At 45.6% G+C, this 144,179-nt stretch overlaps 1 protein-coding gene across 1 annotated transcript; it reads right to left on the bottom strand.

The window, feature by feature from the left end:
- Positions 1 to 70,623: 70,623 nt before the first annotated feature.
- On the bottom strand, positions 70,624 to 113,416 carry CA12 (carbonic anhydrase 12). The gene is made up of 10 exons (XM_040413658.1): positions 113,319 to 113,416; positions 108,180 to 108,200; positions 83,394 to 83,573; positions 83,176 to 83,318; positions 81,943 to 82,035; positions 81,153 to 81,216; positions 80,645 to 80,802; positions 72,060 to 72,186; positions 71,890 to 71,977; positions 70,624 to 71,271 (listed from the first exon to the last, which is right to left on the bottom strand). Exons 1-10 carry the CDS (start codon positions 113,374 to 113,376, stop codon positions 71,205 to 71,207), a joined length of 999 nt encoding a protein of 332 aa, XP_040269592.1. The 5' UTR covers positions 113,377 to 113,416; the 3' UTR covers positions 70,624 to 71,204.
- Positions 113,417 to 144,179: the final 30,763 nt, after the last annotated feature.

Genomic DNA, 144,179 nt, shown 5'->3' with positions numbered 1-144,179 from the left:
GCACAAGAACTGCCCATCGCGGTGCCCCTGAGCTGGTGGTAGAAGTGGCCATTGAAGACAAAGTAGTTCCTAGTGAGGCTGAAGTTCAATAAATCAAGTATAAACTGATTATGTCGAGATTGTCGGATGTCTCTCATCCTCAGGTAGCTTTCTACAGCCTTTATTCCTAGATCATGTTTGATCGAGCTATATAAGGCCTCGACGTCTATTGACACCAGCATGGTTTGATCGTCCATGCTTACACCACTGAGTCTTAGTAGGAGATCAGAGGTGTCACGTATGTACGACGGTAGTGTTTCTACGAAGGGTTTGATGATTTTATCAATGTAGATACCTATATTCTGTCCTAGACTGCCCACACCTGACACTATTGGGCGTCCCTTTAGTGGTGTTGTCCCTTTGTGGATCTTGGGTGTGGAATAAAAAGTAGCTAGGACGGGTATTTTTGGCAGAAGAAAGTCTATTTCTGACTGGTCAATTAGCTTGTCATTTAGTCCCTTAAGTAGAATTTGACGAAGTTCCAGGGCAAATGTCGGGCCGGGGTCATTTAGTAAGATTTCATAGGTATCCCTGTCTTTCAGGATGTCTAGACACATTGATTTGTATGCATCTTGGTCCATTATGACCAGGTTTCCTCCCTTGTCTGACGGTTTTATTGTTAAATTCCGGTCTTTTTCTAGCTTTATTAATGCTTGGTATTCTTCCTTTCTCAAGTTTGAGATTTCCTTAGGTGTTTTGATTAGTTCCAGGTCCCTGGATACTAGTTTATGGAATATTGATATGCTGGAGTCTGGTAGGGGTGGTGGCATTTGGGTGCTTTTTAGTTTAAGTTCTGTAAATGGACCTTCTGCTCTATCTCTCTCCCCCTCTTCAGTAGCCCAACTAGGGTAAGCGTAGCCTCTAGTTCCCTGGGATTCATATTTAGTTCTTCATATTTTTTACGATCCTGCAGGCGAAGTGTTTGTGCCAGAGCAGTTTACGTGTAAATAACGCTAGATCCTTACTCCACTCAAAAGTGTCGTATTTGACTGTGGGGACGAATGACAAGCCTTTACTCAACAGAGATATATCATAAGGGGATAGGTTATATGAAGACAAATTAATGATTTGCATTTTACTGCTTGAATTAGTGTATTCTGTGTGCCCCCCTACACTTTGTTCCTTAGATGATAAGGCATTTGTGTGGGGCCTGGGCCAAAAAGTTGATGATCCAACTGATGATGAGGAGGTGGGTATAGGTCCCTGAGTGTTGCATGTTGAGTATCCTTCGTTATAGGTATTCCTATATGCTGTTCTTGGTCTCCCCCTGCCTCCTTTTCCTTTGTATTTCTGTCCCCTGCCTCCTTTTGTTCTAACCTGTTCAATTTCAGATCCCTCTGCCTCTGAGGAGGAGATTTCACTAGCTGATTCTTTTTGTTGTATTTTATGCAGCTGCCTCAGAGAATAGGGATGGGCTGCTCATTCCAAAGAATAAAAGGACAGACTACACTGCCCCCGCCAGGAATACCCGTATTATAGGGACCTTTGACAATGCCCACCAACAAGTTAGGCAGATATTAATTAAACACTGGGACATACTAAAAACGGATCCTGACCTGGAGGATATAGTAGGACCATACCCACAAATAACCTATAGGAAGGGGAGAAGCCTGAAAGACAGATTGGTTAATAGCCATTACCTACCCCCTACTAACCCTGACAACTGGCTATCTAGGAAACCTACAGGCACCTTTAAATGTGGTAGGTGTCTGGCCTGTAGTCAAATAAAGAAAACCAAAACATTCACGTGCTCACATACGGAGAGAGAATACACCATCCGTGACTACGTGAATTGTTTAACCATGGGGGTGGTATATCTGGCACAGTGCTCCTGTCCCCTAGACTATGTAGGGAAGACAAAGAGAGAATTTAGGAGACGCATCAGAGATCACTATAATGATGTTCAAAACAAAAAGATACATCAGTGGCACGACACATCAACCAATACCATGGTGGTAATACGGCATGCCTTCAGTTTATAGGTATCCAACATGTCCCTAAACCCAGGAGGGGGGGGGACTGGGATAAACTAATCCTGAAGGCAGAAGCCAGATGGATTTATAGATTGAAGTCAGTTACACCCAATGGCCTCAATGAGTATCTCTCCTACAAACCCTTCCTATAAATATACAATATACGTATGGAGGATAATCCTAAATGGCCCTCTATGGTATATATAGGTATTAAAATGACAAGCAACAATGTGTCCATGCAGATATGCACCAAACTATAACCAAAAATGTAAATATGATTGCGATAAAAACATCAATATGACAGCAATCAAACAATTCACAAAATATAATATAAGTTTAAAGAAACGATAGTACTCTACAATCGATGCCCAGTTAGAGTGTATTTTGCCAATTTTGAACAAATTTAACCTAACTATCATTACCTTTCAGGTAAAAGTAACCTTGCTAAACAAAAAGCCGGCCGGGGACGCGGTATGAGATCCCCATGGCAACTAACGACTCCCAAACACTACGTCACTTCCGCACTAGGGCGGAGCATAGCCAGACCGTCTGACGCAACATGCGGGATTTGTCTGCGCATGTCTCCGCCGATAAGCAGACAGGTGACGCACAAGGGGGGAGTGTCAAGTATGTGCCTGGCCCTCACCAGCTCACTGGTTAATTCCTTGCAGGGGAGGAGCAGGACGCACAAAAAGAGACGCACAGCTCCACAATGCCGCCACTGCCGCATGATCGATACAGGTGAGAGCTACTGCCTTCATCACCTGAACATCCTCGTCATTCCCTGAAGAGCCATACCTGGCGAAACGCGTCGGATGAATAAGGACAACAAACAATAGAGAGGTAAGAGCATAGGGACTCCTAGTACAGGCCCGAGGTTCCTGAGGCTGGGGGTCGTCTTTCTCAAGACGAGTGCTCCGACTACAGCCATTAAGGCTATCACCCTGACTAGACTAGGTCAAGTAGGGTAAGGGCATAGGGACTTCTAGTGAAATAACTAGGTTCTCCCCCTATATACAATAAGCCTTCTAGACAGACAAGCTTAAACCACCACTATGTAACTGATCCCTCCTCTCCCTCTCTCTAATAAAATAGCGTAGCAGTTCCACTGAACTCAGCCGTCTCATCATTATTTTAAATGATAAAAATAAAAGTTTATTCTTAAATATAAATACAACAAGGCACACTCAGTTAATTAACAATATTTACTTGAGACCACTGAGAATACTTTATAGTGGGTCTATTCCATAGACACTTACTATAAACATATGACATAATTCTAATTTATGATAAACGCAAATGGCAGGCTTTTTGTCCGCAAGCCCGAACCTGGAAGCCTGGGCTACAGAGGCTAGAAGTGTCTTTTCTGACACTGATTATATTCAAACTAACTCAATCACTAGCATAAAAAACGTATTTAAAGACCTGACAGGGGCATATAAAGATCTGATCGTATCCTGGTGGGAAATACAATCCCTGGACCACTATTTAAAGGAAAAAATTGTCCCTAAAGGCCTCAGAATCAATCTAACCCCAGCAGACAGACTGAGAAGCACAAACCTGATCAAAAAGTGGGAAGAAGAAGCCACAGCCAGCTCTCACAGATTCATGCGCTTATTACTAGAAGAAGAAAGACTGAATCTTGAGTGCAAACAGAAAAAAGTAGACAACCTCAGGGAGCAGGCACTTAAATTTAAAGACGAGGCTCAATTCTCTTTAAAGGAGGAACAACTACAAAATACCATTGAGAGGTTTCACTACACGTTCAGAGAACGCAAACATCAACAGTACGTACGAGACTCCACAGAATTCAAGGAGAACAGAGCCTATCTTTTTGTAAATAAAATACAACAAAAAGAATCAGCTAGTGAAATCTCCTCCTCAGAGGCAGAGGGATCTGAAATTGAACAGGTTAGAACAAAAGGAGGCAGGGGACAGAAATACAAAGGAAAAGGAGGCAGGGGGAGACCAAGAACAGCATATAGGAATACCTATAACGAAGGATACTCAACATGCAACACTCAGGGACCTATACCCACCTCCTCATCATCAGTTGGATCATCAACTTTTTTGGCCCAGGCCCCCACACAAATGCCTTATCATCTAAGGAACAAAGTGTAGGGGGGCACACAGAATACACTAATTTAAGCAGTAAAATGCAAATCATTAATTTGTCTTCATATAACCTATCCCCTTATGATATATCTCTGTTGAGTAAAGGCTTGTCATTCGTCCCCACAGTCAAATACGACACTTTTGAGTGGAGTAAGGATCTAGCGTTATTTACACGTAAACTGCTCTGGCACAAACACTTCCGCCTGCAGGATCGTAAAAAATATGAAGAACTAAATATGAATCCCAGGGAACTAGAGGCTACGCTTACCCTAGTTGGGCTACTGGAAGAGGGGGAGAGAGATAGAGCAGAAGGTCCATTTACAGAACTTAAACTAAAAAGCACCCAAATGCCACCACCCCTACCAGACTCCAGCATATCAATATTCCATAAACTAGTATCCAGGGACCTGGAACTAATCAAAACACCTAAGGAAATCTCAAACTTGAGAAAGGAAGAATACCAAGCATTAATAAAGCTAGAAAAAGACCGGAATTTAACAATAAAACCGTCAGACAAGGGAGGAAACCTGGTCATAATGGACCAAGATGCATACAAATCAATGTGTCTAGACATCCTGAAAGACAGGGATACCTATGAAATCTTACTAAATGACCCCGGCCCGACATTTGCCCTGGAACTTCGTCAAATTCTACTTAAGGGACTAAATGACAAGCTAATTGACCAGTCAGAAATAGACTTTCTTCTGCCAAAATACCCGGTCCTAGCTACTTTTTATTCCACACCCAAGATCCACAAAGGGACAACACCACTAAAGGGACGCCCAATAGTGTCAGGTGTGGGCAGTCTAGGACAGAATATAGGTATCTACATTGATAAAATCATCAAACCCTTCGTAGAAACACTACCGTCGTACATACGTGACACCTCTGATCTCCTACTAAGACTCAGTGGTGTAAGCATGGACGATCAAACCATGCTGGTGTCAATAGACGTCGAGGCCTTATATAGCTCGATCAAACATGATCTAGGAATAAAGGCTGTAGAAAGCTACCTGAGGATGAGAGACATCCGACAATCTCGACATAATCAGTTTATACTTGATTTATTGAACTTCAGCCTCACTAGGAACTACTTTGTCTTCAATGGCCACTTCTACCACCAGCTCAGGGGCACCGCGATGGGCAGTTCTTGTGCGCCATCGTATGCTAATCTGCTCCTGGGCTGGTGGGAAGCCAATATTATTGGCTCAGAAAAGATGGAAAGATGGCAAGACAGGATAGTCCTATGGCTGAGATTCATCGACGATGTCTTTATAATGTGGCGAGGAACGGCAGAGGACTTTGGGGAATTCATGGGGATAATCAATGATAATACTATGGGCCTTAGATTCACATCTGAATACAGCCGCGACACTCTAGCTTTTCTGGATGTGCTCATTGAAAGAGGCCCTAACAACAACATTATCACTTCGGTATACCGTAAAAAGACAGCAACAAATAGTCTACTCCGTTGGGAAAGTGCCCATCCCTATGCTCTACGGAAAGGCATACCAAAGGGTCAGTACCTTAGACTCCGGCGCAACTGCTCCACTTTTAAAAAATTCAAGAGTGAGGCAAAGGAGCTAAGGTACAGATTCAGAGACAGAGGATACCCGGATGGTATACTCAGAGTGGCCTATGAGGCAGCTGCCTCAGAGAATAGGGATGGGCTGCTCATTCCAAAGAATAAAAGGACAGACTACACTGCCCCCGCCAGGAATACCCGTATTATAGGGACCTTTGACAATGCCCACCAACAAGTTAGGCAGATATTAATTAAACACTGGGACATACTAAAAACGGATCCTGACCTGAAGGATATAGTAGGACCATACCCACAAATAACCTATAGGAAGGGGAGAAGCCTGAAAGACAGATTGGTTAATAGCCATTACCTACCCCCTACTAACCCTGACAACTGGCTATCTAGGAAACCTACAGGCACCTTTAAATGTGGTAGGTGTCTGGCCTGTAGTCAAATAAAGAAAACCAAAACATTCACGTGCTCACATACGGAGAGAGAATACACCATCCGTGACTACGTGAATTGTTTAACCATGGGGGTGGTATATCTGGCACAGTGCTCCTGTCCCCTAGACTATGTAGGGAAGACAAAGAGAGAATTTAGGAGACGCATCAGAGATCACTATAATGATGTTCAAAACAAAAAAGATACATCAGTGGCACGACACATCAACCAATACCATGGTGGTAATACGGCATGCCTTCAGTTTATAGGTATCCAACATGTCCCTAAACCCAGGAGGGGGGGGGACTGGGATAAACTAATCCTGAAGGCAGAAGCCAGATGGATTTATAGATTGAAGTCAGTTACACTCAATGGCCTCAATGAGTATCTCTCCTACAAACCCTTCCTATAAATATACAATATACGTATGGAGGATAATCCTAAATGGCCCTCTATGGTATATATAGGTATTAAATGACAAGCAACAATGTGTCCATGCAGATATGCACCAAACTATAACCAAAAATGTAAATATGATTGCGATAAAAACATCAATATGACAGCAATCAAACAATTCACAAAATATAATATAAGTTTAAAGAAACGATAGTACTCTACAATCGATGCCCAGTTAGAGTGTATTTTGCCAATTTTGAACAAATTTAACCTAACTATCATTACCTTTCAGGTAAAAGTAACCTTGCTAAACAAAAAGCCGGCCGGGGACGCGGTATGAGATCCCCATGGCAACTAACGACTCCCAAACACTACGTCACTTCCGCACTAGGGCGGAGCATAGCCAGACCGTCTGACGCAACATGCGGGATTTGTCTGCGCATGTCTCCGCCGATAAGCAGACAGGTGACGCACAAGGGGGGAGTGTCAAGTATGTGCCTGGCCCTCACCAGCTCACTGGTTAATTCCTTGCAGGGGAGGAGCAGGACGCACAAAAAGAGACGCACAGCTCCACAATGCCGCCACTGCCGCATGATCGATACAGGTGAGAGCTACTGCCTTCATCACCTGAACATCCTCGTCATTCCCTGAAGAGCCATACCTGGCGAAACGCGTCGGATGAATAAGGACAACAAACAATAGAGAGGTAAGAGCATAGGGACTCCTAGTACAGGCCCGAGGTTCCTGAGGCTGGGGGTCGTCTTTCTCAAGACGAGTGCTCCGACTACAGCCATTAAGGCTATCACCCTGACTAGACTAGGTCAAGTAGGGTAAGGGCATAGGGACTTCTAGTGAAATAAACTAGGTTCTCCCCCTATATACAATAAGCCTTCTAGACAGACAAGCTTAAACCACCACTATGTAACTGATCCCTCCTCTCCCTCTCTCTAATAAAAATAGCGTAGCAGTTCCACTGAACTCAGCCGTCTCATCATTATTTTAAATGATAAAAATAAAAGTTTATTCTTAAATATAAATACAACAAGGCACACTCAGTTAATTAACAATATTTACTTGAGACCACTGAGAATACTTTATAGTGGGTCTATTCCATAGACACTTACTATAAACATATGACAAGGCAGATAGTTGAGTGAGTAAAGAGAGGTTGGGGACCTTCCTATTTTAATTCCTAGATAGGTAAAATAGTCTTGTCTTATTTCAACTTTGTGCTTTTGGCTGAGTCGTAGACCCGTTTGGCGGAAAAATATCTGGCTTTTAGAGATGTTTATCTTATATCCCGTGACTCCTCCATAGTAGAGGAGGGTATCCAGGATTTGGGTCAAGTGTTTTTCCGGGGATTGGGAAAAAATTAAGAGATCAGCGAAACAGGCTAATTTGAGTTCCTGACCTCCCACCTTGATGCCCTCAAAAACCTTAGTCTGTATCAGCAACTGGGCCAACGGTTCTAGGGCTATATTGAATAAGAGAGGGGACAGTGGGCACCCCTGCCTCGTGCCCTTCTGTAAATCTATCCTGGTTGATAAAAACCCTGGGATATAAACTTTGGCATAAGGATCATCATAGATTGCCAGTAAATAATTAAAAATTACCTCCTACGTCCATAGCTGCCAATACTTTGTGAAGCCAGGCCCAATTGACATTGTCAAAAGCCTTTTCAGCGTCAATAGCTAAAAAGGCCGGGTTGTCCACTGACCCACCCCCATTTTGTGGCCATCAAGAGCTGCCAGTACTCGTCTTATGTTAGTGACTGCTGAGCGGTCATAAAGCCCCCCTGATGAGTCCTAATCAAATCAGGTAAAACTTTAGCTAGCCTATTGGCCAGAAGTTTCGATAATATTTTTATGTCCTGATTTATTCGAGAAATTGGCCTGTAAGACCCCGGATGAGATAAGTCTGCTCCCTGTTTCGGCAACACTTTTTTATAGGCCATTTTTCCAGAGGGCGGTAATCCCGATCCGTTTAACACTGAATTGAATAAGGTAGTTAAAGTGGGCGTGACTTCTTCCTGTAATCCCTTGTAAAACTCTGCCGGGAATCCATCCGGCACCGGTGCTTTCCCGTCTGACAGGCTTTTGATGGTAGCTTTCACTTCCTCTTCTCCTATCTCGCTATTTAACAAGTCCAGAGATTCTGGTGTGAGAGACGGCGACTTGCCTATCTTATTTCTGTGCCTGAATAGGTCCGCCCTTTTCCGGTCCCCGTACCATTTGGCCCTATTTTCCAGGTAATAATTGAAGCTATGTTTTGCCGTTACCCATAGTACCTTATTGGTATCTAATGGATCTTGGAGGAAGGCGGTATACGAATCCCTCAAGGTTGCAACCGCTTCCTTATATTTTTACCGTGCATCTCTTTTTTTCGACCGAGTATGCTATTATACGTCCTCTAATTACCGCCTTCGCAGTGTCCCAGAAGATTTGGGGGTTATGATTCTAAGATTCGTTCTCCTGAGCAAACTCCCACCACCACCCCCGCATCCTATCTAGAAAATCCTTGTCTTTCAGTAAATGGTGTGGCATTCGCCATATATAGTCTGTCCCTTTTGGGCCTGTTTCTCGTAATTCTATTATGACCGGGGCATGATCGGATATGACCGGGTCCAGTATCTCTACCCTTTGGACCTTTGGCAGAAGTTCGTTGGATGCCAATAAATAGTCCATTCGAGACCACGATGACCGGGCATGTGAGAAATGTGAGTATTCTCTCCCTGCTGGATTATAGTGTCTCCATTCATCCGTCAGTCCCGTCGACTGTAGGAACGGCGTGAGAGTGTGGGGACCTCTGGGATTTGGACGCTGACTGGGTTTCTGTTGGCATCTGTCCTCCTTATCATCGTGCACCCGATTGCAGTCTCCCGCCACCAGTGAGGGACCTCCCCCTTCCTGCAGAATATTTACTTCTAGTTCACGATATAAATTGGATTGGGTAGTGTTGGGGGAATAGATATTATAAATGGTAATGGGCCCGGCTGGCATGTCTAACACTATTTTCAGCAGTCTCCCCTCCCTATCAGCCACCTTGGACATCACGTTACAGCGCAAATTTTTATGCAACAATACAATCACCCCTGCTTTTCTCCCCTGAGAAGAAGACCCTAAGACCTGTCCCACCCAGAGTTTGCGGAGTCTCCAGAAGTCCTCCTCCTCCAGGTGCGTCTCCTGGAGAAGAGCCACATCGATTTTATGTTTCTGCAGTTGTCTCTATACATTCATGCGTTTATATTGGGAACGCAGACCCTTCACATTCCAGGTTGCGTTTTTCATGGAGGTTCGAAAATGTGGTTCCCTCCAGGAGACGCCTCCTCAGCCCTCTGATGTGGTATTACTGAAACTCTGCCATAACCCCTGGTTTCCATGCAGACTACAGATAGCAGCTCGCTCCCCCCCCCCCCCCCCCGAAACTAAATCCCAACAAGTTGAACATGAACGAAACATCTCTTTTCTAGACTTCACTTTTTTCGCACCTTGATGGGCGCGATCACCCTCTGAGTATCGCAATTTATATTGAGTCTCATACTCCGGTAACCACTTAGCCCAATTTGCATAAGTAACCCAGAATAAGTGGAATCCCCATGTAGTAATCCTTAATGTTACCTGCAAAACTTGGGAGGTATAGATACACTTTTTTTTTTTTTTCCATGACTTCTCGTGCTATAGAAATCCTCCCCTCTAAACAACAATTATCCCTCTCATCACCCTAAGCATAGGACACTGTTTAACAACTTTACTGCCAGTTAGCCCCATTACATCTCGCATGGCCCGACGTGGAGAGGTTGATCCATCAGTCCCAATCCGAGCTGTGACCCGGCGATCGCTCCTGTCAGATTGGCACTCGACCTCGGCCATCCACGGCCTCCCACCGTCTTCCTCTCGTCTTCCTCTCCCAGGAAAGAAGGTCTTCCTTGTCGGCGACGTTTGTGTCGACGGAAAGTCCTCATCCATGTCCCATGCCTCAGATGCATCTTTTGGGGTGAGGAAAGTCTCGACTGTGCCATCCGGTCGGAAAATGCACAGCGTGGCTGGGTATATCAGGGCAAACCTGGTCTTTTTCCTGACCAGTGAGGTGCAGATAGTAGAGAAAGCTCTCTTCCGGCGTGTGACTTCAGCAGAATAGTCACTAAATAGAAGCAATTTGTTGTTCCTCACCATCAGGGGCTGCGACAATTTTCTGTACTTGCTCAGGGTGGCTTCTTTTGCCGCGTAGTTCAGGTATTTCACTATAACTGCGGTGGCCTATTGGAGATCTGATTTTGGTCTTGTTGCGTTGGAGGTCCCAGCCTGTGCGCCCTTTCAAATACAAAGTTGCCTTGTAGTCCCAATGCCTGGGCGATCTCTTGGGCGCACAGCTGGACTAGTTTGTTAGGTAAGACAGATTCTGATAGACCCACAATCTTCAGATTGCTCCGTCTGGAGCGGTTCTCCAGGTCATCAACCTTGTCCCTCAAATATTGGTTGGCATGTAGTGTGTCTTTGATCTGTGAATGTGCCTTGCTCAGCTCTTCCTCTACCATATCCAGCCGATGTTCTAATTCAGTTATTTGCACTGTGTGCTGGTGCACATCAGTTTGGAGCTGTTGCAGGGTAGATGCCACTGTCGCCTCCAAAGAAGCTCTTATGTCTGGCGCCAATAGTTTGGCCACTTCTATGGCCATTTCTTTACATGAGAACTGCAGTGGCTGTTCAGGGGGTAAGGAGGCGTCCTCACCTCTCTGGTCCGCTGTCTCCTGCTCCTTCTGCCACTGCGGGGGTTGTGAGGCAGACCGCGTGAGTCGGCCTACTTTGTCAGGAGTGGCCGCCATCTTGTCGCTGTGCCGCCGGTCAGCTCGCTGCGGAGGTGCAGGGATTGGAGTTCGGGAGCCGCACTGCTGGAGGAACTTATCCATGCAGAGTCTCCGGCCCCTCTGGTAAGTTGCTGAGGGACAATTGGTCCCGATACTTGCAGGCTCCCTTAGTTACGGGCGGTGGGTCCCGGAGCTTCCCGCAGCTCCTTCCTCACATGGTGCGAGACCGGAACCGGAAGTTCCCTTTTCTACTTTTTTAAACTTTATTTTTTATAGACCTGCTAGGAGGCAGTACTCAGATTTATTACAGCTTATACTGTATTTCTATAGTATGACAGTACAAACTGAAGTTGCTGATATCCTATGTTGTTCTGCCACCTACTGGCCAACATAGGAACTGCAGCTCTAATAGTTACAAAGTTAATATGGTTGAAAAAAGACAAACGTCCCTCAAGTTCAACCAAGGGATAGGTGGGGACGCGAATCCCAGAAGGAGGTGAGACTCAGATTTCTACACATTTTCATAAGCATTAATGTTTTTTATTTTTAAGAATTCGTCTAAACCCTTTTTGAATCTGTCCACTGCTCCTGCTGTGACCACGTCCACAGAATCACCGTTCTTACAGTAAAGAAGCTTTGGCGCTTCTGGAGACTGAACTTTTTCTTCTTCAGTCGGAGGCAGTGCCCCCTTGTCTTTTGAGCACATTTTACATGGAACAGCTTTTCGCCGTTTTTTTTGTATGGCCCATTTAAATATTTGTATAGGTTAATCATGTCCCCCCTTAGATGTCTCTTCTCAAGACTAAACAAATTCAATTCTTTTAATCTTTCTTCATAATTAAGACCCTCCATGCCTACTCCAAGCTGCTGTCACTCACTGCGGCGGCCAGGGCCGGGTGATCAGCTGAGCGCAGCCAGCACTCCTCCCGAGCCTCCCCGAGTCCCTCCCTCACCCTCCCTCCTCTAGTCTACAGTCACTACAGTGTAACAGTGAATGATGCCAGGCAGCGCAGCGGCTCACTCACTGTTCAGACTCCGGTCTCCTCGCTCCTCCCCTGCCTCCCAGTCCCTCCCTCCTTCTCTCTGATAAGGAAGTCAGGTCCACACAGGAAGTGACATCAGAGAGAGAGGCAGGGAGGGAGAATTGAAATCATTCTTCTTCTCCAGACTCCAGTCCAGCTCCAGCAGCCTGCCCAAGTAGTGCTTAGCCCAGTGCCCACTGTGCCCTGCCTGCAGAGTGGTTTTTCAACCTGTGTGTGACCAAGACAGCCCTGACACCTGTCCTAGGCACTTCTGTCAGCACTACATAACAGTATGTTTCTAACATTATTCCCTGCAGCCGTTTTTGCTAAAAAAAAAAAGCACTTTTATTATATGCTAATGAGCCTCTAGGTGCTATGTAGGTGTAAAATCAGCACCTAGAGGCTCCGTCCACTCATGCTTTATCCCGCCCAGGTCCCCTGTTCTGCCCGCCCCGCTCCTCTTGATTGATGTGACGGTTCGCAGCAGCATTGACGAAATCCCGCGCCTGTGCCGTTCACTATGTCTTCGGCGCAGGCGCAGTGAGTGAAGGCCGCTCTCCTGATACCGGCTTCCTCACTGTGACGTAGTCGGCGCAGGCGCAGTGAGGAATCCGGCACCAGGAGCGCATCATTCACTCACTGCACCTGCGCCGAAGTGAATGGCGCAGGCGCGGGATTTCGCCATCGATGCAGGGAACAGTGGCATCAATCAAGAGGAGCGGGGCGGGCACAACACTGTACCTGGGCGGGATAAAGCGTGAGTGGACGGAGCCTCTAGGTGCTGATTTTACGCCCACATAGCACCTAGAGGCTCATTAGCATATAATAAAAGTGCTTATTTTATCAGAACGGCTGCAGGGACTAATGTTAGAAACATACTGTTATGTAGTGCTGACATTAGCGCATCGCTATATCAGTCGGCTACATAACAGTATTTCTGGTGGTAGAAACCCTTTAAACAGGTTTCTGAATCTGTCAATCATCAGAAAAAACGTTACGTTATGTAGCTGACTGACATTAGCGATGGGCTGATGTCAGCAGTACATAACAGTGTGTTTTATAACTCCCTGCCTGCCGCTGCCGCCGTTCTCTTAAAATAGAGACTTATAATATGCTAATGAGCCTCTTCAGGGGCGTAACGATCGTGGTGTGACAGCGACCAGGGGTGGAGGCGGGACATGGGTGTGGCTGGAGGCGGGACATGGGTGGAGCCTGGAAGGGGCCCTCCCTCCCTTCTGTTCGGGTTTGACTTGAAGAAAAGGTGGCAACCCTATCCATGCCCCTTATCATTTTAGTTGCTCTCTTCTGTACGTTTTTCAGCTGCAGTGCGTCCTTTCTATGGACTGGTGCCCAGAACTGAACTGCATATTCCAGATGAGGCCGCACCAACGCTTTGTAAAGTGGTAATATCACATCCGTGCCCCGCGAGTCCATGCCTCGTTTAATGCATGACAATATCCTGGTGGCCTTAGAAGCAGCTGATTGACATTGTATGCTGTTATTTAATCTACCATCTACAAGGATACCCAAATCTTTCTCTATAAGAGACTCTCCCAGTGTTACATCACCTAGGACATATGAAGCAGAGATTATTACTAGCAAGATGCATAACTTTACATTTGTCCACATTGAACCTCATTTGCCAAGTTGATCCCAATCACTCAGAGTGTTCAAGTCAGCTTGTAGTATGTGGACGTCTTCCATAGACTGTACAGTTCTACACAGCTTAGTGTCATCTGCAAAAATAGAAATGGTGCTATTAATACCGTCCTCAATATCACTAATGAATAAATTAAATAATAAAGGGCCCAGCACCGAACTTTGGGGTATACCACTTATAAGCCGGGACCATTCTGAATAGGAATCATTGACCACAACTCTCTGGACACTGTCCTTCAGACAGTTTTCAATCCAATTACAAACTATACTTTCCAAGCTAATAGGTCTATAATTACCTGTGGAGGACCTTGGTCCTTTTTTGAATATGGGCACCACGTTTGCCTTGCGCCAATTACTTGACACTGTACCAGTCCCTAGAAAATCCTTAAAAATTATAAACGGGGGCACAGCAATGACTGAACTGAGCTCTTTATATGCCTGTAAGTGTGTGTTACTGTGTTCTGCACTCCATACTGAATAAGGGTACTTTCACACTAGCGTTGTTAGAATCCGGCATACAGTTCCGTTGCCGGAACTGCCTGCCAGATCCGGAAATCCGTATCCAAAGGATACTTTTTTTTTCCGGATCCGTTAGACTTATTCATTGAAATACCAGATCCGTTTTTCCGGTATCATCCAGAATAACGGATCCGGTATTACATTTTTTCAAAGCTAGAAGGAACTGCGCATGCGCAGACTGGAAAACCGGATCCGGCAAAGCAGCAATTACCGGAAAACTTGGTACTGGATATGGCATTAATACATTTCAATGAAAATGAATGCCGGATTCGGCAAGTGCAGTAGTATTCCGGAATTTTGGCCGGAAAAAAAAACGCAGCAAGCTTCGGTATTTTGTCCGGTCAAATACCGTACAGGGGACGGAATAGAAGACATCCTAATGCATACTGAATGGATTCCTTTCCATTCAGAATGCATTGGGACAAAATGGAAGCGTTTTTTTTTTTCCGGTATTGAGACCCTTCACTGGATTTCAATACCGAAAAAGAATAACGCTACTGTGAAAGTACCCTATATCAAGATGTTCTGAATATTTGGTTTCCATTTTTTTTATCATATGCATTTCATTAACATGTTTATTGATCCTCTGGTTTCCATAATTCTATGACTTTTCCTTCTTGGTATTTCAATTTCAATGTTAAGTGTATTTTGTGTATCAATTGTTCAAAATTACCTATTAGTCCCATTTTATTTAGTACTTCATGAAGTCAGAATTAGGACATATATTTTCCACATTGTATGTTATAATTGCTGCCTTATGCATCACATGTGTCCTGGACCTGGCCCAATCCAGCACGGCCAGGGTTTTCCTGACATTCTGGTTTCCTGATCTTGCTTTCACAAATCCTACTTGATGTTCTCATACTACCATACTACAATGATAATATTACTGCTATAATAATTGAACATTAGAGATAATTTCAAATAGGCCTCTTCCTTGTTAGCAAACTTAAAGGGAGTCTGTCACCTCATTTTCACCAATACAGTCCTGATCAAAAGTTTAAGGCAAAAAATCATATTTAGCATGGCTGGATCTTAACAAGGTTCCAAGTAGAGCTTCAACATGCAACAAGAAGAAATGAGAGTGAAACAAAACATTTTTTGAGCATTCAATTTAATGAAAACAATGAATAAACTGAAACAGGCTGTTTTTCAGCTGATCAAAAGTTTAGGACCACACCTCGAAAAAAAACGAAACCCCCCCAAAACAGAAATTAAATTTCCAAATATGAACTCAGTAATGAGTAGCTCCGCTGTTATTGTTTATCACTTCAAAAATTCATTTCGGCATGCTTGATGCAAGCGTTTCCATGAGTTGAGTAGGAGCATTTCTCCAAGTGGTGAAGACGGCCGCACGAAGGCCATCTACTGTCTGGAACTGTTGTCCATCTTTGTAAACTTCCCTTGCCATCCATCCCCAAAGGTTCTCAATTGGATTTAGATCAGGGGAACACGCAGGATGGGCTAAAAGAGTGATGTTATTCTCCTGGAAGAAGTCCCTTGTCCTGCGGGCATTGTGTACTGTAGCGTTGTCCTGTTGAAAAAAACAGTCGTTACCACACAGACGAGGGTCCTCAGTCATGAGGAATGCTCCCTGCAACATCTGGACATAGCCAGCGGCCATTTGACGCCCCTGCACTTCCTGAAGCTCCATTGTTCCACTGAAGGAAAAAGTGTAGTGTCCCACTCTGTAAATGTGGGCACTACACAAGGGTCAATTGGGTCACGTTGTTCTCCACCTCCTGTGGAACATGGTTATTGTATTTTATATGTCATTTTAATGTATGGTGTCATTTTATTAATGTTAATTTCTGTGTACCAAGCCTGTAGGGGTGTAGTTCCTCCTCCTAGACAGTAGAGGGAGCTAGGAAACCCCCTAGTATAAATAGCCAGGTCCAGACCAGTCAGAGTTAGTCAGAAGTGGAGTGTTCAGAAGCCAAGTTTGCACCTTACCCAGAGAGGAGCTGAGAAGCAGCTTCTGACATGCAGTTAGATAGCCCAGGCTTCTAGCTTGCCACCAGGAGAAGAGGTTACCTCCTGAGAAACCTGAAGTTCCTAGAAGAGTACAGAGCAGAGCCATTATTCCAGCCAGACAGAGAGCTGAAGGGCAGCAGGATATATTCAAAGCAAGGAGTCATATACGAGAGGAAGTTTTCCCTAACCAAGGATAAAGCCAGCAATAGGCAGGGCCGGTGCAAGGATTTTTGCCGCCCTAGGCAAGATAAAAATTGCCGCCCCCCCCACCCCCTTAATAGATGATCTGCCCATATCATGACATCACTTATGTTCCACCCCTTTCTCAGCTTTTAAATTAAAATAACTGCTATGTTTCCCTTAGGGTTAATCCAGCTTCTTGTAGCTGTCTCTTTTTGCGGAACGGAATTGCGGACCCATACATTTCTATGGGGCCGCACGATCCGAAATTGCGGACCCGGATCCGCAATTGCGATCCTGAAAAAAATAGAACATGTCCTTTTCTTGTCCGCAATAGCGGACAAGAATAGGCATATTTTCTTAGTGCCCGCAAAATGCGGAACGCACATTCCCGCTGTCCGTGTTTTGTGGACCTGCAAAACACACATGGATGTGTGAATGGACCCTAAATGTGAGGTAAATTAGTTTCCAATGTAGTATTAATGACTAAACAATTACATAATAAACATATTGCATTGTCTACTTACCACCAGGACAATAAGATGATCTGGTCTCTGGCTGCAGTCTGGCTCTTGGTCTGGCTCTGGGGACTCCCTTGTCACTCTCTTCCCCCCCCTCCCTCCCTTGTCACTCTCTTTCCCCCCCCCTCCCTCCCTTGTCACTCTCTCCCGCCCCTCCCTCCCTTGTCACTCTCTCCCCCCCCCCTTGTCACTCTCATTCCAGCCCCCCCTCCCTTGTCACTCTCATTCCAGCCCCCCCTCCCTTGTCACTCTCATTCCAGCCCCCCCTCCCTTGTCACTCTCATTCCAGCCCCTCCCCTCCCTTGTCACTCTCATTCCAGCCCCTCCCCTCCCTTGTCACTCTCATTCCAGCCCCCCTCCCTTGTCACTCTCATTCCAGCCCCCCCTCCCTTGTCACTCTCATTCCAGCCCCCCCTCCCTTGTCACTCTCATTCCAGCCCCCCTCCCTTGTCACTCTCATTCCAGCCCCCCCTTGTCACTCTCATTTTACCCCCCCCCCCCTCCCCTCCCTTGTCACTTCCATTCCATTCCAGCCCCTCCCCTCCCTTGTCACTCTCATTTTACCCCCCTCCCTTGTCACTCTCATTCCAGCCCCTCCCCTCCCTTGTCACTCTCATTTTACCCCCCCTCCCCTCCCTTGTCACTCTCATTCCAGCCCCTCCCCTCCCTTGTCACTCTCATTCCAGCCCCTCCCCTCCCTTGTCACTCTCATTCCAGCCCCCTCTTGTCACTCTCATTTTACCACCCCTCCCTTGTCACTCTCATTTTACCACCCCTCCCCTCCCTTGTCACTCTCATTCCAGCCCCTCCCCTCCCTTGTCACTCTTCTCATTCCAGCCCCCCCTCCCCACTCTCATTCCAGCCCCTCCCCTCCCTTGTCACTCTTCTCATTCCAGCCCCCCCTCCCCACTCTCATTCCAGCCCCCCCCTCCCTTGTCACTCCTCACTCCAGCCCCCCTCCCCGTCACCTCTAGTGTAGCGTGGCCGAGCTCTGTTCGGTCCGCGGTACATGAGCATTTGTTTCCTGTACCCGGCCGGACTGAAAGGAAGTGCACACTAAGTGAGCACTTCCTGTCAGTCCGGCCGGGTACAGGAAACAGAAAAGCTCCTATACAGCTTTCATAGCTGTGTGGGTAAATGCCTTGCCTCTGATGTGAAAGGTTGTGAGTTCGAATCCCAGAAGAAACTTTTTTTTTTTTTTTTAAATACCGGACTGTTACTTTACTGCCACGGGGAAGGGGGGTAGGGGGGCTATTGGCGCCATGATACTGGCACATAGAGGGGGGAGGAGAGAGGCACTTGATACTGGCACATTAGAGCGGCAAGCACTCAGCCGCTCAGGAGGCGCAGCATGAGGGGCGCTGCCGGCCGGCCGAACTTATATAACCAACTTATTTTATTTATTTTTTTTAACACTGCAACGGGCGCCCCCTGCTAAATGGTGCCCTAGGCGACTGCCTAAGTCGCCTTACTGGTGGCGCCGGCCCTGGCAATAGGGCATACGGGCCTTGGGATAAAGACAGACAGGATTCTGAGGAAAAGTGCAGCCTGATCTGTAAGTGTTTTAACCCTCTGAGTATCTTGCAAGAACATTGTACCTGCCAATTGATGTAAAGCCTGCATGTGACTACTTCTTACATATGGAACTCTGACCAAAGACTGTAAATAGTTAACTGTTTCAGTAAAAGGAAGTTTTGGTTCACTGCAACTTGTGTTACTCACTTATTACTACCATAAATCGGTGTGCCACCGTTACCGGCGTCACGAACTTAAAGGGATCTTGCCACCGGCACATTAAACCTGCAACACCCAGGACAACTCACCTACCATCGGCATGGTCCCTATACACAGAGAGTGCCCCAGAGGACCCCTGTGCCAGCCTCTCCATCACTGCTGTACGCCTGCCCAGGGTCTTCTATAAACTGTGAGTACCAAAGACACCCTCGGTTAGTGACTACCCCTGTGACCTCACATTCGCAACACCCTGCAGGGCTGCGTACTGCATATTTTGGCGTCACGAACAGGATTTACGGATTATTCCTACGCCATTGTGAAATCTAAACTGTGTGCCGTTATTGCCCATAAAGTGATAAAGCCCTATCTGTTTATTTGAAAAATTGCTGGGCCAAGAACTGTGAAAAACGCGGTGTGAAATCTGTATATTGTGGACTGTTTACCGCTTCTTAAGTCACCGCTTGCTGTCAGTGAATGGACAGCCCTATGTTTAAAGATGGCCGCCTAAGCTGACTCATTTATTGGTGCGTCATCTCTGTATTGTGTTGGTGGGAAAAATTGGCGCCTTCTGCTAGAAGAGCGGGAAAGACTATGTCAGCGCCACCGCCTTATCAGTTAATTTGCATGTCTACCAAGATGGACTCCGCCTCCCTCATGTTGCAGTATCTAGGGGGCGGCCTCCCGGAGCAGTGGGAGGTCTTGGGCAAAGTACTGAGAGCCGCCCTGTCACCCACCAGAGAAGGATCGGGCATATTGAAGAGAGAGGACTGCTTTGATTTAATGGCTTCACCGACCGTCAGGACTGCTGAGCCTGCTATGTTCAAGGAGGAGGAAGCACCACCGGCCTATACTCCGGGACCGGAGAGGCCCCCCTGCCCTCCACAGGGGTCGCAGCCCAAGCTGTGCCTTGGCTCGTGAAAAGACTTTGCCCGGCCCAATGCGCAATGGTCTTCACTGATGGCCGAGATACGAGCCGCGGCCATACAGAAGACTACCAGAAAGAAAATATATTTTGAAGAACTTGCAAAAACAGTCTATGAGCGCCACGCAAACACTCAACCCCGCCTGGAAAGGAGGATGGGGGTAGTGGTGGCATTTGACAAAAGCCGGGGGTTTGGATTTATTAAGGACTACTCCACAGGCCGAGATTTGTTTGTGAACCGGAGGTCAGTAAAGCGCAGCTACCTGCCGGAGCATCTGCGTAACCTCCGCGAAGGAGAAGAGGTGGAGTTCACCCCCGCTGAGGGCCTGAGAGGGCCGTACGCCACGGCTTTAGCCCGTCCCAAGCCAGGACCAGATGATTGGGAGGAGCCCGAGGAGCCCACCAGTCCGGAACGTGAGCCCGAGCGCCCGATGGAACCGGCTCACAACACATATCAAGAGAGGGGTTCCTTCACCGGCCCCAATGTCTTTTGGCAACCCACAGTGCTGGAAAAATGGGTGAGCCCCTATCCCTCACCTGAGTTGCCCCCGGGAAAAGACTCAGGCGGATATGGAGAATTTGGAGAAGTTCCATGCAGCCCTTGATACCATACGGAGAGGGAAAATACGGAGACCTGCAGTAAAGCCGCACCCGAGAGACTGGAGGATCAAATTGCCAGGTTAGAGATCCACCTTCATGGCCTGCGCCAGCTTGTCGCGTCCACCGAGGCCACCGGACCATACTGATCCCCAGGGCTGGCGCGACCCATAAGCAGAGTAGGTCACCGCGTAGAGCGCACTCTGCCTGGGGGCGCCGGCCACCGCCTGCGCCCCGTCCCCTACTTGTGATCCATCTGACATCATCTCCTTGACTCCTTCTGTTCCTGCCTGCCGGATGCGCTGTTCAGTCACTTCAGGCAGAGCGAGTGGCACGCAGCTGACACACAGCTACGAGACCCTGGTGTATTTAAATCTCATTTAGCCTGTCTTTCAGAAAGGTTTCTCCTGGGATTCGAACTCACAAGCTTTACACATCAGAGGCAAGGCATTTACCCACACAGCTATGAAAGCTGTATGGCCATTTACTTAATATAATAATAAAATAAAAATAAAAATATATATATATATATATATATATATATATATAAGTTTTCTACTGTAGGTAACTTTGATACCCAGTGTGCATCCATACACATGACAGCTGCCCCAACACACCCAGCTCTGCTACATCCATACACAGTGTACTGGGGCAGCTGTCATTTGTATGGATGTATACTAGGCATCAAAGTTATCTACAGTAGAAGTCTTATATATATTTTTTTTAAGTATCTGACTATACAGCTTTCATAGCTGTGTGGGTAAATGCCTTGCCTCTGATGTGAAAGGTCGTGAGTTCGAATCCCAGAAGAAACTTTTTTTTTTAAATACCGGACTGTTACTTTACTGCCACGGGGAAGGGGGGTAGGGTTGGCTAATGGCGCCATGATACTGGCACATAAAGGGGGGAGGAGAGAGGCACTTGATACTGGCGCATTAGGGGGCAGGGGGAGAGGATGGCACTATGATATTAGCACATGGGGGGGGGCAAAAAATGGACATGAATCATGAGGGGCAGAAATGTGAAATGATGGGGGGGCAAGAAATGGACATGAATCATGAGGGGCAGAAATGTGAAATGATGGGGGGGAGGGGCAAGAAATGGACATGAATCATGAGGGGCAGAAATGTGAAATGATGGGGGGGGGGGGGGGGCAAGAAATGTAGATTCGCTTGTGTTCACAAAAATCCTTGCACCGGCCCTGACTTCGGGCGCGCAATCCCGCGAGACCAGTGACCTCCAGAGGTGGGTCTCGCGGGATCACACGCCGAAGACACATGATCTTGGCAAGAGCCAAGGCAATGTGGACCTGGAGCACAGCGAGGAGCAGAACCTGGTGAGCATCCCTGGCAACCACACTCTGACAACCTGCAATAGGATGTCAGAGGCTATAGGACAGTGACTGGCAGCAGGGTGGCACACACTTGTGTACAGGGGTCAGGGCACACCTGCTGCTTGACTAGGGGCCATAGATTCTGACTGGCACAGGGTGCCCAGCAGTGGCACATGGAGCCTAATAGGTGGCACAGACTGTCTAAAGGGCTATGAATGGTACAGGGTGCAGGACAGTGCCAGACTGGCAGAGGGCACAAGGCAGCATACTGTTATATGTTGCCCTGGTGGCACAGGATTTCAGACAGTGGCTGAATGGCACCTGGCAGTGAATAGGTGGCACTCAGTGGCGTAACTACCAGGGAAGCAGGTGAAGCAGCTGCTTCGGGGCCCGGGCTGACAAGGGGCCTGGAGCAGTAGTAAACAGTCAGACTGGCCACACCCCCCTCTGCACTCACTTCACTGCTGCTTTAGAATGTCCTCGGAGCAGAGCAAGGAGCTAAGCCCCGCCCATCAGCAAGGACCATTAATAGAGGAGCCAGGGCTCAGTACAGTGTGCTACAGGGAGATCCTGTCTCCCCTCCCTCTCCTAACTATTAGTACAGCCCAGCTTCTGCTACAGAGACTGCTCTGTAGTCGGCAGTAACAGGAGGGAGAGGGGAGAGGAGCCCAAACATTCCAGGCTTATCCCTGCCAACCCTAGCTGTCCTGCATCTCATGTAGCCCCCCCCCCCCCCCAGCTGCATTCATCTGCTGTCCTTTGCCCCCCCCCCCCCCAGCAGCATTCATCTGCTGTCCTTTGCCCCCCCAGCAGCATTCATCTGCTGTCCTTTGCCCCCCCAGCTGCATTTATCTGCTGTCCTTTCAGAAGCCCCCCCCCCCCCAGTCCTGTCCTGTGGGCCCCCTACTTATCTGATGCCCTGCCCTCTAGGCCCCCTATCCATCTGATGCCACACTCCTCTGGGCGCCCATGTGCAGCTTGGGGACACCAGTATGAGGCCAGAATGGGGACTGGAAGATCACGAAGCGGCAGGGAGCAGGCGAGTATGGTACAACTGTACAATGCACCGCTAGTTCACATCACATTTTTGTCCCACATTTAAGGCTGGGTTCACATAACGTTTTTCCCATCCGTTTAACGTATACAAAAAAACTTATTCGGATGCCTCATACTGATGCCATGACAGTGACATCCGTTCACCATAGAGTTTCATTGTGCAGGATACAAGAACGTGGAGTACTGCATTTTTGTATCGTGTACGTTATAGTCCAGTAAAAACACATAGTAACATAGTACATAAGGCCGAAAAAAGACATTTGTCCATCCAGTTCAGCCTGTCATCCTGCAAGTTGATCCAGAATCAGATGCCACTGTATGACGCCTGCCTGCCCGTTTAAAAATTTGCTGTGGAGCCCAGTAATTTCTAGCCACTCCACTGGTTACCAGGGGCTCAGACCATGGGGACAGACTACAGTCGGTGTCAGCCCTGCAGCAATATATAGAATGGGCGCCTATCCTACAGCAGGGGTCATCCTGTGCTGTACATACAGTGTAGGGTGATGTCATGTTCACCTCTCCAAGTATATTACCCAGGAAAGCACAATTCTGCAAAAAGGACATGTTCTATCTTTTGGTGGAACGGAAGTGCGGAATGGAACCCCACGGAAGCACTGCGTAGTGCTTATGTAGTGTTCCGTGATTCCGTTTCGCACCCTTCCGCATCTCCGGATTTGCGGACCCATTGAAGTGAATGGGTCCGCATCCGTGATGCGGAATGCACACGGAAGGGTGCCCATTTATTGCTGATCCGCATATGCGGTCCGCAATACGGGAATGGCTGGCCCCTTTCACATGAACGATACGGGTTGGCTCCAGATGCGTTCAGGGTGCATTCAGTGAAACTCGCACCTTTTTTCAAGCAAGTTCAGTCAGTTTTGTCTACGATTGCGTTCAGTTTTTTCTGCGCAGGTGCAATGCGTTTTGATGCGTTTTTCATGCACGTGATAAAAAACTAAAAGTTTACAAACAACATCTCCTAGCAACCTGGTGGTGAGTGTGGTGACGTCGGCGCAGGTCCTGCTGAATGAAGATAGAAGATTTCTATCTTCATTCAGCAGGACCTGGTCCAACGTCACCACGCTCACCACGTTGTGAGCGCGGTGACGTCATCAAAGGTACTTTTCCTGCCAGGTCCTGAAAGAAGACGAGCCGGGCTGCGCGATCAAGTGGATGAGGTGAATAATTAAATTTTTTATTATTTTTTAACCCCTCAAGCCACATGTTACTTAGCATTCTGTATTAAGAATGCTATTATTTTCCCTTATAACTAGAGATGAGCGAACTTCTGTTTTAAGTTCGGCGTCTAAAGTTCGGCTTCCGGTTAGCGGAGGATCCCGATATGGATTCCGAATTCCGTTGTGGTCCGTGGTAGCGGAATCAATAATGGCCATTATTGATTCCGCTACCACGGACCACAACGGAATTCGGAATCCATATCGGGATCCTCCGCTAACCGGAAGCCGAACTTTAGACGCCGAACTTAAAACAGAAGTTCGCTCATCTCTACTTATAACCATGTTATAAGGGAAAATAATAAAGTTCGGGTCCCTATCATCTCCTAGCAACCATCCGTGAAAATCGCATTGCATCTGCAATGCTTGCGGATGCAATGCGATTTTCAAGCAGCCCCATTCACTTCTGGGGGGCCTGCGCTACGTGAAAAACGCAGAATATAGACCATGCTGCGATTTTTACGAAACGCACAAGTGATGCGTGAAAATCACTGATCATGTACACAGCCCCATTGAAGTGAATGTGTCCCGATTCAGTGCGGGTGCAATGCGTTCACATCACGCATTGCACCCCCGCGGAAAAGTTGCCCGTGTCAAAGGGGCCTAAGACTTTGACACGGCCCCCACAACAGTATGATAGAATGACACTACATGACAGATAGGGTGTGTGTGTATGTATATAATATATATAATAGGAAAAGGATGGCGTGGCAACCTGGTCTGGTCTAGATCGTAACTAGCCAAAGGAGCGGGGTTTACACACAGGGGGGGGGGGGCCTATACAAAAATTTGCTGTGGGGCCCAGTCACCTTTAGTTACGCCCCTGGTGGCACTGCTCGTGTTTGGTGTGCCAACCTGCTGAACAGCACAGAGATTGGCATCAATGGGATGGTACTAGGTGGCAGACAATGGCTGGATATTATATATACATGACCATAGTCAGACTGGCACAGGGTACATGACCATAGTTAAATGTTAAATGCAATAGGTGGCTGAAAAATGGATGGGTAAAAGGGTGTGGTCAATCGGCGGAGTCAAGGGGGCGGCAAAATTAGCTTTTGCCTAGGGTGGCAAAAATCCTTGCACCAGCCCTGCTGATCCCCCAATGTATTCTAATGTCCCCGAGCCTGCAGTCAGAGTTTCTGTCCCCGCCAGCTCGGCGACCTCCATAGCTGTGCCCGCCGCTGCGGCACCAGAGAAACTCTGTTATACGAGGAGTCGGGTCCGTCGCCTGAGGCCAGCGACACCCAAACTCATGGAGTCTCCTGAAGGGTTAACCCCTCCGGTAGTGTTAACCCCCAGGCTTGCGGAGCCTATGCCGGTGACAGGCCCATTTATTCTTCAATTGCCTGTCAACACTATTTTGTGGGCCCAGCCAATCATGGATCCCCGGTCCAGGCCAAGATTCCGACAGAGCCAGGATGTACCACAACTGATGACCAGGGTGGACTTGATACATATCTGTAAGTAGGCCTGCTAGGCCATGTTTTTGCCGATGGACCCATATACAGTGAACTTAACTGTTTCAGGACAGGAGTCCTTTGTTTTGGCCCAAAGAGCTGCTGCCAGTTACCCACGGCCCAGTGGTAGTAGAAAAAAACACTGAGAATAACAAATGCTCTTATGCCATATTGTTTAACAGGACATCCTACCTGCTTCAAAGTGCCAAGTCCAAGTTGTGCCTGCTTTTCTGCTGTTTTGCACCTTAACCCTTTTTAACCACCTCAGCCCCCAGTGCTTAAACACCCTGAAAGACCAGGCCACTTTTTACACTTCTGACCTACCCTACTTTCACCGTTTATTGCTCGGTCATGCAACTTACCACCCAAATGAATTTTACCTCCTTTTCTTCTCACTAATAGAGCTTTCATTTGGTGGTATTTCATTGCTGCTGACATTTTTACTTTTTTTGTTATTAATCGAAATTTAACGATTTTTTTGCAAAAAAATGACATTTTTCACTTTCAGTTGTAAAATTTTGCAAAAAAAACGACATCCATATATAAATTTTGCTCTAAATTTATTGTTCTACATGTCTTTGATTAAAAAAAAATGTTTGGGTAAAAAAAAAAAAATGGTTTGGGTAAAAGTTATAGCGTTTACAAACTATGGTACAAAAATGTGAATTTCCGCTTTTTGAAGCAGCTCTGACTTTCTGAGCACCTGTCATGTTTCCTGAGGTTCTACAATGGCCAGACAGTACAAACACCCCACACATGACCCCATTTCGGAAAATACACACCCTAAGGTATTCGCTGATGGGCATAGTGAGTTCATAGAACTTTTTATTTTTTGTCACAAGTTAGCGGAAAATGATGATTTTTTTCTTTTTTTTTTTTTTTTCTTACAAAGTCTCATATTCCACTAACTTGTGACAAAAAATAAAAACTTCCATGAACTCACTATGCCCATCACGAAATACCTTGGGGTCTCTTCTTTCCAAAATGGGGTCACTTGTGGGGTAGTTATACTGCCCTGGCATTCTAGGGGCCCAAATGTGTGGTAAGGAGTTTGAAATCAAATTCTGTAAAAAATGACGAGTGAAATCCGAAAGGTGCTCTTTGGAATGTGGGCCCCTTTGCCCACCTAGGCTGCAAAAAAGTGTCACACATCTGGTATCTCCGTATTCAGTAGAAGTTGGGGAATGTGTTTTGGGGTGTCTTTTTACATATACCCATGCTGGGTGAGATAAATATCTTGGTCAAATGCCAACTTTGTATAAAAAAATGGGAAAAGTTGTCTTTTGCCAAGATATTTCTCTCACCCAGCATGGGTATATGTAAAAAGACACCCCAAAACACATTCCCCACCTTCTCCTGAGTACGGAGATACCAGATGTGTGACACTTTTTTGCAGCCTAGATGGGCAAAGGGGCCCACATTCCAAAGAGCACCTTTCGAATTTCACTCGTCATTTTTTACAGAATTTGATTTCAAACTCCTTACCACACATTTGGGCCCCTAGAATGCCAGGGCAGTATAACTACCCCACAAGTGACCCCATTTTGGAAAGAAGAGACCCCAGGGTATTCGCTGATGGGCATAGTGAGTTCATGGAAGTTTTTATTTTTTGTCATAAGTTACCGGAATATGAGACTTTGTATGAAAAAAAAATAAAAAAATCATCATTTTCCACTAACTTGTGACAAAAAATAAAAAATTCTAAGAACTCGCCATGCCCCTCACGGAATACCTTGGGGTGTCTTCTTTCCAAAATGGGGTCACTTGTGGGGTAGTTATACTGCCCTGGCATTTTCCAGGGGCCCTAATGTGTGGTAAGTAGGTAAATGACCAGTGAAATCCGAAAGGTGCTCTTTGGAATGTGGGCCCCTTTGCCCACCTAGGCTGCAAAAAAGTGTCACACATCTGGTATCGCCGTATTCAGGAGACGTTGGGGAATGTGTTTTGGGGTGTCTTTTTACATATACCCATGCTGGGTGAGATAAATATCTTGGTCAAATGCCAACTTTGTATAAAAAAATGGGAAAAGTTGTCTTTTGCCAAGATATTTCTCTCACCCAGCATGGGTATATGTAAAATGACACCCCAAAACACATTCTCCACCTTCTCCTGAGTACGGAGATACCAGATGTGTGACACTTTTTTGCAGCCTAGGTGGGCAAAGGGGCCCATATTCCAAAGAGCACCTTTCGGATTTCACTGGTCATTTTTTACAGAATTTGATTTCAAACTCCTTACCACACATTTGGGCCCCTAGAATGCCAGGGCAGTATAACTACCCCACAAGTGACCCCATTTTGGAAAGAAGAGACCCCAAGGTATTCGCTGATGGGCATAGTGAGTTCATGGAAGTTTTTATTTTTTGTCACAAGTTAGTGGAATATGAGACTTTGTATGAAAAAAAAAAAAAAAAAAATCATCATTTTCCACTAACTTGTGACAAAAAATAAAAAATTCTAGGAACTCGCCATGCCCCTCACGGAATACCTTGGGGTGTCTTCTTTCCAAAATGGGGTCACTTGTGGGGTAGTTATACTGCCCTGGCATTTTCCAGGGGCCCTAATGTGTGGCAAGTAGGTAAATGACCTGTGAAATCCTAAAGGTGCTCTTTGGAATGTGGGCCCCTTTGCCCACCTAGGCTGCAAAAAAGTGTCACACATCTGGTATCGCCGTATTCAGGAGACGTTGGGGAATGTGTTTTGGGGTGTCATTTTACATATACCCATGCTGGGTGAGAGAAATATCTTGGCAAAAGACAACTTTTTCCATTTTTTTATACAAAGTTGGCATTTGACCAAGATATTTATCTCACCCAGCATGGGTATATGTAAAATGACACCCCAAAACACATTCCCCAACTTCTCCTGAGTACGGCGATACCAGATGTGTGACACTTTTTTGCAGCCTAGATGCGCAAAGGGGCCCAAATTCCTTTTAGGAGGGCATTTTTAGACATTTGGATACCAGACTTCTTCTCACGCTTTGGGGCCCCTAGAATGCCAGGGCAGTATAAATACCCCACATGTGACCCCATTTTGGAAAGAAGACACCCCAAGGTATTCAATGAGGGGCATGGCGAGTTCATAGAAATTTTTTTTTTTTGGCACAAGTTAGCGGAAATTGATATTTTTTATTTTTTTCTCACAAAGTCTCCCGTTCCGCTAACTTGGGACAAAAATTTCAATCTTTCATGGACTCAATATGCCCCTCACGGAATACCTGGGGGTGTCTTCTTTCCGAAATGGGGTCACATGTGGGGTATTTATACTGCCCTGGCATTCTAGGGGCCCTAAAGCGTGAGAAGAAGTCTGGAATATAAATGTCTAAAAAATTTTACGCATTTGGATTCCGTGAGGGGTATGGTGAGTTCATGTGAGATTTTATTTTTTGTCACAAGTTAGTGGAATATGTGACTTTGTAAGAAAAAAAAAAAAATTCCGCTAACTTGGGCCAAAAAAAAGGCTGAATGCAGCCTTACAGAGGGGGGGGGGGGGGGGATCAATGACAGGGGGGTGATCAATGACAGGGGGGGTGATCAATGACAGGGGGGTGATCAGGGAGTCTATATGGGGTGATCACCACAGTCATTGATCACTCCCCTGTAAGGCTGCATTCAGACGTCCGTATGATTTTTACGGATCCGATCAGTCTATCAGTGGATCCGTAAAAATCATGCGGACATCTGAATGGAGCTTTACAGGGGGGTGATCAATGACAGAGGGGTAATCAATGACAGGGGGGTGATCAGGGAGTCTATATGGGGTGATCACCACAGTCATTGATCACTCCCCTGTAAGGCTGCATTCAGACGTCCGTATGATTTTTACGGATCCGATCAGTCTATCAGTGGATCCGTAAAAATCATGCGGACATCTGAATGGAGCTTTACAGGGGGGTGATCAATGACAGAGGGGTAATCAATGACAGGGGGGTGATCAGGGAGTCTATATGGGGTGATCACCACAGTCATTGATCACTCCCCTGTAAGGCTGCATTCAGACGTCCGTATGATTTTTACGGATCCGATCAGTCTATCAGTGGATCCGTAAAAATCATGCGGACATCTGAATGGAGCTTTACAGGGGGGTGATCAATGACAGGGGGGTAATCAATGACAGGGGGGTGATCAGGGAGTCTATATGGGGTGATCACCACAGTCATTGATCACTCCCCTGTAAGGCTCCATTCAGACGTCTGTATGATTTTTACGGATCCGATCAGTCTATCAGTGGATCCGTAAAAATCATGCGGACATCTGAATGGAGCTTTACAGGGGGGTGATCAATGACAGAGGGGTAATCAATGACAGGGGGGTGATCAGGGAGTCTATATGGGGTGATCACCACAGTCATTGATCACTCCCCTGTAAGGCTGCATTCAGACGTCCGTATGATTTTTACGGATCCGATCAGTCTATCAGTGGATCCGTAAAAATCATGCGGACATCTGAATGGAGCTTTACAGGGGGGTGATCAATGACAGGGGGGTGATCAGGGAGTCTATATGGGGTGATCACCTCCGTCATTTATCACTCCCCTGTAAGGCTGCATTCAGACGTCCGTATGATTTTTACGGATCCGATCAGTCTATCAGTGGATCCGTAAAAATCATGCGGACATCTGAATGGAGCTTTACAGGGGGTTGATCAATGACAGGGGGGTAATCAATGACAGGGGGGTGATCAGGGAGTCTATATGGGGTGATCAGGGGTGATCAAGGGCTAATAAGGGGTTAATAAGTGACGGGGGGGGGGGTGTAGTGTAGTGGTGCTTGGTGCAACATATTACTGAGCTGCCTGTGTCCTCTGGTGGTCGATCCAAACAAAGGGGACCACCAGAGGACCAGGTAGCAGGTATATTAGACGCTGTTATCAAAACAGCGTCTAATATACCTGTTAGGGGTTAAAAAAATCACATCTCCAGCCTGCCAGCGAACGATCGCCGCTGGCAGGCTGGAGATCCACTCGCTTACCTTCCGATCCTGTGAACGCGCGCGCCTGTGTGCGCGCGTTCACAGGAAATCTCGCGTCTCGCGAGAGGACGCACCGGCGCGTCCACCCAGAACAACAGGACCGCCGCAAAGACGCAATCCTGCGTACGGCGGTCCTGAGGTGGTTAACCCCCTTTTCAGGTTGATTAGGGATTTTATAGCACAACTCTTATCTACCAGGACTTATCAGGGGAAAGTGTTCCTGAAATGTAGAGTTCTGTGTTGTGACTGTTATATGCAATCTTAACTCAAGAACTGTGCCCAGAGATGACCCCAATGCATGTGGGCCTCTGAGATGCTGTTTTATGGGACTACTGTATTTTATTATTATGGACTATCCTGGTTATTTTTGATACGCTGTACCAGGTCAGCGCCCCTGTTCCCTATACTATCCTGAGTGAAGAGAACGACGCCCCTTTTCACCGCACTTGTTCCTTTGCCAGCGGAGCTGCCTGATATTTTTATTGCAATTGTAGATGTGTATGCCTGCTTTGCATTTTTGTCTTTCAGGTTACAGTGTCCAGCTGGGCGGGCCCCTTGTGTTCCGCCGAGGATGGGCAACGTCAAAGCAACGGTGTATGTAGTGTCCCACTCTGTAAATGTGGGCACTACACAAGGGTCATTTGGGTCACGTTGTTCTCCACCTCCTGTGGAACATGGTTATTGTATTTTATATGTCATTTTAATGTATGGTGTCATTTTATTAATGTTAATTCCTGTGTACCAGGCCTGTAGGGGTGTAGTTCCTCCTCCTAGACAGTAGAGGGAGCTAGGGAACCCCCCTAGTATAAATAGCCAGGTCCAGATCAGTGAGAGTTAGTCAGAAGTGGAGTGTTCAGAAGCCAAGTTTGCACCTTAGCCAGAGAGGAGCTGAGAAGCAGCTTCTGACATGCAGTTAGATAGCCCAGGCTTCTAGCTTGCCACCAGGAGAAGAGGTTACCTCCTGAGAAACCTGAAGTTCCTAGAAGAGTACAGAGCAGAGCCATTATTCCAGCCAGACAGAGAGCTGAAGGGCAGCAGGATATATTCAAAGCAAGGAGTCATATAGGAGAGGAAGTTTTCCCTAACCAAGGATAAAGCCAGCAATAGGGCATACGGGCCTTGGGATAAAGACAGACAGGATTCTGAGGAAAAGTGCAGCCTGATCTGTAAGTGTTTTAACCCTCTGAGTATCTTGCAAGAACATTGTACCTGCCAATTGATGTAAAGCCTGCATGTGACTACTTCTTACATATGGAACTCTGACCAAAGACTGTAAATAGTTAACTGTTTCAGTAAAAGGAAGTTTTGGTTCACTGCAACTTGTGTTCCTCACTTATTACTACCATAAATCGGTTTGCCACCGTTACCGGCACTGGCGTCACGAACTTAAAGGGATCTTGCCACCGGCACATTAAACCTGCAACACCCAGGGCACCTCACCTACCATCGGCCTGGTCCCTATACACAGAGAGTGCCCCAGAGGACTCCTGTGCCAGCCTCTCCATCACTGCTGTATGGCTGCCCAGAGTCTTCTATAAACTGTGAGTACCAAAGACACCCTCGGTTAGTGACTACCCCTGTGACCTCACATTCGCAACACCCTGCAGGGCTGCGTACTGCAAAAGCACCCCAGACCATTATGGCGCCCCCTCCACTGTGGCGCGTAGAAAACATCTCAGGTGGGATCTGCTTGTCATGCCAGTAATGTTGGAAACCATCAGGACCATCAAGGTTAAATTTTTTCTCATCCGAGAATAAAACTTTCTTCCACCTTTGAATGTCCCATGTTTGGTGCTCTCTTGCAAAGTCCAAACGAGCAGTTCTGTGGCGTTCAAGGAGACGAGGTCTTTGAAGACGTTTTTTGTTTTTGAAGCCCTTCAGTCTCAGATGCCGTCTGATGGTTATGGGGCTGCAGTCCGCACCAGTAAGGGCCTTAATTTGGGTCGAGGATCGTCCAGTGTCTTGACGGACATCCAATTGGATCCTCCGGCTCAGTGCTGATGAAATTTTATTGGGTCTTCCACTTGACTTTTTTGTTCCATAACCCTCAGGATCATTTAAGCACGCTGTGAGAGACCCTGCTTATGCAGTTCAACAACCCGACAACTTTCAAAAAGGGAGAGTTTTTTTGCCTTTGCCATCACAACGTGTGACTACCTGACAGAAAATGACAATGAATCCACATCTTGCACAGATTTGGCCTTTTAACCTCTTAAGGACACATGACGTACCGGTACGGCATGTTGTCCTGGTACTTAAGGACACATGATGTACCGGGCGGCGGTGATCGGACTCCGGTGCCTGCTCAAATCGTTGAGCAGGCACCTTGGCTAAATGCGGGGGGGAGGGGTCCCGCGACCCCCCCGTGTCGGCGATTGCCGCAAACCGCAGGTCAATTCAGACCTGCGGTTTGCGGCTTTTACCTGTGCTTGCGGCGGTGATCAGGCATGCCATCGGGTCCCCATGCGGCTGTAGGGGGGACCCGATGGCATGGAAGGCAGCGCGATGCCTAAGGAAGGCAGCGCGCTGCTTCCGGTGACGAGCCTGTGAGATCCAGCCCCCTGGATCTCACAGGCTGGAAGCTGTATGAGTAATTCTCACTGTATTACTCATACAGCCAATGCATTCCAATACAGAAGTATTGGAATGCATTGTAAAGGGATTAGACCCCCAAAAGTTGAAGTCCCAAAGTGAGACAAAAAATAAAGTTAAAAAAAAGTTGAAAAAATAAAGTTTTCCCCCCCAAAAATTAAAAGTTTCAAGTAAAAATAAACAAAAACGTAATTTTCCCCAAATAAAGTTTAAAAAAATTGGTAAATAATAGGGGAACAAAAAAAGTATACATATTAGGTATCGCCGCGTCCGTATCGACCGGCTCTATAAAAATATCACATGACCTAACCCCTCAGATGAACACCGTAAAAATAAAAAAATAAAAACTGTGCTAAATAAACCATTTTTTGTCACCTTACATCACAAAAAGTGTAATAGCAAGCGATCAAAAAGTCATATGCACCCCAAAATAGTGCCAATCAAACAGTCATCTCATCCCACAAAAAATGAGATCCTACCTAAGATAATCGTCCAAAAACTGAAAAAACTATGGCTCTCAGAATATGGAGTCACTAAAACATGATTTTTTTTTTGTTTCAAAAATGATATTATTGTGTAAAACTTACACAAATAAAAAAAAAGTTTACATATTAGGTATCGCAGCGTCCGTAATAACTTGCTCTATAAAAATATCACATGACCTAATCCCTCAGGTGAATACCGTAAAAAAATAAAAATAAAAACGGTGTAAAAAGAGCCATTTTTTGTCACCTTACATCACAAAAAGTGTAATAGCAAGCCATCAAAAAGTCACACGCACCCCAAAATAGTGCCAATCAAACAGTCATCTCATCCCGCAAAATCATACCCTACCCAAGATAATCGCCCAAAAACTGAAAAAATTATGGCTCTCAGACTATGGAAACACTAAAACATGATTTTTTTTGTTTAAAAAAAGAAATCATTGTGTAAAACTTACACAAATAAAAAAAAGTATACATTTTAGGTATCGCCGCGTCCGTGACAACCTGGTCTATAAAAATACCACATGATCTATACTGTCAGATGAATGTTGTAAATGACAAAAAAATAAAAACGGTGCCAAAACAGCTATTTCTTGTTACCTTGCCTCAGAAAAAGTGTAATATAGAGCAAGCAAAAATCATATGTACCCTAAACTAGTACCAACAAAACTTCCACCCTATCCCGTAGTTTCTAAAATGGGGTCACTTTTTTGGAGTTAGTACTCTAGGGGTGCATCAGGGTGGCTTCAAATGGGACATGGTGTCAAAAAAACCAGTCCAGCAAAACCTGCCTTCCAAAAACCGTATGGCATTCCTTTCCTTCTTCGCCCTACCGTGTGCCCGTACAGCAGTTTACGACCACATATGAGGTGTTTCTGTAAACTACAGAATCAGGGAAATAAATATTGAGTTTTATTTGGCTGTTAACCCTTGCTTTGTTACTGAAAAAAATGGATTAAAATGGAAAATTTGCCAAAATTTTTTAATTCTGAAATGTAATCTCCATTAGCCGATAACTCTTGTGGAACACCTAAAGGGTTAACGACGTTTGTAAAATCAGTTTTGAATACCTTGAGGGGTGTAGTTTCTTAGATGGGGTCACTTTTATGGAGTTTCTACTCTAGGGGTGCATCAGGCGGGCTTCAAATGGGACATGGTGTCAAAAAAATCAGTCCGGGGGGGCGTGGCCAGCTATGCAGGAGTGAGGACGTGCGACTGTGAGCTCCTCCACAGCACCGGAGCTAATCCACCGCCAGCGACCCTTTAAAGATGGGCAAACTTCCCAAGAAAGTCAAGGCTCGTTCTATAGCCCCCCTGGCGTCTTCACAGGGGGACATTTCCAGGCTCTTCGCCCGGCAGCCTGCAACTCCAGGCCCCGACCTGACCGAGCGCGCCAAGCGCTTCCAAGATGGTGCTGCCGGCCCTGGAAAATCTCAACTCCCAGCAGTAGCTGAGCCTGGGGCTAAGCACCGGAATCAGCGGTCGTACCTACCGGATAGAAGGAGAGTCAGGTCTGCATCGGTGCCATCCTTAAGCAGCAGCTCGGACCGGACCCAGGTGTCGCATACCCAGGTGGAAGAGGGCCCTGAAGCACACGCTGATCCCTCATCTTCAGCCCAGGATGGAGGCCTAGCAGTCGCAACGATGTCTCCCTGCGGCCCGGCGATTCAGGTTAGTGAGGAGGAGTTCCCCCCGCTTCAGGGGACTTCTCAGTTGACCCCTCACCCTGTCGCCTGGGGTCCTAGAACCCCCACCTCACCTGCAGCCCCACTGAGCCCAGCAGTGAGATCTCCCTCTGGGTCCCCTTGGTCAGGTGCCTCAGCCAGCCTTATGGGACACCCCCAGTCACAGAGAGACACTTCTCACAGGGGGCAACCTGAAAAGGTTAATGAAAAGGCCTCAGATTCGCCACAGGCTGCGGCCTCCTCCCCGTACATACTGCGGGAGCCCCCTTTAACTCACTCTCCTGAGCCGTCCCTAGCAAATTCCCCACACTGGTCCACGGGCTCGTCATGGGACGGATCCCACCCACGCCAGGAGGGCATCGCATCATCGGGCACACAGACCCTGGCTGCCCCTGCAGTGTCGGCCTCATGGGGCTCTCCACCTTTGCCCCAGAGATCTGGGTCTCATGTTCCTCTACCTGATGAGGACTCCCGGCCACCTACTATGGCGGACTTACGCAACCTGATGTGCTCACTCCCCACCAAGGCAGACCTCTCTAGTTTTGCAGCTAACATTTTACAGGAATGTAAAAAAGAATTCACGCAAGTACGCTCTGAGATGGCCTTGATTGATACGAAAGTGGACACTGTTCAACAGGAACATGATTACTTATCTGCAGACGTGCAGGTATTGAAAGACAAGCTGCAATCCCACGATGCACAGATACACGCCTTGCAATACCATCTGGATGATGTCGAAAATAGGAGCCGTCGCAATAATATTCGGATCAGAGGCCTCCCCGAGTCTATAACACAGGCGGTTCTTCTATCCACCATTGTAAAAATTTTCAATGACCTCCTGGGACGTCCACCAAGCTCCAGCATTGAAATTGACTGAGCCCATAGGGCATTGAGGCCTCCCAACCCTGATCCCTCAAAACCAAGGCACGTCATCTGCAGAGTTCACTTTTATGCCATCAAAGATCAGATTCTGCTCAAGGCCCGACAGATGTCGTCTCTGTCCTACGACGGTGTCCCCTTTATCTTGCTGCAGGACTTATCCCGTTACACCCTGGCCCAACGTGCTGCCTTGCGCCCACTGTTACACCTTCTCAAAGAGCGCAGTATCCCTTACCGCTGGGGCTTTCCTTTTGCTCTACTTGCTGGCCCTAAAGATCAAGTCGTCACCCTGCGGGACCCTACGGATCTTCCCCATTTTCTACAGCAGCTGGACTTGCCACCGGTTGAATTGGGACCCTGGCCTTCCCTCCTCCCGCCTGCCTCCGAGTCGAGGGGGCAACAACGCCCATTGCCTGTTGAAAAAGCGTTCAGTTCTTCTGCTCAGGCCTCAAGAGGACGACGCGAGAGAGGACCAGACTACTCAAGTCGTAGATCCTCACCTCGCCTTACCACCTGAGGGGATCCCTGCTTTAACTACCTGGGACTACTAATAATCTAATACACCGATTGTTCCTTATTGGTTTTTAGTTGTTTGCTCATTCTCTTTATCTGCCTTTATGCTCCAAATTTGCTGGTGCTTATAAGTTTTCACTTGCATCCACTGGTGCTGTGGGGGGTCAGCTCTTGTCCGGCTGACACTTTTTCCCCCAAATAAGTGGAGACTCTCCCTTGGGGCATCTTCCCCCGGTGACAGCCTCTTTAGACCTCTCGGTCACATAAAAACCCTTTTTCAGGGTTCTCCACCTGTTTGTTTGCTTATAACTGTTGTTCTTCTCTTTTTGTTTTTTGTCGGTTGTCTCCCCATGCCTTCCTTGTGTTTTTTTCCTTCCCCCCTCCCCCCGCAGTAATGGGGTCTCTGAAGATTGCATCATTCAACGCGAAGGGCCTCAACACTCCCGAAAAAAGGGCCCAGATACTTCATCACTTTCATCGCGAAAGGTACATATTATCTGTTTCCAAGAAACGCATTTTAAGGAGGGTAGCGCCCCAAGCATACGACATCGACACTACACCACCTGCCACTTTGCAAATAATGCGGTGAATAAGACCAAAGGAGTCGCCATAGCGATCCATAAGTCTTTACCCCATCAAGTGCTAGCTTGTACTGCCGACCCAGATGCAAGATATCTGGCCCTCACATTACTGGTTGGAGGCCAGGAATTAACCTTCCTCAATGTATATGCCCCTAATCAAAATCAAGCTCTCTTCATTGTAAACCTCATTGACAAGGTCATACCGTTGCTTAGGGGGACAGTTATCTTATGTGGCGACCTTAATCTGACACTTGACCCAACACTTGACAATTCGACGGGACGTGCCTCCCTCACATATCCCACCATTAAAAAGGTAAAACGGGCACTGCTCCAACTGCAATTGAGAGATGCCTGGAGGATCCAACATCCAGCTGATAAGGATTACACCTTTTATTCCGCCCCCCATGGCTCATATAGTCGTATTGATCATATCCTTATTCAGCAATCGGCCCTATCTTGGCTTGATTCCACACAAATAGGAAATATCCTTTGGTCGGACCATGCTCCCATATACTGCTCCTTGAATTTGCCCTTCCTTTCTAGACAGGAGTGGACATGGCGATTGAACGAGAGTCTCCTTCTTGACGCGGGGTGCGCTGCTGACCTTGCTAGCAGTATAACAAACTTCTTAGCGGATCATAAGGAGGATTCTGCTCCAATACCGATCCGATGGGAGGCCTTGAAGTGTGTTCTTCGAGGTGTACTCATTAAGCATGGCTCCCGCCTCAAGAAGGAGAAAGCCCATTCACTTAAACTTGCTCTGCAAAGAGTCACTTCCCTGGAACTGGCCCACAAACGAGCACTTACCCTGCAAACCTTGCATGATCTCCAGAATGCACGTATGGAAGCTAAGCGCCTCCTAGATGCATCCTACAAACGTATGGTACAAATTTGCAGGAGTAAATTCTACGAGTACGGGAATAAAAGTGGCCGTATGTTGGCAAGGGCTCTAAAGGGAAGACTAGCAGCCTCCCATATCCCCGCTATCAAAAACGCTCAGGATCGTTTGATCCACACAACCACTGATATTGCGGCTACTTTTCACTCCTTCTACTCGAAGCTTTACAACCTGCCCCAGACACCCCCTCAAGTAGTGGGCAAACACCCCGACCTACCTATTTTACTTCCCACGCTTTCTGAGCTTGATTCTGCCACTATGGAGGCTCCATTCACAGACACTGAACTTCATATGGTACTTAAGTCACTCCCGGGTGGTAAGAGTCCAGGCCCTGACGGGTTCACGGCTAGGTTTTACAAGGCCTTTTCCTCCAATCTTTCCCCTATTATGCTCCAGGTTTTCAATGGAGTGTCTCCTGGGCTCCCCTTCCCGGCGCAGACCACAGAGGCACACATTACGGTCATTCCGAAGCCAGGAAAGGACCCGCACCTGTGTGCCAGCTATCGTCCTATCTCCCTTTTAAATGTAGATCTCAAGTTCTTCGCCAAATTAATGGCGAACAGATTGAACGCTTATCTGCCTTCCCTGGTTTCTGCTGATCAGGTTGGGTTTGTGCCGGGGAGGGAGGCCCGGGACAACACTCTTAAAACCCTAGACATCATCCACTATGCCAAATCCAAAAAGACCCCCCTCATGGTACTTTCCCTAGACGCAGAAAAGGCCTTTGACCGGATATCTTGGCGTGCCATCCATGAGACCCTTTCACATATAGGTCTGGGCCCAATATTCCTGTCAAAGATCCTGACACTGTACCAACATCCTACTGCTAGAGTCAAAATAAATGGTGCCCTTTCCCCCCCCTTCCCAATCCACAATGGGACACGGCAGGGATGTCCATTATCCCCCTTATTATATGTTCTGGTTATGGAACATCTGCTAGCTTCTATTCGGGCCAATCCAGACATAACAGGGTTAAAGATCGGATCACGAGAGTATAAATGCGCGGCGTTTGCGGACGATCTCCTTCTCTACATAACCAACCCACGTATCTCTTTGCCGTCCTTACTTCGGGAAATAGCTCAATTTGGTACCTGGTCCAATTTTAAAATTAATATGTCCAAGTCAGAGGCCCTGGATGTCACCTTACCGAGTGATCTGACCCCGGCTCTTAAGGCTTCTTTTCCCTTCACCTGGCCACCTAAAGGCATAACATATCTGGGGATCAAAATGACAGCAGACCTCTCACGTCTTCATAAATTGAACTTTGCGCCACTCCTCTTACAGTTTCAAAAAGATTTAGACGGATGGCGTAAGCGAGACTTTTCTTGGTTTGGAAGGATTAGTATAGTAAAAATGACCCTGTTACCAAAACTACTGTACCTTCTACAAACTATTCCCCTCCGCATACCGTCCACTTTCTGGTCCCAACTCCGTAGGTGCTTCACACAATTTGTATGGGCTCCGGGCCGACCGCGAATTAAATGGGAGATAATGACCCGCACCAAAGAAACGGGAGGGGTGGGCCTTTCAGATTGTAGACTATACTATCACTCTGCAGCATATGCCCGACTGTTGGACCTGACACGTGCTGATTCGCCCAAGGCGTGGGTACAAATTACAAAAGACACTTCAACGTGTGCGGTATCAACCCTCCCATGGCTAGTGGGCTCTTCACGCCAGACATCGTCACATTTGTCCTTCTCTGCTCATCATACCCTTGCAACTTTAGCATCCATTAGTCGTGCGACCTCACTGATTGACCCTAAAGGCCCTCTGGTGCCAGTCACTGATCACCCTAGATTCCCTCCAGGGCACTCTTCCAAACATTTTCTTCAAAGCTCAAGAACCCGACCGATCAGGTTCTATCAAGTTCTCTCTGGTCCTGCACTAAAACCCCTATCCCAGATTTTAGAGGCTCCACTAACCCGCAATTCCTTTGAATACTTGCAGCTCCAACACTTTCACACCTCTCTAAGTAGAACCCACACTCTGGCCAGGAAACTCACTGAGCTTGAACGGATGTGTGTCTCCTCCTCAGCGACCTTACACCCCATATCCTCAGTATACAAACTTCTGATACATCAGCGATCCTCGTGCCTTCCTCCATATTGTCAAGCCTGGGAGCGGGATTTGGGGAATCATTATACCCCAGCCCAGTGGAACAGATGCTTCCTTCTAGCACACAAATCAACGGTCTCGGCCAAAGCTCAGGAAACGAGCTACAAAATTATATCTAGATGGTACAGGGTACCTGCGCTACTTCACAAATGGTTCCCGACGGTATCGGACCGTTGTTGGAGATGTCTTAAAGAGGAAGGCACGATGATTCATGTGTGGTGGAACTGCAGCGGCTTAAGGCCTTTTTGGAACTTCGTTCATAAAATTATTAAAGAGGTCACGGGTGTCCCTATCCAAAACTCCCCAGAAGCTCTCCTATTATTCGATAGTGTCCTGAATGTCCCAGCATATAAGAAATCCCTTATAAAATACATGGTTCAGGCAGCAAAGGCGGTGATTCCCAGGCATTGGAAATCCCCTTCTCCCCCTTCGTCTGAGGAGTGGTTTGACGAAATCGCCTTGTATCAGAGGTTGGAAGATCTCATTAGTATTACGCCCGCAGACATTACACGATATGTGCAGACTTGGGGCCCCTGGGAAACCTTTCGCTCTTCAGCCGCATTTCGTGATGCGCAGGTCTAACCACTTCAGTAGAAATTGTACCCTTTCCCCTTCCTTTCCTCCCCCCTACTCCCTTGTCCAACGTCTTGTCTGTCTATATGTTACTGAGATTTTACATGTCCATTTAGATATGTCTAACTCATATTCTCCCATGAGTCATACTATGTGATAATGGGTGTATACCCAACACAGTTCTGTGGACATAATGTTTAAATTGCATATTGCATTTGCATATGTCTTTATTTTGGCTGTACCGAAAAATTTCAATAAAAATCTTAATTTGAAAAAAAAAAAAAAATCAGTCCAGCAAAACCTGCCTTCCAAAAACCGTATGGCATTCCTTTCCTTCTGCACCCTGCCTTGTGCCCTTACAGCGGTTTACGACCACATATTTCTGTAAACTACAGAATCAGGGCCATAAATATTGAGTTTAGTTTGGCTGTTAACCCTTGCTTTGTAACTGGAAAAAAAATATTAAAATGGAAAATCTGCCAAAAAAGTGAAATTTTGAAATTATATCTCTATTTTCCATTAATTCTTGTGGAACACCTAAAGGGTTAACGATGTTTTTAAAATTTTTGAATACATTGAGGGGTGTAGTTTCTAGAATGGGGTGGTTTCTTTTATGTAAGCCTCGCAAAGTGACTTCAGACCTGAACTGGTCCCTAAAAATTGGGTTTTTGAAAATTTCTGAAATATTTCAAGATTTGCTTCTAAACTTCTAAGCCTTGTAACATCCCCAAAAAATAAAATATCATTCCCAAAATGATCCACACATGAAGTAGACATATTGGGAATGTAAAGTAATAACTATTTTTGGAGGTATTACTATGTATTATAGAAGTAGAGAAATTGAAACTTGTAAATTTGCAATGTTTTACAAATTTTTGGTAAATTTGGTATTTTTTTATAAATAAGAATGATTTTTTTTTACTTCATTTTACCAGTGTCATGAAGTACAATATGTGACGAAAAAAACTATCTCAGAATGGCCTGGATAGGTCAAAGCGCTTTAAAGTTATCACCACTGGTCAGATTTGCAAAAAATGGCCTGGTCCTTAAGGTGAAATAAGGCTGTGTCCTTAAGGGGTTAAAGGCATGTGGTCCTAAAATTTGGATCAGCTGAAAAACTGTCTGTTTCAGTTTAATCGTTATTTTCAATTAATTGAATGCTCAAAAAATGTTTTGTCTCACTCTCATTTCTTGTTGCATGTTGAAGCTCTACTTGGAACCTTGTTAAGTTCCAACAATGTAAAATATGATTTTTTTTGCCAGTTTTCAAGTGGTCTTAAACCTTTGATCAGGACTGTATAACTAACACTGCCCAATAGAAGATTGCAGACACATTCCAAGCATACCTGTGTGTACAGTCGTGGCCAAAAGTTTTGAGAATGGCACAAATATTAGTTTTCACCAAGTTTGCTGCTAAACTGCTTTTAGATCTTTGTTTCAGTATTTCTGTGATGTAGTGAAATATAATTACACGCACTTCATACGCTTCAAAGGCTTTTATCGACAATTACATGACATTTATGCAAGGAGTCAGTATTTGCAGTGTTGGCCCTTCTTTTTCAGGACCTCTGCAATTCGATTGGGCATGCTCTCAATCAACTTCTGGGCCAATTCCTGACTGATAGCAACCCATTCTTTCATAATCACTTCTTGGAGTTTGTCAGCATTAGTGGGTTTTTGTTTGTCCACCCGCCTCTTGAGGATTGACCACAAGTTCTCAATGGGATTAAGATCTGGGGAGTTTCCAGGCCATGGACCCAAAATGTCAACGTTTTGGTCCCCGAGCCACTTAGTTATCACTTTTGCCTTATGGCACGGTGCTCCATCGTGCTGTAAAATGCATTGTTCTTCACCAAACTGTTGTTGGATTGTTGGAAGAAGTTGCTGTTGGAGGGTGTTTTGGTACCATTCTTTATTCATGGCTGTGTTTTTGGGCAAAATTGTGAGTGAGCCCACTCCCTTGGATGAGAAGCAACCCCACACATGAATGGTCTCAGGATGCTTTACTGTTGGCATGACACAGGACTGATGGTATCGCTCACCTTTTCTTCTCCGGACAAGCCTTTTTCCAGATGCCCCAAACAATCGGAAAGAGGCTTCATCAGAGAATATGATTTTGCCCCAGTCCTCAGCAGTCCATTCACCATACTTTCTGCAGAGGATCAATCTGTCCCTGATGTTTTTTTTGGAGAGAAGTGGCTTCTTTGCTGCCCTTCTTGACACCAGGCCTTATTCAAAAAGTCTTCGCCTCACTGTGCGTGCAGATGCGCTCACACCTGCCTGCTGCCATTCCTGAGCAAGCTCTGCACTGGTGGCACTCCGATCCCGCAGCTGAATCCTCTTTAGGAGACGATCCTGGCGCTTCCTGGACTTTCTTGGACGCCCTGAAGCCTTCTTAACAAGAATTGAACCTCTTTCCTTGAAGTTCTTGATGATCCTATAAATTGTTGATTGAGGTGCAATCTTAGTAGCCACAATATCCTTGCCTATGAAGCCATTTTTATGCAACGCAATGATGGCTGCACGCGTTTCTTTGCAGGTCACCATGGTTAACAATGGAAGAACAATGATTTCAAGCATCACCCTCCTTTTAACATGTCAAGTCTGCCATTTTAACCCAATCAGCCTGACATAATGATCTCCAGCCTTGTGCTCGTCAACATTCTCACCTGAGTTAACAAGATGATTACTGAAATGATCTCAGCAGGTCCTTTAATGACAGCAATGAAATGCAGTGGAAAGGTTTTTTTGGGATTAAGTTAATTTTCATGGCAAAGAAGGACTATGCAATTCATCTCATCACTCTTCATAACATTCTGGAGTATATGCAAATTGCTATTATAAAAACTTAAGCAGCAACTTTTCCAATATTTATGTAATTCTCAAAACTTTTGGCCACGACTGTACAATGTGTCTGTATTCCATGTCCAGGAAAAGCACTTTTAGGCCTCTTGCACACAAATTTTTTTTTTTTTCGTGTATGCTTGGTTTTTTTGCGTTCCGCAAACAAAACGGAATGTACTCCGTATGCCTTCCGTTTCTGTATTTCCGTTTTTCCGTTCTGTTCAAAGATAGAACATGTCCTATTATTGTCCGCATAACGGACAAGGATAGTACTGTTCTATCAGGGGCCAGCTGTTCCGTTCCGCAAAAAACGGAATGCACACGGACGTCATCCGTATTTTTTGCGGATCAGTTTTTTTGCGGACCGCAAAATAATGAACAAGCCATACGGTCGTGTGCAAGAGGCCTTATTCTGCTGAAAAACAGCTCCCAAGTGCCCAGCTGAAAGTGAAAGTAAAAACAGCTTTCACTCCTGACTTGATTTCTAACGACTATATCTTCTGATATAGTTGATATAATGCTGTGGTTCTGGTTTGAAAGGTTGGAATGCCAGCTTTCAAACAAGATCAGGCCCATATTTCTAGCTGGTACCAATCCTAAGATATGAACAGCTTAGGGTACTTTCACACTAGCGTTATTCTTTTCCGGCATAGAGTTCCGTCAAAAGGGGCTCTATGCCGGAAAAGAACTGATCAGGCATATCCCAATGCATTTTGAATGGATAGAAATCCGTTCAGTTTGCATCAGTATGCCTTCCGTTCAGTCACTGCGGTATTATGTCCGTCCAAAATGCCTGATCAGTCGCCGGAATGCCGGCATTAATTCCCATAGACTTGCATTAGTGCCGTATCCGGCATTGCAAAACAACTGAAGGACGAATCCGGGAAAACTGTGAAAAAGACTGCAAGACGGATCCGTCCATCCGCATGACAAGCGGAGAGACGGATCCGTTCTTGCAATGCATTTGTAGACGGATCCGCACAGGGATCCGTCTACAAATGCTGTCAGTTGTCACACTGATTGGCAGATCCGGCAGGTAGCTCCAACGACGGAACTGCCTTCCGGATCAAACTAACGCTAGTGTGAAGGTACCCTAAAGAAGCCCCCTCTTCAGTCTGGTTTGCTTTGGGCACTTGGAGCAGCAGAGCTGGGCACTTGGGAGCTGTTTTCCAGCAGAATAAAAGTGCTTTTCCTGGGTATGGAATAGAGAGACACAGTGCACACAGGTATGCTTGGGATGTGTCTGCAATCTTCTATGGGAAAAAATATTCCATGGCACACTCGTAACGTTTGCACGATATATATGTATTTTATTGTTTGCCAACACCAACTTTAATAGTCAATCGTCACGTGAATTCAGGGCCAACGTTTCGGTCCACCCGGGACCTTGATCACGGCCTATGACAATACAAATAAGTACATAATTTAAGCTAAATGTTGATTCCACAATATATAGAAAAGAAAAAAAATGAAAGAAATGAAAAAAAGAAAAAAAAATGTTCTATGCAATCTTCTATGGGACAGTGCTCTTAGTTATATTGGTGAAAATGAGGTGACAGATTCCCTTTAACCTTCTTACTCCTCAAATGCATGTTGTTGATCTGCATAATCACCACAAGATGGCATTACTCAACAATTAGACCCTACATGGTCTTCTGCACTCCTGCATTCTTCATAAACTTCTTGCTAAGGTCTCATGCACACGACCATGCTGTTTTTCGGGGTCCGCAAACCGCGGATCCGCAAAAAACGGAAGCCGCCCGTGTGCCTTCCGCAATTTGCGGAACGGAACGGGCGGCCCATTGTAGAAATGCCTATTCTTGTCCGCAAAACGGGCAAGAATAGGACATGCTATATTTTTTTTGCGGGAACACGGAACGGTGCAACGGATGCGGACAGCACACGGAGTGCTGTCCGCATCTTTTGTGGCCCCATTGAAGTGAATAGGTCCGCACCCGAGCCGCAATGCGTTCTGACACACAATGTAAGTCAATGGGGACGGATCCGTTTTCTATGACACAATCTGGCACAATAGAAAACGGATCCGTCCTCCATTGACTTTCAATGGTGTTCAAGACGGATCCGTATTGGCTATGTTAAAGATAATACAAACGGATCCGTTCTGAACGGATGCAGACATTTGTATTATCTGAACAGATCCGTCTGTGCAGATCCATGACGGATCCGCACCAAACGCGAGTGTGAAAGTAGCCTAATGGGTATTATTCCAAGTGTGTCAGTGTGCCATTCATGCTATATACAACCACATACTACAACCATATAGTGCCCAAATAAAATGCACTATATAGGGGTGTAATAAGTTACCATTGGTCTCGATATCTAATCTCAGGGCTTATCTCCATCATGGCCATCTTCACTGGTGAGTTTTAGAATGTGACAAGTTTATCTTGGTCTCCATTTGTCTTTTCCCAATGCACAGTGCAAGCGATGTGACAGAATAGGGAACAAGGGCCTAATGTGCTGATATCACAGTATAGAGATAATTCATGTAGTTAAAGGGAATCTGTCACTAGCATATTAGCAAAAAAAAATTTTAATGAATCCATGTGTAATAAAGTACCTTATTTCCATGTCTTGTTCTTTTTATTCTGTGTCTTGTCATTTCTTCAAAGAAACGCTTTTTATGATATTCAAATGAAGCTGTAAGGAGCCCAGAGGGGCGTTATTCTTTCTCCACGGTGCCCAGGAACGCCCCTCTGAAGGGCCGTGCCCGTCTAAATTTGAAAACTAAGCACTCCTCCAAGATCGCCTTTCACACTAGCGTTCGGGGCTCCGCTTGTGAGTTCCGTTTGAAGGCTCTCACAAGCAGCCCCGAACGGATCCGTCCAGCCCTAATGCATTCTCAGTGGACGCGGATCCGCTCAGAATGCATCAGTCTGGCTCCGTTTGTCCTCCGCTCCGCTCAGCAGGCGGACACCTGAACGCAGCTTGCAGCGTTCGGGTGTCCGCCTGGCCGTGCGGAGGCAAACGGATCCGTCCAGACTTACAATGTAAGTCAATGGGGACGGATCCGTTTGAAGATGACACAGTATGGCTCAATTTTCAAACGGATCCGTCCCCCATTGACTTTCAATGTAAAGTCAAAACGGATCCGTTTGCATTATCATGAACAAAAAAAATTAAAAAATTATTTTTTTTGTTCATGGTTATGCAAACGGATCCGTTCTGAACGGATGCAAGCGTTTGCATTATAGGAGCGGATCCGTCTGTGCAGATACCAGACGGATCCGCACCTAACGCAGATGTGAAAGTAGCCTAATCGCCTCCTAGAGGCGAGGCTAAGTGCTCCCCCCCCCAGCGCCGCGCTCTGCAGCAAACACCCCCGATCCTCCTCTCGCCTGCATCCGAAATCCCGCGCAGGCGCAGTGCCGGCGATTGCCTGCGCGATGATAAGACGACTGAGGGCAACAGCTTCAACAGCGTCACTGGGCATGCGCCGATCCCAGTGACGTGTTCGCTGTTTCCTCAGCCAGCTGGAAGCTGAAGGGGCTGTCCCCTGTCCCCTGTCCCGACGTCAACCAGAGAATTTGAGTCTGTATAGGTAGAGATGGAAAAAATGTTTTTAATAACTACCACTATACACCAACGTATATTTATTGTCCTACACTACATCAATATAATATTTGGCCATATGATCCTATACACCCCCCCACAAACACACACAAATAAAACCCTCAAACATATATGATATAAATAGCTCCCACATCTTTTTATATTATATATGGTTGAGGGTTGAAATAATGTGCTAAAACATGTGAAACACCCCCCCCACATAAATCGCCGGCACTGCGCCTGCGTGGGATTTCGGGTGTGGGCGAGAGGAGGATCGGGGGTGTTTGCTGCAGAGCGCGGCGCTGGGGGGGGGGGGGAGCACTTAGCCTCGCCTCTGGGAGGCGATTTAGGCGATCTTGGAGGAGTTCTTAGTTTTCAAATTTAGGCGGGCACGGCACTTCAGAGGGGCGTTCCTGGGCACCATGGAGAAAGAATAACGCCCCTCTGGGCTCCTTACAGCTTCATTTGCATATCATAAGAAGCGCTTTTTTGAAGAAATGACAAGACTCACAATAAAAGCGATGCTACAACATGAAGCTGTCTAATCAGATCTTTAACATCTATCATAATCATTAAAAACTGCAGTTTATCTCTGATCTAAAATAAGTCCCCTTAGTTGTTGACCCCATAAGGTTGTGGTCACACGTGACGTTAAATCCAGCGGAAAAATCCGTTTTTTTGCTGCGTTTCCGCAGAGAGAGAAGGAGAGACTAAAACTAATCTAAATAATCTACACCTAAAAGGCTACTTTCACACTCGCGTTTGGTGCGGATCCGTTATGGATCTGCACAGACGGATCCGTTCAGATAATACAACCGTCTGCATCCGTTCAGAACGGATCCGTTTGTATTATCTTTAACATAGCCAAGACGGATCCGTCTTGAACACCATTGAAAGTCAATGGAGGACGAATCCGTTTTCTATTGTGCCAGATTGTGTCATAGAAAACGGATCCGTCCCCACTGACTTACATTGCGTGCCAGAACGGATACGTTTGGCTCAGTTTCGTCAGACGGACAACGCCTCCGAAGCGGGAATGGAGACGGAACAGAGGCAAACTGATCCATTCTGAGCGGATCCTTTTTCATTCAGAATGCATTCGAATTTTGGGCCGCTTGTGAGAGCCCTGAACGGATCTCACAAACAGATAGACAAAACGCCAGTGTGAAAGTAGCCTAAAAACAAATCTAAAATAAGAGGATAGATTAGGTGGCTATGAGGTTTCTACGTCTCCCCCGCAGTAATAGTCTGTTTTATGAGTCTGATCTAAGCAGTTTTTCCAAGATGAAGTCTCAGTGGTTTAGTAATTCTAGCTGTCTGATTCCTATAATAGGCAATGGAGATGATGGCTGGCAGTCTGCAGGGCAATGGAAAACCTATGATCAGGTCTATCTTTAGTGTAACATTGCACTGGCCTCAGCAAATATTAGTTGATTTCTCGAGAACAAGTAGACTATAGGAGAATGGACATTAAAGCGGTTATCCCATGATTAATGTAAAAAATGAAAATCAGACAAACCAGCCCTGTACCTCACATGGATCCAGAGATCTCCCCATTCATTGCTCTGCTAGATTTATTTCAAGCTATTTCAAGCTAGCAGCTCAAGGGGCGTGTCTTTTCTGCTGCAGTTAAGGGGGCGTGTCTTTTCTACTGCAGCTAAGGGGAGTGCCTTTTCTGCTGCAGCTAAGGGGGCGTATCCATGCTCTCCCTATCACAGCTCAGTAAGCAGCTGATGGATGAAACTGAGCATGTGCGGCCTTCTCAGTGAGTAGCTCAAAGAAATAAGAAAGAACAAACAGCAGGTGGCACTATATAGATACAATTTATTGAATAGCCCAGTGGCTATGCATAATTTTTTAATTACATGCAATTGCAAAAGTATTTAGATCCAGGGCCTGGTTTGAAAACCCTAGAATATTTTTCATGGGACAACCCCTTTAAACAGTGGCATGCTGGGGGGGGGGGGGGGGGGGCGGGGGTCCACATGGGGTGCCCGCTGTCAGGGATGTGCAATGGCCCAGAAGCAATGAGTGCTTTCATCAATACAGATGGAAGCGCTCGTTGCTGGAGCGCAGGGAGCTGCAGTCCTGTCACTCAGCTCCCTGCGCTCAGTCTCTCCTGCACTAAATGGTGAAGCAGGAAGACTTCTCCCTGCTCCACCATTCAGCCTGCAGGCACGGATCACGCTACTGGCCGGTGTGGGAGGAGACTGCAGCCCAAGAATCTGCCGGAATCTCCGCCCACACAGTGCTGCAGAGTGATCTGTGTCTGCAGGGGAGAAAGGACTGTGAGCTTCAGGAACGGGACAAGGTGTGTAGGTACTGTGTTTTTTTTTTTTTTTTTTAACAGAGGGGGGACCAATGGGTCATTACTACTACAAAGGGGCCCACAGAGCAGTACTACTACAAAGGGGGCACAGAGGGCAATACTACTACAAAGGGAGCAGAGAGGGCATTACTACTATTAGGGAAGCACAATGGGCATTACTTCTATAAATTAGATACAGTGGGCATTATTACTGTGAAGGGGGTACAATGGGCATTACTACTGTGATGGGGGCACAATGGGAATTATTACTACGAAGGGAGCACAATGGGCATTACTATTAGGAAGGGGGCACAGAGAGCATTACTACTGTGAAGGGGGTGGGCATAACTGTTATAGGGGCACTGAGTGGTTATTATTACTGTGAAGGAGGCACAGAGGGTATTATTACTGTTATGGGGGCACAGTGAGGGCACAACTACTCCGAAGGGGCACAGAGAGGACATTACAACTCTGAAGGGGGCACAGATAGGGCCTTACTACTGTGAAAGGGGCACAGAGAGGGCATTACAACTGTGAAGGGGCCACAGATAAGGCATTACTACTGTGAGGGGGGCACAATGAGGGCATAAATACTGTTAGGGGCACAGTGTGGGCATAACTACTGTGAGGGGCACAGTGTGGGCATAACTACTGTGAGAGGGCACATATCTGGACAAAAACTACTGTGAAGGTTGTACAATGAGGGCAATACTACTGTGAGGGGGTACAATTTTTTAAAGTATTGGCTGTAGGGGGTGCCAGAGAAAGGACCCGCCCCAGGTGCCAAACACACTAGGCTGCTTTTTGGAACCTGGCAACTGTCAGAGAAAATAGTGTCCAGGTTCAATCTTCAGTGAGACACGGAGTAGAGCAGTACATGCCCTGAGTCTCTTGGCACTATTACCACTTACTTATATGAGTCTGTGTGTAGCCTGTTGTTCACACTGACAGCACAGGGACTTATTTCTGTAAATAAGGCCTAAGGGTATGTTCACATGTGATAGTGCCCTGATGATTTTGGAATTGCAGGCAGGAAATATGCAGCATATTGCACTAGCAGCAAAATGGATGAAATTTTATGAAATCTGTGGATTTAAAATGAACAACCTGTTAATTTATGTTTTCGGACCACCACAGATTTAACACTTTGCAGTGCTGCAATTTATGTTACATGTGGACATACATGAATTTTAAGAAGTGTTTTTTATGTACACTGACACTTCTATTTAACCACTTCCAGACCGGGCTATTTATCCCCTTCCTGACAGAGCCTAATTTTGCTAATCTGACATGTGTCACTTTATGTGACAATAGCTTTAGAACACTTTTATTTATCCAAGCCATTCTGAGATTGTTTTCTCGTGACACATTGTACTTAGAGTCAATATATTTAACCTTTATTTATGAAAAAATCTAAAATTTACCAAAACTTTAGAGAAATTTGCAAAAAGTGATACCTCATAAAATATTTATGACTTAACATTCCCCATATGTCTACTTTATGTTGGCATCATTTTGTAAATGTCCCCATTGTAGAAACTACACCCCTCAAGTTACTCAACACTGATTTTACAAACTTTGTTAAACCTTTAGGTGTTCCACAATAATTAAAGGAAAATGGAGATCAAATTTCTAAATTTCACTTTTTTGGCAGATTTTCCATTTTAATCCATTTTTTTCTTTAACACATCGAGGGTTAACAGCCAAACTAAACTCAATATTTATTGCCCTGATTCTGCGGTTTATAGAAACACCCCATATGTGGTCGTAAGCTAAGGTAAGGGCACACAACAGGGCGCAGAAGAAAAAGTAGCGCCATATGGTTTTTGGAAGGCAGATTTTGCTGTACTGGTTTTTAGATGCCATGTGCCATCTAAAGCCCCCGTGATGCACCCTTACAGTAGAAACTCCCAAAAAGTGACTCCATTTTGAAAACTAGGGTATAAGGTGCCAGTTTTATTTGTACTTTTATGGGGTACATCTGATTTTTAATTGCTCTATATTACGTTTTTTGTGAGGCAAGATAACCAAAAAATTGATGTTTTGGCACTGTTTTTATTTTTACAACATTCATCTGTGAGGGTAGATCATGTGCTATTTTTTATAGAGCAGGTTGTTACGGACGCGATGATATCAGATATGTCTACTTTCTGTGTTTGTTTCAGTTTTACATAATAAAGCATTTTTGAAAAAAAATAATGCTTTTGTGTCTCCCTTTTCGGAGCGCCATTTTTTTTTATGCAGATCAAGATGTGCAGGGGCTCATTTTTTTGCAGGAAGAGTTGACGTTTTTATTGGTACCATTTTTGGTTACATATGATTTTTTGATCATTCAATATTACACTTTATGGGGCAAGGTGACCAAAAAATTGGTTGTTTTAGCACAGTTTTTATTTATTTATTTTTACAGTGATTACCTGAGGGGTTAGGTCATGTGAAATATTTATAGAGCAGATCGTCACGGACGTGGGAATACCTAATATGTGTACTTTTTCATATTTTTTTAAGTTTTACACAATAATAGCATTTTTTAAACCAAAAAAATGGTTTTAGTGTCTCCATAGTCTGAAAGCCATAGCTTTTTTATTTTTTGACCGATTGTCTTATTTTTTGCAGGATGAGGTAGATTGGCACTATTTTGGGGGCCATACACCTTTTTTTTTTATTTCACTTTAACACAATAATAGCAATTTTGAAGCAAAAAATAAAATCATATTTTAGTGTCTCCATTGTCTGAGAGTCATATTTTTTTTATATTTTGACCGATTGTCTTGGTTAGGGTTTAATTTTTTTGCGGGATGAGGTGACTGTTTGATTGATACTATTTTGGGGGGCATACGCCTTTTTGATCGCTGGTGTTGCAATTTTAATTTTTTTACTGTATTCACCTGAGGGGTTAGGTCATGTGATATTTTTATAGAGCTGCTTGTTACGGACGTGGCAATACCTAATATGTTTTAAAAAAATTTTTATCTCACTTTAACACAATAATAGCATCTTTGAAACTAAAAATTTTTATTTTAATGTTTCCATGTTCTGAGAGCTATAGTTTTTTTTAGTTTTTTTGCGATTTTCTTATGTAGGGGTTCATTTGTTGCGGTATGAGGTGACGGTTTTATTGGTATTATTTTGTGCCTTTTTTATCACTTGGTGTTGCACTTTTTGTGATGTAAGGTGACAAAAATAGCTTTTTTTTTACAGTTTTTATTTTTATTTTTTATTGTGTTTATCGGACGGGGTGGATCATGTGATATATTTATAGAGCTGGCCATCACAGAAGTGGCAATACCAAATATATCTATTTTATTTTTATTTTTTTCTATTTTTAACATTTTTTAAAATTACTTTATTGGGGACTTATTTTACTTTTTTACATGTGAAACTTTTTTTTTTTTTTTTATAAAACACTTAATTTTTTTATTTTACACTTTGCGTCCCCCATAAGGTAATACAAGACATTTAACTTCACTATTGATTTCTCCTGTAACTGGGGCTGACATTGTAGCCACAGTTACATGGGAAATACACCCTCTGTACAGAGATAAACGACCGCCCATAGGACGTTTATAGTCTATGGGCAGTCATTAAATGGTTTATCTGGAAACATTACAGCCTTGATTTATCAACATGGGACAAACTAAAGTTTGTCTTCACATTAGTCTACTTGTGTAGGGTAATGGTCTGTGCACCAAATTATGAAAGTGGCACACAGCAATTATTAAAATTTGCACAGGCAAAATCACATTCTGACTTATTTTTCTCTGCCACAGCTATGGACTGCATTTAATACAAATTTTGGGACATTCCCTATGATAAATAAGGCCAAACATCAACGTGAGGTTCAGAAATGGGTTCTGTGGGCTCATCAGAGGAAATTATCCTTGGGGCCCGACACCCATATCATCAATAACATCTAATAGATTTTGATTCAAAGAAATAGACCCTAGTTGCGGGTTATTGACTCCAAATGCTTTTTTTTCCTCCTGGGTAGAGATGAGCGAACTTCTGTTTTAAGTTCGGCGTCTAAAGTTCGGCTTCCGGTTAGCGGAGGATCCCGATATGGATTCCGAATTCCGTTGTGGTCCGTGGTAGCGGAATCAATAATGGCCATTATTGATTCCGCTACCACGGACCACAACGGAATTCGGAATCCATATCGGGATCCTCCGCTAACCGGAAGCCGAACTTTAGACGCCGAACTTAAAACAGAAGTTCGCTCATCTCTACTCCTGGGTCGTTGGGGCCCAATATAGTATCAGAACCTGAGCCCATGAGAGGATACTCTGGTGGGCTAGTCTGCTGCTGGGAACGACCATAAAACAACTGGATTTCTGAAACTGATGCACAAAATAACTTTCGCCTGTTGCAGACTATTGATAACGGTCTTACAATGAAAACAACAGAAAAGTCACAACTTACTGCTTAACGGCTCATTCAGATGGCTGTAGTGTTTTGTGGTCCACACATGGCCGGGACTATGATAGAAAATGCCTATTCTTGTCCGCAATTGCTTTATCTTTTTTTGCGGTGTGTTGTCCGCATCTTTTGCAGCCCCATTGAAATGAAAATTGTGGAACGCATGCAGCCCCATTCGCATGGTCATGTGAATGAGCCCTAAAAGAGAAAACCATTTTGATAAATTAGGACCTACCTTCATAGAACACTATCGGAACCTGTTTTTAGCACACAAAAAAAGTTGGTCCTAAATACACAATAAGGGTCCATTCACACACCCGTGTGTGTTTTGCGGATCCACGGATGCACGGATCCGCAAAACACGGATAGCGGCAATGTGCGTTCCGCATTTTGCGGACCGCACATTGCCGGCACTAAGAGAATATGCCTATTCGGACAAGAATAGGACATATTCTATTTTTTTCAGGATCGGAATTACGGACCCGGAAGTGCGGATCCGCAATTCCGGATCGGGGCCGCACGTCGTGCGGCCCCATAGAAATGTATGGGTCCGTAATTACGTTCCGCAAAATGCAGAATTGAATTGCGGATGTGTGAATGGAGCCTAAGGCTACATGCACACGACCGTATGTGTTTTGCGGTCCGCAAATTGTGGATTCGCAAAAAAAAACGGATGACTTTCTTTTGCGGATCCATTGTAATAATGCCTATCCTTGTCCGCAAACTAGAAAAAAATAGGACATGCACTATTTTTTTAGCGGAGCAACGGAACGGACATACTGATGCGGACAGCACGCGGTGTGCTGTCCGCGTTTTTTGCGGACCCATTGAAATGAATGGGTCCGCATCCTATCCGCAAAGAAAAACGGATCGGACACGGAAACAAAATACGGTCGTGTGCACGAGGCCTAAATAGAAATTTATCATTGTGGGTGTATTTGAGGTTAGTTTTCATATAGGAGTTGTGATCAGTTTTTGGTATAAAAATAGTTGCAAGACCCCTTTTTGTGACTTTTTAAAAGCCAATGCAACAAAATGTTTTTACGCCGTCCTCAGCACTTAAGAGTGGTAAGGGAGTGACGGGAGCGGGACGAAACTTTAGCTCCTGCAAATTTACTTGAATTATGTATGCCTGAAAACAGGTGTAAAAGAAAAGTAGCTTTTACTCCAGTACACAGACTGCCGGAGGTGTGCCTAATTTATGACTAGGTGCACACCTCGCTATAAATTTGGTGAATCCTCCTGTGCTAATAATAAATTTGCTGCAACCTGGTTGCACCTTTTTGAGTAAAAGTACACCTGGAGGATGCCTGGCATGGAGTTGCAACATATAAAAAAAGCTGCACTTCATAAATGTGTCACAAATATGATCTACTCTGAAATTCTAACCAAATTTTCACTTTAAGGGCTCCTTCATACGAATGTATTTTTTGTCCGCATCCTATCCACATTTTTTTTCCCACACGGACCTGTTCACTTCAATAGGACCAGTAAAAATGCAGACAGCACACTATGTGCTGTCCGCATCCATATGTCTGCAAAAGTATAGAATATGTTCTATTATGGCCTGGACATTCCATTCCCCAAAATGCAGAACGCACATAGCCCTTATCTGTGTTTTGAGGACCGCAAAATAGGCAACAGTCGTGTGCATGAGCCCTAAATCTGTAAGTGGCACTGGTGGTGTAGTGCTCAAAAAGTCACACATTTTTGTGCAAGGGCCACCAAAAAGTTGGAAAGCTCCTACTTGGGACTTTTTGAGGCCAGAATTGTGGCGTGAAGGGCTTGATAAATTCCCCCCATAGACTTGTGATGGCAGAAAAAGACCAAGAAATCTATCCTGTCTGCCCTTTTATGATTTCTTTCACTTTGTTTGATGATTTTTGTTATTATTTAGGTTTCATTTGTTTTCAAGCATTTTCTTATGATTACATTATGTCTATCTCATCGATGCATAAAATTATAACTGCTAGGAACCATCGCCTAAGTTATGTAGAGGCCTGCGCCTGAAAAAAGGTCACTAGCCAAATGTGTGCCCTGCATTTCTTATTTCCCGTACACTTTCAGCAAAAACCACACCAAAAAAAGTATTGAACAATACCACTAAAAAACTATTGTGAGCCAAAGCCATCAGGGGAGGCTACGCTAATCAGGTGTATTGTGTGTTTTTGGCCTCATGCACACGGCCGTTGTTTTGGTCCACATCGCCGTTTTGGCGGCTCGGATGCGGACCCATCCACTTCAATGGGGCCGCAAAAGATGCGGACAGCACTCCGTGTGCTGTCCGCATCCGTAGTTCTGTAGCCCCGCAAAAAAAATATAACCTGTCCTATTCTTGTCCGTTTTGCGGACAACAATAGGCATTTCTAGAATGGGCCGCCCGTTCCGTTCCGCAAATTGCGGAAGGCACACGGACGGCTTCCGTTTATGGCGGATCCGTGGTTTGTGGACCGCAAAAAACAGCACGGTCGTGTGCATGAGGCCTTACATGCAGCCCTGGCTCCATAGAAGCAAATGGGACTTGCGTGAAAGTCATCCAGATGCCATGAGTTTTTCATTGATGGCTGCTAAGAGATGCTGAGCGTTAGGGCTCATGCCCACTAGCGTACTTGCTCAATGCCCATGCTGTGGACCGCAAATAGTGGTCTGCAATGCACGGGCACCATCTGTTTGTAATCCGCTTGCGGATCTGGACCCATTGACTTGAATGAGTCCACGATCCGCAACATACTGCCAAAGATAGAACATGTTTTATCTTTCTGCGGTGCAGAGGCACAGATAAGATAGGTGAAGGCAAAAAGATAGATGAAGCCCTATCTTCAGTCTTATTTGGCAGATGTGGACCCATTCAAATCAATGGGTCCGCATCTGTGATACGGAGTGCACACGGCCAGTGCCCATATACTGTATTGCAGACTGGTCATTTACGTTCCGCAATGCGGGCACTGAGCAAGTACGCTCGTGGGTATGAGCCCTTAGGGTGCCTTCACATGCAGCAGATTTTGGGCCAGAAAATTCCACAACTGAAAATCTGTTCCATTCATCCTAATGGGGCTTGTAGAAATCCCTGTGCTTGCTGCCACATTCAAATGAATGGAAGTGATTTTCAGTTGCGGAATTTTCTGCCACAAAATCTGCCGTGTGTGTAGGCATCCTAATGCTTCAGTTTTTCATCAAGCGCTTGAAAAATGCAAAAAAAAACTGATGCCTCTGTGCGGAAATAGAACGGAAACACTGAATGCAATCTCAGACAAAACCTCATGCACATGGCCGTTGTTCGGCCGTGGCCGTATTAAAGGGCTCTTACCTTTGACTGTGGCTTCTTTTCCTTAAAAAACAATCTTTTAAAATATGCAAATCACTTCACTGCCAGCAAGTAGGGCGTCTACTTGCTGGTAGCCACCGCAACAAACCGCCCCCTCGTCCTGTTGATTGACAGGGCCAGCGAGCGCTCTCCTCCTCCGGCTGGCCCTGTCATCATTTCAAATCCCGCGCCTGTCTTCATTTGGCGCAGGCGCTCTGAGAGAAGGAGGCTCGCCTCCTCAGCACTCCCTCAGTGCGCCTGCGCCGATGACTTCTTCTCTTTCGGTGACGTCATCGGCGCAGGCGCACTGAGGGAGTGCTGAGGAGGCGAGCCTCCTTCTCTCAGAGCGCCTGCGCCGAATGAAGACCGGTGCGGGAATGATGACAGGGCCAGCCGGAGGAGGAGAGCGCTCGCTGGCCCTGTCAATCAACAGGACGAGGGGGCGGTTTTTTGCTGCGGCTACCAGCAAGTAGACGCCCTACTTGCTGGTAGTGAAGTGATTTGCATATTTTAAAAGATCATTTTTTAAGGAAAAGAAGCCACAGCCAAAGGTAAGAGCCCTATGTAGGGAATAGTCGTTATAAAAGGATTTTAACAAGCCCAAAAAAAAAAAAAAGGGTTTTGGGGGTGACAGAAGCCCTTTAAGGCCCGCATACAGCGGGCACCAGCCTCAATGTACAGTCGTGGGCAAAAGTTTTGAGAATGACACAAATATTAGTTTTCACAAAGTTTGCTGCTAAACTGCTTTTAGATCTTTGTTTCAGTTGTTTCTGTGATGTAGTGAAATATAATTACACGCACTTCATACTTTTTAAAGGCTTTTATCGACAATTACATGACATTTATGCAAAAAGTCAGTATTTGCAGTGTTGGCCCTTCTTTTTCAGGACCTCTGCAATTCGACTGGGCATGCTCTCAATCAACTTCTGGGCCAATTCCTGACTTATAGCAACCCATTCTTTCATAATCACTTCTTGGAGTTTGTCAGAATTAGTGGGTTTTTGTTTGTCCACCTGCCTCTTGAGGATTGACCACAAGTTCTCAATGGGATTAAGATCTGGGGAGTTTCCAGGCCATGGACCCAAAATGTCAACGTTTTGGTCCCCAAGCCACTTAGTTATCACTTTAGCCTTATGGCACGGTGCTCCATCGTGCTGGAAAATGCATTGTTCTTCACCAAACTGTTGTTGGATTGTTGGAAGAAGTTGCTGTTGGAGGGTGTTTTGGTACCATTCCTTATTCATGGCTGTGTTTTTGGGCAAAATTGTGAGTGAGCCCACTCCCTTGGATGAGAAGCAACCCCACACATGAATGGTCTCAGGATGCTTTACTGTTGGCATGACAGAGGACTGATGGTAGCGGTCACCTTTTCTTCTCCGGACAAGCCTTTTTCCAGATGCCCCAAACAATCGGAAAGAGGCTTCATTGGAGAATATGACTTTGCCCCAGTCCTCAGCAGTCCATTCACCATACTTTCTGCAGAAGATCAATCTGTCCCTGATGTTTTTTTTTTGAAAGAAGTGGCTTCTTTGCTGCCCTTCTTGACACCAGGCCATCTTCCAAAAGTCTTCGCCTCACTGTGCGTGCAGATGCGCTCACATCTGCCTGCTGCCATTCCTGAGCAAGCTCTGCACTGGTGGCCCTCTGATCCCGCAGCTGAATCCTCTTTAGGAGACGATCCTGGCGCTTGCTGGACTTTCTTGGACGCCCTGAAGCCTTCTTAACAAGAATTGAACCTCTTTCCTTGAAGTTCTTGATGATCCTATAAATTGTTGATTGAGGTGCAATCTTAGTAGCCACAATATCCTAGCCTGTGAAGCCATTTTTATGCAACGCAATGATGGCTGCACGCTTTTCTTTGCAGGTCACCATGGTTAACAATGGAAGAACAATGATTTCAAGCATCACCCTCCTTTTAACATGTCAAGTCTGCCATTTTAAGGCAGTCAACATTCTCACCTGAGTTAACAAGACGATTACTGAAATGATCTCAGCAGGTCCTTTAATGACAGCAATGAAATGCAGTGGAAAGTTTTTTTTGGGATTAAGTTAATTTTCATGGCAAAGAAGGACTATGAAATTCATCTGATCACTCTTCATAACATTCTGGAGTATATGCAAATTGCTATTATAAAAACTTAAGCAGCAACTTTTCCAATTTCCAATATTTATGTAATTCTCAAAACTTTTGGCCACGACTGTACATATTTTGAAGTAACTTCACTAGAACTATTAGCTATTATATGCAATATTTATGTATACGTGATATTTTATGTATAGTTTGTGGTATGGAGGGGATCAGACCAAGATATGGACATATGTGGGTTGGAGGTCAAGTTGTAGAATGCCGCGCAGCATGTGCTTGTATCCGGATATGTTTATAGTAAATAACAGAAGAAGACATATGCTGCCTGTTTCTTGAATATACACACTAAGCAGATATGAGATAGCTGTCAGTGTCTGAAGGTGGATTTAGACTGCCTGGTTTTTGGGCAGGTTATCGGGAATGACCATTCCTGCAAACGCTCATTCCTGACAATCTGCTTGTTTAAATGTGCCACGATCACCCGATGAACGGGCAATAAATTACTCCAAATATCCCTATAGTATCTACAGCAGCTATAATGTCCCCTAGAGTGCCCCCAGTAATAATAACATCCTATATTGTGCTCCAGGTAATAATCCCTGTATAGTGTCCCCAGAAATAATAGAATTGCCCCTACAGTGCCTCACCAATAGCAAGGCCCCCCACGCTGCCCCCATACAGTAGTGTCCCCCATACTGCCCCCATACAGTAGTGTCCCCCACACTGCCCCCAAACAGTAGTGTCCCCCACACTGCCCCATACAGTAGTGTCCCCCCACACTGCCCCCACAGTAATTTCCCCCACACTGCCCCCACACGGTAGTGTCCCCCACACAGTAGTTTCCCCCGAACGGCCCCCATACACAGGGCCGTCTTCAACAAGGGCAAAAGGGGAAGCTTCCCCTGAGCCCTGCTAGCCACTGCCCCGGGTGTCATGCTGTCAGCTACACAGGGGGGTGCTGCCATGCCATGCATGCCGGCACTCTATGCAGCGAACTGTGAGAGATGTGATTCTCTTAGGAGAAAGGACCTTAGATGACATCACCATGTGACCAGTAACCTACCAATATTACTGGTCACATGGCTATGAGGTCATCAAAGGTCCTTTCTTTCTACCAGGAGTGTTGCTGCAGAAGAAGTTTGCCTTAAAGGGATTCTGTCACCAGGATTAACAATATTTATATGTGCCCATTAGTCTCCATGCAGTGTTTAAAATGATCCCACTGTTTATGCTCTGTGTGTGTTAGATTCTTATAAAAAACGATCTTATTGAAATGTAAATTACCTCTGTCAGGAGCCCAAGGGGTTGTCCCATAATATGTTGGAGCCCAGCCGCGCCCATCGATCCGGAGCCCAGCACCGCCTACCACTTAATTTATTCACTCCACTATCCCTGACGTCAGTTCTTCTCAGTGCCGTAATCTCGCGCAGAAGGATCCGGCGCATGCGCAGTTGACTCGTTGAAGCCGGTGCCAGTAGTCTGGACGGGCGCAGACTGGATAGTGGAGTGAATAAATTAAGTGGTAGGCGGTGCTGGGCTCCGGAACGATGGGCACGGCTGGGCTCCAACATATCGTGGGACAACCCCTTGGGCTCCTGACAGAGGTAATTTACATATCAATAAGATCGTTTTTTTATAAGAATCTAACAACACAGAGCATAAACAGTGGGATCATTTTAAACACTGCATGGAGACTAATGGGCACATATAAATATCGCTATATCGTTAATCCTGGTGACAATCCCTTTAACTATGGAGCTTTTTTTGTGAAGATTACATCAGGAAAATGTGACAGGGGCTGTTATGCTAATATACTGTAAGCTACTGTATAGTGTGGGGTGCTGTATACTGTGGTGTGCTATACTGCTCTACTGTATACTGTGGGGTGCTCTATACTGTGGGGTGCTATACTGCTCTAGTGTACAGGGAGTGCAGAATTATTAGGCAAGTTGTATTTTTGAGGATTAATTTTATTATTGAACAACAACCATGTTCTCAATGAACCCAAAAAACTCATTAATATCAAAGCTGAATATTTTTGGAAGTAGTTTTTAGTTTGTTTTTAGTTTTAGCTATTTTAGGGGGATATCTGTGTGTGCGCAGGTGACTATTACTGTGCAAAATTATTAGGCAACTTAACAAAAAACAAATATATACCCATTTCAATTATTTATTTTTACCAGTGAAACCAATATAACATCTCAACATTCACAAATATACATTTCTGACATTCAAAAACAAAACAAAAACAAATCAGTGACCAATATAGCCACCTTTCTTTGCAAGGACACTCAAAAGCCTGCCATCCATGGATTCTGTCAGTGTTTTGATCTGTTCACCATCAACATTGCGTGCAGCAGCAACCACAGCCTCCCAGACACTGTTCAGAGAGGTGTACTGTTTTCCCTCCTTGTAAATCTCACATTTGATGATGGACCACAGGTTCTCAATGGGGTTCAGATCAGGTGAACAAGGAGGCCATGTCATTAGATTTTCTTCTTTTATACCCTTTCTTGCCAGCCACGCTGTGGAGTACTTGGACACGTGTGATGGAGCATTGTCCTGCATGAAAATCATGTTTTTCTTGAAGGATGCAGACTTCTTCCTGTACCACTGCTTGAAGAAGGTGTCTTCCAGAAACTGGCAGTAGGACTGGGAGTTGAGCTCGACTCCATCCTCAACCCGAAAAGGCCCCACAAGCTCATCTTTGATGATACCAGCCCAAACCAGTACTCCACCTCCACCTTGCTGGCGTCTGAGTCAGACTGGAGCTCTCTGCCCTTTACCAATCCAGCCACGGCCCATCCATCTGGCCCATCAAGACTCACTCTCATTTCATCAGTCCATAAAACCTTAGAAAAATCAGTCTTGACGTTTCAGCTTGTGTGTCTTGTTCAGTGGTGGTCGTCTTTCAGCCTTTCTTACCTTGGCCATGTCTCTGAGTATTGCACACCTTGTGCTTTTGGGCACTCCAGTGATGTTGCAGCTCTGAAATATGGCCAAACTGGTGGCAAGTGGCATCTTGGCAGCTGCACGCTTGACTTTTCTCAGTTCATGGGCAGTTATTTTGCGCCTTGGTTTTTCCACACGCTTCTTGCGACCCTGTTGACTATTTTGAATGAAACGCTTGATTGTTCGATGATCACGCTTCAGAAGCTTTGCAATTTTAAGAGTGCTGCATCCCTCTGCAAGATATCTCACTATTTTTGACTTTTCTGAGCCTGTCAAGTCCTTCTTTTGACCCATTTTGCCAAAGGAAAGGAAGTTGCCTAATAATTATGCACACCTAATATAGGGTGTTGATGTCATTAGACCACACCCCTTCTCATTACAGAGATGCACATCACCTAATATGCTTAATTGGTAGTAGGCTTTCGAGCCTATACAGCTTGGAGTAAGACAACATGCATAAAGAGGATGATGTGGTCAAAATACTCATTTGCCTAATAATTCTGCACGCAGTGTATACTGTGGGGTGCTATACTGCTCTACTGTATACTGTGGGGTGCTATACTGCTCTACTGTATACTGTGGGGTGCTATACTGCTCTACTGTATACTGTGGGGTGCTGTATACTGTGGGGGGCTTATACTGTGGGGTGCTGTATACTGTGGGGTGCTATACTGCTCTTCTGTATACTGTGGGGTGCTATACTGCTCTACTGTATACTGTGGGGTGCTATACTGCTCTACTGTATACTGTGGGGTGCTATACTGCTCTACTGTATACTGTGGGGTGCTATACTGCTCTACTGTATACTGTGGGGTGCTGTATACTGTGGGGGGCTTATACTGTGGGGTGCTGTATACTGTGGTGTGCTATACTGCTCTACTGTATACTGTGGGTGCTGTATACTGTGGGGTGCTATACTGCTCTACTGTATACTGTGGGGTGCTATACTGCTCTACTGTATACTGTGGGGTGCTATACTGCTCTACTGTATACTGTGGGGTGCTATACTGCTCTGCTGTATACTGTGGGGTGCTATACTGCTCTGCTGTATACTGTGGGGTGCTATACTGCTCTGCTGTATACTGTGGGGTGCTGCATACTGTGGGGTGCTATACTGCTCTACTGTATACTGTGGGGTGCTGTATTCTGTATAGTTTGGGGTACTGTATACCGTGGGGTGCTATACTGCTCTACTCTATATTGTGGGGTGCTATACTGCTCTACTGTATACTGTGGGGTACTGTATACTGTGAGGTGCGGTATTCTGTATAGTTTGGGGTGCTGTATATTGTGGAGTGCTGTACTGTATACTGTGGGGAGCTGTATAGTGTGTGGGGGGGCTGTATAGTTTGGGGTGCAGTATACTGTATATTGTTGGGTGCTATACTGCTCTACTGTATACTGTGGGGTGCTATACTGCTCTACTATATACTAAGGGGTGCTATATACTATAGGGTGCTATACTGCATACTGTGGGTTGTTGTATACTATAGGGTGCTATACTGCATACTGTGGGGTACTGTACAGTGATGACCAGTTCGCATTGTTCGCCCGCGAACACATGCGGGCTGCCATCTTTTCTCACAAGGATTGCGATGCACAGGTAAATCCTTACCTGTGCCGCGAGCCAGTCTGAAACAAATGCGGTCCGGGGGCCTTCATCGGGCTGTTCTCGGAACTGCCTGCTCCCGGTGACCGCATTTGTTTCAGACCGGCTCGCGGCACAGGTAAGGGCTTACCTCGCCAGACTTGTGAGAAAAGATGGCAGCCCGCATGTGTTCATGGGCGAACAATGCGAACTGGCCATCACTGGTGCTGTATACTATAGGGTGCTTTACTGCATACTGTGGGGTGCTGTATACTATAGGGTGCTATACTGCGGGGTGCTGGGGTGCACTGTAACGCTAGGGTGAGCCGAGCCCCGGTCTCCTTCCTGCAGAGCGGTGCCCACTTCCAGCCCAGAGCACTGATCCTGAGCCTGCTGGAGTCTTCAGAACTGGAAGTATTTACAGTCATTCACTGTACTCTACCAGGTGTGTGGATTTTTTTGTATGTGTTGTGGTGGAGGCCGTGATTGCATGCAAGGGTGTGGGAAGGCGGGATCCAGGGGGCCCAAGTAATTATTATTAATATTACTATCAACCACTCATTATTTAATCATTTAACAATCTACACACCCAACTAATGAGGTCTCTCTCTATTATCATTATTACTACCATTACTGCTGTCATTGTCATTATTATTGATATTATCATTACTGCTTTTAATCCTGTTTGATACTGGACCTTGTTCAATCAGTGATACCATTAATCTAATCATATTTTATCATCCCCCTTGAGATTGGGGTCCAGTTTTGTATCAAGGCCACCAATTTTAACATCATTATTACCATTATGTTTATAATGTTTATAATATTATTACACTAGTATTAATGTTTCCGTAATGGCGAAGAAAATTCGAATTACTATATGGACACCCAGTTAGATTATATCAGATCATTTTGACAATGTCCTTTACATTTATGTTATTATATTTTCTATCGCCTTCGCACCTTTCTTATGAATACACAAGTCTATTTGTTTTTTTTATCCCTTTGCACTGTAATATGTCATACTATATATCTTTTAGACTTAAAAAATGAGTACTCCTACTCCGAAACGCGTTGTTACCTGACCAAAAATAAAAACCTTTTTATAAGACTTCATTCGCGGTTGTGGTTTTGCGACAAGAGGTATCATATTGTGTACAACCCCAGTAACAGCTTCTTATTGTATGACTTCTGAGACATTAAGCGTATTAGTACGCCGTTTTGCCGCTATGTGAATACGGGCAGCTAACAAAGAGTTGCGTAAAGAGATGCCCAGAAAGCCTCTTATGTTGGAACATATATTGGTCCAGAATGTGCTAAACACCCTAGAAAACAGAGGGGTGAGACAGAGGGGTAGAATTGGTGTCACAGTTTGGGAACCATATACACCCTGAAGGACTTTAAGTGAAGTTTCAATCAGAGAGACCTGCCAACTTCAAGTATGCCATTTAGACAACAGCAGTGTGCAATGGAAACCCTCCTCCCACAGTCATCTATCGGGGTATTTAGTAAGTTGTATACCCCAGAAACCAACTCTACCCTTTCAAATTAATATAGGATGAAAAGCTCAAAAGGAGTGGACTAGGCTTCCCGAGTGGTTCTCATCATGGTCTGCCAGAATGACAAGATTTGCAATAACTGATATTCCTCGGATTGTGGTGGTGAATATTTGGTTCCCACTTGTTCAGAGGACATCACCTTCCCTCTACTTAGAAAGCCATGGAGGCAAGTTAGGCTTTTGGCAGACCACCAGGAGAATGCCCTGGTATTTATACCTAGGGGAAAGTCTGGGTTAAGTAGCAGCAGGATAAAGGGGGATGGTTTAGATTGAAGTCCAAACTTAAAGCGTACTGATCTCCGCAGCTGAATAGCTTTAGAAGGTCAGGAGGGCCCTAGTTTTTGAGGTCAGTTGGGAGTGCGCTCGAACCCCAAAGTAACATGGGCCAAGTGGGAGGTGCTATGAGGGTAGCCTCTACATTTACCTATATAGGAGGTGTTTGACTACTATGAATAAGAAAGAGCTGGGCTAAACAGGCTGCTCTATAATATTTTATTAAGTTAAGTACAGAAAAACCGCCCAGCCTCTTATGCAAGAACATAGTTTTGAGTTTAATGCATGGACGTCAGACCGCCCACATAAAAGTGGAAAATGCACGATGTAGTGCCCAGAGGTCAGTTATGGGAACCGGGATGGGAATGGATCGAAATAAAGTAAAACGAGGCAATATGACCATTTTGATGGAATGAATCCGCCGTATCCAGGAGAGCAGTGGGGAATTCCATTTAACAAGATCAGCCCGGATATACCACATGAGGGGGGTATATTTGAATCTGTATAGACCAGAGATGTGGGGTGTGAGATGAATACAAAGATAGGCAAGTTTGGCAGGACATGTGCAGAGGCCAAATTCACTTTCAACAAGGGAGATGGTGGAAGGAGGGGTATTGCCATACATAGCCTCTGATTTTGCAGAATTTATTTGGAGACCAGACACTGCAGAAAATTCCCTCACAAGGGGGTTAGATTAGGGAGTGAGATGGCTGTATTGATGATTGTCAGCAAAGAGAATCACCTTCATCTTGTGGTTACCTATGGTAACCCCTTTGATATCTGGAGTCTGTCTTATCAGGGCTGCTAGGGGCTCAAAGGCAAAAAGAGCTGGAGACGGCGGGCAACCCTGCCGTGCTCCCCTACCTATTTTAATGGAAGAGGGAGCATTTGTAGGCAATTTGAGAAATGCATATGGGTCAGAATATAGGGTAGCAAGGGCATGAACAAACGGGCCCTGGATACTCATCCGCCCAAGGACAGCAAACAGGTAGTCCCAGGACAGACAGTCAAATGCTTTTTCAAATGTCCAAGGAAAGAAGGGTAAGGGGTACCCGCTGTTGATTGAAAGTATGTTGAGGATTTTACGCACATTGTCGGGAGCTTCTCGACCTGGGAAAAAAATCCCAACTGATCAGGATGTATTAGGTGCGGGAGTAGCTGATGTAACCTATGGGCCAATATTGATGTGAAGTTTTTGGCATATAGATTAATGAGTGTTATCGATCTATAATTTGTTGGAGAGAGGGGTGGTTTCAATTGGGCCTGGGAATTATTGTGATGAGAGCATCCAGAAATTCAGCCGGCATGGCCCTGGGGTAGATGGTTGCTATAGTTTTTGATGTGCAGAGCTAGAATGGAGGCATACTTCTTATAGTAGAGAGTGGAAAGGCCATCTGGGCCTGGTGCCTTCCCCAGCATTAGACGCTTGATCGCTATGTTAATTTCCATGTCAGTAATCTCTATTAAGGTGGTCAAGAGATTCTTGGGTCACACCTAACAGGTTGGCCTTTGCAAGAAACATATCCATAGAGGCCAGAGGAGGGGGAGGTCTATGTTTATATAGAGCCTGATATAAACCACAAAAAGATGTTCTAAATCCCATCAGGATTGCTAGTGACCTGGCCTTCTCTAGTCTGGATTTTAGTGACCCAATTTAGGCGCCGACGGTCTTTCAGTTTTTTAGCAAGGAGTTTATTGGCCCATTTATAGTATTTCGCCTGTGTCCACCTTAGGGCTTTTTCAGTCCTGTGAGAGAGTAGGGTGTCTAACTGCAACTTGGTGGCTTTCATGGCCTGATGTAGATAGAACATAAAAAATGGAATAGGACAGCACCACTTACTGGAACAGATAGTCCATGGTATGGCGGCGGTGCTCGTGGCGTCAGGTCCCGGCCTCAGGGACCCCTCAAACAGAGAAAACTTCAGAAAAGTCATGGCACTCTTGTTCTTGAATCAAAGCTTAGGGTTTAATCACACCGAAAAAATACAGCAACATTTCGACACAGGTCTTTCTCAAGCTACAGGTTTCCCCCTGATGTAGATAGAGAGAGGGGTGTAGCTGATGGGCATAGACCAAAGGGCTAAGCTTGGTCTCTAGGGTGAGCTGGGACTGTTCTCTTTCTCTCTTCCTCTTTAATATAGGCCTTATGTGAAAGCCAAAGCCAATGGGGGGGGGGGGGTCATCAGTGCAATTTTCCTCCAAGAATGGGGTGACCTCTGTAGATATCAAGTCTTGAATAACAGGGTCCGTAATTAAAGCCTTGTTTAACCTCCAGGAAAAGGGAAGGGTGCCCCTGAGTGTAAAATCAAATGCAGAGAAGACCATATCATGATCTGACCATGCTGATACTATATGTCTAGAAAATAAAAGCTGGGGCAACAAGGCAGCTGTGCACAGAATCATATCTACTCTAGAATGACTAAGGTGGGTCGGGGAATAGTAGGTATAACCTCTTGCCGATCCAGCTCTTCACTTCCTACTGGAGAAGAGGGGTCTGCCATCTTGGACGCCGCTTGCAAGGTGTAGATGGCAGGAATTGACTGCGATAAAGGCTGAGATGTGGCAGCGCCGGGTGCTTTTTTGGACTCCTAGTCCTTGAGGTGAGGGGGGTCCAGGTGGATCTAGTGGAGCTGCTTGGCAGTGCTAAATAGGTCCATTAGCAGTGTAAAGCATGGAGCTCACAGGGCACACATCCGCTCCAGTGAACTGCGCGCATGGGCCCATCGCTAAATTACATTTTTCTTTAGATTTTTGAAAAATTACATCTCATATGGATAACAGTGACACCAGGTTTTGATTTAGAAGAAAAATATTTTATTCTAATTACATTAAAAATATGCATTCCTAGGCATTTAAGATTACATTAAAAGTCATCTGACATCACAATAATATACACAAACTAGAGGTAAGATCTTGCAATACTGTATTGTATGCGAGTGATGTGTCCTTTTTAGGCCTCATGCATACAAACATTTTTATTCAGCATTTATTTGCGCATCGGATACGGACCCATTCATTTCAATGGAGCCGCAAAAACTGTGGACAGCACTTTGTGTGCTGTCTGCATCCATATATTCATGCTGCAGGACAGCACAGCCATATGCGGACAAGGATAGGACATTTCTATAGGAGGGAAAAAGAAAGTGACTGCATGCACATGGCTGGTATCAGTGTTTTGTGGATCTGCGGTTTGCTGACCGCAAAACACATATGGTCGTGTGCATGAGGCCTTAAACTTCATTCAAACACATATGCTTGGCTCAAAGCGCAGTTATGGAGACTTTGAAAATGAACACTCAAAAAGTGAACTGTTTGAGATCTGTTCTATATCAGGGCTGGAGAAATGTGCACCTTCTCACGTAGGCCTACACAGCATGAGGAGTAACGGAAAGCGGAAAAATACTGGTGTGACAGGTTTACAAGGAGTCTGTGTTCTCCAAGCTCGAAAAGTATATTACAAGAAACGGAAAATCAAATTAACCTCAAAATGTCTTGGATATTTCTAGCTGTGAAATCTATTCTGTTATGTTTATCGAAAAATAGTGGTTGACAGTTAGAAAAGCAGAATACCATCCAATTCCCCATGTCTAAAAATCATAAAATAATCCTATCTTACAAGGGACTGACCACTTATAAAGATTTTGATTTAAGGTTCGTGCCCAACGCTGATCAGCGCGGGAAACATGGTCCGTGTGTTGGCTACATCTCTTGGGCTGACCCCAGCTCCCCTGACCCAGACTGACTGTATCATAGTAATTTATGACAGTCTGATTACGGATTTATTGTACTGTACTCGAGTCATCATGTGACTACACAGTAATAACTGACAGCATCATAAATTACTATTATACAGTCAGTTGGGTCAGGGAAGCCGCCGTCAGCCCGGGAGATATAACCGACACACAGTTCTGTGCATCAGTTAATAATTTACATTAAGTGTAGGAAAGGTCTGGGGATGGAGAATAAAAATTAAAAGCAATTCAATATCATTACCATTTCTATAATGTTTTTTGTAGCTGCTTGATATATTTAAAAGGGAACCGGTCACCTAGAAAATGTATATTAAATCGCCAGCAGTACCTTATTGCAGCCTGTAGCATAATCATGAAGGTTAGTCTTTTCTGTACAATGTGCCAAAAGTCTGAAAAAAGCTATGTAAACGATAGTCTTGAAGTCAGGGGGGCAGCGGCTTTCTCGCCTGAAGTCAAGCGTACCCCACCCCCTTTCCTGCCCCTTAGCGTTTGATTGATAGGAATTCCAATTCCTTCACCACTGGACACTCAAACGTACTCTTGCGCATGCGCCGTGTCCCTGCAGTGCCGGTGCACTGTTCCACTCTGCTGTGAGGTAGGCTCAATGATCAGGTACTCGCGCATGCGCGAGACTACGCTCACGCGCCCAGCAATTGGAAATCCTATCAAATACTAAGGGGCGGGCAAGGGGTCGGGGAACGCTTGACTTCAGGCGAGAAAGCCGCTGCCCCCCTGACTTCAAGACTATCGTTTACATAGCGCAGCAAGTTGAATAAAAGCATTTTTTCAGACTTTTGGAGCATTGTACAGAAAAGACAGACACCTTTATAATCATGCTACAGGCTGCAATAAGGTACTGCTGGCGGTTTAATATGCATTTTCTAGGTGACAGGTTCCCTTTAATATTCAGGGATCTCAGGAATGTATCCCAAGTTCCTTATGCCTTCCCTTTAGCATTTATTTGATGGCAATTGTCTTCTCTGGTCCTCATTGTTGCGTCCCAGAGAAATATGGCGGTCTCTGAATCCATCTGTGCACTTTATTTTATGTTTCGCATGGTCTTGGAAATGGAATTGGAGATATATTTTTCATACAATGTCTTGGTTGCTATGTATGATTGTTGTGTTCTTTTTTTATATCTAATAAAAATAGATTCAACACTAATATTCAGGGATCATTGCATAAGAATTTGGGTAAAGAGTTGTGAAAAACGGCAATCATAATTCATGGCCAGACGATTAGTACGTCATTGGGCAGCAGATACAAATTAGATTCCCATAATTATTAAAGGTGTTGCCAGGCCTTTAGTAAGTGATGGCCTATGTTCAGGACAGGCTGTCACTAGCTGATCAGTGGGGATCCAACACATGACCGCTATAGCTCCGGTGCCAAAGCCACACAGCATCATCAATGTTGTAGTGGAGGGAGCCTGCTACTACAGCACTGCTCTCATCGACTTCAATAAGGATAGACCATCACTTACTAAAAGCTGGACATCCCCTTTAACAAGACATCAATTTTTAATCTTGGGCAAATATTTATTTTCTTCAAATTCCATAATCCAAGGTCTGGCAATCTGACCAAAACTTTATTTGCAGGAAGCTACTGATGCCTTACGATCAAGTATTTGTATATGGGGGAAATAACTGGCAAGTGTGATGGATACAAAACAACATCTTCATCCTTCACGCACAGAGTAGAATTTTTATGAAGGTCTGTCCTAAATGACATAGGTGGCAGTCGGCTGTCATACTTTGGTTGTGTTTTCCTCCATGGGCACAGCAGCAGTATAAACAATTTTTTGGTGCCCTTCCCTGGAAAAAGTTAATTTGTTCAATTATTGTTAAAGAAATATAAAGGCCTTCAAACAGAAAATAACCACGCAGCTTATACAGTAACATATGAAAACAAGGTGGTCATTGAAAGGACAGATGTTTACATCTATATCACAGATCCACTAACCCAAGTAAGATTTGCATCGCTAACCCACTGTAAAACGCTCTCACCTAAATTATGAGACAGAAAAATACATTGATTGACGTGCATGACAAGATGCTTAAAGGGGTATTCCCATCACAGACAATGGGGGCATATCGCTAGGATATGCCCCCGTTGTCCGATAGCTGTGGGTCCCACCTCTGGGACCCGCACCTACAATGAGAATGGAGCAGCGAGAATTGTGGCTGGAGGACCCCGGGTTTCCCAGGGTCTGGCCACCACCAAGTGCTGCTCCCCGCTGCTCGGCTATTTTCGGCTGCCTCATAGAAATGAATTGAGAGCGGCTGCGCCCTCCACTACTTTCCCCGCTCTGTTCTCTGTGTAGGTGCGGGTCCCAGAGGTGGGACCCGCACCTATCAGACAATGGAGGCATATCCTAGCAATATGCCCCCATTGTCTGTGATGGCAAAACTCCTTAAAAAAAATATAATTACCTTTTTTTCCGACGACACAACCAACATGTCACTGCAATAATAACTACAGATCCCAATACACAGGCCAGTGTGACTGCGAGAACAGTACCTAGAACAGACAACAACGTGGGATGATTCTGGAACATATCAATTTTATATGGACTTCTAGATTCATTAACAAAATTTCTCACCTTCCCGGAAAGACACTGTCACCAGCCGGTCACCTTCCTGCTGAAGCCATCTGTAGTTGTCAATCATCTGCACAGGAGAAGAACTGTTCTGCTCGGTGAAGTACAGGGCCGTCTCCAAAAGGTGAAGCTACAAGACAGCTCAAAGTTATTTAACCTGTGACTATGCTTCTTTCCTATTTTTATACCCATGTGAAATGCTGGCTGTGGACCAAAGATTACTGATTAATGGACCCAGAATCCACAGCTCTAAGTATTGCAGCACGAAGTGCCAGTTATGTTAAGTTTTATTGTTGTGGTTTATAAGGTGTATTCCTTTACTGGTATTTTAAAGCGCATATAAACTTTGTTAATGGATCAGGAGGGGCGGGTTGGGAGACACAGTCCACATACAGTACAGACCAAAAGTTTGGACACCTTCTCATTCAAAGAGTTTTCTTTATTTTCATGACTATGAAAATTGTAGATTCACACTGAAGGCATCAAAACTATGAATTAACACATGTGGAATTATATACATAACAAACAAGTGTGAAACAACTGAAAATATGTCATATTCTAGGTTCTTCAAAGTAGCCACCTTTTGCTTTGATTACTGCTTTGTACACTCTTGGCATTCTCTTGATGAGCTTCAAGAGGTAGTCCCCTGAAATGGTTTTCACTTCACAGGTGTGCCCTGTCAGGTTTAATAAATGGGATTTCTTGCCTTATAAATGGGGTTGGGACCATCAGTTGCGTTGAGGAGAAGTCAGGTGGATACACAGCTGATAGTCCTACTGAATAGACTGTTAGAATTTGTATTATGGCAAGAAAAAAAGCAGCAAAGTAAAGAAAAACAAGTGGCCATCATTACTTTAAGAAACTAAGGTCAGTCAGCCGAAAAATTGGGAAAACTTTGAAAGTAAGGGCTATTTGACCATGAAGGAGAGTGATGGGGTGCTGCGCCAGATGACCTGGCCTCCACAGTCACCGGACCTGAACCCAATCGAGATGGTTTGGGGTGAGCTGGACCGCAGAGTGAAGGCAAAAGGGCCAACAAGTGCTAAGCATCTCTGGGAACTCCTTCAAGACTGTTGGAAGACCATTTCAGGGGACTACCTCTTGAAGCTCATCAAGAGAATGCCAAGAGTGTGCAAAGCAGTAATCAAAGCAAAAGGTGGCTACTTTGAAGAACCTAGAATATGAGATATTTTCAGTTGTTTCACACTTGTTTGTTATGTATATAATTCCACATGTGTTAATTCATAGTTTTGATGCCTTCCTAGTCATGAAAATAAAGAAAACTCTTTGAATGAGAAGGTGTGTCCAAACCTTTGGTCTGTACTGTATACACACACACTGCTCATCCAGACCCTGGAGTCATGAGGTGAGACTTGCTGGCCAGAGCTCATGTCCACAAAAGGCCAGGCACGAGATTGGTAATTAGAGTAAAGCAATTATTCCATTAGTCTCGTTAGTGTCTCAGGGGCCTCAATTAAGCCATTTTTCTCCTAGCCACTACTCTCATTATGTAGATGGTGAGGGTTAGACCCAGTGGATCTCACGTGTAGTCTGAGGTGAGGGGCTCAGCCTCAGGGAAATACATCCATCAATGCATAGTTAGCACTGAGGGCGGTGTTCCCAGGGGGAAGATTAGGGGGTTGTTGCTGGGTGGAGTTGGAGCCATGTGCTTTAGTCGTGATGTCTGTGGTCTGGATAAGCATTGGCTGTGACTGCAAAATATACCAGCGGGTGATACTAAAGCTGTAGGCCAAGCCTGGCACAAGGCGGTTGAACTACAGGTGCCATGTCCGGATATCGTGGACTGGGTCTCGGAGGGTGTTTGTCCAAGTGTCCACACGACTGTACGTACATACAAATAGGTAGGGTCAGGGGGCATGTCCGGACACCGTCTGAGATGGCCTCTTGAGAGATCGGCTCCTGCCCGCACCTTTCTGGCCAGCATTACACCCGCTTCGGCTCATATGGGGAAAAAATTGGCCCCCAGGAGGACCCCTGTCCCTCCCCGGTCCCCCTCACCCGCCAGGACCCTTGAGCAGTGCTGGGACCAGGCTCCGGGATCAGCCGCTCCCTCCGCGCAGCGCCAAGACACAGAAGGCCTCCCGCCATTCCTCTCTCCCTCCACCCGACTGCCGCACGCTAGACAACGAGCGAAGACAAGCGCTGAGAACCTCTGCTGGCGCTTACCAGGAGACCGGATCCTCACCTACGGCTTCTGGAGCTCTCACCTGCTGCCCTGGAGTTTCTGCCAACCGCCACTGGAAAGAAGGATCCTTCCATGGAGACTCCTGGATTCATCCCTCAGGGGGAGGCGACGCAGGCAGGTACTGTGGCTCCCCTTAGGGTACGAGATGCTACCCCTGTGGCCCCCGCATCTAGCCTTCCTAGGGCCCCTTTGCATGAACCCTGGCATAATAAGCCGTCCCCAGCCCCCCCTTTACTGGATCAAGGGGATAGCAGCTCTCCTCTCCCTTCTGACATATGGGTCAGATCACCAAGCCCTCCATCACTTGCAGTTATGGATCCTCCAGCCTTGTCTGAACCCCCACAGCTTTGGGCGAGTTATTTTAGCCATTTTCCTACAAAGGAGGACTTTTGGGCTCTTATCTCTGAAGTTACAGAAGCCTGCAGGGCTGAGATTGCAGCAGTTCGCACGGATATCAAACACGTGGTGGACCGGGTGGACTCCCTGGAAAATGCCCATGATAACACCAGGCAGTACATATCCACTCTTCATGAATCCATTACGGCTCAAACAGCTGTGCTTAGGGGCATGGGACGGCACCTAGAAGACTTGGATAACCGAAGGTGTCGGAATAATATCCGGGTGCGGGGCCTTCCGGAAGCAACCGGGGATGAGGGCCTCTTTGCCACACTGGAGGCCATATTTAATATGATCTTGGGTCAGCCACCCTCGCATAAGATCAAGCTGGACAGAGCTCAGAGTACTCAAGCCCAAGGGCTCTGCTGCACGTCCCAGGGACGTAATTTGTCGTGTTCATGACTTTGCCCTTAAAGAAGCTATCATGGCTAAGGTGAGATCTCTACGCAACTTTGATTTTGATGCTGCTCCTGTCAAGTTGTTTCCTGATCTATCCTGGTTCACACTCCAGAAAAGGAGACATCTTCAATCTCTCCTCACGCTACTCAGGGACCACCAGATTACCAGGATTCCCCTTTGCCCTAGAGGTCCGTTATCAAGGAAGAACAGAGACTCTCCGTTCCTTCTCGGATCTCCACCCTTTTTGCGAATCGCTTGGAATTCCTATACCAGACATGTCTGATTGGGAATTTGAGTCACCAGCGCTTCTGCCACGCATCTGGTCCCCTGTAACCAGGAAAAGAAGACCTGGCCCAAATGCATACTCTTCTCTGAGGTCTCCTCAGTCATCGGGGCAACGTCCACCTGCCTGACCGCCACTGGCCTGGAGGAATTGGCAGTCCTGAACCTCGCCCTTAACCCTTCATATTCACAGGGTTGTTGGACTCTGATGGATCCCCATATTGGTCGTTTATTATTACTGTTTAGCCAGTTGCTGATTACTTGTTGCTGCCTTACGGTGCGGGCCATCTGTAGGGCCCACCTCGTTGTTAGTGGATTTTCTAGTTATCTGTGGTTTGCTCTTTGGCCAGCCTCAACTCGTTGGTTTCCGACACGTACACCCCTTGAGGGGCTTCTTATTTGCCCCTGGCAGGGATTTCATCCCTGGGAATAGTCATTTACGGTAGCTTGTTTGTCTGACTTTGTGTTGTCTCGTCCTGTCTCCCACCCCCCCCCCCCTCCTTGTGTTTTTTCTCCTGTTGTAGGTGCCTGAATTTCCTTGCCTGTGGGGATAGTGTACCTCAGTCTTGCCTCTGGTCCGTTGTTCCACTAGTGTGAAACCACTGATGCAAACGGAATCCCTTGGTGAGCTGCATCCTGCATATACATCATCACATACCCTCATGGTGCGGTGCATAACTTTCAATGTCAAAGGGCTCAACTCCAACGCCAAGAGGAAACTCTTGCTTTTGGAACTGAAATCCCTTAAAGCGGATATTATGTTCCTACAGGAAACACATTTTGACGGCAACTCCTCCTTACGTTTTGCCTCTCACTTGTACCCTATTGCTTATTCGGCTACTCCTAGCATTCGGAGGGCGGGGGTTGCCATCATGATATCCGCACAGTGTCCCCTCAGAATCGAATACTCAATTCTGGACCCGCAAGGGCGTTATATTGTTCTCAGTGGCCACTTAACAGATAAACACATCACTTTATGTAACATCTATGCCCCAAATACTTCGCAGAGCCGCTTTCTCAGCGGAATCTTCCGCAAGGTTTTTGTTGAGGGAGTGGACTCTTCAGAACCTCTGGTCCTTCTGGGTGGGGACTTTAATGCCATTTTTTCTGAATCGATGGATCGCCTGGCTCTACCAGGCAGGCTGGTACATTCGACACAGCTGCGCTTAGCTAGGAGCTTTCATAAACTGGTGCGGAAATACTCCCTGTATGACCTCTGGCATCTCTCTTACCCCACTGACAGGTCCTTCTCTTTTTACTCTGCCCCACATGGTTCCCACACCCGTATCTACTATTTCTTTGGTACAATTTCGACCCTCAGGATATTAGAGGGAGTGGACATGAACCAAATCACCTGGTCTGATCATGCCCCAGTGCTGGTCGACATTAGTAGCGGGTCAGGCCATGCTCACCAATGCCCCTGGAGACTTAATGACTCCCTCCTGAAGCAGCCAATCACTAGGGAGGAACTTCGCGAACACCTGAAATCGTACTTTGAACTGAATGAGGGATCGGTAGGGGATGTCCATCCTTTGTGGGAAGCACATAAGGCAATCATGAGGGGACATTGTATTGCAATGAGCTCAAAATTAAAGAAGGACTCGGTTGCTTTGGTCAAGACCCTTACGTCTCGCATGCGAATCCTAGAGGACAAGATGGCTGCTTACCCCTCGCGCTGCTCACTGAGACGAATCGTTGACACTAAGGCCCAATTAAAGAGTCTAGCTTTAGGGTGTGTAAACAAGTTACTGCTTTACACACGACAGCGTTACTATGCATGGGGGAACAAACCCCATACTTTGCTGGCCAGACAACTCAAGGACCGCAATCCCCAAGCGGGTCCGAGTGCTATTAGGGGGGCTGACGGAACCATTCACTATGAACCCAGAGTGATAGCAGAGAGGTTCTCGACCTACTACACTTCCCTCTGACCTCCCCTCTGATGAGGGACTTAGAGATAGTACACTCCAGTCTCATTTGGCTTCCTGTCACCTCCCTACCCTACCGACTTCCAATCTCGCCGCCCTCAATAGTCGGATAACAATAGATAGGGGAAGTGGTGGACCAACTGCCTGAGGGTAAATCCCCAGGACCCAATGGCTTTTCATATAAATACTATAAGGCCTCTTTCACACAGGCGTCATGTTTTTTGCCCGGATAAGTTGTGGGTGCGTTGCGGGAAAATGCACGATTTTTCCGCGCGAGTGCAAAACATTGTAATGCGTTCTGCACACGCGTGAGAAAAAAAATAAAAAATAAAATCGGCATGTTTGGTACCCAAACTTCTTCACAGAAGTTCGGGTTTGGGTTAGGTGTTCTGTAGATTGTATTATTTTCCCTTATAACATGGTTATAAGGGAAAATAATAGCATTCTGAATACAGAATGCATACTACAATAAGGCTGGAGGGGTTAAAAAAAAAATAAAAAAAAAAATATATATATTTAACTCACCTTAATCCACTTGATCGCGCAGCCGGCATCTCTTCCGTCTTCTTTATTGCTGTGCACAGGAATAGGACCTTTGATGACGTCACTGTGCTCATCACATGGTCCAATCACATGGTTCATCACCATGGTGAGGGACCATGTGATGTGATGTCACCACAGGTCCTTAGCCGGCAGCTCAACATTACAGACAGAGATCCGCAACTACGCGATCAAGTGGACTCGGTGGTTTAATTTATTTTTTTAACCCCTCCATCACTATTTTACTTTGCATTCTGTATCCAGAATGCTATTATTTTCCCTTATAACCATGTTATAAGGGAAAATAATACAGATCGGGTCCCCAGCCCGATCGTCACCTAGCAACCATGCGTGAAAATCGCACCGCATCCGCACTTGCTTGCAATTTTCACTCGGCCCCATTCACTTCTATGGGGCCTGCGTTGCGTGAAAAACGCTGAATATAGAGCCTGCTGCGATTTTCACGCAACGCACAAGTGATGCGTGAAAATCACAGCTCATTTGCACAGCCCCATAGAAATGAATTGGTCCGGATTCAGTGCTGGTGCAATGCGTTCAACTCACGCATTGCACCCGCGCGGAATACTCACCCGTGTGAAAGGGGCCTAAGACTTTCAAGACTGAACTAATCCCTCACTTAGTAACCCTTTTTAATCATTTTCTAGCTGGCAACGCAGTACCTGCCCCAATGTACCACTCTTACCTCACAATGATTCCAAAACTTGGGAAAGACCCCCACGAGTGCCAAAACTACAGGTCCATTGCCCTGCTTAACTCAGACCTTTAAGATTTACACCAAGGTCCTAGCCTCCTGACTAAACGTTTTTCTCCCCTCCCTGATCCACAAAGACCAGGTGGGATTTGTCCCAGGCCATCAGGGGGCCGACAACACACGAAGAAGCATTGACTTGACAGATGTCGTATCTCACTCGGGAGAGGAGGCGCTACTTCTTAGTTTAGACACCGAAAAGGCGTTCGACCGTTTAAGTTGGCCATTCCTTTTTGCTACCTTGCAAGCGTATGGTCTTTCTGGTCCCTTCGTTCGAGCCATTCGTAGCCTATACTCCTCCTCCACAGCGACAAACTATCTCATGCCCAGTTTCGACCCATACGCATTGCTAACGGGACAAGACCAGGGTGCCCCCTATTTGCCATGTGTATCGAACCCATGACGGCCAAAGTCAGGGCATGTCCAGACATCAGAGGTGTTATGGTCAGGGACAGGGAGTTTAAGCTATTGCTATATGCAGACGACATCCTTCTTACCCTTACCAAACTTCATGTTTCCCTACCAAACCTCCACTCCATTCTGCAGGAATTTGGTCGGCTCTCGGGGTATAGGGTCAACACCCATAAACATTAAGAGTGGGGGCCTCAGTTTTATCAGGTGGCCTTGGGCCCTCTTAGGGTAAACTTTCCTTTCCACTGGAAGAGGGATTCCCTGCGATATTTGGGTGATGACCTTACACCCCGATATGGGGACCTATATAAAACTAACTTCCCACGCATATATGCGGAAATCAGGGGTCTTCTGGATAAGTGGCACGCTCTCCCACTGTCTCTCCTGGGACGTATTGCTGCAACTAAAATGACAATCTTGCCCAAGCTTCTATATCTTTGAGACTTTACCGATTGTAGTCCCCCTCAAGGATCTGAGATCCATCCAATCCCACCTCCTTAGATTCATATGGGCGGGGAGAAGTCATAGAATCCCAAGGTCAGTCCTTCTATCAAGTAAGCACCAAGGTGGATTAGGGGTACCGGACCTGTCCAAATATTATTGGGGTGGCTCAACTACGTTATGTCACGGCCTGGGCTTCCCTGCATCCGTACTCTGTCTGGATGCAGATAGAAAGACTCTGGCTTGCTCCTCTACATCCTAACTCTATGTTATGGTCCGGATCTCATGGGACCCTGCCAGTTAAGGACCTCTTAGGGCCCATGGCTTGCACTAGATTCATATGGCAGCTGTATAGTGGTAAGTTCCCTCTGGTTTCTAGCCACTCCACCATGACCTCCTTTTTGCATCACCCTATGCTCTCTACTAGTTTTACCTCGTCCACAACGAGACCATGGTTTCAGTGAGGAGTCTTCCGTTTTGCAGATATTGTGGACCCCTTCACTAGGGACCTTTTGCCGTTTCCTACCCTCCAGACCAAATATGATCTTCCCTTCTCCAATTACTTTTATGTCCAGATTAGTCACTTTGCCCAGTCCATTTTTTCGGGGGTTACAGTCTCCCTCCCGACTGCCTTTGTAGGGAAGGGGTACACGCGAAGGATCTAATTTCTGAGATCTACTCCATATTGCTGACCCCCTTCCCTGATCGGGTCCAAAGGCATTCCTACATGGTACGGGGAGAGGAATATCTAGGGAAGGCCTTACCGGACGCACTTTGGCGCCTTATATGGAGGAGGGCAGCGAAATCCTTTGTCGGTACTATATCAGGAGAACCAATATAAAATTTTAATGTACTGGTACCACACTCCTGACCTCCTCCAGAGAATGAACCCAGTGGTCCCGGGAGAGTGCTGGAGGTGCGGGTTACATAGGGGTAGATTGCTTCATATTTTCTGGGACTGCCCCAAAATACACCCCTACTGGACTGGAGTAGGCGCCCTCCTGAGTGTTTTTTTTGCAGTGGAAATCCGACCTGACCCTCGGTCCTTCCTGCTTAATGTGGTCCCCATTCAAGTTAAAAAGTACTCACTTAAGTTATTACTATTGATACTAACAGCAGCTCGTTGTCTAATCTCCCAGTGTGAGGGGCCCGGCATATGGGGGAGCATTTGTTAGTCTCGGATAACCCCTTTAAGAGTCACAGTCTAATAGGTTACCTGCTGCTCTGAGATGAAGACAGGATTCCGGAAAACACTCCACAACACACTGGGATTGCAGGGTGGGGTTGTAAGAGAACCCTCGTAGCGATAGTACTCATCCAGTCTTTCAGGGAGAAGAGGTCGCACATTAAACTGTGGGATCCGAAACCCCTGTCCTGTGTGGAAAGTTATGGAAGCAAGAGTTACACAACATTATGAAAGCTGAAAATACATTTGTGTGTTCTAACAAATACACCCATTGCAAGACATACACACACTGGTCCCCTGGTTTGACGGGTAAAAGGAAATCTGTTATCTTTTTGCAGCATTAGACATATCCCCAGTAGCTCATCTTTTAATTACGGTATGCAAGAGCGCTACATAATCCATGCCCGAAGCTGGATTTTCTCCACCCATAGTAATCAGTTGAATTTGTGAAAGCAGAAGTTCAGCTTTTCCCTGTTTGTCAGATAATCATTTCCAGTAACAAGGAATAATATATACATGCACATACATATATACTTACCTTTGTACTTGATTTGTGGCAGTTGAGAAAAGATATCATCATATACAGTATTGTAAGAACCGACCTGCGATTAAATAGATAAATTCAACACTTGTCACCAGTAGAAATAGGCCAGTGAATAGAATTTCTTTAGAACTGCATGGCAGTATTTTGTGGGCAGGAAATGCATGTTACCAGGTTGTTTTATTGCATTACTTTTTCTCTCATTTAAGGAGAATTCGCTGGGGCCTTCAGACCGGCTCCACCTCCAAGTAGTAAAGCAAATCTTTAGGGCAATTACATTTTTTTTAAAATGTATTAATATATATTTATGATTTTATTTTACTCGTTTTGAACTAAAAATCTTTTTTTCAATTGGCCCTCATTAAATATTTTTAGCAGATTTTGGTTAAAAAAAAAAGTGTGTTTGCAGAGTAACCTCAGTCCCATCTACTGACCTCAAACATTCACTATAGCTAACTGTATCTAATAAGAATATGAACATAAAGGGGGGGGGGGGCACTATATACACTAAAGGCACTGCAGGAGTTGGGAGCTAATGAAATTCATCCATTTTTAACAGCCTTTAAAACAGAAGTTAAAATTGGATAGACGGCCTGGAAATGGATAGACACATGTACGCAAAATGTCTTGTATTTACATTGTTGTGCGAGTGTATCCTAGATGTATATTAAAGTAAGGGTTGGTGAAGGTGCTTACATTTCCAGAACGTGTTGCTGTGGAGGTTTTCTAGAATCAGACTGGCCATAAAAATTCAGCCTTTTACAAACAAGCACAAACTGTGTCTCACCTCTATAAGAACCCCAAGCACAGCCAAGCCATCTGCAACCTCAGCGGCTATGCCAACTTCAGCATACTTGGAGTTATAATGCACAATATGCATCTGAAATAAAATCACACGTTAGCACATACACTGATCTTTGTCCAGGTGCAACAGGAAAAGTCTCAACGTCAACTTGAAACTGTAATAATGATGTCATGTGGATCAAGCAGTTGAGATCTCACTAATTCATATGCCCTACACAGACTTCAGATTTGTTTCGCTATAACATAAAACAATCCCTTCAGGTCATATTTTTCCCATCTGTGCTCCCTGCTCCTGATGGATATCTTCAATGCATGGGTGAAAGAGTTTTGCGGTCAAGAGTTTTGCTGAAATGTATTATCCTTGTCCGCAAAACGGTTCTATTTTTTTGTTGGGCCGCAGGAGAGACTTGCGGATGTGGACTGAAACCACAGCCACATGCATTAGACCAGGGATGGCCAACCTGCGGCTCTCCAGCTGTTGCAAAACTACAACTCCCAGCATGCAAAGACTGCCTACAGCTATCAGCCTACAGCAGGGGATGGTGGGAATTGTAGTTTTACAACAGCTGGAGAGCCTCAGGTTGGCCAGCCCTGCACATTTAATAGCTGTCCGACAACTCTCTCCAAGACTCCCATATGCATGTTTGGCTCTGCCGAATTTGTATGTAATACTCTATGGAGAGTGGAGAAAGCTGCTGCCCTGGGGAAAAAAAAATAAAAAATAAAAAAAATAAACACGACTACGTTGACCAGCTTTTGACCCAAGAAACAAAGCCCATGCAGTGGAATCTATCTCCTAGTAGAACATGGATCAGCAACGTCCGGCACTCCAGCTGTGGTGAAACTACAACTTCCAGCATGCATACTTGCTTGGCTGTTCTTGGAACTCCAATAGAAATGAATGAAGCATGCTAGGAGTTGTAGATGTTGGTTCTGCCAATTTTTCTTCACATGCTGCTGATCCTCTGTTATTATCTCCTAAAGGGTTTGTCCTCAAACATCACCTAAATGTAGGGTTAATAGGGGTCCAACTGCTGGGACCCTCAGTGATCGCAAGATGTCACATAGAAGCGAATGGAGCGGTGGACTGACATAACTGATCATACATTTCCTGATGGCTGGCCTACAACCAATGTAAAAAATATGTTTTTAAAGGGAATGTGTCATCATAAAATTATCTATTGCTTACATTATATTTTTCAAGTATAAAACTTACCTCTGCTGAAAACCTCTTGCCTCCAATGCAATGTTCTGACCCTTTATGACCACTCAGGTTACCCCAGTGAAAGTGAAGATGTGAAGCAATGTAGCGGAAAGGAGGGATCTCTATGTACATAGTCGGCGGCAGGGACATAGACACTAAGGTAAAGAGGTACATCATTTTAGTCTTAGTCTTCAGTAACAGCAGACGGTTAGAGGATTTCACCTCCTTACCTGTGTGTCCATTGTTGACTATGATGAAGTAATCAGTGCCGGAAGCATTATATCCGTAGAAGTGAATGGGCTTCAGAGTGGAATCATACTGCAGGATGCTGCCATGGAAGTCAAGAGGTGACTGGTAGACACCAGCACAGAAGCTATATTTGGTTGGCCAGTTGTTCTGCCCCTCTTTGCCTATGAGAAGGTGAAAGGAGAAATGTTGAATTCCAAGTTCCTCTCACAATCCTACCAGTGAAATTTACAAAAACTAAAAAGATTTATATATTTCAGCAACCAAAAAGCTTACGCCAAACAATACACTATTGCATACAATGAATGTGCACTACAAATCACTTCGGCAGGTTTGGCCACATCCATTGGACAGGTTTTCTGTGTGTGAATGTAATGATATATGTAAGTGATTACAATATTAGAGCAAAAGGACAAAGTTTATTAGGGAAAACTGTACAATGGAAAGAAGGCTCTAGGACCCTGTTGGGTGCCTCTAGCCTGGATACAAGATGACATATGGTTGGGCATGTAGGCACACAGGTTCTGTATGGTATCCTGCGGTACATTTGCCCACACCTGTAGATCCTGCACACTTGTATGTTGCTGAAGTTTGCCTTCCCAGCTGCAAAATTTATGAAAAATTCCATTCGGCTACTTTGCCTGATTTCACAAATTACTTTGTCACGAAGCACATTCCTTTGCATGTAGCGGGCGCAATCAGCGGGAACGCCAATCGCGCGGCCCCCAGTCATTTAACCCCTCAGATGCCGCAGTCAACATTGATCGCAGCATCTGAGATTAAAATTAAGGCCTCTCAGGGGTAAATCCGGTAATAAATGAAAAAAAATAAAATAATTAAAAACATACTAACCTTATCCATTTGATCGCGGAGAGGCCGTCATGGCCATCTTGATTGAAGCAAAATTTCAAACAAGATGGCCTCCATGCACAAATGGATGGGGTGAGCAGGTTTGTTTTGTTTTTACCACCATTGCAGGGACAATAGATTTGTTACCACGAGGAAATTCAACTTTGTGGCAAATTGAATTTTTCCTGAAATTTGGATCAGCCAATTTGCTTGGCTTCAATTCGCTTAAAACTAAATGAGCACCATTCTGCTGAAAAATGCCAGTTGGATGCCCTGCCATGAGAGGCCACACGTGTGGCTGCAGGATGTCCTGCACACATCAATGGCTGTTCTTGTGCCTCGTATCACCTCAACCAGACTATGTTCATATAAAACATGGATTATTGAAGAAACTCCCCAGTGTATTAGACACGATCAGAGCGGAGATGACTTCTAGTTATAGAGGAAAGGTAGCCAGTGTCCTCTTCTCCAAGACCCAACTTCTCAAAGTTGCTGCAGGGACCCCCATATTCAATCATCTGGTAGCATCTTGCTGCTGTGTGAGCAGGTAATATTTGCATGTATCCGTACGGTGGGCCCCCCAAATAAATTTTACTGGTGGGCTCTAGGCACCCCAGTCCGACACTGACAGTCTGTCATATGGGGTGGCTCCCCAGATCACACCAACAGTTGGTGCAGTGTGTTGAGGTATTTGGACACTACTAAGCAAATCTATCCTTGTCCTGTTAGTCCTTTCACTGTGCTGTCAACCTATATTACTATTTCCTGGCTGGTAAATACAAGTATTTGTTATGAACCGATACCAATGAAGGAGCAAGATCTTTGTTCTTGCCCACGACAAAGGCCTCAGTGTCCTAGTGTAGGAGTCATTGTCAGCAGCCACTGAGCACAAGGGATTTCTCTTTGTAGGTGTAATTTCATATGCACGCTGAACGGTCACAGAGAACAGGGGAGCGGAACAAGAATGGAATGTGTGCATGTGATTTCACAACCACTCATTTGTAAATTCATTCATCCTAGGACACTATTGATGAAGCTCACAGTCCCCACTAAGGTTTGCATTTTCATCATTTTTGAGCTTACGTTTTTAGCACCATCATCTTCTGTGGTGGTGTACAGTGTGGACAAAAACATACAAGAAATATATACATTAACTCATACAGGCAGAACATTTGTTATAGATCAGTATCAGATATTGGAGCAAGAAGCTGCACACAGTTTGTGGATAGCAAGGAGGTAGTGATCTTATAAACAGTCCACAGGGTCCGCCAAAGGATCTGTTCTGTTTTAAAGTATACGCCATGTAGGGTAGGTGCCCTGAAACATAAAACAAAGCGGGAGAAAGGTATGGTTATTTTTTTTCGGGTATGGTGTTTGGTGCATCATGGGCAGGAGCGCTCCGTTTGGTGCAACTGGCTTGCCCTGTGTCATCACTAACGGCTCTGAAATCTCAGACTGTTAGGGTACATTCACACGACCGTGCAGGGTTTAGCGGTCCACAAATTGGACAAGAGGACATGCTCTATATTTTTTGCGGGGCCACAGAACGGAACTGTGGAAGGATGAATGGGTCCGCAGAAGAATATGGATTCATCGACGGACGATGGGCGACAGTACTGGGAGAGTGATGGTGCACCCAAAATCTTAAGTGCATAAAAAGAAAGCATTTGTCAAGATTTGAGGAGTGTATTTACACAAGAAAAGTATTTATCTGTATCAGGGAACCTACTGTACGTGGCAGTATTCTTACTTTGAAACCAGTTTTTGGAGGTGGCAGACTACCTTCAAAGTGAAGACAGATTAGACCATTTGTACCAGCAACAGCTCTGTGCGGTCTACATCACACAGTTTGTGACTATCTGATTTATATGCGCACACACAGACCATTAGAAGAGATTTTTACCTAAGCACACAACACAGCAGCCTTCAGCCCATACCATCATTACTCAGATTACTAGATGAGTCCAGATACAACAGGCTTAATCTAGACTGCAAATACTTACAAACCAGCATCCAAAATATCTCTGTAAACCTAGATCTGGGGGTAAAACCATGTGAATTAGTTTTTAGTACTTTGACAAATGAGAACAGAGAAACCAGATACAAAATGAAGCTCAAGTTCACTTCTCAATAGACTTTTCTTCTCATATAACCCTTTGGCCCCTTTCACACGAACGAGTTTTCCGCGTGGGTGCAATACGGGACGTGACGCATAGCACTCGCACTGAATCCTGACCCATTTATTTCAATGGGTCTGTGTACATGAGCATTTTTTTCTTTTCACGCATCAGTTCTGCGTTGCGTGAAAAACGCAGCATGTTCTATATTCTGCGTTTTTCACGCAGCCAGTTCTATATTCTGCGTTTTTCACGCAGCCAGTTCTATATTCTGCGTTTTTCACGCAGCCCTGGCCCCATAGAAGTGAATGGGGCTTCAGTGAAAAACGCATTGCAGTTTATCACGCATGTAAAAAGCGCATCAAAACGCATTGCACCCACGTGCAATCGCAGACAAAACTGACTGAACTTGCTTGCAAAATGGTGCGAGTTTCACTGAACGCATCCGGAGCCAATCCGTCATGCTCGTGTAAAAGGGGCCTTAGTAAGTAGGCAATTCATTCTACTACTGGTTTGTGGACAGTCTGGCTGTGGAATTACTATAAAAGGCTCCCGCTAATGTTACATCAGGGAAGCTGTGGTATTTTATTGCTATGTAAGACATTTCATAGTTGCTACATCTATTTGGAAAAGGTGATCACGCACAAGGAGGCCATTAGATACTACATAAAAAGGAAAGACTCAGCCGAAATACAGGGTGGGCCATTTATATGGATACACCTTAATAAAATGGGAATGGTTGGTGATTTTAACTTCCTGTTTGTGGCACATTAGTATATGTGAGGGGGGAAACTTTTCAAGATGGGTGGTGACCATGGCGGCCATTTTGAAGTCGGCCATTTTGAATCCAACTTAGTTTTTTCAATAGGAAGAGGGTCATGTGACACAAACTTATTGGGAATTTTACAAGAAAAACAATGGTGTGCTTGGTTTTAACGTAACTTTATTCTTTCATGAGTTATTTACAAGTTTCTCTTTGTTTACAGCCATTGACATGTCGCCAAGGTTAACACGTGAGGAGCGGACAGAAATTGTGTTGATGTCTGGTGAACGCAGTAACCGGGTCATAGCAGCAGATTTCAATACAAGACACCCTACGAGACCACCCATCTCCCATGCTACAGTTAGCAAACTGCTTGCTAAGTTTCGTGAAACTGGTTCAGTGTTGGATTTGCCAAAATGTGGACGCATGAAATCTGTCTCTAATGAAGAAACATCAGTGGCTGTCCTAGCTTCATTCAGCAAGAGCCCACAGCGTAGCACTCGCCGCATGTCACTGGAGAGTGGCATTAGTCGAACATCCCTTCGGTGGATATTAGCTACTCACAAATGGCACCCTTACAAACTCCAGCTACTGCAGCATCTCAACAAGGATGACCCAGATCGGCGCACGGAATTTGCAGAATGGGCAAAACAAAAATTGGAACAGGACCCTCAGTTTACGTAGAAGATTTTGTTCAGTGATGAGGCAAACTTTTATGTGAAGTTAACAAACAAAACCACCGCTATTGGTCTGACACTAACCCACATTGGATAGATCCCTCCAAGACTGTTGGAACAAAAAAATTTATGGTATGGTGTGGTATATGGGGTACAAAGATATTGGGGCCATTCTTCATCAATGGAAACCTCAAGGCCACTGGATATGCGAAATTGCTACATGATGATGTGTTTCCCTCTTTATGCACTGAAGCTGGCACGTTCCCTGAGTTTTTCCAGCAAATGGTGCACCACCACATTATGGGTGTCAGGTCCGAGCATTCCTAGATGAACAGTTTCCTGGAAAGTGGATTGGTCATCGTGGGCCAGTTGAATGGCCCCCCAAGGTCTCCCGATCTGACCCCCTTAGACTTTTATCTTTGGGGTCATCTGAAGGCAATTGTCTATGCTGTGAAGATACGAGATGTGCAGCACCTGAAACTACGGATACTGGAAGCCTGTGCTAGCATTTCTCCTGCGGTGTTGCTATCAGTGTGTGAAGAGTGGGAGAAGAGGGCTGCATTGACAATCCAACACAATGGGCAGCACATTGAACACATTTTATAAGTGGTCAGAAACTTGTAAATAACTCATGAAAGAATAAAGTTACGTTAAAACCAAGCACACCATTGTTTTTCATGGTTTTGTGAAATTCCCAATAAGTTTGATGTGTCACATGACCCTCTTCCTATTGAAAAAACAAAAGTTGGATTCAAAATGGCAGACTTCAAAATGGCCGCCATGTTCACCACCCATCTTGAAAAGTTTCCCCCTCACGTATACTAATGTGCCACAAACAGGAAGTTAATATCACCAACCATTCCCATTTTATTAAGGTGTATCCATATAAATGGCCCACCCTGTAGATTTAGCCTACAGTTTATTTTGTTTGCTCTTGAATTTTCACACTAAAAAAATGACAAATATAAAAATTCTAACCTTATGTATGAGAACAGATAAAAAAAATATAAATAAATACATAGTTCAAATCAACAGCACTAAAGGGCTCAGCTCACCGGCAATCACTTGGGGAGGCACGGAGTATAATCCAAAACAAGGAGACATCCAGCTTCCCATAAAAAAAAAGTGATAGCCTTTATTCTTTAAAAGTGATAAAATATCCAATGACGCAACATACAGCATTGGAGTCTACGCATTTCAGATCTTTAAATGTGACTTGCCTTAACCCCTTTAGGACACAGCCTTATTTCACCAATCTGACCAGTGTCACTTTAAGTGCTGATAACTTTAAAACGCTTTGACTTATCCAGGCCATTCTGAGATAGTTTTTTCGTCACATATTGTACTTCATGACACTGGTAAAATGGAGTAAAAAAAAATAAATTCATTTTTATTTATAAAAAACAAAAACAAATTTACCACAAATTTGTAAAAAAAATGCAAATTTCCAAGTTTCAATTTCTCTATTTCTATAATACATAGTAATACCTCCAAAAATAGTAATTACTTTACATTCCCCATATGTCTACTTCATGTTTGGACCATTTTGGGAATGATATTTTAAAAAAACCCAAATTTTAGGGACCAATTCAGGTCTGAAGACACTTTGCAAGGCTTACATAATAGAAACCACCCAAAAATGACCCCATTCTATAAACTATACCCCTTAAGGTATTCAAAATTGATTTTACAAACGTCGTTAACCCTTTAGGTGTTCCACAAGAATTAATGGAAAATAGAGATACAATTTAAAAATTTCACTTTTTTGGCAGATTTTCCGTTTTAATAATTTTTCTCCAGTTACTAAGCAAGGGTTAACAGCCAAACCAAACTCAATATTTATGGCTCTGATTCTGTAGTTTACAGAAACACCCCATATGTGGTCGTAAACCGCTGTACGGGCACACGGCAGGGCGCAGAAGGAAAGGAATGCCATACGGTTTTTGGAAGGCAGGTTTTGCTGGACTGGTTTTTGACACCATGTCCCATTTGAAGCCCCCCCTGATGCACCCCTAGAGTAGAAACTCCAAAAAAGTGACCCCATTTTAGAAACTATGGGATAGGGTGGAAGTTTTGTTGGTACTAGTTTAGGGTACATATGATTTTTGGTTACTCTATATTACACTTTGTGTGAGGCAAGGTAACAAGAAATAGCTGTTTTGGCACAGTTTTTATTTTTTGTTATTTACAACATTCATCTGACAGGTTAGATCATGTGGTTTTTTTTTATAGACCAGGTTCTCACGGACGCAGCGATCCCCAATTTGTATATTTTTTTTATTTATGTAAGTTTTACACAATGATTTATTTTTTGAAACAAAAAAAAATCATGTTTTAGTGTTTCCATAGTCTGAGCCATAATTTTTTCAGTTTTTGGGCGATTACCTTGGGTAGGGTATGATTTTTGCAGGATGAGATGACGGTTTTATTGGCACTATTTTGGGATGCGTGTGACTTTTTGATCGCTTGCTATTACACTTTTTGTGATGTAAGGTGGCAAATGGTTTATTTAGCACAGTTGTTATTTTAAATTTTTTACGGTGTTCATCTGAGGGATTAGGTCATGTGATATGTTTATAAAGCCAGTCGATACAGACGCGGCGATACCGAATATGTATATATTTGTTTCCCCTATTTACCAATTTTTTTTAACTTTATTTGGGGAAAATGAAGTTTGTTTATTTTTACTTGAAACTTAATTTTTTTTCCCCCCACTTTGGGACTTGAACTTTTGGGGGTTTAATCCCTTTACAATGCACTCCAATACTTCTGTATTGGAATGCATTGGCTGTATGAGTAATACAGTAAGTATTACTCATACAGCTTCCGGCCTGTGAGATCCAGGGGGCTGGATCTCACAGGCTCGTCACTGGAAGGCATCGCGCTGCCTTCCATGCCATCGGGTCCCCCCTACAGCCGCATGGGGACCCGATCGCACCAGCGCCAGAGGTAAAAGCAGCAGGTTTGCGGGGGGGGGGGGGGGGTGGACTGGGGAGGTCCCACTACCAAACCTACCTTCCCAGTCCAAATAAAATCCAGCCCTTGAACTTTTAAACAAAACTGTCTCAGCAAGAGACACCTTGCTGAAACCACCTCAGCTTTTCTCATACATACATACATACATACATACATACTACACTCACCAGTAATCCGGTTTCCTGGAAGTCTCCATGACAGCACAAACTGAGATTGCCTTCCTCTGATAGGACAGGAAAAAGCACAGAGGTTAAAAACCCCACCCCCAATCGCCAGTGTATTATAACAGGACAAGGGGTAGGACGTAAAACTAGCCAAATAGTCTATTGACAAAGAAAAACAAGGGCGGGACAAAGTTGTGCTGTCATGGAGACTTCCAGGAAACCGGATTACCGGTGAGTGTAATACTCATTTCCCCAGTCGTCTCCATGACAGTACAAACTGAGAACTAACAAAGTAACTTAGGGGGGGGGGACGACGACGACTACAGCACCTAGGACTTTACGTCCAAAGGCCAAGTCCTCGTCAGCAAACACATCCACCCTATAATGCTTGGTGAAGGTGTGGGCCCTCTTCCAGTTAGCTGCCCTGCAGATCTGTTCTAACGAAGCAGAGGCTCTTTCAGCCCAAGAAGTGGAGACCGATCTAACTGAGTGGGCTCTAAGGGATGGAGGAGCCTCCCTACCGGCTTTATAGGCCTCGGAAATGGTGCATCTAATCCAGCGGGATATAGAGCCCTTAGCTGCCTTCCTCCCCTTATTTGGAACTGAAAACTGGATAAATAAATTCTTGTCGATACGCCACTCCTCTGTGGCGTGTAAATAATGAAGAACTGAACGCCTAACATCTAAATTGTGGAATCTAGATTCCTGCTAGTCTTTAGGGTTAGGAAAAAAAAAGACGGGATAACTATGTCTTGCGACCTATGAAAGGAGGAGACCACCTTGGGGAGAAAACCGGGGTCTAATTTGAAAAGGAGCTTGTCGTCTAGCACCTTGAGGAAGGGTTCCTGTATGGACAGGGCCTGGAGCTCGCAAACCCTCCTTGCGGAGGATATGGCCACTAGGAAGATGGTTTTCAAAGTGAGCCACTTAATAGATAGGGAGAGCAGAGGCTCAAACGGAACATCTGACAGCCCTAAAAAGGACGGTGTTGAGGTTCCATGGTGCAACCATATTCCTGACTCGGGGTTTTAGTCGATCTGCCGCTTTCAGGAATCTTGCTACCCAGGGGACCTCATAAAGGCTGGTATTAGAGGGCCCCCAAGGCAGACACCTGAACTCGCAATGTTAGGAGCAAGACCCAAATCCAGCCCATCCTGGAGGAATTCCAGGATAAGCGGGATATTAGGGGTGGACTGGTTGAACCTGACTCCGCCCCAGGAGGCGAACTTCCTCCAAACCTTGAGGTACGCTTTGGAGGTGTTGGACTTCCTACTGAGTAAGAGGGTCTTAACTACTCTTTCAGAGAGCCCTAGCAAGAGGGATTGCTCAGAATCCAAGCGGACAGCTTGAGGAGGTTGGTATTGGGGTGCGGTATGGGACCTTGGGTTAGAAGACCCTCCTCCGGCCGGAAACGAATGGGATCTTCCGGGCTGAGGGACCTGAGAAGCCCGAACCAGCTTCTCCTGGGCCAGAATGGGACCACCAGAATCAGTCTGCACCTTTCGGACTGAAACTTTTGGAGCACTCTTGGGATTACTGGTATCGGGGGAAAGGCGTAGACTAGGCCAGTCGTCCACCTCTGGGTAAAAGTCTATTGCCACACATGGGTCTCTTTGATTGAGGGAGAAGAAATTCTGAACCTTGCGATTCTTTGCTGACGAACAGGTCTAGGATGGGATTCCCCCAACGGTCCCGAATCTGTTGGAAAGCGGTCTGGGACAAAGACCACTCGCCTGGATCCAGACTTTGCCGACTGAGGTAATCCGCCTGGAGATTCAGGGATCCCTTTAGATGTACTGCCACAAGGGATTGTAGATTCCTTTCTGCCAAAAGGAAGATTCGGTCTGAGAGCCTCTGGAGATGACCGTGTCTTGTTCCTCCTTGGTGCTAGATAAATGCCACCGCAGTGGAATTGTCCGAATGGACCAGGACGTGGCGATTTTTGGCCTGTATTTGGATGGACCTGAGACCTTCCCACACCGCACTGAGTTCTCTGTAGTTGGAGGACATCCTTCTCTAGTCCTCGGACCAAATCCCTTGAAAAGTCTCCGAAGCCGTGAGGGCCCCCCAACCCCAAGAGCTGGCATCCGTCGTGAGGGAAAACACACTTTCCTGCCTCCATGGAACCCCCGATTCCAGGTTCTTGGTCTTGAGCCACCAGCCCAGTGAAGCCTTTACCTCCCGGGACACTGACAACCCCTGGTCCAGGGATGATCGATACCCGTTCCATTGTTTTAGAACCAGGTCTCGTATGGAATTGGGCCCAGGCTACCGAGGGGATGCAGGAGGTGAGATGGCCCAGCATTTCCATGCCCTGCCTTATTGAGCAACGGGACTGCTTGGTGAAGTGGAGGACCCTTGACCTCAGCTTCTGTACCTTTAGCAGAGGGAGAAAAGATTTTTGAAGAACTGAATCCAAGAGAATACCCAGGAATACCTTCCGATGGTCTGGGAACATGTCGGACTTCTCCCGGTTGATCAACCAGCCCAAGTTCTGGAGGCGCGAGAGAACCACTTGGATGTGTCTGTGAAGGAGATCTGAGGTTTCTGCTACTATTAGCAGGTCGTCTAGGTAAGGGACGATTATTATCCCCTCGTTGCTTAGGGAGGCTACGACCTCCGCCATCACCTTGGTGAATATGCGGGGTGCCGGTGATATGCCGAACGGGAGGCACTTGAACTGATAGTGGCAAACTGTCCCGCCTTGCTCCACCGCGAACCTCAGATATCTTCTGGAACGGACCTGTATTGGGATATGGAAGTATGCGTCGGAGAGGTCTATTGTAGCCATCATAGACCCTCTTTTGATGAGCTTCACCGCTGATTTGACTGTCTCCATCCTGAACTTGTGGTAGGTGATGTGTTTGTTCAGGGGTTTTGAATTTATGATGGTCCGAAAATTGCCATTTGATTTCCGGACCAGGAATAAGGGGGAATAGTGACCCCTCCCCAAATCTCTGGCAGGTACCTTTTCTACTGCCCCCAGGCATAATAAGTTTCTTACGCCCTCGGATAAGGGATACTCGAGGCCCCTGGTGAGCTTGGTCAGGACGAACCTCTGCGGAGGAAGGGAATCCAGTTCTATAGTGTAGCCATGTTCTACGATGCCTAATATATACGGATCCGTGATGGTTTGTTCCCAAACCCCCAGAAAGGAGCTGAGCCTTCCTCCGACCGGGATGATGTCATTGTTTTGATGAAGAGGGAGAGGGATCTCCCCTGTTGGGATTAAGGAAAAAACCTTTTCCTCTCCCGCCTCTCGTAAATCCGCGACCCTCGCGGCTCCTCCTATCGGACCTGGGATCCTGCTGGGGCCTCCGAAAAAACTGTCTCCTGGACTTGGATTTGTCCTCTGGAAAGCCCTTCTTACAGTCCGTGGCATTCTCAAGGATCTTGTCCAGGTCGGAGCCGAACACGTACTGACCGTGAAAGGGTAGAGCCATCAGCCTGTTTTTCGATACGGTGTCGCCCGACCAGGCTTTAAGCCATAGTACCCGTCTGGTGGTATTGGACAGAACCGCCGTGCGGGCAGAAAGCCTAACCGATTCTGCAGCGGCATCGGCAAGGAAGAAAGTAGCCTTCTTCAGAAGAGGAATACTATCCAGGATCTCCTCCCGAGGGGCTATTCGCTATATGGTGCTCTAGTTGTTCGAGCCACACTGCGAGTGTACGAGCCACACATGTCGCTGCTACCCCCGGTTTTAGGAGAGCTGCTGTAGCTTCCCAGGTTCTCTGGAGCAGACTCTCGGCTTTCCTATCTAGAGGGTCCTTGAGCTGTGCTGCGTCCTGAAACGGAAGGACCGTTCGTTTCGCTACCTTAGCGACGGGAGCATCCACCCTGGGAATGGCCTCCCAGTCGGCACAGTTCGCTTCGTTGAAGGGGTATCGCCTTTTGAGGCCCCGTAGGATAAAGGAACCCTTCTCTGGCTTCTCCCATTCTGCCCGTATCATCTTCTGGATATTGTCCGGGACCACCGATTTGTGCCTCTCCCCTAAACCCCCGAAAATCTCCTCCTGGACTGACTTGGATCTCTTAGGGACCTCCATCTTAATAGTAGCCCTGATGGTTCGGATCAATTCTTCTATATCCTCTGGGTTAAAGAGGAATCTCCTGTACTCACTACTTTCCTCCAATTCCTGAGATCTACCCGAAGTCCCCGCATCTGACAAGACAGAGTCGGCCGAGTCCAGCTCACTCCCGGAGTAGTCCAGGCCTCTGACCGGGCTGGGGTATAGGGGAGGCAGGGGGGTCCCTAGCGGCCAACGCTGATTGGACCTCCGTTCTGACCAGAGTCTTGATCTCCTCCATGAAGCTAGAGGACTCTGCCTTCACCACGGTAGAGGTGCAGTCCTTACATAGTAACTTGGACCCTGAGGAAGCAAGGCGCTTAGAACAGACGCTGCACTTCCTGGGTCTGGATTTAACGGAGGAGGAAGACTCCTTTTCTCCCTGAAACACCAAGTGAGGAAAGGGTCAACCACTGCAGGGAAAAATAAACAATATGAAAGGGTGCCAGCAGGCTACTCACACCGCCCAGAGTGGTAGGGGGCTCAGGAACAGAGCCAGTGGTGGTAGGGGCGCTCATCTTCGCAGCTCCCGTCCACTTGCGTTGCTGTCCGCAGGTAGGGTGACCGTGGAGACCTCAGATCGGCAGAATCGGCTTTCCTTTTTGAATTTGGCGCCGGCCGAGGCCTCCGTGACATCACGACGCTGGCCACGCCTCCCGGCGTCATCACCCGGCGACTGGAGGGAAGCGCGTCACAGCGTCGCTCCAGCCGCCCTACCTCACTGCTTTAAGCCCGCCTGGGCCGCCGCAGAGGGAACTTCGCCGGGATCACCATAAGTGAGGGTGACCCGGGCATAGACCGAGCCTGGAGGAGGGAGAGCCGGACCCCGGAACCGACCTCCAGTCTAACAAGTGACACCCCGCCGTAGCAGGATGAGAAGAAAACAGTAAAAATAGAAAATAGAAAGCTAGGAAACCCAGAAGGGCTCCCAGCACCTCTCTGGCATTCCTTCCTTGACAGGACAGGAAAAAACACTGGCGATGAGGGGTGGGTGTGGGGTTTTTAACCTCTCTGTGCTTTTTCCTGTCCTATCAGAGGAAGGCAATCTCAGTTTGTGCTGTCATGGAGACGACTGGGGAAAGACTTACATTACTCTTACCGGTAATCGTTTTTTCCCTTTAGCCTCCACAACGGCAGTAAACATGGAGATTATCCCGCCTTCTCAGGGACAGGAAACAGCTTTGTGGATCAGCCCATATAAGGCCCCCTCCCTCTTACCTCTCCAGTTAGTAACCTAGTACTCAGAGATAAATGCAAGGAAGGTTTAATAAAGAACAAAAGTAACAAAATATCAGAGCCAGTCTGCTCTAACTTAGAAGAACATATATTTCATCAAATAGAATATACACATAAGTATTTATACGTATTAAATAATGTATATCTATATATAGTAGATTTATTTATTTTTTGGGGGGGAATTCCTCCTGCCGTTGTGGAGGCTAAAGGGAAAAAACGATTACCAGTAAGAGTAATGTAAGTCTTTTCCCTACGCCTCCACAACGGCAGTAAACATGGAGGAAGTAACATAGGATAACAGCCTAGGGTGGGACAACTGCAGATAGGACCCTCCGCCCAAAGGCTAAATCCCTATTTGCAGAAAACATCTAATCTGTAATGTCTAAAAAATGTACATGGATTGGACCATGTGGCTGCACGGCAGATGTCCTCTAAGGAAGCTGAAGCACCCTCGGCCCAGGATGTGGCTAGGGCCCTGGTAGAGTGAGCTTTGAGAAACGGTGGAGGAGGAACACCTTCTGTCTGGTAGGCTAGATAGATACAGGACTTGATCCATCTTGATATTGAAGTCTTGCTGGCCGCTTTTCCCTTCAACATGCCCAGGTATTGAATTAGAAGTTGATTAGTCTTCCTAATCTCCTTAGTGGCTTCCAGGTATTGGAGGACACATCTCCTGACGTCCAGGTTATGAAGAAGTCTCTCTTTTTCGTTCTTTGCTGCGAGGCCTTTATCCAACCCTGCTTGGAGAAAGTCCAGTATGAGGGACATCTGAGGTTCTCCTGACGGGTCGTATTTATCCTTCCCGAAGAGTAGAAAGGATTTCCAGGCCCTTAGATATATTTTCGAGGTGACCGGTTTCCTACTAAGAAGTAAGGTGGAGATCACTTTCCCGGAGAAACCTTTTTTCCTCAGGATGTTTCTTTCAGCCTCCAGGCCGTCAGACGGAGTTGGGTGACTTGAGGATGAGAAACCGGACCCTGAAGTAGAAGGTCTGGGCGAGGAGGGAGGATCCAGAATTCTTCTCCTGCTAGAATCTTCAGGATCGGAAACCATGATCTGCGGGGCCAAAATGGAGTGATCAGGATGATTCGTACTCTTTCTTCCAAGATCTTTGCTATGACCCGCTGTATGAGGGAGAATGGTGGGAATGCATATAACAGGACTGGTGGCCAGGGTACCGAGAGCGCATCCACCTTTAAGGGTTGATCTTCTACTGCCAGAGAGTATAAATTCGGAACCGGTTTGTTTTTTCTTCTGGCGAACAGGTCGATCTTCGGCGTTCCCCACCTGGAACAGATCTGCTTGAATACCTGAGGGTTTAGCATCCTCTCTCCTGCGTTTAGCTGGTCCCGGCTGAGGAAGTCCGCCACCTGATTCTCTTTTCCTCTCACATGGGCTGCTGAAGGGACTGAATATTCTTTTCTGCCCAACTGAAGATTTTTCTCACCACCAGGGCTAGCGATAGGCTTCTTGTGCCGCCCTGTTTGTTCAGGTACGCCACTGTTGTAGAGTTGTCCGACAAGATCTTTACATTCCTCTGCAGGAGGGAGGGTGTAAATGTTTTCAGGGCTTCCCAAACCGCGGACAATTCTCTCTTGTTGGAGGAGGCTTTTTTCAGAACAAGACTCCACTGGCCTTGAGCTAGTTTCCCTTCCATGTGGGCTCCCCATCCTTGTTGGCTGGCGTCTGTAGTAATAACTACGTGGTCTGATGGTCTCCAGGGTACTCCTTTCAAAAGATTTTTCCGATCTGCCCACCAATTCAAGGATGTCTTTACCGCCTGAGGGATTTTTACCTTCTTGTTTAAGGATGTCTGTTTTTTGTCCCAGGTCCTTAAGAGAAATGATTGGAGGGTCCTTGAGTGGAACTGTGCCCACTTTACTGAAGGGATAGTGGATGTCATTAGACCCAGGATGACTATCATCTCTCTGAAAGAGACCAAGCTCTGTCTCTGAAATTTTCTCACTGTCGTGATCAGGAAATCTTGTTTCTGCAGAGGAAGAAAAGAGATCATTTTCTCAGAGTCCAACAGTACTCCTAGAAAGTTTATCTGGGTTGAGGGTATGAGACAGGATTTTTCCGTATTTATTATCCACCCCAGGTTGGTAAGTGTGGTCCGGATTGTCTGGAGCTGCAGGAGCAACTGATACGATGATGGGGCTGCTATTAGGAAATCGTCTAGATACGGAAAAAATAGAATTTCCTTTAGGTGAAAGAACTTGGATACTTCTGTTATGACCTTTGTGAAAAGCCTTAGGGCTGAGCTGAGACCAAACGGAAGTACCCGGAACTGGAAGTGGCATAGCTCTCCCTTGAACCATGTCGCCAGTCTCAGAAATTTCTGATCCTCCTTTCTGATGGGTATATGGTAGTAGGCATCTGCCAAATCTAATGTCACCATGGCGCCGCTTTTTGGGATCAGGCTGATGACTGTCTTTATGGTTTCCATCTTGAACTTTTTGTATATGATGTATTTGTTTAACATCTTCAGGTTTATTATTAATCTGAACGATCCGTTTGGTTTCTTTATCAAGAAGATCGGGGAGTAAAACCCTTTCCCCTGTTCCTGCTTTGGGACTGGGATGATGGCCCCTTTCTCCAGCAGAAGTCTCAACTGATGATCCATAGTTTGTTGGATTATCTCCCCCGGACGAGGGTTCTCCATATATCTGTCTGGTGGGCAGGTTTTTAACTCTAGACTGTACCCGTTTTTTATGACTGACAGAACCCATGGAGAGGCCTGGATATTTACCCAGGCAGGATAGAATTGGGACAGTCTTCCTCCCACTACGCTTTTGGCATCATTGAGTAGAGGTGTGGGCCGATTTGTCAGGGTTAAACAGGAACCCTCTGCCTTTACCCCTATTGGACTGCCAGGCTGGTCTAGTGTCCCTTCTTTTTTGGTCCGGCCTACCCCGCTTCTGGGACCGAAAGGACCGCCTTTGTTGAAAAATTTTTGATTCTGTAGGAAAGCCCTTTTTTCTATCTGAAGCTTTCTCTAGAATGTCGTCCAAGGCCGTATCGAACACCCTATCTCCCTCACATGGCAGAGTGCACAGCTTGTTCTTGGAGGCTGTGTCACCGGACCAGGTGCGTAACCATACTGCTCTTCTAGCAGAGTTAGAGAGGGCAGCAGATCTGGCTGAAAGCTTCACTATGTCTGCTGACGCGTCTGCCATAAAATTAGCGGTCTGTTTTAGCATAGGTATAGAAGCTAGGATGTCTTCTCGTGGAGTGCCTGACTCTAGATGTTCCTCCAACTGTCCCAACCAAAGGCCCAGGGTTCTCGCCGTATAAGTTGCAGAGATCCCTGGTCTTAGAGTGGCCGTAGAGGATTCCCACATCTTTTTAAGGAGGTTTTCACATCTTTTGTCCATTGGATCTTTAAGAAGGCCGAGGTCTTCAAATGGAAGGGCAGTTTTTTTGGAGATTCTTGCTACTGGGGCATCTACTTTGGGGGTCTTATCCCAGGCCACAGAATCTTCTTCCGCGAAAGGGTATTTTCTCTTTAACCACTTAGAGGCGGATTGTTTTTTCTCAGGGTCTCTCCATTCTGAGTGTATTAAAGCTCGGATGTTAGGGTGGACGGGAAAGACTCATTTTTTCTTGTCCCCTAATCCAGCAAACAATTGGTCCTGAACTGAAAGGGGTTCTCTGGGCTCTTCCAGGCTTATTGTAGCCCTAATGGTTTTCAGTAGGGAATTCGTCTCCTCAACTGAACAGAGAGGTTTACCGCCTGCTTGATCTGAAATATCAGAGTCAGACCCAGAGGAAATTTCACCTTCATCCAGGTCAGAGTCCTGCACATTAGAGACTATGGCTCCTGAGGTAGATGGTCTGGGAGACAATGTAGATAACTTAGCTTCTACAGCTGCACCCACTTCTTCTCTGATTATGGTTTTCAGACTTTCAATTAAAGATGGGGTCTCTTCTGACACAACCTTGTCACAACACTTTTGGCACAATGATTTCTTGTATGTACCAGACAGCGATTTCTTGCACATTACGCATTTTTTCTTCAAAGGTGGATCCTTTTTTGAGGATTCTTTACCCTGAGAGACACAAAATTGGAGAGGAAAGTTTTATCCTTAGTCTCTAAAGAGAAGGGTAAAGAACCACCACCAAGGAGACCCCCATACAGGATAAGGCACCCTGTTATTTAGTAATGGGAGGAGGCTTACCGGGCTAGAGGGCCTGGAGGAATCTGTGGGCCGCCTGGGCGAATCGTCAGCTTGCTGGGACATTCTCAGGAGAAGAGCGCAAGAGCTGCATGGAACGCCGGCAGCCGCGCTCTTTTACTTCCTGGTTCCCACCGATGACGACATTATGCTCCGCCCCCCCTCGCGTCACGCGCCGGCCTCCGACGTCACATAGAATTCAACTGCCGGCGCACGCGCATAGGGGAAATGTGTGGGGAGCGCTCCCAGGCCCAGGAACGCTCCCCCGGCTCGCAGAAACAGGGCCGGTCCGCACTGGACGCGGGTCCAAAGCCCGGGGTGGCCAGCAACGCTGGGCTTAAACCACAGGGAAGGAGGAACTTCTTGCAGAGTTCCGCGACCCTATCCCCTGCCTCAGCCCTCCGGCCAGAGCCGGGATAACAAACCGAAAAGGCTGGGCGCGTGACTGATCCATCCGGCAAGTCCTGACCTTCTGAGGGACAGGAAAACAACTGGAGAGGTAAGAGGGAGAGGGCCTTATATGGGCTGATCCACAAAGCTGTTTCCTGTCCCTGAGAAGGCTGGATAATCTATGTTTACTGCCGTTGTGGAGGCGTAGGGAAAATATATATTACACATACATACATACAGTACAGACCAAAAGTTTGGACACCCCTTCTCATTCAAAGAGTTTTCTTTATTTTCATGACTATGAAGGCATCAAAACTATGAATTAACACATGTGGAATTATATACATAACAAACAAGTGTGAAACAACTGAAAATATGTCATATTCTAGGTTCTTCAAAGTAGCCATCTTTTGCTTTGATTACTGCTTTGCACACTCTTGGCATTCTCTTGATGAGCTTCAAGAGGTAGTCCCCTGAAATGGTCAGCTGTGTATCCACCTGACTTCTCCTCAACGCCACTGATGGTCCCAACCCCATTTATAAGGCAAGAAATCCCACTTATTAAACCTGACAGGGCACACCTGTGAAGTGAAAACCATTTCAGGGGACTACCTCTTGAAGCTCATCAAGAGAATGCCAAGAGTGTGCAAAGCAGTAATCAAAGCAAAAAGGTGGCTACTTTGAAGAACCTAGAATATGACATATTTTCAGTTGTTTCACACTTGTTTGTTATGTATATAATTCCACATGTGTTAATTCATAGTTTTGATGCCTTCAGTGTGAATCTACAATTTTCATAGTCATGAAAATAAAAACTCTTTGAATGAGAAGGTGTGTCCAAACTTTTGGTCTGTACTGTGTGTATAATTATATTTGCATGCAGTTAATGTATAACCTGTAAGAGGCATATAGCTGAAGTATTGTATATGCAGAGTTACTGTATAACGAAGGCTTTTCCCTCACCTATTAGCAAGTTTTACTACAGGACACAGAGAAATTATGGGCTATTGTAAAGCTGTCCCTTTTCTCCAGGAATGAAATAAATGGTCTTGTATTGTGAAAACGAAACAGGGGAGAAAAAAAAAGAAGCCATTTGATGGGTGTGATGTAGAGTGCATTGAGGACGATGATTGATGGTTACATAGCTGCAGCACAGTGAACACAAACATCACCCTGATGCTAGCAACAGGGCAGGACTAGAACATACTTAGGAAAGTTGTGCAGCATAGTAGTTGGGAATAGCCATTACACCTGCTTGCACACCAAGTAAAACTACAGGTACATCTGAATAGATTAGAATATCAAAAAGTTAAATTTCAGCAATTCAATTCAAAAAGTGAAATTCATATTATATAGATTCATTACACAGAGTGATCTATTTGAAGCATTTATTTATTTTAATGTTGACGATTATGGCTTTCAGCTAATGAAAAGCCAAAAGTTAGTATCTCAGAAAAAATACAGAAATATTGGCCCTACTGAAAAGTATGTACAGTATATGCACTCAATACTTGGTCAGGGCCCCTTTTGCATGAATTATTGCATCAATGCAGCGTGGCAGGGAGGCGATCAGCCTGTGGCTCTGTTGAGGTGTTATGGAAGCCCACGTTGCTTCGATAGCGGCCTTCAGCGCGCCTGCATTGTTGGGTCTGGTGTCTCATCTTCATCTTGATGATACCCCATAGATTCTCTATAGGGTTTAGGTCAGGCAAGTTAGCTGGACAATCGAGCACAGTGATACCATGGTTACTAAATCAGGTTTTGGTACTTTTGGCAATGTGGGCAGGTGCCAAGTGCTGCTGGAAAATGGAATCAGCATCTCCATAAATCTTTTCAGCAGAGGGAAGCATGAAGTGCTTTACAATTTACTGGAAGATGGGTGTGCTGACCTTTGGACTTAATATAACACAGTGGACCAACACCAGCAGATGACATGGCTTTACAAACCATCATTGACTGTGGAAACCTCACACTGGACCTCAAGCAACTGAGATTGTGTGCCTCTACTTCCTCCAGACTATGGGACCTTGATTTCCAATTAAAATGCAAAATTTTGTATTATCTGAAAACATCTTACCTGGGCTAAGGAGAAACAGGACTGGACTGTTGCTCCTTAGGCCAGGTATGAGGCTTCTGACGTAGTCTCTGGGTCATGAGTGGCTTGACACAAGGAATGCGACAGTTGTAGCCCATGTCCTGGATACATTTGTGTGTAGTGGCTCTTGAAGCACCGACTCCAGCCGCAGTCCACTCCTTATGAATCTTTCCCAAATTCTTGAATGGCCTTTTCTTGACAATCATTTCAAGGCTGAGGTTATCCCTGTTGCTTGTGCACCTTTTTCCTACAACACATTTCCACTCAACCTTCCATTAATATGCTTGGATACACCATCTTTAGCAATGACCTTTTTTGGCTTACCCCATTTGTGGAGGGTGTCAATGACTGTCTTCTGCCATTTAAAGGCAGGGGTTTGCAGGTGTTGTGTCGATTAGCTGAATAGAGGTGACACCCCAAGTCTACAATATTGAACTTTTTCACAATATTCTAATTTTCTGTGATTGTGACTTTTGGGTTTTATTAGCTGTAAGCCATAATCAATATTAAAAGAAATAAATGCTGGGGGGGCGTGGCTGAGCAGCCGAGGGACATGGCAGCCTGATTCAGAGCTCCTGCAAAGCGTTCCTGTCCTGCAAGACCCCTTCAAACATCTCTGAGATTGAGGATTTTCTCACATCCCTAGCATTGTCATCCCTCAAACAGCAACAAGACTCCTTATGCAAGCATATAACCCCACAGGAGATCTCATAATAGGACAACTACCTCACCATAAAAGCTCTGGCCCAGATGGCCTCTCCAACTCCTATTACAAGGTATATTCATATTCTCACCCTCAATCTTCATGCATCCCTGTCTCGTGTTGTGACTGAGGGAAAGATGCCCAACGATTTGTAACCCTTCCAAAACCAGGAAAAGAACCATCAGTCCCACAAAACTTCCGACCAATTTCCTTGTTGAATACGGACCTCAAGATCTAAGCAAAAATACTTGCGAACAGACTGGCCAACATCATACCATCATTAGTGGCCCCAGACCAGGTAGGATTTGTGCAGGGAAGACAGATTACAGATAACTCTAGAAGAGTGCTAAACCTAATTGATTTAATCAACCGGTCTTCAGTGCCTGTGGTGTTTGTCACCCTGGATGCTGAGAAGGCATTTGACCGGGTGAATTGGTCATTTGTCTTCTCGGTGCTCTGCACTATGGGCTTCCCAGGGCAAATGGAAAACAGCAATTAAAGCTCTATGTACTAGGCAGTCTGCCCGAGTACTGGACAATGGAGCATTATCTGATCCATTCCCTTTATCAAACGGCACGAGACAAGGATGCCCCGTCGCCCCTCATATTTATACTATCACTGGAGCCTTTAGCTCAAGCAATCCGCCAGGCGACTGACAGAGGGGGTGCAGATCGGGGACAGACAACACCGTCTGTCACTTTATGCGGACGATATAATCCTCACTCTAACAAACCCTGCATTATCCTAAAACTCAATAATGAGAATCATCCGCTCATATATAAAGTAAATGAAGGCAAATCTCAGGCTCTTCCCTTCGGGCTATTGCATAAGTCATAAGAGCATCTAAAGTTGCAATTCCCATTAGATTGGCAGGAATCTGAAGTACAGTACTTGGGTTTCCGGGTCACCTCTACCCCCCCCCCCCCCCCCAGAGTCTATATAGAGCTAATTTCCCTCCGCTCCTTTCATCATTACAGACAGATCTAGATAATATGGCCAAGACTGAATCATGGCCGGGTCGCATTGCTGCTTTTCAACATATACTCCCTAAGCTGTTGTATTTGTTTAGGACCATACCTATACCACTCCCTACTTCCTTCTTCAATTCCACCAATAGAATGTTTAACAAATTCATCTGGAACAAAAAAAGGCCACGTATAGCTAAAAGCATTATGAGTAGATATAGACGATGTGGTGGTTTGAGTCTACCTAGCATTCTTGATTACTATCTAGCCTCGAGAATTAACCAGCTGAGGGACTGGTGGGTGGGGGATACAGCCAAACATTGGGTAAATATTGAGCAAACACAAGCTCCAGCGCAAAACCTGCAGGCACTACTTATGGCATTTCTGCATGAAGATTTTTCTAGCTCTATATCCCCTTATTTCATATCCACCTCTGTAGCCCTTTGGAAAACTTACCATGAAAAAGGGAAAGGTACACCAATCCCTATGGCCCATCTTACGCCGGTCGATTCCCTACAAAGCCTTATTCGGGACTTGTCTTTAAAGTCCTAGAAAGAGAGGGGCATTGATAAAGTGGAAGACCTACTGATTCAATCTTCCTACTGATTCAATCTTTCTTAAAGTCCTTCGTAGAACTACAAAAGATATAACATCCCACATCAAGAATTTTATAAATACCTAATAATCAGGCATTTTTTGAACAGAAACCCTACATTCATAAATAGGGGGAATCTACAGCTTCTAAAACAATGGTCCTTAGCAAATGCTATACCGACAGGGATTAAACCGAGTCAAATCTTTCCAGGTTCATCTCATGTCTGTTGGAGAGGGATGCTTCTTCATATACTGTGGGAATGTCCCAAGATATCCGACTTGTGGTCCCGGGTATTTAATGCTATATCTGGTGTGGCTGGATGTCGGATGGCCCCAGACCTAGCCCTATTATTGATCTTCAAAAGATACCGCATGGTTTCCAGACAATTGCGATGTACTTGTTCCTTGCCACCAAGCTTGCAGTCAAAGTGGAAAAGCACGGCTATTCCTGCCCATCAGGAAATTGCGAGAGCTGTGGAGGTAACACGTTCGTATGAAAAAATGACAGCTCAAAAAACTTCACACTCAAAAAATATGAAATAGATTGGACAAACTGGGGCTGTCTATATCCAGCGGCAACCATTGCATAGGACTTTGGTGGTGGAAGGTGTCGAGAAGTAGGGAGGGATACTGCTTGATTCTATTTTGTTAGCTTAGGATGAAACATGATGTTTTGGAAATACTTATGGCAATTCTCTACATGTTCTTTTCTTTTTCTGTTTGTTCATTAATCAGAACAATAGATAATGCTCACACATACCATCCTCATGTCGGATTATGATTGATAATTCCTTGTTCAGAGCTATATGCTTATGTTTTTGTGCAAGAGCAAATTTCAGCAAGACAAATAAATGCTTGAAAAAGGATCTGCATGTAATGAATCTTTACAATATAGAGGTTCACTTTTTGAATTGAATTACTGAAATAAATTAAACTTTGATATTCTAATTTATTGAGATGCACCTAGACATGGCAAGCTAAGGAAGAGGAAAGGTTAGTTGACTTACTGTTCCATCATGAAAAACAAATCAGTTCCGATTCAGGACATTTTAGACTTTCAGGACTAGATCGTTTTTAGCACGGGTAGTCCCAAGTTTACATGAAGGCCTGGAAACCTGTTCTTCCTAGCTTAAAGGGATTGTGCAAGAACACACAACAAGCGGATCTGGTCTCAGTCACTGCCAGAGATTGGCTGTAGCAATGACAAACTAGTATTGTTATTAGGTTGGGGACTGATTGGTGGTCAGAAAGTACCAGCAGGAACATTTTTCATACTCCAGCGGGAGCTTGTACAGAGCTGTAATATGGCCATGTGCATGAGCCTCTACAATCCTAGACTCTACACTACCTGAAGAAAAGTTGGAGAATGGGTATTAAGAAATTAAGCAAACATCTGATGGTTTCTGTTGGCAGTCATTTTGTACTCCATTGTTCACAAGTGTACCAGTATGAATGGAACAATGTTTTTGGATCAGATTTGAACAAGGAAAGACATGAACCTGACTGTTATCATGACATTTGTACATCGCTATTGGAATGTGCATGCATGGCTAAATTGATTGAAGTTAAGATAAACCAAAGGGAACATTGATGTAAAACACATCAACACAATGACTGCACAATTGAAGGTACAATTAGAGCGTAGGACTAATGCCAGCCATACACAGATTGTTGGCAAGTCACACCAAAACTGGTCAAGTTCAGGCACTTTTCATCTAATGTGCATTGTCAGCTTAAACGGGGTTATCAACAGCATACTTTTTTTTTTTTACTCAAAATTTTTATTTGTTTCAAATAAAAGCGATTACAATTCCTTAACATTGTTTGTAGTAATACATCATCTGAATACATCAACGTGAACAGATAATGCTCTGAGTGAAGTTATCGTTCACCAACATGACAGCATAATTTGACCTGCTGTGTAGATTTTTAATCTGCCATATGTCAGTTTAGGTTGTGGATCCCCACCATGGATTTCACCCTTTGCAATGGAAGGGAAGAAATCAGCAGCAGATTCACTGCAGAAAAGCTGTGTGGTAATACCCTTAGAGGGGTGGATGTAATTAAACAGCCTTCATAGACCGTAAGAGCGCAATCTGCATTTCAGCATTCAGTCAGTGATATGAGGGTGAAGAATATAATCCAAATCACACTTAATCAAACTTTCATATAAAGGCAAGACAAATATTTGTGGTAAAGTTAGGCAATTTTTTCCTAACAGCATTGGTCACATTTTCTTGTACTCTGCTTACCCCCCAGCTTCCATAACTGTATAAATGCCCATAAACACAGCTCTGCCAATAATGGCCATCCAGCTTCTAAGGGATCCCGTATCCTGGACCAACTTTAAGAGCATTTCTGACTATAAGGACTATTTGCCCATGGATGCAATTAGATACTTTATGTAAATACACTACATTAAAAAGGTATTAAGTGCCATTTTCATCACCACACAAGGTCCTGCTAAGGAAACATGATCCACTATGGCAAAATACCAAATTCAAGTAGCTCATAGTTTGGACACTACTTCTCTCCAGTGAGGTGCTTGCATTCTCTATTCACTCTTGTAAAGTCCAGAATACTGAGAACGGTATGGCAGTGTTCAGAGAGTGCACCCAAGTTTTGGCTTTTCCCATAAACTTCCATGCAACATCTGGAGAGTTTTATTTTTATTTTTTTGCCTAGAAATTGCCAGCCACCAAACCCCCCCATCAAAAACACAAAGCTGCACTCACATGGGCAAAATCTGCCAGACTTTTTCCATTGTGTCATCTACATTCAAAACACAGTCGACAGCTTTCCATTGATGTCAATGTGAAAAACCCAATCATGTGCACATGGTATTTTTTCAGCAGCGGATATTAAAAACGCCGGCTACTAATTTTTCTGCTGTGGTTTTTACCATGAGAACACAGCCGTAGATACAAAAAACAAAAGACACACAACACGTTTTTCACATGTACCACTACAAAAACAATACCAGGTTTGTACTCACCAGTATATCCCCAACTTTGTCCTGCAAAGCAAAGGGAACAGGTTATTTTTTAAGTCATCCTATCAGATCGGATACATCACTAAACAGGTCACTACACGTTAACAAAATGCTACCATTGTTAAAAGGGGTTGTCCTACAAATGTAAGACTTTTTAACTCATTTATCTGCTTATGACCACTTATGGCAGTATTTTTCATCAGCATTTTTAAATTAAAACTAGGAGTGCATCCACAATACAGAAGAGGCACATCTTTCCATTATACGCTCATTTTAGCTTACAAATACTGATCAAATACCGTCAGTGTGAAAGTGGCCTGTTTTTTTTGTTTCTGTGGGTGGGCAGTAGCTCTCATGATGAGATCATAAAACACCTACATATCAGGATGCATTGCAAATAGCCCTTGTTAACTCCTTCCTCCCGGTACATAATCTTGTATACATATGGTATGTAACGCCTCCGCAATGTTCTTCTACACTGTACAGAGGGAGCAATAGAAAAATATTTCTATGAATTTTAAAGTAGGGATGAATGAGACGTGTCCTGACCACTTCACTGTGAGATCACCACTAGAGATGTGCGAGGCGAAGTTGATGAAGTGGAATTCGATCCGAATTTCAGGAAAAATTTGATTCACACCAAATCCGAATTTCCTCACACTTCGAGGTAACAAAACGCATTTTTTCCTAAAATAGCTGCTGCACGTGTGAGGACATGGAGCAAGGAAATATGGGAAGGCAGGATCACCCATAATGCCATGCATGCAGCCAATCAGCAGCCAGCCCTGTGATGTCACAGCCCTATAAATAACCTCAGCCATCTTGGATTCTGCCGTTTTCCAGTGTACTTAGTGCAGGGAGAGATGCCAGCAGGCGCTAGGGACAGTGCTAGGAAAAACTTCATTGTGCTAAAAAAAAAAAAAAAAACTATTTACAAGTGCAGAGAAAGATTATTCAAGGTGTAGGTAAAGGATAGGGAGGAATCATTCCACAGCATTTATGGATGTAGCAGGGTTAACACACATGGCTTTTGTTTCAAGATAACTCAAATTCTTAACTCATCGCGTTAAGAGTGTGTGTGTTACCCCTGCTACATCTGTATGTTGAACAGGGTTCAGTAGGAGAGGTTACAGCCTGGGTAAGGCCTCATGCACTCGGCCATTGCTTGGGTCCGCATCCGAGCCGCCGTTTTGGCGGCTCGGATGCGGACCCATTCACTTCAATGGGGCCGCAAAAGATGCGGACAGCTCCGTTCCGCGGCCCCGTTAAAAAAAAAAATATATATATATATATATATATATATATATATATATATATATATATATATATATATATATATATATATATATACACACACACACACACACATGTCCTATTCTTGTCCGCGCTTTGCGGACAAGAATAGGCATTTATATTGACTGCCGCCCGTTCCGTAAATTGCGGAAGGCACACGGGCGACTTCCCTTTTTTTGCGGATCTGCGGTTTGCAGACCCCAAAAAAAGGTACAGGCGTGTGCATGAGGCCTAATAGGAACAATCCTATTACACCTTGCTGCATTGACTGGGGATCCAAATTGCCATTATACAGCTCTGTAATTCCAGCAAACCATTCTTATAAGGCCTCATGCACACGACCGCTTTGGTCCACATCCGAGCCGGCGTTTTTGCGGCTCGGATGCGGACCCATTCACTTCAATGGGGCCGCAAAAGATGTGGACAGCACTCCGTGTGCTGTCCGCATCCGTTGCCCCGCAAAAAAAATATAGCATGTCCTATTCTTGTCCGTTTTGCGGACAAGAATAGGCATTTCTACAGGTGTGCTGTCCGCATCTTTTGCGGCTCCATTGAAATTAATGGGTTCGCACCCGTGCCTCAAAATTGCAGAAAGGATGCGGATCCATTTATACGGACGTGTGAATGCACCCTTAGGCCCCTTTCACACGGGCGAGTTGAACGCATTGCACCCGCACTGAATCCGGACCCATTAATTTCTATGGGGCTGTGCACATGAGCGGTGATTTTCACGCATCACTTGTGCCTTTGCTCTATTTTGTGCGTTTTTCACGCAACTCAGGCCCCCATAGAAGTGAATGGGGCTGCGTGGAAATCGCAAGCAAATGCGGATGCAGTGCGAATTTCACGCACGGTTGCTAGGAGACGATCGGGATGGGGACCCGATCTTTATTATTTTCCCTTATAACATGGTTATAAGGGAAAATAATAGCATTCTGAATACAGAATGCAAAGTAAAATAGGGCTGGAGGGGTTAAAAAAATAATTATTTAACTCCCCTTAATCCACTTGTTCGCGCAGCCGGCATCTCTTCTGTCTTCATCTGTGAGAAACAGGACCTTTGACGTCACTACGCTCATCACATGGTCCATAACATGATACATCACCATGGTGATGGACCATGTGATGAACGCATTGTCATCATCAAAAGGTCCTATTCCTCACAGATGAAGACAGAAGAGATGCCGGCTGCGCAAACAGGTGGATTAAGGGGAGTTAAATTCTTTTTTATTTATTTTTTAACCCCTCCAGCCCCATTTTATTTAGCAATCTGTATTAAGAATGCTATTATTTTCCCTTATAACCATGTTATAAGGGAAAATAATACAATCTACACAACCTTGAACCCAAACCTGAACTTCTGTGAAGAAGTTTGGGTCTGGGTACCACAGTTAGTTTTTTATCACGCGCGTGCTAAACACATTGCACCCGCGCCATAAAAACGGAACGCAATTGCAGTCAAAACTGACTGTAATTGGGTACCTACTCACGCGGGTTTGCCGCAACGCATCCGGACACGCTCGTGTGAAAGAGGCCTTAGGGTGCAAGTGCTGTTTGATACAGCCATTAACAGGGTTTATTACAAGGAAATATTTATACGTCTTATTTACCATTGTGCGGTGCAGTTATATGTTCTAAAGCCTTTTTTGGCTTATATTAGTGGGGGGAAAAACAGGGCTTATTAGCCATTGTGTGGTTAAGTGCGAAAATTACAGCCCTTTTTGTTGTGTATTAGTGGGAAAATAAAAATACATTTGCTGTTCAGTTTTATGTTCTAAAGCCCTTTTTGTTTTAGTGGGAAAATAAAAATATATTTACCGTTCAGCGGTGCAGTTATATGTTCTAAAGCGTTTTCTGGTGTGTATAAGTGGAAAAAATAAGGCTTGTTTCACATTTGCGTTAAAACATATCCAGATGGAACAGCCTGCTGGATTCGTGAATACTGGGCGCTGCCGGGGTTCCATCCAGCCCCATTCACTATAATGGGGGAACAGCAGAGATCCAGCCGCAACCCGGCTGGCATAAGAGAATGGGGCCAGACGGAATTTCGGCAGCGCACAGTAGCACCCGTTATACATGGATCTGGCAGGCTGTTCCCGACTGGAGCAGGCTGCCGGATCAGTTTTAACGCAAATGTGAAAAAAGCCTAAGGCCCCTTTCACACGAGCGTGACGGATTAGGTCCGGGTGCGTTCAGTGAAACTCGCACTATTTTGCAAGCAAGTGCAGTCAGTTTTGTCTGCGATTGCGTTCAGTTCTTTCCGCGCGGGTGCAATGCGTTTTTCACGTGCGTAAAAAAAAAAAAAAATATATGAAAGTTTACAAACAACATCTCTTAGCAACAATCAGTGAAAAACGCATCGCACCTGCACTTGCTTCCGGGTGCTATGCGTTTTTCACTGAAGCCCCATTCACTTCTATGGGGCCAGGGCTGCGTGAAAAACACAGAATATAGAACATGCTGCGATTTTCACGCAACGCAGAACTGATGCGTGAAAAACAACGCTCATGTACACAGACCCATTGAAATAAATGGGTCAGGATTTAGTGCGGGTGCTATGCGTTCACGTCACACATTGCACCCGCGCGGAAAACTCGCTAGTGTGAAAGGGGCCTTAGGCTCTTTCACACAGGCCCACATTTACTAATCTAAGTGCACTTCGATTTCAGTGTACATTTTGCCAAATGTGGTGCAATTTGGCACACTTAGGCCTATTGCACACAGCCGTATGGCTTTTTAAGTATATTGCAGTTCGCAAAAAATACGGATGACATCCGTGTGCATTCCTTTTTTTGCGGAACGGAACATCTGGCCCCTAATAGAACAGTACTATCCTTGTCAGTTATGCGGACAATAATAGGAGATATTCTATCTTTGAACGGAGAAACGGAAATACAGAACCGGAATGCATACGGAGTACATAACAAAACAGAAAAAAATAAAACGTTTGTGTGCAAAGAGGCCTTAGGGCTCATGCACACGACTATGTATTTTGCATTCTTTTTTTTGCGCAGATCCATTGTAACAATGCCTGTCCCTATCCGCAAAATAGAAAAGAATAGGACATGTTCTATTATTTTGCAGAACGGAAATGGAATACGGAATGCCATTTTAATTTTTTTGCAGACCCATTGAAATTAATGGTTAAGCATACGGACCTGTAAAAAATAAAATAAACACCACATTTGTGTGCATGAGCCCTCAGGTTTAGAAAAATTTCCTGCAGTGTCCCACTCAGTGATGGTCATGGGGCCCTGTATCATTTTGGCTATTTGTAGTATGCATATTAATGTATCTGTGTGAACTGTGCAGCGGGCGCCTCCCCCCAGATGACATCAGTATGCGATCTATATTTTTGCAGAACAGAACAGCTGGCCCCTGATAGAACAGTACTATCCTTGTCCGTAATGCAGACGATAATAGGACAGGTTCTATTTTTTTGCGGAACAGAAATACGGAAACAGAATGCACACGGAGTAACTTAATTTTTTTTGTGTGGACCCATTGAAATGAATGGTTCTGCATACGGTTCGCAAAAAAAAAAAAAAGAAAAAGAAAAAAAAAAAAAACACACACACACACACACACACACACACACACACACAACACACAGAAGATACGTTTGTGCGCATGAGCACTTAGGCTGCTTTATTCCAGGAGTAATCCGCAACATGTGAAGGTAGCCTAGGTGGAGAGTATGCAGGACAGATACATTTATACTCTTAATAGTGCGATTCCATTACTGCACTTTTTTTATGCCAATTAACCAGTAACACACAATAAACCACATTTACAACCCTTTGTATCCCTTTAGTAAAAGTGGTTGAATAAAGCAGGGTAGTACCTTACCTTCAGAGGCAGCCTGTAGGACAGGCAATAGTACTATGGAGAGGAGCAGGCTGTACATCGGTGCAGTTCTCAGGAATAGTAGCCCTGCCTAACCTCTGCTCTGTCAGCTATTCCCCTGTTACACACAGCCCCTGCACAATCAGCTCTCAGTTTCATAGACCGGACTCTACTGTCAGGCTCAGCCCAGAGGCTCTCATCACCAATAACACAGCATGGCTTATTACCTGCCACAGTCTCCGACTCCTCCTTCCTGCCCAATGAATGATCACACCTGAGAGACACTTTACAACCTGAGCGTTGTTCTGCACTGATGAATGGGAGCAAGAAAAAGATCCATACAGCAAAAGATCAAAGGGGCACATTTACTGTAGTGTCTGCGCCCAGGGGCGTAGCTATAGGCTCATTGGCCCTGGTGCAAGAATTCAGTTTGGGCCCCCCCATACCCTCAATACCATTTCCTAACACCACCAGACCCCTGCACGCCCACCGTGCCCATGCCCATATTGATGATGATATAGCTGCCGCTTGTGCTGGAATCAGTCTATGGCCGCATGCACACGGCCGTGAACGGTCCGTGGTATCCCGGCCTGGATTCCTGCTGACAGCAGGAGCGCACTGACGCCGTGCGCTTCATGCCGCCACTGTACTACAGTAATACACTCGTATAGATCATAGATCATGACGCCGTGCGCTTTTGCTGTCAGCAGGAATCCAGGCCGGGATACCACGGACCGTTCACGGCCGTGGAACACGGTCGTGTGCATTCGGCCTATTTGTGTCATTCTGCAGCATAGGGGGTACATAGTTCATAATTTTCCTTCACTTATCCTTTCAGTTTGCTTCATCATATGCCAGCAGGGCTATTAACATCGCCGCCAAACCCGCCATTATTACTCACACAGGGCTGGTCAGCACTGGAAATATGGGATTGCAACTGCAACCCCTATGGATGCAGTGACTGTCACCATATTGCTGTGAGTGACTGACGATTATAGCTGCCGCTTGTGCTGGAATCAGTCACTCACGGCAATATGGTGACAGTCACTGCTCCCATAGGTGTTGCACTTGCAATCCCATATTTCCAGTGCTGACCAGCCCTTAGTGAGCAATAATGGCGGGCTTGGCGGCGATGTTAATAACCCTGCTGGCATATGATGAAGCATTGATGATGATGATATAGCTGCCGCTTGTGCTATGAATGTGATGTTCTATGGGCCATAGACCATCACATGATTTATAGGACTCTGCTGTGACATCTACCAGTACTTGTAGGATAGCAGTAGTGGGTCCTCTTACTTGCAGAGCTCATTTGCAGCTGAACATGTGGCTAGAACGGTACTAGTAAGAGGACCCACTGTTGCTATCCTATGTGATGCTAGTGTACTCTAGCTACTAGAAAGCACCCAACTGCCAGAGCAGAGACTGTCTCCGAGTCTCTGCTAGCCACGTCGCCACGGCCGCCCTCACCTCACTCACTCGGGCGGCACGCATCTTCTCCTCCGCCGCTCCAAGTCCGGCCAGTACTGCCAGATGGGACCACTCCCTCTCCTGGCTGAGCCTGCACGGCTGCACGCACGGGTCTGCCTCCGCCCCCCCCCTGTGAAGTTAGCAGCCGTCAAGTACTGTAGTCTGTAAATTAGGGGCCATGGATCCACTTTGTCTCTCCTGGGGGGCCCCGTGGGCCCCCCTGACTTAGGGGCCCGGTCGCAATTGCGACCGCTGCGACCCCTATAGCTACGCCACTGTCTGCGCCTGTTTTTAGGCGTAAAAATGCTGTTTTAGACAGTCTTGTTTTAGTCACATTTACTACTGAAAATGCACCTGTTTTGGAGCATTTGCACCTTATTCGCACCTTATGACTTTCAATGGGTCCGTGGAAAACTCGGAAAATGCACCGTTTGTCATCCGCGTCCGTGATCCGTGTTTCCAGTCCGTCAAAAAAATATGACCTGTCCTATTTTTTTGACGGACAACGGTTCGCGGATCCATTCAAGTCAATGGGTCCGTGAAAAAACACGGAGGCACACAAGATTGTCATCCGCGTCCGTTATCCGTGTCCATTTTTTTCCTATCATTTTCAAGGCAAACTTGACTTAGATTTTTTTTCCACTTCTCTTGTCTGGTGATCCTCCAAAAATCAAGGAAGACACACGGAAAAAAAACGGACACGGATCACGGAACACCGGAACCACGTTTTGCGGACTGTGAAAAAATACTGTCATGTGCATGAGGCCTAATTCAGAAGTTTTCTAACCTTTTTACCTATTTTCCAACCTGTTTATGTAGGTGCACCTTTTGTACCTGTTTTAGTTACAAAACAGTCTAATTTTTACTCAACTCCAGGGCTGGCGTACTTTTCTTCATCTGTTTTGGGCGGTGAGTTGTGCCACATTTTGCATCTCTTTTCAGCTCACTTGCTCATAGAAAATGTTTTCATGCGCATACTAATTAGACTAGTCTTAAGGCTCATACACACAAATGTACTTTGTGTCCGTGTCCGTTCCAGTTTTTTTTGCGGCCCGTATGCGGAACCATTCATTTCAGTAAGGCTACATGCACACGGTGTGCTGTCCGCATTTTTTGCAGACCCATTGAAATGAAGGGGTCCACATCCTATCCGTAAAAAATAAACAAAAACAGAACGGACACGGAAGCAAAATGTGGATGAGGCCTAAGGCCGCAAAAAAAACAGAAATGACCTTGTGTGCATTCCATATTTATATGTCTGCAAGTCCGTTCCGCAAAATAATAGAACATGTCCTATTCTTGTCCGTTTTGCGGACAAGGACAGGCATTGTTAAAAAGGATCCGCCCAAAAAAAAGATTAAACATAGACGTCACGCGGATGTCATCAGTTTTTTTGTTGATCCGTGTTTTGTGGACCGCAAAATACATTTGGTCGTTTGCACGAGTCCTTAGTGAATATGATCCTGTCATATTGAAAAAGAACCACTAGAGGTCAGACTAAGGGCTCTTTCAGGCGAGCAGATGCAGTCCAGAAATCACGCTCCATGCGTGAGCGTGAATCTGCGTTCTCGGCACTGGTCTTCTTGCAGGATCGCAGGGCATAATCATGATTTATAATGCTGTGTACCTCTGCATGACCTTACTGATGTCAGTACGATTCTGTAGCAATAACGTCACGCAGAGGCACACAGCATTATAAATCATGATTATGCCCTGCGATCCTGCAAGTCAAGCAGTGTCCAGGACGGAGGATCACGCTCACAGACGGAGAGTGATTTCTGGACTACACCCACTCGTGTGAAACAGCCCTAGTAGCTATATGACTGGTCTAATTTATGAAGTGATGTGCGACTTTTGATAAATAGTTGGCAAAAGAAAGTCAGATGAAGCAAATATGTCTGTCTAATTGAAAGCCTAAAACAGGGCAAGCTTGATAAAGGTGCCCCAAAGGCCTCTTTCACACGAGCGTAACGAATTAGGTCCGGATGCGTACAGGCTTCAGTTCAGTGAAACTCGCACCATTTTGCAAGCAAGTTCAGTCAGTTTTGTCTGCGATTGCATTCAGTTTTTTCCGCGCGGGTGCAATGCGTTTTGATGCGTTTTTCACGCCCGTGATAAAAAAACTGAAGGTTTACAAACAACATCTCTTAGCAACCATCAGTGAAAAACGCATTGCATCCGCACCTGCTTGCAGATGCAATGCGTTTTTTCACTGAAGACCTATTCACTTCTATGGGGCCAGGGCTGCGTGAAAAACGCAGAATATAGAACATGCTGCGATTTTCATGCAATGCAGAACTGATGCGTAAAAAAAAAAGGGAATTAATGGGTCAGGATTCAGTGCGGGTGCTATGCGTTCACGTCACGCATTGCAGCTGCGCGGAAAACTCGCTCATGTGAAAGGGGCCTTAGAGAAGACAAGGCACATTTATTAAGACCAGCTTTTTATGGTCTATTCACAGGGTCTATTTACACGACCGCAACTGTTTTGCGGTCCGCAGATTGCGAATCCGCAAAACACGGACATTGGCACATGGCCGGCACTATAATAGAAATGCATTTTCTTGTCCACGGCTGCAGACGAGAATAGGACATGTTCAATTTTTTTGCAGGGCCGCAGAACAGAAGTGCGGATGCAGACAGCACACTGTGTGCTGTCCGCATCTTTTGCGGCCCCATTGAAAATGAATGGGTCCGCACCCGTTCCGCAAAATTGTGGAACGGATGCGGACCCATTTTGCGGTTGTGTGAATGGACCCTTAGGCCATTCATTTCTATGGGGCTGTGCACATGAGCGGTGATTTTCACAACTTCACTTGTGCGTTGCGTGAAAATCGCAGCATGCTCTATATTGTGCGTTTTTCACGCAACGCAGGCCCCATAGAAGTTAATGGGGCTGCGTGAAAATCGCAAGCAAGTGCGGATGCGGTGCGATTTTCATGCATGGTTCCTAGGTGAAGATCGGGATGAGGACCCGATCTTTATTATTTTTCCCTTATAACATGGTTAAAAGGGAAAATAATAGCGTTCTTAATACAGAATGCATAGTAAATTAGGGATGGAGGGGTTAAAAAATAAAATGAAAACATTAAAGGGACACTGACAGGGCCAAAAAGCATATTTAGGTATATATATATATATATATATATATATATATGACATTACAGGTCTTATAAAGTGTATGAGAATCATCTAAGTATCCCCCCTGTCCACCTTATAAATACAGTAAACTGAAGTTTTATAACCTGCTTGAATCGTGTTCAATCTGCCCAAGGGGCGGCGTTTCATCTCCACTTGCGCCCAGCCAGCCTCGCCACAACTGCCGTTTGAAGCGCGCCCAGCTCATCAATATTCACTTCGCTGGGCGGCTACTAGTGTCCCCGACGATGAGCCGGAGGCCGATGCCCATAGGATTGTACTGGGCATGCGCCGGATCTTGCGTCGGGGACACTAGTAGCCGCCCAGCGAAGTGAATATTGATGAGCTGGGCGGCGCTTCAAACGGCAGTTGGGGCGAGGCTGGCTGGGCGCAAGTGGAGATGAAACGTCGCCCCTTGGGCACATTCAACACGATTCAAGCAGGTTATAAAACTTCAGTTTACTGTATTTATAAGGTGGACAGGGGGGATACTTAGATGATTCTTATACACTTTATAAGACCTGTAATGTCATATATATACCAAAATATGCTTTTTGGCCCTGTCAGTGTCCCTTTAAACTCCCCTCATCCACTTGTTCGCGCAGCCCGGCTTGTCTTCTTTCTTCTTCTTTGAGGACCTGGGAGAAAAGGACCTTTGGTGATGTCACTGCATTCATCACATGGCCCATCACATGGTGTGTTCAATAAAAACATGGTAACATTTAATTCTTTGTGTGTTATTAGTTTAAGCAGACTGTGATTGTCTATTGTTGTGACTTAGATGAAGATCAGATCACATTTTATGACCAATTTGTGCAAAATTGCATGCAGATCGCGGACCCATTCACTTGAATGGAGTCTGCAATCCGCATCCAACGGTCCTCACCGCAAAAAAGTAGTGCACTTTTTTGCGATGCGGAGGCACGGACAGAAACCCCACGGAAACACTCTGTGGTGCTTCCATTGGGTTCCGTGCCTCCATTCCGCACCGACTTTCCGGATTGTGGACCCATTCAAGTGAATGAGTCCGTATCCATAATGCGGTACCAGAATGGCCGGGGCCCATATTTTGCGGCCAGCACACGGTCGTGTGCATGAGCCCTTACATATAGCCACTCTCTAAAGAAAAAAATGGTACAACCCATTTTAGTCCTGTACCTGGTGGGTCCAAGAAACTCCAGTGTAGATATCAGTAATGCCTCATGTACACGACCGTATCTGTTTTGCGGTCTGCAGACCGTGGATCTCCAAAATACAGATAACAGCCATGTGCACCCCTCATTTTCCTGTTCTGCATGTTCCTATTGTAAAAATGCCTATTCTTGTCCAAAAAATATACAAGAATAGGACAGGTTCTATTTTTTTGCGGGGCGGACAGCACATGGATGACATGTTCGCACTTTTTGTGGCCTCATAGAAATTAATAGCTTCCTGTGTGATCCCAAAAAATGTGGATTGGGCACAGACTGAAAATACAGCCTTGTGCATGAGGCCCAAGTCCATAAATTGATGTATTTTGCTGGTTCTTAGTTCCTATTGCCACCAGTTTCCTTTATACATTGGTTTTAGGCTTCCTGCACACACAAATTTTGCTCAATCGTTTTTTTCTTTCTTTTTTCTTCAGCTGCATTTTTTTAAACCTTTTTTTAAGTGACATTTTTTGTGTTAACACGTTGAAATTGTGTTTTTTTTTCCATGTTTTTTTATTTTTTTCCCTAAAGAGAAGAGGATAGAAAAAACACCTGAAAAGGCCATTGCTTCAACATGCTGCGTTGGAGAGAAAAAAGAGACACGAGACACTTTCATATATATGCTGTATGAACAGTGATCTGCTGCCCAGAAACAATGGGGCACATTTACTTAAGTGTTGCTGCCTGAGTAAAAAGCCTGTTTCCGATGGTCTTATTTTTAAAATCTCATTTACCAACTGTTTTTGTGCCTGTTTTGGAGGCATTTGCGCCTTTTTTGAGTTTTAAGACAAATTCTGAAGTTTTCTAACATTTATGCCTAATTTCTGTCAAATTTACAGTATGTAGGTGCGCCTTATTTTGCACCAGATGTTGTAAAAACAGTCTAATTTCTACACCACCCCAAGGCTGGCGTACTTTTCTGTTTTTAGTGGTGAGTTGCGCCACAATTTGCTTACTTTCATGGAGATGTACGACATATTTTAATGCGCATACTATTTAGACCAAGTTTAGTGAATTTGAATCTTGAGTCTTACAGGAAAGCAGCCATTAGATGTCAGACTTAAAGCAAAAAAGACAAACCAGATTTATGAAAGGATAATAAATGAGGCGAAAATTGTAGACAAACTTTGCCAATACATCAGAAATGTGCCCCAATGACTCTTGATTCTGTCGTCCCCATACAGTGGAGGTGATCGCTGCATATTAATGCAGAGCTTCACCTCCACTAACAAGCAGGCAATTGTCGCGAAGAAGCACTTCCCAACAATTCTGTGCTCGATCGCTGCATGTAAATGCAGCATTAAAGCTCTGTTATTAAACTCCATCTTCTGCTGCTCTGTTCCGACCTGAGTTCACTTAATTCTTGTGCTCTACGTAATTATTAGTGTTGAGCGAACTTCTGTTTTAAGTTCGGCGTCTAAAGTTCGGCTTCCGGTTAGCGGAGAATCCCGATATGGATTCCGAATTCCGTTGTGGTCCGTGGTAGCGGAATCAATAATTGGCCATTATTGATTCCGCTACCACGGACCACAACGGAATTCGGAATCCATATCGGGATTCTCCGCTAACCGGAAGCCGAACTTTAGTCGCCGAACTTAAAACAGAAGTTCGCTCAACACTAGTAATTATATGCAAAGACAAGTACAGTGACTGGAGGAAGAAAGTACAGCATGAAAATAACTAGATTCTCCTGACTGAGAGTAGATCTATATTACCTTGCCTTAACGATAAGATTCGTGGATAAAATTGGAAACCTGCAGATTAGTTCATATTGCCTAAAATTAAAATCTTGATTTTTATCCCACTTAAGGATCATTATTTATTTCCTTGGCAATTTAATTTTTTTTTGTCTCCTCTGAAATGGAGAATGAATGGAGTGGCGTTGTGAGTGCTTGACTGGCCACTTCATTAGGATGGAGGAATGCGATGCTCATTTTCTGGATTGGTGGGGCCCGACCACTGAATAAAATACTATTTTGATGTTAAGACCACAGGGAATTTTTGTTTCTTGCCTTGTCACATTCAGACAGCCATTACTTTCTTTTTCCACTGACATTGCTATATTGCGACACCATTTTGGGGCACATATAAGTTTCATTAACTTTTATTTGGCTGGTAATGAGATAAAAAGCAATTTCATTCACTGTGTGGCAATTAGCATGTGTTACAATGGTATTTCACTTGCTGCCATTGTAAAGCAAGCTCAGGTTTCGGCTTCTTGTGGGCTATATTTGTGCCGTTTTGTTCAATGTTGCCACTGTTCTGTGTGTTTCGGCCCTAGTTACTTGTAGTGTGAATGTGTGCCTATATGCTTGCATCTTCCCTCAGTTCTGTATTGCCAGGATAAATATTTCCTGAGTTCTGTGTCTGCAAGGTGTATGTTTCTTTGAGTTCTCTGACCTGCCCTGTTTGTGCAAAATGTTTTGCTTGAATCTGCTTAGATTCTGTTTGCCTTGTGTTGGAGTGTGTCTGCCATTACCTGTAGTGTCTGAACTGTGTCTTAGGCCTCATGCACACGACCGTTGTTTGGGTTCGCATCCGAGCCGCCGTTTTGGCGGCTCGGATGCGGACCCATTCACTTCAATGGGGCAGCAAAAGATGCGGACAGCACTCCGTGTGCTGTCTGCATCCGTGGCTCCGTTCCGCGGCCCCGTTAAAAAAAATAGAACCTGTCCTATTCTTGTCCGCGCTTTGCGTACGAAGGTACGCCGAAACGCGCGTTGGGGTAGCGCCACCCTGGGTTTCCTCTGCACACGGTTCTTATTTTGGTGAGCCCCTGTCTCCTGCTGTCCTCCTTTGTACAATTTTTGACCCTGTCATTCTTTTTGTACTTGGTCCTCCAGTTGTCTGGTCTGCAGTATACTTCCACCTTTACCCTTCTGCATACCATTCATTATTTATAGGAGTGACATATGTTGACGGGTCTCCCACCTGGTACTTTATTGTTTTAGTACTTGTACATGGATTCGACTATTTATTCAGTATTTTTCTCCCTGTCTCATTATATACACTGTACCATGTGTTTTTGATCCGTGTGCTTCTTTCCCAGGGTGGCGTTTTTCTTTTTTGTCCTCCGCTCCTATTTTTCATCATGTTCACGGCATTACATTTATTAATTATTTCCATTATGTCATTTTAATCATACTTTAATAAAATGTATCACTTTTTTGGTATCATGAGCTCCTTTTCTTCTGTTTCTGCTATTTAATTCGGGAGCTTTTGCCGAGTTATACTTTAGGTGTGTCTCTTTGGGGTTGTATTGGGTGGACACTGTCCTTTCGCCCTCCCCTGGGACACCCTGGGTCTTTTTTTGTTTTCCTAGGCATTTTATATTGCCTGCGCCCGTTCCGTTCCGCAAATTGGACCGCAAAAAACGGCACGGCCGTGTGCATGAGGCCTTAGGAACAGTGTGAGCGTCTGGTGCTTCTTTCCACCTCGGTGTCTTGACCACTGCCGTCTAGTATCAGCTATGTCTTTACTAGTTCCTAAAGTCCGTATGTCTAGTTCTGGTAGTCTGTTTGTCTGGGTTCCTGATCGTTCTGTCAGTGATCCGTGTTTTGTATCTTGCCTGTATCTGTGTTTGGCTTGGATTCACCTGTATTCTGCCTGGTTCTGAATTTGTTCCTTGTCTATGCCTCTGGTGCTTTGCACTAGGGTCTCTGACCTGCGTGGGTCAACTTCCAACTGGGACTATTCCAGCAGGTAGTGACCAGCTGGCTTCCCTGCAGCGAAGTCCAGATCCCTGTATAGGGGTTAAAGGGTGGATGCCAGGAGACCACCATGATAAAGCCCTCAGAACCAGAGCAACACCAAACCTGTTAGTTGTCACAGTGGTTCCACAACCATTGTCTGTATCATCTGTCCATAACAGCATGTTAGTTTTATTCGACAGGTCAGTATGATTATGACTATAACAAACACGTATTAGTAGTTTTATGTTTGTTTGTTTTTTACTACTTTTGCTCAATAATAGCACATCTCATGCAAAAAAAAATATGAAAGCTATAACTTTCAAATTTTTCTGTCAATTTAGTTGTATGCGCCTTGATTTTTGCTGAATGAGATGCAGTTTTCATTGGTAACATTTTGGGTACATAGGACATATTGATTAGCATGTATTTTTTTGAGTGTCTATTCTATTGTCATTTTTTGCATTTTTCACCAGTTGGTTTAAATAACATTATCTTTATTATACAGGTTGTGGCTAACGTGGCTTGTGTATATGTGTTTGTGTGTATGAGGGTTGTTGTTTTTTACCACTTTTACAACATCAAACCACTTTTTATGGATTTTTTTTTTTTTTAGGTTAATAAACTTTATAACCTTTTAATTACTTCAGTCCCTCTAGGGGACATCACAATGCAGTTGCTTGACCACTGTTATAATGCACTGATATATTTTATATACCAATGCATTATAGCCGAGTAGCACAACCTGCCTAGGTGCTGCAGTCCTTATAGACCACAACATCTAGGGGTTAAACAGAGTACATTGAATTTATCTCTGATCCCTGAATAAATCAATATTTACTGAAATGGCGATTAATTGAATAAATCTGATTAATCACCCAGCCCTACCAGTAATTGCTGGTATGTAGTTACCTTTATGAATTTAGCAATCTGGCAACCCCATTAATACTGTTTTTATTTTCCTTCATGTAGTAATGGCGATTATAATCTAAAGAACAGCAATGAAAGATTCTAGAACATGTATAATATTCTTCTAGACCTTACTTTTGAAAATATATAGCTTCCTGTGACTCTTCAATGTGAGCAGGGGTGTAACTACAATAGCGGCAGACCGTGCAACTGCTATAGGGCCCAGGGTAAGAGGGGGCCCAGTTGGGATCATCAACTCTTCTACTGGGGTGAAAACTTGGTCAGGACGCTACCCTCTAATGGAACAACTGTTAGCAAATGAGGCAGTGGAAAAAATAGCCTAAGGGCTGTTTCACACGAGCGGATGCCGTGCGTGACATCCGCTCCATGAATGACAGCCAAGACCCGATGCGGACAGCAGAAGCACGGAGCATTAACATGATTGATAATGCTCCGTGCCTCTCAGTAAAGAGATCACAGAGAGGCACGGAGCATTATCAATCATGTTAATGCTCCGTGCTTCTGCAGTCCGCATCGGGTCTTGGCTGTCATTCACGGAGCGGATGTCACGCAGGGCATCCGCTCGTGTGAAACAGCCCTAAGAGTGAGTGAAAGGGGTTTAGGCGGAAACCCTTCTGTCCTGTGTGGGGGGCCTGGTTTGATCCTTGCTATGGGGCCCTCACTTCTCTATGTACGCCACTGAATGTGAGTGACACTGATAGTGACAATTTAAAGTATGTGCAAGAATGTGATATGTATGTCATTGCAGGAACCATGCTGGCGCACGTACCGGCTCTGCAAGCTAAACCAAGACAGCTATAATCTGCCCAGAACAGAGAGTAGTATCAGTCTAAAACTGGTTTCTACCTGCTAAATTAGTGGTCCTTGTAGTCACTTAGTGACCTATTATAAGGTTTTCTAGTCAAAACTAGTCTGGCAAATCCAACTAGAATATCACGTGACAGCAGGAAGCCAGACTACCGGCTGCATTACATACTTGAGGATGCCATATCCCTTCTTTCATGTCATATTCCTTCATAAATGGCTAATTTAGTAATAAATTTAACGTAAAAAAATTGCAACATTGGGTTTTTTCTCACCATCAGTGATTGTTCTGTGTATAGAGCCGCACCTGGTTTTGGCTCACAATCAAGAGCTTTGTAGTGCTTCCATGGGCTTTCGATCTGTGCCTCCGCTCCGCAAAAAAGATAGGTCCTATCTTTAAGTCAATGGGTCCGTACCTGCACCATGGAGTGCACACAGCCAGTGCTGGTATATTGCGGATCAGCCATTTACAGTCCACAATACATTAAAACATTATGCTCGTGTACATGAGCTCTAAAGAACTTAACCCCTTAGTGACCACCCATACGTGTTTTTACGGCGGTCACTAAGGGGCCTTGGGCTGGAGCGCCACCTTTTTACCACGGCACTTCAGCCCAAGTTAGCGCTTAAATCAAGCGCTCGGGCTCCATGCCTGCAGCTACCAGAGGTAGCTGAGGGCTCGGGGCAGTGATCAGAGACCGTCACAAGCGGTCTCTGATCACGTGATCGTCGTGATACACGGTGGTGATCAATGCCGTCAGCAGAGTTGCCGGCAGTAAACTTTCTCCCTCCTCTCATGTAAGAGAGGAGGGAGAAAGTCTCCGGTGCAGGGATTGGGTCCTCCAGCTTCCCCATAAGGGAAAGCTGGGTCCTGATCCTCACCCCCCCTGCCCTCAAGAAAGATGGCGACGGCGGCAGCCCGGCACATGTGCACACTATAAGCTGGCCGCCGCCGCCCCTGCAGTATGTCTCTCTCCTCAGGAGAGGAGAGATAATAAGTAATTATGCCCCTATCGGGTCCTGCAGCACCCCAAAATGGCCCCCGATGTATTTAATAAAGGGCAGGAGTCCCCCCCTCCCCTTCCCAGTAAAAAACAAAAAAAACAAAATGGCGCAGACATGTGCACTGGTTACATGCGCACTGGTTACTGTGCTAAAGATCTGCCTTCAGCACAGTAACCATCAGGGACCAATAGTAATGGTCCTTGATCATGTGGTCTCCATGATAAACCCATCATGGAGATCATATCCATTATATTTACTAACACAGCCAGGACATGGGCTGTTTCTCTCTCCCCTCAGTGCAGTTGTTCTGTGAGGAGAGAGAGATCAGACTTCTGTCCTGGCTGTGCGATTTACTGTGAAAAAAAAATCTATTTATAAACTGTCCGTCCGTAACTGGCGGTCAGTGGGTGTCCGTCATTGACGGTCAATTATTTTCATTAGGGACTCTGTGTCCGTCTGTTACTGGCGGTCAGTGGGTGTCCGTCATCAGGCGTCCGTCACTAGTCTATTAGGGACTGTCAGTTATTTTAATTTCTTTCTGGGCTTTTTATTAAAAAAAAAAAAGGCTCCGAGATTATTCAGTGCAGAGCAGGCATATGAATTTCTATACTCTGACCACTCTGAATCTGACACCGCTTCAGAGGTGGCAATATCTTCAGATAGCGGGGACTCTAGTTCCACTTCCATCCCCAGACCCCATAGCCCTATGGTGGTAGAAGTCACCACCTCATTTCATTCTCCACCCAGCGGTCCCGTCCCTTCTACTACATGGGTTCCTGCTACTTTATTCCCCCCCAAGTACCCCAATTTTATCCACTCCCAAAATTAATGTGGATGTCACCAATTTTACCCCTTATGATTTTTTTCATTTCTTTGTGGACGATAAAGTCCTGGAGTTAATTGTGCAGCAACTAATCTGTACGCCACACAGTTTGCTGTACAACATCCCACGTCCATCTATATAAGACGGTGAACCCCACAAGTGTCCCTGAAATTAAAAATTTTTTGGGGCTTACCCTGGACATGGGCATTGTAAAAAAAAGCCACGTGTCCGATCATATTGGGCTGCGAGTACTGTCCACTAGTGTTGATCGAGCACCAAAGTGCTCGGGTCGAACTCCTCGGGATGCTTGGGTGCTCTACTGACACGGTCTGCTATGTACTCCTTTACCATCTTCCAAAACTTTTCTCTCCTTGTGACTCTAGGCTGCGCATCAGGGTGAGGGTGCTGGCGGGGTGTCATTAAACTGTCCCAGGCCTTGGAGAGTGTTGCCTTGCCTCTGTTGGAACTGCTGTGTGTTCCCCTCGTCTCCCCTCCTCGGTTGCCCAAGGAACTACGTACGCCAGTGGTTTCAGCTGGAAATTTTTTGAGCAATTTTTCCACAAGCATCTTCTGGTATTGCACCCTTTCACTCGTCCTCTCCACCTCAGGAATGAGAAATGAGAAGTTCTTTGTAGAGGGGGCCGAGAAGGGTGAACAACCAGTAATCGTTATTGTCCAAAATGCGTAAAACATGTGGGTAACGGGAAAGGGAGCCTAACATAAAGTCAGCCGTGTGTGCCAGAGTCCCAACAGGCAAGACTTCACTGTCATCAGTAGGATGACTCTCAATCTCCTCATCCTCTTCCTCCTCTTCTGCCTATCCATGCTGAACAAATGGAATTAAATTTCCATGGGTACTACCCTCTGTAGCGGAGGCAACCGTCTCCTGCTCCTCCTCATCATCATCCAGTTTGAGCTGAGAAGACAAACTGAGGGTGGTCTGGCTTTCCCCTTGTGTAATGTCTTCCCCCATTTCCACCTCTTCCACATGCAAAGTGTCGGCCTTAATTGGGAGCAGCGAGCGTTTGAGTAGACACAGAAGTGGGATGGTGACGCTGATAATAGCGTTATCGCCACTCACCATCTGTGTTGATTACTCAAAGTTTCTTAAAACCTCACAGTGGTCAGACATCCATGCCCACTTCTCGCTTGTGAAGAGCGGAAGCTGACTGGAGAGGCGACGACTATGTTGCAGCTGGTATTCCACTACTACCCTCTGCTGCTCACAAAGCCTGGCCAACATGTGGAACGTGGCGTTCCAGCGCGTGCTCACGTTGCACAACAGTCAGTGAGCTGACAATTGTAAGCGCTGCTGAAGCGTTGACAGACCGGCGGAAGCTGTCGATGACTTGCGGAAATGGTCACACTTGGCGAACCTTCACCAGTAGCTCAGGCAAATTGGAGTAGGTTTTGAGAAACCGTTGAACCACTAAGTCAGGGCTAGGCATGGGATGTGTGTGAGCTTCCTGAGGTCCAAAGCCGCCACCAAGTTACTATTATCAGACACAACTATGCCTGGTTCTAGGTTGAGAGGCGAGAGCCACAGCTCAGTTTGGTCCCTTATCCCCTGTCACAGCTCTGCGGCGGTGTGCTGTTTGTCACCTAAGCAGATCAGCTTAAGCACGGCCTGTTGACGCTTCCCCACTGCAGTGCTACACTGTGTCCAGCTACCGACTGATGGCTGACTGGTGCTGTAAGAGGATAATTTTGAGGTGGAAGTGGAGGAGGAGGCGGAGGAGGAGAAGTGGGGGTTGGAGCCACTAACGTAGGTGTGGCGGAAACCCTGATGGAATTAGGGCCCGCAATCCTTGGCGTCGGTAGCACCTGTGCCATCCCAGGGTACGATTCGCTCCCAACTTCCACAACATTCACCCAGTGTGCTGTCAGGGAAATGTAGCGTCCCTTCTCAGTGGACTTTCCCAGTAACGGTATTGGTCAGGGCGATGTTACGGGACACATGCTGGTGTAAGGCGGGCACGGCTCACCGTGAAAAATAGTGGCGGCTGGGGACTGCGTAACGAGGAAGGCCTCAGTGTCCACAAGCCTAAATGGCAACATTACCACGGCCAGTAATTTGGAAAGTTGCGCATTTAGTGCTATGGATGGTGGGTGGGTGGCTGGATATTTGTGCTTGCGTTCAAATGCCTTGCGTTCAAATGCGCTGGGACACGGAAGTGGATGTGGTCGCTGATGGTGCTTGCGAAGGTCCAGGTGCAGGGCAGGAGGCATCCGGGCCTGCGCCTTCAACAGGGGATTGGCCAGCACGTAACACAGGGGAAGAGAAGGCAGTGGTTGTCATGGTCTTACCTTCTTGCTGTTCTCCTTCGTTTGACATGTGCTGGCGGCCATCTTGGTTTCTGGGTTTCTTGTAGCCTTCCACCCTGCGGCTCCTCCTTCCCACTGGGAGGAGCTGGATGCCTAGCTCATATATATAGGAGGTCTGTGGCTTCAGTTCCTTGCTGGGTCCTCCTGTGTTCACATGCTTCTAAGACTGCTGCTGCTTCTGGTTCCTGATCCTGGCTTCGTCTGACTACCCTGCTGGTTCCTGATCCTGGCTTCGTCTGACTACCCTGCTGGTTCCTGATCCTGGCTTCGTCTGACTACCCTGCTGGTTCCTGATCCTGGCTTCGTCTGACTACCCTTCTGGTTCCTGACCCCTGGCCTCTCAAAGACTCTGCTTCGGTTTCACCATCCGTTTGGACTTTTGCTTTACAGCTTTATTTTCAATAAAGCCTTCTTATTTTCACTTATCTCTTGTTGTACGTCTGGTTCATGGTTCCGTGACATTAGGACCAAGCCATGAATTCTGACGGTACAGGGCCATCCTCGCTACCCATGCTGGTTGCCAGACTTGATCAGCAGGATCACCTGTTGGGTCGGTTCGCTGTGGCGTTGCTAACCCTGCTTGAACGCACGGCTCATTTCGCTCCCGTTGCCGATGGGTCGGTTGTCGCTCCTACTGCCGCTCCGGTTGTTGCGCCAGAGTCTACCCCGACACCTGTTGTTGCGCCTGCAGTGTTTCGGGGTATGACCGGTTCTGCCCCTCTTCCACAGCGCTTTGGGGGAGAGCCAACTCAGTGCCGAGGTTTCCTTAACCAGGTGGGCATTTATTTCGAGTTGCTGCCACATGCCTTTCCTACTGAGAGATCAAAGGTGGGCTTCTTGATCTCGCTGCTCTCGGACAAGGCCTTGGTCTGGGCCAGCCCTTTATGGGAGAACAACAATCCGGTGGTTGCCGAGTTTTCCGGTTTTGTTGCTTCTCTTCGGAAGGTATTCGATGTGCCGGCTCGTGCTGCCTCTGCTGCGAAGCTCCTTATGTCCATCAGACAGGGTTCACGATCCGTAGCTGAATACGCCATTGAGTTTCGTACCCTGGCAGCAGAGGTGGGCTGGAATAATGAGGCTCTGGTCGCTGCTTTCTCTCATGGTCTCTCGGATGCCTTGAAGGATGAGGTTGCAGCTAAGGACCTACCAGTGGAGCTCGAGTCTCTTATTTCTTTCCTGATTTTGATTGACACCAGACTCAGGGAGAGACCTTCCTTTAAGGAGAGCCTGCGGAGGTCTTCTAACAGATTGGCGCCTACGTTTGCTGTCCCACCCGTGCCTCCCTCTCCTCCCACGCCTCCTGGGGATGACTTGTCTGGGGGTGAACCCATGCAGCTGGGGTTTGCTCGCCTGTCCGAGGGGGAGAGGGTACTCCGGAGACGCGAGGGCCGATGCATGTACTGTGGTCTCGGTGGGCATTTTCGGTTGGCATGTCCGAACCGTCCGGGAAAACGCTCGCACCTGAGATCCTGTCGGGGGCAGATCTTGGGTGGAGTCTCCTCGTCCCCGGTTTCCCGTGTTGACAAACCACTGATCACTGTTGTCCTCTCCTGGGTCGGGGGCTCGGTGACGACCCAGGCGTTGGTGGACTCTGGTGCTGGTGGTTTGTTCATTGATAGTGTGTTCGCTGCCGCCAATTCCATTCCTCTGCAGGCTCGAGGTTCCCCACTGGCTCTTGAGGCGATAGACGGCAGACCCCTTCTGCCGCCACACGTGACTCATGAGACCCTTCCAGTGGGGATAGCCATTGGTGCCGTTCACAGAGAGTCGGTCTGCCTCCAGGTTATTTCGTCTCCACACTACTCGGTGGTCTTGGGGTACCCCTGGCTCCAGAAGCATAATCCGACTTTCGATTGGAGATCGGCCGAGATCCTCTCGTGGTCACCGCAGTGTGGGGCTAGTTGCATCCATGGGTCTGTCAAGTTGCTGTGTACTTCCTCGGACTCTCTGTTGCCTCCTGAATACGAGGAGTACCGGGATGTATTCGATAAGGTGCGCGCGGTTGCCCTACCTCCGCACCGCCCATACGATTGTGCCATAGAGTTACAACCTGGTGCCGTTCCTCCTCGTGGCAAAGTCTATCCACTGTCGGTAGCGGAGAATGAGGCCATGGAGGAGTACGTGAGGGAGGCGCTTTCACGCGGACACATTCGCAAATCCTCGTCCCCGGCAGGGGCTGGATTTTTCTTTGTGAAAAAGAAGGGCGGTGAGTTGAGGCCTTGCATCGATTACAGGGGTCTCAATCGCATCACGATCAAGAACGCTTACCCGATACCCTTGATTTCCGAGCTGTTCGATCGCCTTAAAGGGGCCACGGTCTTTACTAAACTCGACCTGAGGGCGGCATATAACCTGGTAAGGATCAAGGCGGGCGATGAGTGGAAGACCGCGTTTAACACCAGGACCGGTCATTATGAATCCTTGGTTATGCCCTTTGGGTTGTGCAATGCGCCCGCAGTCTTTCAGGAATTCATCAACGATGTTTTCCGTGACCTGTTGCAGCAGTGTGTGGTGGTCTATTTGGATGACATCTTGGTATATTCTGAATCCATGGAGGCCCACATTCTGGATGTCAGACGAGTGTTGCAACGGTTACGAGAGAACAAGCTGTTCGGTAAGCTTGAGAAATGCGAATTTCACCGATCCCAGGTAACCTTCTTAGGTTACATCATTTCCGCTGAGGGGTTCTCCATGGATCCTGAGAAGGTTTCGGCTGTCTTACAGTGGCCCCAGCCCAGTGGTCTTCGTTCCCTGCAGCGCTTTTTGGGCTTCGCCAATTATTATCGGAAGTTCATCAGGGACTTTTCCATGCTGGCCAAGCCTCTCACGGATCTGACCAGGAAGGGCAGTAATTCCCAGGTCTGGCCGCTCGAGGCCATCCGAGCTTTTGAGGCCCTAAAGTCCGCTTTTGTGTCGGCTCCGATTCTGTCGCATCCCAACCCTGGGTTGCCCTTTGTCCTCGAGGTGGACGCGTCTGAGACGGGAGTAGGTGCCCTTCTGTCTCAGCGTAGAACACCAGAGGGTCCTCTGCTTCCTTGTGGGTTTTACTCCCGGAAACTGTCTTCCGCGGAGTGCAACTATCAGATTGGTGACAGGGAGTTATTGGCCATCGTGCAGGCCCTTAAAGAATGGAGGCACTTGCTCGAGGGTTCGGTGGTTCCGGTTCTCATCCTGACGGACCATAAGAATCTGACCTACCTTTCTGAGGCCAAGAGATTGACACCACGTCAGGCCAGATGGGCTCTGTTCTTGTCACGTTTTAATTACGTGGTCTCCTACCTACCCGGTTCCAAGAACATCAGGGCGGATGCCCTATCACGGCAGTACTCCGAGCTGTCCAGGGAGGAGTCGATTCCGACTTCGGTCATACCTCCGAATCAGATCCTGGCCGCCATTCGCACCAGCCTGACCTCTCCCCTGGGTGAGCAGATTTTGGCGGCTCAATCTGGTGCTCCCTCTGGGAGACCCAACGGCAGATGTTTTGTGCCTGAGGAGTTGCGCACTCGGTTGTTGCGAACCTACCATAACTCCAAGACCGCGGGGCATCCTGGAAAGAATCAGCTGTCCTGGGCTGTTTCACGTCTGTTCTGGTGGCCTTCCCTACGTTCCGACATCGCCGCATATGTAGCGGCATGCTCCGTTTGTGCCCAGAGTAAGTCCCCTCGGCACCTTCCGTTGGGCCTTCTGCAACCCATAGCCACCGGGGAGCGCCCATGGTCACACCTGGGGATGGATTTCATTGTGGACCTCCCTGCATCCCGAGGCCATACGGTCATTCTCATGATTGTGGATCGGTTTTCCAAAATGTGCCACTGTGTTCCTCTCAAGAAGTTACCCTCTGCACAAGAGTTGGCCACGATTTTTGCCAGGGAGGTCTTCCGGTTGCACGGTTTGCCCAAGGAGATTGTGTCGGATCGGGGGAGTCAGTTTGTGTCCAGGTTCTGGCGCGCCTTTTGCTCCCAGTTGGGGATTCATCTCTCCTTCTCCTCGGCCTACCACCCTCAGTCCAATGGGGCCGCAGAACGATCCAATCAGGCCTTGGAGCAATTCCTTCGTTGCTATGTCTCCGATCACCAAGACAATTGGGTTGACCTCCTGCCTTGGGCTGAGTTTGCCAGGAACACGGCGGTGAACTCTTCCTCTGGGACGTCTCCCTTCATGGCCAATTATGGGTTCCAACCTGCCGTGTTACCGGAGGTATTCTCTCCCCAGGATATTCCGGCTGTGGAGGATCACCTTTCCATCCTACGTGCTTCTTGGGTACAGATCCAGAAGTCCCTTGAGGCCTCTGCGCAGCGCCAGAGACTCCAGGCTGATCGCAGACGAGCGCCTGCTCCTTCCTACCAGGTCGGAGACCGTGTATGGTTGTCCACCCGCAACCTCAACCTTCGAGTGCCCACTCCCAAGCTGGCGCCTCGCTTTGTTGGTCCCTTCCGAGTGCTTCGCAGGGTAAACCCGGTAGCCTATTCCCTTGCGCTTCCTCCTGGCATGCGGATCTCTAACGTGTTTCATGTCTCCCTGTTGAAGCCACTGGTGTGTAATCGTTTCACTTCCTCGGTTCCTCGGCCTCGTCCGGTCCGAGTGGGCAATCGTGAGGAGTATGAGGTGAGCAATATCCTGGACTCACGCCTGGTCCGCGGTCGGGTGCAGTTTTTGGTCCATTGGCGTGGTTATGGTCCAGAGGAGCGTTCCTGGGTTCCCTCCGCAGATGTCCATGCTCCTGCCTTGCTCCGAGCCTTCCACGCACGCTTCCCTCAGAAACCGTTTTTTGCTCCGCGGAGGAGGGGCCCTTGAGGGGGAGGTACTGTCATGGTCTTACCTTCTTGCTGTTCTCCTTCGTTTGACATGTGCTGGCGGCCATCTTGGTTTCTGGGTTTCTTGTAGCCTTCCACCCTGCGGCTCCTCCTTCCCACTGGGAGGAGCTGGATGCCTAGCTCATATATATAGGAGGTCTGTGGCTTCAGTTCCTTGCTGGGTCCTCCTGTGTTCACATGCTTCTAAGACTGCTGCTGCTTCTGGTTCCTGATCCTGGCTTCGTCTGACTACCCTGCTGGTTCCTGATCCTGGCTTCGTCTGACTACCCTGCTGGTTCCTGATCCTGGCTTCGTCTGACTACCCTGCTGGTTCCTGATCCTGGCTTCGTCTGACTACCCTTCTGGTTCCTGACCCCTGGCCTCTCAAAGACTCTGCTTCGGTTTCACCATCCGTTTGGACTTTTGCTTTACAGCTTTATTTTCAATAAAGCCTTCTTATTTTCACTTATCTCTTGTTGTACGTCTGGTTCATGGTTCCGTGACAGTGGTGTGACAGATTGTGGACCGTTCGGCCCACCTATTACAGTGCTTTAATGCTATGTGGCGGATCATGCTGGTGGTGGTGAGGTTGCTAGTGTTTACGCCCCTGCTCATTTTTGTATGGCACAGATTGCAAATTACAATTCTTTTGTTGTCCGCACTTTCCTCAAAAAAGCGCCAGACTGGGGAACACCTACCCTTTGGCAAAGGAGATTTCCGCAAGGGTGTGCTCCGGGGAACAGTTGCGGACCTGTTTGGTGTTGCCCGCCTTCTCCCTTTTGCCACCCCACTGCCTCTTCCAGCCTGTTGCGGTGCTGCGGATCCCTCCCCCTCTGTACTGCTGTCCTCGCTCGGCTTGCAACCTTCCCAGGTTGGGTCAGTGACTTCATCGTCCACCACCTCCTCTTCCACTTCCTCACTCTGCTCATCCTCCTGACTTGACCTAACATCAACCTCAGTTATTGACAACTGTGTCTCATCCTCATCATCAACCTCTTGAGACACTAATTGCGATGACTTACTGGCAACTGTGTCTCATTATCATCATCCACCTCGTGAAACACTAATTGCCGTTCCCCACCGTCATCTTCTTGTGACTGTGGATGCTCAAGAATTTGGGAATCAGGGCACAATATCTCATGTCCCTCTTCAAGTGGGCTTGTCGAGAGGCCCAAATGAAGGAATGGCGCTAAAAAGAGCTCCTCGGAATATCCGAGTGTGGGATCACTTGTTTGGCAAGACTCTCCATGGTGGGAGGAAGGAGGATCAGGGTGAGGATTGTGTTGACCAGACTCTTGTCTACTGAGACTGGACTTGGTGCAAGACAGGGTGGTGCTTAACCGACTGGAAGCATTATTTGCTGCAATCCAACCCATCACCTGGTCGCACTGGTCTGACTTCGAGAGCGTTGTCCTGCGCTGCCCTGCAAACTGGGACATGAAGCTAGATATCGTGGATGATTGTTTTTCTTGTGCTCTGGCAGCAGGCACAGTTTTAACGCGCCCAGGGCCACGTCCTCTGCGTGCACCATCAGCATCACGGCCAGGGCCGGTGCCACCATTAGGCAAACTAGGCATTCGCCTAGGGCGCCGGCCTTCTGGGGGCACCCTGATGGGCTACCCCTGTCTGGGGCTGCAGCCCTGCCGAGCGGCTCTTGAGACGCCCCCAGCACCATTACAGGGGGGCCAGGAGGTGGAAGTCCTTCTTAAATATGGCAGAGCAGGCATCTGCTTACCCTGATGGCAGGGGCCTGCTCTGCCAGTAAATTACCGGAGAGGAGGCTGGCGGCAAGAGAGGCTGTTCTAGCAGCTCCCCATTTCTCCCTCGCGCGCCCTCTGTGATGCCGGAATATGACGTCATTCCGGCCCCGGCATACTAAACGGCGCGCTGGAGGACTGAGGAGCTGCACCACACTGGACCCCAGGGAGGTGAGTGTTTAAGTGTTTGAATGAGTAAGTGTCTGCCTGTGTATGTATGTCAGTGAGTGAGTGTATGTCTGTCTGGCTGTCAGTAAATGTATGTGTGTCTGTCATTGAGTGAGTGTAGATGTCTGTCGGTCAGTAAGTGTCTGTGTGTTTGTCAGTGAGTGTGTGTATGTTTGTCAGTGAGTGTCTGTGTGAGTGTATATGTGTGTGTTTGTCTGCCAGTGAGTGAGTGTCTGTCAGTGAGTTTCTGTGTGTGTGTTTCAGTGGGTAGGTGTATGTCTGTCAGTGAGTGTCTGAATGAGTGTATGTGTGTCTGTCAGTGAGTATGTCTGTCAGTGAGTTTCTGTGTACGTCATTCAGTGAGCGTCTGAGTGCGTGTCTGTCTGTCTGTCTGTCTGTCTGTCAGTGAGTGAGTGACATGAGGGGGCGGCAAAATGGATCTTTGCCTAGGGCGGCAAAAATCCTTGCACCAGCCCTGATCACGGCCACTTCCCTGTCCCTTACTGCTCACCTTCTTCATATTAAATGTTATATATGCTTGAAAGTATGTCACACGTACAGTAGCGTAGAATTTGTAAGTGTGTGTGCAAAAAAATTTAAAATGGTATTTTGGATGCGCACATGTTACACACAAGAAATACCGCAGATAATGTCGCTGATGTCAGCAGCGGCTAATATAAAATTACAGGGAATGTCACAGGTATTTGGGTTGTGGAAACGTTACACAGATGTACCCCAGGTAATGTCACTGTCCGCAGCGGACACCATCTACGGAAAAAATACACTGGATGTCACTGATATTTTTGGTATACGCTGTCACGGTAGGTAAGATAAGGGAAGGAAACATAACACGGCAAAGCAAACAAAACAACTGACTAGGCCCTGAAAGCTAGGGAACAAAGGGGTCACCTCCTAGCAATCCCTAAAACACTTTCCCTAAGCTGCTATGCCCATGTGCATATCTCGGTGGTAGACATGCACATGCCCACGTACCTAAGACTAAAACACACTGAACCAAACCCTCAGCTGTAGGGAAGAGGGAAAGAGACACCCAGCTCCTTCAACAACCGAAGGAGCTAGCGTCTCCCTAGAGGCCTAGTCAAAACAGACACAGAGGGAAAAAGGGAAAAGGACTTATCTAAAGATGTGCTGGAGCAGACGATCCACCAAACTTCAGCGCTCACACAAGGCAGAACTATAATCCGCAAAGGCTATAGGGAGAGAGAGGAATAAATAGCCTAATCAATTACCTAAAGAACAACACCTGGGAGGAGGTGGTATTCTGCTCAAACCCGCAACAAAACAAACTGTCAGATCGAGTCACGTGCAGCAATTCTGACAGATCTCCTCAGAACACCCACAGGGCAGGGCGTGACATACGCACACGTTAAACAGGACAAATACCGCAGATAATGTCGCTGATGTCAGCAGCGGTTAATATAAAATTACAGGGAATGTCACAGGTATTTGGGTTGTGGAAACGTTACACAGGAGCTATACCCCAGGTAATGTCACTGTCCGCAGCGGACACCGTCTACGGAAAAAGTACACTGGACGTCACTGATATTTTTGGGATGTGAACACGTTACACAGGAGATGTATCCCAGGTAATGTCACTGTCCGCAGCGGAGACCGTCTACGGAAAAAGTACACTGGATGTCACTGATATTTTTGGGATGCGCACACGTTACACAGGAGATGTAGAGCAGATAATGTCGCTATTAACTAACTATTGCACACTATTGCACACTATTTAGTGCAGGATGCGCTAAAAATGGATATTGCTGCTGCCACACACAACAATAGTCCTTAAAATGACTTTTGGGTCTGTAAAGTTTTAGCAATTTAGCACAGGTTGCGCTAAAAATATATATTGCTGCTGCCACACACAAGAATAGTCCTGAAAAAAATCTATCCGTCGATGAATCCCTTTTAAGTTTTAAAGGCCGCCTTATCTTCCGTCAGTTTATTCCCTCAAAGCGTGCCAGATATGGGGTAAAATCATATAATGTGTGCGAGAGCACAATCGGCTACACCTGCAGTCTATCTATATATGAGTGCTGAAACTCCCAACTTAACCCCCCAGGCTGCCCCGAAAATATTGGGACATCAGGGAAAATTGTGTGGGATCTATTGGCACCATTCCTGCACAAAGGGTACCACGTGTAAACTGATAATGTTTACACTAGTATACCCCTTTATAAATCCCTCCATGCTGCAAACACAGGGGCTTGTGGGACAGATCGTAAAAATAGAGTGTGATACCCACAACTGCTGTGTCCAAGCGTTTGGAGAAAAGAGCATCCTTCGCCCTTGCAAGTGACCAGCTGCTTGCAGTGAAGTGAAAGGACAGGAAGGATGTCTACATGCTGACCAACGTGCACACAGACACTACAGTGGCAGTTAGGGAGGGGGGGCTACTGCTGACAAATACAAACCGGTCTGTGTGACAGACTACAATAAATTTATGGGAGGTGTAGACCTCTCGGACCAGACGCTTCAACCCTTCCTGGTGAAGTGAGAAAACAGGGCCTGGTATAAAAAGGTAGCAATCTACCTCATTCAGATTGCTACCTATAATAGTTTTGTTTTATTTAAAAAGGCCCAATGAACCCTCTACTTCCTTGAGTTCCAGGAAAAGGTGGTTGAGAGTCTCCTGTTTGAGTTCCCTGCACCTGGGCAAGCCTTTGAATCTGAGGATGTTCGAAGGCTTTCAGAAGGCCACTTCCCTCACCCCGTCCCTGCCACTACCAGCAAGACATATCCTCAGAAACGATGCCGGGTGTGTAGCAAACACGGAAGGTGGAGGGACACCTGAATTTACTGCCCCAGTTGCCCATCACAACCAGGCCTCTGCAATTACCCCTGTTTTGAGACGTACCATATGGTTGCTAATTATTAATTTTATTTAATACCAAAAAGGGTGGGTGTTTTTTTTTTCTTCAGGAAGTCAATTTATTCTCATTTTCTGTTTAGTTTGTGGACTTTCCAGGGAGAGAGGGATCCTTTTGGGATAGGTTGTGGAGCTAATTATTTTTTCAGACATTGGAACAAATTTTACCTTTTCTGATTTATTTTCTTAATTTTACTCATTTCATTTTTTTATGACTATGTCCTGCCACACAAAGTTGTTAATTCTATTCACATTACTGTATCATAATATTGGAATGATCTTTTTTTATTTGAAGGATCTCTAATGGTTGAGTTGTTCCTCACCAGTACACTAAGGACTTTATTAAGAATTTTTTTTTTGTAGACACCCCACAACACGTCTAGAAATATTTACATAATTTGGGGAATTAGTGATCCATTACTGTTCCTGCAGACGGTTCTGAACACTGTCCTTTTACAGGGAGTGCAGAATTATTAGGCAAGTTGTATTTTTGAGGATTAATTTTATTATTGAACAACAACCATGTTCTCAATGAACCCAAAAAACTCATTAATATCAAAGCTGAATATTTTTGGAAGTAGTTTTTAGTTTGTTTTTAGTTTTAGCTATTTTAGGGGGATATCTGTGTGTGCAGGTGACTATTACTGTGCATAATTATTAGGCAACTTAACAAAAAAACAAATATATACCCATTTCAATTATTTATTTTTACCAGTGAAACCAATATAACATCTCAACATTCACAAATATACATTTCTGACATTCAAAAACAAAACAAAAACAAATCAGTGACCAATATAGCCACCTTTCTTTGCAAGGACACTCAAAAGCCTGCCATCCATGGATTCTGTCAGTGTTTTGATCTGTTCACCATCAACATTGCGTGCAGCAGCAACCACAGCCTTCCAGACACTGTTCAGAGAGGTGTACTGTTTTCCCTCCTTGTAAATCTCACATTTGATGATGGACCACAGGTTCTCAATGGGGTTCAGATCAGGTGAACAAGGAGGCCATGTCATTAGATTTTCTTCTTTTATACCCTTTCTTGCCAGCCACGCTGTGGAGTACTTGGACGCGTGTGATGGAGCATTGTCCTGCATGAAAATCATGTTTTTCTTGAAGGATGCAGACTTCTTCCTGTACCACTGCTTGAAGAAGGTGTCTTCCAGAAACTGGCAGTAGGACTGGGAGTTGAGCTGGACTCCATCCTCAACCCGAAAAGGCCCCACAAGCTCATCTTTGATGATACCAGCCCAAACCAGTACTCCACCTCCACCTTGCTGGCGTCTGAGTCGGACTGGAGCTCTCTGCCCTTTACCAATCCAGCCACGGGCCCATCCATCTGGCCCATCAAGACTCACTCTCATTTCATCAGTCCATAAAACCTTAGAAAAATCAGTCTTGAGATATTTCTTGGCCCAGTTATGACGTTTCAGCTTGTGTGTCTTGTTCAGTTGTGGTCGTCTTTCAGCCTTTCTTACCTTGGCCATGTCTCTGAGTATTGCACACCTTGTGCTTTTGGGCACTCCAGTGATGTTGCAGCTCTGAAATATGGCCAAACTGGTGGCAAGTGGCATCTTGGCAGCTGCACGCTTGACTTTTCTCAGTTCATGGGCAGTTATTTTGCGCCTTGGTTTTTCCACATGCTTCTTGCGACCCTGTTGACTATTTTGAATGAAACGCTTGATTGTTCGATGATCACGCTTCAGAAGCTTTGCAATTTTAAGAGTGCTGCATCCCTCTGCAAGATATCTCACTATTTTTTACTTTTCTGAGCCTGTCAAGTCCTTCTTTTGACCCATTTTGCCAAAGGAAAGGAAGTTGCCTAATAATTATGCACACCTAATATAGGGTGTTGATGTCATTAGACCACACCCCTTCTCATTACAGAGATGCACATCACCTAATATGCTTAATTGGTAGTAGGCTTTCGAGCCTATACAGCTTGGAGTAAGACAACATGCATAAAGAGGATGATGTGGTCAAAATACTCATTTGCCTAATAATTCTGCACTCCCTGTATATATTCTGTAGGTGACTGGTTGATTGTGTGCATCGTGGTTTCTACCTTGCCGGGCAGGGACCTGTTATGGTGCATCACATCTCTTAGCACGTTCGTCTCTCATATAGGGATTGTTAGGGCTAAAGAGACGTTGTACGACGAGTCACTGTCCTTGAATGCCAGCATGTCATTATAGCCCTATCGGTGTTCTTGTATCTTGTGAATAAACTGGAATTTGCAACATAGTTGCTACTTGCTCCGTTTTCTTGGACTTGTTGCCTTTCACTACAGTTCAGTTTTTTCCTTTTTTTTTTATTTTGGCGAGACAGAGTCATATGTACAGGCAAATGCCGTTTTAGAAATCTGCCTCCCTTATAAGTGCACAGCTTCACTTCTCATCTGTACGCGCCACAAAGATAAGAATATAGCGGATTTCTAAGTCAGTAACAAGGTTAGGGCTCGTTCACACCGACCGTATGTCTTTTTCAGTGTTTTGCGGGCCGTTTTTTTCCGGATCCGTTTTTTTCAGTAGTGTTTCCGATTCCCTTCCGTTTTTCTGTTTCGTTTTTCCGTATGACATATACAGTATACAGTAATTACATAGAAAAAATTGGGCTGGGCATAACATTTTCAGTAGATGGTTCCGCAAAAACGGAACGGATACGGAAGACATATGGAGTACATTCTGTATGTGTTCTGTTTCAACGGAACGGAAATACGGAAACGGAATGCATACAGAGTACATTCCGTTTTTTTTGCGGAACCATTGAAATGAATACAAAAAAAACGCCCGTATACGGAAGGCAAAAAAAGTTTGCATGAAGGAGCCCTTACCTATCTAAAAATATTTTTTCTCCAATTTTCTGTGAAAATTTTATTAACAATTTGAATAAAACCATATATACTCATTATTTCATCCTATAATAATTTTGCACTCAGCATGCTTACTACATGACTAGATGCATGCTTTAAGGGATCTAGTTTTTAAAATAGGGTGATTTATAAGGCCTCTTTCACACGGGCGTTGCGGGAAAAGGTGCGGGTGCGTTGCAGGAACATGCACGATTTTTCCGTGCGAGTGCAAAACATTGTAATGCGTTTTGCACTCGCGTGAGAAAAATCGTGCACTCCGGTCATCACATGATCCATCACCATGGTAAAAGATCATGTGATGGATCATGTGATGACCGGAGTGACGTCACCACAGGTCCTTTTCCTGCAAAGGAGACAGAAGAGAAGCCGGGCTGTGCGAGCAAGTAGATTAAGGTGAGTTTAATTATTATATATTTTTTTTAAACCCTCCAGCCCTATTTTACTATGCATTCTGTATTCAGAATGCTATTATTTTCCCTTTTAACCATGTTATAAGGGCAAATAATAATGATCGGATCTCCATCCCGATCGTCTCCTAGCAACCGTGCGTGAAAATCGCACCGCATCCGCACTTGCTTGCGGATGCTTGCGATTTTCACGCAACCCCATTCATTTCTATGGGGCCTGCGTTACGTGAAAAACGCACAAAGAGGAGCATGCTGCGATTTTCACGCAACGCACAAGTGATGCGTGAAAATCACCGCTTGTGTGCACAGCCCCATAGAAATGAATGGGTCATGATTCAGTGCGGATGCAATGCGTTCAACTCACGCATCGCATCCGCGCGGAAAACTCGCCCGTGTGAAAGGGGCCTAAGGGTTTTCTATCATTTTGCAGCTCAACGCCATTAGGCCTCTTTCACACTACCGTTTTTTTTTCCCGTTTTGCGGTCCGTTTTTTGCGTTCCGTATACGGTCCGTATACGGAACCATTCATTTCAATGGTTCCGCCAAAAAAACGGAATGTGTTCCGTATGCATTCCGTTTCCGTATTTCCGTTTTTCCGTTCCGTTGAAAGATAGAACATGTCCTATATTTGGCCGCAAATCACGTTCCGTGGCTCCATTAAAGTCAATGGGTCCGCCAAAAAAACGGAACACATACGGAAATGCATCCGTATGTCTTCCGTTTCCGTTCCGTTTTTTTCTGAACCATCTATTGAAAATGTCATGCCCAGCCCAATTTTCTCTATGTAATTACTGTATACTGTATATGCCATACGGAAAAACGGAACGGAAAAACGGAACGGAAACAAAAAAACGGATCCGTGAAAAACGGAACGCAAAACACTGAAATGGACATACTGTAGTGTGAAAGAGGCCTTACATGTGTGCAATGGGGCCTGAACCATTTTCAGTTTATTATCTGAAAGGCCCCAGGTGCCCCTTTATGTTTGGACCCTGCCGTGTGTGAAGACAAAAGATTAGGGCCACAATGGGGATATTTCTGAAAACAGGAGAAATAGGGTGATACATTTTGGGGTGTACTTCTTAATTTTCATGTGCTCTGTAGAAAAAAAACCTGTCTTTAAATTGACACTTTTGTGTAAAAAAAAAAAATGCCTTTTTTGCCTGTTTAGCATTCATCTCTGCAAAAAATTAGGTCTAAAAGATCACTAAACCCCTAGGTGAATACCTTAGGGGGTTTAGTTTTCAAAATGGGGTCATTTATTCGGGTTTTCTATTGTTTTGGCAGCTCAACGCCATTACAAGTGCGTAATAGGGCCTAAAACATTTTCAAGCAAATTTTGTGTTCTGAAAGCCACTGGGTGCTCCTTTATGTTTGGGCCCTGTCGTGTGTCAAGACATAAGATTAGTGCCACAATGGGGGTATTTCTGAAGACAGTAGGAATGGGGTGATACATTTTGGGGTGTACTTCTTCATTTTCATGTGCTCTGTAGAAAAAAAACTGTCTTTAATTGACACTAAAAAAATGAAAGGTGAAAATGAAAATTTACCGTAATTTCTTTTCACCTTCTTAGCATTAATTTCTTTAAAAGGCTAGGGGGTCAAAAAAACTTATTACACCCATAGATAAATACGTTAAGGGGTTTAGTTTTCAAAATGGGGTCTTTTTTGGGGGGTTCTATTATTCTGACTCTTTTATAAGCCTTTGCAAACTTGGCTTGTTGCAGGAAAAAATATGTACTTTTTTTAAAAAGTAAAAGTTTTATGTAAGTGCAGCCAAAATAAAGTAAAGATGTGGAAATATGTTTCTGATAAAACTATTGCATAGTATTTATGTATGTTAAAAATAGGAAAATATACCAATTTTGCATTATGCATTTAATAACTGAAAAAACACTTATATACCTATATTTTTAAGAAATTTACGAATTTGTCCTCAGTAAAAGTTACAAACGCTATGTATGTATGTATGTATGTATGTATATATATATATATATATATATATATATATATATGTTTTGGAAATACAGAGTCATGTGTCTAAATTGGAATAAAAAAAAACTGGACGAAGTATAGCTGCTATGTTGAGTGCTGCCATAAAAGGGTTGTTTGGGAATAAATAACTTTTCACAGGTGCTCGCAGCCTCCACTATGGAAAGATTCATACTTACCTGCTATCTGCAGCTCCGGTCCTACGCACTGGCTCCATGCGTCTATCTTCTGGTCCGCAGCTTGTTTACTTCCTTCCTGTTTGGCTCCACTGCAGCCAAACACTGGCTTCAGACATGACTTGTCCACAAGACAGTTATTGGCTACAGCAAAGCAGATGATCATGCCTGTGTCAGGGACTACTTAAACAAGCCATGGATCAGAAGATGGACACACGGGAGCCAGCACACATGACTAGAGCAGTAGGGAGTAGATATGATTTTTTTCCATGGCAGAGGAAAACGGTGGGTACTTGTGAAAAGTTACTTATTTCCAGACAACCCCTTTAATTCTGTCTTCCTGTCCTATCTAGCAGTTCTGAGATGACTGCGGGCATGCCCAGTGGTGAGTCCTCCCCTGCATAATGGAAATGGGACGGATCCATTTTG

This window comes from Bufo bufo, chromosome 1 (genome assembly GCF_905171765.1).
Source record: "Bufo bufo chromosome 1, aBufBuf1.1, whole genome shotgun sequence".
Lineage (NCBI taxonomy): Eukaryota > Metazoa > Chordata > Amphibia > Anura > Bufonidae > Bufo > Bufo bufo.
This window is presented reverse-complemented; position numbering and strand designations above follow the sequence as displayed.

Bases quoted from the DNA above. Each gene is read 5' to 3' on its own strand.
- CA12 (XM_040413658.1), bottom strand. From the start codon at position 113,376: ATGTACAGCCTGCTCCTCTCCATAGTACTATTGCCTGTCCTACAGGCT. The intron at 82,036-83,175 runs GTAAGTTTTATA...ATTTTATTTCAG, and splicing joins GCAAGAGGTTTTCAGCAGAG to ATGCATATTGTGCATTATAA. The intron at 71,272-71,889 runs GTAATTATATTT...AACTTTTTCCAG, and splicing joins TTGTGTCGTCGGAAAAAAAG to GGAAGGGCACCAAAAAATTG.